General features: G+C 33.0%; 10 protein-coding genes, 1 non-coding gene and 1 pseudogene across 13 annotated transcripts in view; 4 read left to right on the top strand and 8 right to left on the bottom strand.

The window, feature by feature from the left end:
- Window positions 1–10,180: 10,180 nt before the first annotated feature.
- Window positions 10,181–28,983, bottom strand: LOC123905606. The gene is made up of 17 exons (XM_045955279.1): window positions 28,654–28,983; window positions 28,426–28,544; window positions 26,555–26,600; window positions 26,320–26,392; window positions 26,154–26,211; window positions 24,621–24,716; window positions 22,980–23,097; window positions 22,641–22,907; window positions 22,457–22,558; window positions 20,957–21,314; window positions 20,738–20,851; window positions 19,091–19,719; window positions 18,721–18,917; window positions 16,439–16,661; window positions 15,940–16,059; window positions 14,900–15,667; window positions 10,181–13,541 (listed from the first exon to the last, which is right to left on the bottom strand). The coding sequence occupies exons 1-17, from the start codon at window positions 28,747–28,749 to the stop codon at window positions 10,389–10,391; spliced, it is 6,537 nt and encodes a 2,178-aa protein (XP_045811235.1). The 5' UTR covers window positions 28,750–28,983; the 3' UTR covers window positions 10,181–10,388.
- Window positions 28,984–43,131: 14,148 nt separating this feature from the next.
- LOC123909582 (calcium/calmodulin-regulated receptor-like kinase 2) lies at window positions 43,132–48,368 on the top strand. 2 transcript variants are annotated; one of them, XM_045960449.1, is made up of 8 exons: window positions 43,132–43,417; window positions 44,222–44,619; window positions 45,427–45,580; window positions 46,326–46,452; window positions 46,878–46,960; window positions 47,037–47,108; window positions 47,606–47,809; window positions 47,915–48,368. In XM_045960449.1, the coding sequence occupies exons 2-8, from the start codon at window positions 44,294–44,296 to the stop codon at window positions 48,224–48,226; spliced, it is 1,278 nt and encodes a 425-aa protein (XP_045816405.1). In that variant the 5' UTR covers window positions 43,132–43,417; window positions 44,222–44,293; the 3' UTR covers window positions 48,227–48,368. The 2 variants fall into 2 exon arrangements, with proteins under 2 accessions (XP_045816405.1, XP_045816406.1); XM_045960450.1 differs by having other exon boundaries at window positions 43,172–43,417; window positions 44,240–44,619.
- A 2,651-nt stretch (window positions 48,369–51,019) lies between these two features.
- On the bottom strand, window positions 51,020–57,229 carry LOC123910140 (pentatricopeptide repeat-containing protein At3g58590). The gene is made up of 3 exons (XM_045961193.1): window positions 54,164–57,229; window positions 51,883–53,704; window positions 51,020–51,396 (listed from the first exon to the last, which is right to left on the bottom strand). Exon 1 carries the CDS (start codon window positions 56,684–56,686, stop codon window positions 54,503–54,505), a length of 2,184 nt encoding a protein of 727 aa, XP_045817149.1. The 5' UTR covers window positions 56,687–57,229; the 3' UTR covers window positions 51,020–51,396; window positions 51,883–53,704; window positions 54,164–54,502.
- Window positions 57,230–62,155: 4,926 nt separating this feature from the next.
- Window positions 62,156–66,635, bottom strand: LOC123910120 (rhamnogalacturonan I rhamnosyltransferase 1). 2 transcript variants are annotated; one of them, XM_045961171.1, is made up of 9 exons: window positions 66,278–66,635; window positions 65,537–65,930; window positions 64,913–64,980; window positions 64,714–64,802; window positions 64,431–64,596; window positions 63,887–64,176; window positions 63,586–63,790; window positions 63,323–63,480; window positions 62,156–62,927 (listed from the first exon to the last, which is right to left on the bottom strand). In XM_045961171.1, the coding sequence occupies exons 2-9, from the start codon at window positions 65,856–65,858 to the stop codon at window positions 62,681–62,683; spliced, it is 1,545 nt and encodes a 514-aa protein (XP_045817127.1). In that variant the 5' UTR covers window positions 65,859–65,930; window positions 66,278–66,635; the 3' UTR covers window positions 62,156–62,680. The 2 variants fall into 2 exon arrangements, with proteins under 2 accessions (XP_045817127.1, XP_045817128.1); XM_045961172.1 differs by having other exon boundaries at window positions 65,537–66,171; window positions 66,278–66,593.
- Window positions 66,636–87,502: 20,867 nt separating this feature from the next.
- On the bottom strand, window positions 87,503–87,958 carry LOC123909873 (36.4 kDa proline-rich protein-like). Its single transcript, XM_045960800.1, has one exon. It carries the CDS (start codon window positions 87,956–87,958, stop codon window positions 87,503–87,505), a length of 456 nt encoding a protein of 151 aa, XP_045816756.1.
- Window positions 87,959–91,703: 3,745 nt separating this feature from the next.
- On the bottom strand, window positions 91,704–93,377 carry LOC123908639 (pollen-specific leucine-rich repeat extensin-like protein 3). The gene is made up of 2 exons (XM_045959333.1): window positions 93,103–93,377; window positions 91,704–93,001 (listed from the first exon to the last, which is right to left on the bottom strand). The coding sequence occupies exons 1-2, from the start codon at window positions 93,269–93,271 to the stop codon at window positions 92,121–92,123; spliced, it is 1,050 nt and encodes a 349-aa protein (XP_045815289.1). The 5' UTR covers window positions 93,272–93,377; the 3' UTR covers window positions 91,704–92,120.
- A 6,772-nt stretch (window positions 93,378–100,149) lies between these two features.
- LOC123908144 (E3 ubiquitin-protein ligase At3g02290-like) lies at window positions 100,150–109,598 on the top strand. The gene is made up of 5 exons (XM_045958684.1): window positions 100,150–100,355; window positions 101,586–101,884; window positions 103,365–103,791; window positions 108,477–108,586; window positions 109,324–109,598. The coding sequence occupies exons 2-5, from the start codon at window positions 101,765–101,767 to the stop codon at window positions 109,354–109,356; spliced, it is 690 nt and encodes a 229-aa protein (XP_045814640.1). The 5' UTR covers window positions 100,150–100,355; window positions 101,586–101,764; the 3' UTR covers window positions 109,357–109,598.
- Window positions 109,599–110,618: 1,020 nt separating this feature from the next.
- Window positions 110,619–118,183, bottom strand: LOC123908145 (agamous-like MADS-box protein MADS2). Its single transcript, XM_045958685.1, has 8 exons — window positions 117,788–118,183; window positions 115,005–115,083; window positions 114,554–114,615; window positions 113,489–113,588; window positions 112,453–112,494; window positions 112,327–112,368; window positions 111,756–111,901; window positions 110,619–110,951 (listed from the first exon to the last, which is right to left on the bottom strand). The coding sequence occupies exons 1-8, from the start codon at window positions 117,970–117,972 to the stop codon at window positions 110,852–110,854; spliced, it is 756 nt and encodes a 251-aa protein (XP_045814641.1). The 5' UTR covers window positions 117,973–118,183; the 3' UTR covers window positions 110,619–110,851.
- LOC123912072 lies at window positions 111,107–111,289 on the bottom strand (annotated as a pseudogene).
- A 10,848-nt stretch (window positions 118,184–129,031) lies between the features above and the next one.
- Window positions 129,032–131,701, bottom strand: LOC123908658. Its single transcript, XM_045959368.1, has 2 exons — window positions 131,550–131,701; window positions 129,032–129,525 (listed from the first exon to the last, which is right to left on the bottom strand). The coding sequence occupies exons 1-2, from the start codon at window positions 131,660–131,662 to the stop codon at window positions 129,306–129,308; spliced, it is 333 nt and encodes a 110-aa protein (XP_045815324.1). The 5' UTR covers window positions 131,663–131,701; the 3' UTR covers window positions 129,032–129,305.
- Window positions 131,702–131,778: 77 nt separating this feature from the next.
- Window positions 131,779–131,852, top strand: TRNAI-AAU. The gene has a single exon. It is a non-coding gene; the product is annotated as a tRNA-Ile (tRNA).
- A 2,527-nt stretch (window positions 131,853–134,379) lies between these two features.
- The window catches only part of LOC123903994 (hyoscyamine 6-dioxygenase-like), an 18,941-nt gene continuing 9,141 nt past the window's right edge, over window positions 134,380–144,179 (top strand). Inside the window, exons 1-2 of the mRNA XM_045953686.1 lie at window positions 134,380–134,708; window positions 135,231–135,484. Of these exons, the coding sequence (XP_045809642.1) occupies window positions 134,499–134,708; window positions 135,231–135,484 (464 nt within the window). The 5' untranslated portion in view covers window positions 134,380–134,498. The remainder of the gene's footprint in view (window positions 134,709–135,230; window positions 135,485–144,179) is intronic.

A 144,179-nucleotide genomic window follows, 5' to 3' on the forward strand; every position in this document is an offset into this window, starting at 1 on the left:
GTTCGAAGTGTTTAGTGATCACAAGAGTCTGAGATACTTATTCGACCAGAAGGAGTTGAATATGAGGCAACGAAGATGGCTCGAATTCTTAAAGGACTACGATTTTGAATTGAGTTATCACCCCGGAAAAGCCAATGTGGTGGCCGATGCATTAAGTAGGAAAACTTTGCATATGTCATCATTGATGGTGAGAGAGTTGGAGTTGATTGAAGAATTCCGAGACTTGAGTCTTGTGTGTGAGGTTACTTCTTCAAGTGTGAAGCTTGGGATGTTGAGATTGACGAATCCTTTTCTTGAAGATATTAAAGAACGTCAGAAATCGGATAAGAAATTGATGGAGAAGATGGTACTCATCAATGAAGGCAAGGAGACCAATATCAAGATTGACAAAAGTGGAGTCATGAGATTTCACGGAAGAGTTTGTGTACCGGATGTACCCGAATTAAAGAGAATGATCATGGAAGAAGGTCACAGAAGTGGTTTGAGTATTCATCCTGGAGTAACCAAGATGTATCAGGATTTGAGGAAGTTGTTTTGGTGGCCGGGAATGAAGAGGCAGATTTCTGAATTTGTTTATTCATGCTTAACTTGTCAGAAATCGAAGATCGAACATCAGAAGCCGTTTGGTTTGTTGCAACCAATGTTTATACCCGAATGGAAATGGGATAGCATTGCAATGGATTTTGTGGGAGGTTTACCGAAGACCAAGAAAAGTAACGAGGTGATTTGGGTAGTGGTAGATCGTCTGACGAAGTGTGCTCACTTCATTGCTATCAGGAAAGGTACTTTGGTGCCTAAGTTGGCCGAGATTTATGTGGAGCAGATTGTGAAGCTACATGGTATTCCAACAAGTATTATTTCGGATAGAGATCCGAGATTTACTTCTAGATTTTGGGAAAGCTTGCAAGAAGCTTTAGGAACGAAGTTGAGGTTGAGTTCAGCGTATCACCCTCAGACAGATGGTCAGTCGGAGAGGACGATACAATCCTTAGAGGATTTGTTGAGGGCTTGTGTTTTGGAGCAAAACGTGAATTGGGATTCTTGTTTGCCATTGGTAGAGTTTACATACAACAACAGTTACCATTCTAGTATCGGAATGGCACCGTTTGAGGCTTTGTATGGGAGAAGGTGTAGGACACCTCTGTGTTGGTATGAAACTGGAGAAGGTGCAATTCTTGGACCAGAGATTGTACAAGAAACAACAGAGAAGATTCGGATGATTCGTGAGAAGATGAAAACGTCTCAGAGTCGACAGAAGAGTTATCATGATAAGAGGAGGAAGGACATTGAATTCCAAGAAGGGGATCATGTATTCCTACGAGTTACATCGACTACTGGAGTAGGACGTGCGTTGAAGTCGCGGAAGTTGACATCGAGGTTTATTGGACCATTTGAGATTTTGAAGCGAGTTGGGAAAGTTGCGTATAGGATTGCATTACCGCCATCATTGGCGAATTTGCACGATGTTTTCCATGTATCACAGTTGCGCAAGTATGTGTCTGATCCGACACACGTGATTGAATCGGACGATGTTCAAGTGAGGGATGACTTGACCATCGAGACTGTGCCTTTGAGAATCGAAGGGAGAGAAGTGAAGAGGTTGAGAAACAAAGAGATTGCATCCGTGAAAGTCGTGTGGGGAGGACCGGCTGGTGAGAATGCAACGTGGGAGTTGGAAAGCAAGATGAGAGATTCGTATCCCGATCTGTTTCTAGGTAATTTCGAGGGCGAAATTCTTTTAAGGGGGTAGGATTGTAACGACCCATTTTTCGTATTCGTATATTTTATTAAATGTATTTTATTTATTAATTGGCTTTTATTATTTTAGTGAGCGACGAATAATTATTTAGCCGAACGTAAGTTATTAGACGCGAGAACCATTGTTTTGGGCTTATGGGCGTGAGAGGCAATGGGCCTAAGCCAATTGGGCTTGGTTCATGACCATGGAAAGTAGTATAAGTAACAAGTCAAACACATGAATAGTTTCACAATTCATTTTCTTTGAACTTTGAGTGAGTAAGAGCAAGAGCAAAACCATAGAACAAGGGCTAGGGTTTGATCAAGAGAGAAAGCTTGAGCAAGAGAAGGCTTGGATCATCATCTTTGCTTAAGGTAAGAGATTAGAATTCATGATTCTTGAGTGACAAGGAGGGGGGAGATTGTCTATGTCTCCGTTCCCGAACTCTCCCACTCAATTTCTTTTAGACTTTTGATAAGCTTTTGTATGTGAGTGTGATGTTCTTCATCATCACTTTGTATGTGTTAATCACTAGCTTGATTTCATGATAAATATGTATGTGTTTGGATCATGTTGAAAAAGTTTATGAAAGTTACTTAAAACCCAAGAAATTGGCATGATTTTGATTATTTGAGGTGTTTGGATGTTTAGAAGGGATGATTAATGTTCCTTGATACCATATATGTTTGGAATGGCTGTTTATAAGAATTTATAACATGTTTGGATGAATTTTTGAGTTGATTTGAGGTTAAACCGCCTTAGATAACTCAAGAACAGATATTTCTGGTGTAGTTCGCTACGGGTTCGCTACGGCTTCGCTACGGCTTCGCTTAGCGAATAAGTTCGCTACCTGTTCGCTACGGCTTCGCTTAGCGAATAAGTTCGCTACCTGTTCGCCATGTACCTGTAACCCTCTGATGTAGTTCGCTACGGGTTCGCTACGGATTCGCTACGGATTCGCTACGGCTTCGCTTAGCGAATAAGTTCGCTACCTGTTCGCTACGGCTTCGCTTAGCGAATAAGTTCGCTACCTGTTCGCCATGTACCTGTAACCCTCTGATGTAGTTCGCTACGGGTTCGCTACGGATTCGCTACGGGTTCGCTACGGGTTCGCTACGGATTCGCTTAGCGAACAGCACTGTGACAGCAACTTTTTGATAATTGTTTTAAATGCAATTAGGCACTTGTAACATGGTTTAAGGGTATCCTTACATGATTGTTGATACATGTTGATACTGTTAATGCTTATTGTTAATCGTTATATGATTGATAAACGGGTATGCAATAAGTTGTAGCTTAAGTGAGCAATGTTATGTTTTGGCATTAATTTGCAATGTTAAGTGAATGTGTTAGGATTGTGTTCCCGCATTCATAAAAGAGTAGCTTCGAGCTAGAGAATATCATATGGTTGATATGTGTATGCATACATGCATTCATGATTGTATGTGAACATTGGAAACTTGGGTTCCAATAACGAAAATGGATTATGTGTCCATAATGAAGCCGAGGATCGGATTAGATGAATCCATGAGTCCGGAGTTGCTATCCAACAGGATATAAAACTGTGTTGGCTTATCCAAGGGAGATAAGATGGTTCGGTAAGTTCCGACATATCCAGCATGATATAAAACTGTTCTTGGTCCACCGTTGGTGAGACATCTTGGTACCACATGCATTTAGTTATGTCTAGGGATGGCATGACAGTGAATTAATTGGCATTAGATACCTTAGGGTAAATGCGCATATATTTGATAAATGGTATGTGACATTATTTGGTTGAAATTGTGTTGAACCTTATTAATTGATAATCGTTTAGTGCGATGCTTTGGCGTGAGTTAGAATATGTATGATGTAGTTCGAAAGTGCAAGACCTTTCTTATGCTCGTATGATATGCGATTATGTTTTTCTAACTCTCTGCTTTGTGTTATTTGCTGGACCTTTGGGGGTTCAGATATTCAGGCTGAGGACTGTGCCGACGTTTAGACTGTTGTTGTAGCGTGGGGTGGAAATACCTTTTGGTGAGGAGACTTAGCATAGATTACTCCTCTTAGTACTAGCTTTTGACTAGAGTTTGTAAATAGTAAATGCTCTGGTAATGTAACATCGAGTCGGGGTTTACGCTTGGATTTCATCGTATATCGGTGTTACCTTTTTGATATGCTAGTTCTTGTATAAGTGACATCCTTAGGGATGAATATGGCTTATGTATATATATATATGTATATATATATATATGTATATATATGCCTGCTTGGTTTGTTATGATTCCGCTGTTGCTTTTCATGTTAAACTTCATGACGCTCTGTGTGTATGCTTGTGTTTTAATTACCGCGTGGCACTCTGCCTTTACACTTGTTGAAAAGTTTTTAAAATTACGTTTTTAAGGGTAGTATGGGTTAGGGTGTTACACCCTCCCTGTGCAACACATTAATGCTCTTTAAAGTAGTTCTGGTTTTGAGTGAGGCATGAAAGTAACTGTTATTTCCGTCCCCCAATTTTAACCATTACTAAAAAAAAAAAAAATTTAGTAATGGTTTTAACTACACATTTTGGGCAAATTACTTATATACCCATGTTTATTATTCTATATAAGAGGTCTTTTGATGAACATTACAAATCACATTTCAGGTATGTCTCTTTGTTATTCTATAAGAGGTCTTTGGATGAACATTACACATGTTTATAATTTTCGTGACTCTTCATTGTTTTATTTGTAGTAGTAAAGTCGACGATCCAAATTGCAATGTGTTGGTATATATCTTTAATTTACATCTTTCTACTACATTTTTTTGTTGATATAAGTTTTGTACTTAAATGATGTTTATAAATAATTATAATTGTACTAATTTTGAGATATAATTTTTTATTTACAGATCCATGTAGAAGAATGACAACATTCCTTATACAAATTAGAATTTAGTAGTATCAACTATTGTTATTGTTCTATTAATATAAACAAAATAAATCTGTCTATTTTATTTTTATATGCAAAATAAACCTGTTTGTTATTCACATAGAAAAAACTTGATAAAAAAGAACATCGAAAGTTGGCACGCTATGAGTCATCTATGGTTCTGAATTATTATTTATTTTGACTTTATGTTCTGAAATTTTAAATTCAAAGTTAATGGAAAGAATGTTTTTTTGTTACAAGAATGAAAATTTTCAATTAATTAGAAAACATATTAATACCAATTTTGAAACACATACACTTAAATGAATTCAAATTAAATACCATAATGATTAAATATATTAATTATAAAACGTATCAATCTAATATTAACAGGGTCCATGATTTATTTCCTATTAGGTTTTTTCTTGGGTACAATGGCTATAAAAAAATAAAATACGTTGAAGACATAACCAAAATGAATCTGTTAAATTTTTATTATGTGATAAAAAGAATTATGCTAAAAAACTAATATATTTTTATTAAAATATAAGCATTAGTTTGATAAAAAAATTATTCACATTCAATTTATTAATAAAAATTAAAATTCGAAATTTATTTTAAAATATAATTCTTCATTTTTTTTAACAAGCCAATTCTTCATATTTTATTATCTTAAAAAAAATGGAATATTTGAGTTATATTCATGTGCATCAATTTATAATATAATGGAATGGAATATGCCTTATTTACAAATATATTTACTAATACGTTTTTTAAATTGAAAATGGAATCAATATATTTGACTTTAATGAATTTAATTTCACATTAAAGACAAAATTACTCATATGTTCATTTTTTTCACTATATATATATATATATATATGACATTTGTATGAAGACTAAAAAAATATTTAAAAAGGCAACCATTACTATATTAATCAGGTTTAAATCACAAAAATCAAAATCAGAAAGACAATTATTGATATATTAATCGGGTTTAATCACAAAAATCAAATTTAAAAATTATAACTATATATAGAAATATATAGAAATTTCTTATTCTTATAAATTAATTTGAACAACATTAGATGTTGAGATTTTTTTTTTCCGTTTGAAAAATATCAACAATATTTTCGATTCTTATTTTTTAAGTGTATTATTATTTGATTAATAAAAAAAAAACTGTATTATTATTTGAGTGCATTTGTCTAAATTACCTTTAACATAAATGAGTAGTTTTACAACAAATTATTTTTATATTATATACATGCACAAAAAATATGAAAATAAATGAGTAGTCAATTTATATTCTATATTTGGAAACAATTCAAAACATTATTTATTTTGGTAAGAATTCAATACATTATTATTAGGAGATTAGGAGGCAATCAAACAACTTATAGTACTAATATTCTAAAATGGTAAGACCCTAATTTTTTTTTTAAACAAGACCCCAATTTTGTTAACATACGAAAACAAATTCTTATTATGTGATAAAAAGAATTATGCTAAAAAACTAATATATTTTTATTAAAATATAAGCATTAGTTTGATAAAAAAATTATTCACATTCAATTTATTAATAAAAATTAAAATTCGAAATTTATTTTAAAATATAATTCTTCATTTTTTTTAACAAGCCAATTCTTCATATTTTATTATCTTAAAAAAAAATGGAATATTTGAGTTATATTCATGTGCATCAATTTATAATATAATGGAATGGAATATGCCATATTTACAAATATATTTACTAATACGTTTTTTAAATTGAAAATGGAATCAATATATTTGACTTTAATGAATTTAATTTCACATTAAAGACAAAATTACTCATATGTTCATTTTTTTCACTATATATATATATATATATATATATATATATATATATATATATATATATATATATATATATATATATATATATATATATATATATATATATATATATATATGACATTTGTATGAAGACTAAAAAAATATATGTCTTATGTTATTGTGAGTTTGTTAATCAAATTTTTTTGTTCCTACTAAAAAAATCAAGGGTGTTATATGTTTTATTTCAAATGATAGTGAATGGCAAAATAGACCAAAGAAAAAGTCAACCCAAACTCCCATATCCCCTTTATATATTGTTATAGATTTCATCTCTCTCAATACTCACATTTTTTTTTGTCTATTGTCACTTTTTAAAAATTTCTTTATTATTTTTTCTTTGTTCTATATTTCTTATATTGTTTTTTTTTACTATTTAGATTATTTTCTTTTGGTCTTTATATTTTTATTTTTATTTATTAAACTAATTTATTATTTGTGACACAGAAATCATTGGAAGACAATAAGAAATGCATCACATTTTGACAAAATGGATTGAATTGAGATCAAACTTGGAGTCTCTTTTTTTCTTATCTTGCTTTATCAATAATTATGAGTTGGATACAACTTGAAATATCAATGATGTATTCTCTTAATGAATGAATCAACAGAGTGATCAAATGATGTATTTTTTCAATAGTGTTATGTTCATCATTATTTATATATGAAATTTTATATGTACCTCACTATGTAGTTTTCTTACGTATTATTTTAATTTTTGAATTCATATTAGTTATTTGTATAGTTTTTTTTTTTTTACAATAAGTGGACTTTGAATTAGTTATTTGTATAGTTAAAAATATTAAAATAAAATCCAAATAATTATGTTTAATGATGCATAGTTTTTTAGGTATTAAAATTAGGTTAATTAAAAAAAATTCATTGGACTTTGAATTAGTTTACCTTTTTTTTTTACAATTTGGTACTAAACAAAAATGAAACTTTCTCTTCATCAATTTGTTTATTTTTATTTAAATACATTAATTTATTTTTGGTCTTGCAATACTATCATTAATTTATTGAAATTTTCATATTTTATGAGATTTGACTTTCTCAAGAAGTTTGTATATTAATTTCTAGCTTTCTATAGAAGTCTTTATATTAATCGTGTGTTAATTACGAATTAATTATTGCACCAAAAATATTATGTCAAACTTTGGTGTATAAGATAGCTACACTCAAGGAATATGATTTGATGATAAAACAAAATTTTAGAAACATTGCCAAAATTGACTAAAAATATTTTTGCTCTCAGCTTTCTTTCATCTCTTTTTTACATATTCTTTTCTCTTATTTAGTTTTTTATAATTTCTCATCTCTATGGCCTATATGTTTTTTCTATTGGATCTAAAGAGCATATTTAAAGACGAAGAATAAATTTATTTATTCAATTTTTTTAATATGTTGATGAGATCCTTACAGAAACTGATGCAGATGTCTATGAGAAAAAAAATAACATGTGAGTTGGGAACGGGGAGTGGAAGATTAATATACACCCTCCCCTTTAAAATATGTAAAATTTGTATTATTTTTCATATCTAAATAAATTACATTAAATAAAAAAAAATTATAGATAATTAAAAAAATCACAAAATATTAAAATTTTAATAATTTATATTTTTCATTGAACATTAACCCGTGCAATTGCACGGGTAAGTTATACTAGTTTACAATTATAATTTGAAATAACATAGTTTATTATTTGAGATTCTAACAAAGAGTTTTACCATATGTATAATCACAATTAATACAACATGAACACACGTGTAGCTTTTACCAACATTTTGACAATTACAATTGTGAGTGATGGCACTTACTCCATATTTAGCATTGAATATCATAAAACATGTAGGAGAATTCTAACAACTTCCACTCAATGTCATACTTTGGCGACAAAATTTAAATTCATATTTTTGCACCACATCTACATCATTGCAGACATCATAACAAGTAGATTGTAAAAAAAATGTTTTATTTTTATTTAACTACTTTTAAAAGTATTAATATGCTTGCATGTAATAATTTGATAAAGTTGTAAAGAGATTTATACAATTATACTTAAGAATTAACCTATTTGAGCATAACATACATTCTTTAAAAAATTAGATATGAATAATAAGAACAAAACGATGCTAAGATGTGATAGGTTTACCAGATCCCTATTTGAGGTTAAAGAAAACAAATAATATCCCAACGGTTAAGAAAATGCTTCCTAACTTCATCATGATGCTCCCTCTCTCCGTTCTTTATTATAAGACCTTTTTGCTAACTATTGTCGACATTAATTATTATTTTTTCCAAACTTACCCTTATTTACTTTACATAGTTTTTGAATAACATTAAATTCTTTTTTGTTTGATACAACACAATATAATTAATTGCAAGGATAAACATGAAAAATCAATATAAATTGTCAATCAATTTAATACTAAAACCTGGGAGTGTACTTCTCCTTAAGGTTTCAGGTAGGGATGGCAACGGGCGCTCATGGGTGCGGGTTTGACACATACCAAACCCACACCCGAAATCATCACCCAAACCCAAAGGTTGTTCGGGTGGCAAAACAACACCCACGCCCACACCCATTGAGTTCGGGTTTTTTCCACCCAAACCCGCAGCACATTTGCAAATTTAAGAAATTAAATTCTAACATAGACTTTGAATTAAATTACAACTAAAATTAAGGTCTTCCAAGGAAATTCAAACATAGACTTTCAAGAAATTACAACATAGACTTTCAAGAAATTAAATTACAACTAAAATTTAAGGTCTTCCAAGGAAATTGAGGGAGACTATGGGGGTAATTAGGTAATTATAAAATATTTCGGGTGGGTGTATGAGTTTCGGGTATGGGTTTGACTGATACCAAACCCACACCCATATTATCGGGTGTCACTCGAACCCAAACCCAGTCAAATCGGGTTTCGTCCGTTGACTTGGGTTTGGGTTCGGGTGGGTCTCTCGGGTTTGGATTTTTTTGTCATCCCTAGTTTCAGGTTTGATTATTTCTGCTGTCAATTTGAGTTGACTAATTTAGCTTCTTAAAAAAAAAAAATAGTAAAACCAACTTTCTTAATACTCGTGTTTTGTCAAACTAAGTCTTATAAAAAAGAACAGATGGAGTATAATATTTCAGTTATGTTAACAATTTTCTACATGTTTAAAAGGTAGATATACGTCATATAAACTTAACGAGTTGGTAGAATATCAAATTTGTATATATAAATTGGAATTTGAACTTCGAATACTTCAATTATTCCACTTAAAAATTTGAAATTTTAACCATTCCACTTAAAAATGTGAAATTTTAACCACTAATCTACTTAAAAAATCTATCTATCTATCTATCTATCTATCTATCTATCTATCTATATATATATATATATAATATGTGCCATTCATTCTTCTCATTCTCTTTTTAACTCCGGTGGTTGAAAAATTGCAAATATGCGACAAAAGCGATATCTTTTAGTTGGTGTGAATGGTAAAATTATAGACAAACATGTGTAGAAATTAAATATAATATATTAAGGTGATGTGGCAACAATGGATTCATCGATTGACACTTGTAAAAAATCACCTTAAAATGAAGCTCTTTGCATATAGTATTAAGATTAAGATACATTGAGCTATGAATGCCCTGTTCAAAACTTAGCAGGGAAAGAGAAAAATATAAATGAAGCATATTTTTATCATCAAAGTTAAATTATGCATCATATTTGATATCAAAAGTATATTGTCTACGATTGATTACACATAAAGCTACAAAACTGGCATCCAAATATCTAATGGCCTATGTACAATACAACCTCTATCCTAGAGCAATGCCTACTACATCTTAAAAATAATATATACAACATATAGCAAATAGAATTTTACAATCATGGGTGACCAACATTCGGCACAAATGGGACCAACTTCTTCTGGTCTTTTCTCTTACCTAATGCACTTCTGTCTAATACGCGACCAAGAAACAGACGAGTATTCTGCAAAGTCACCTCTCTCTGCGACTCGTTTAACCCACCCTGTCGTTGTGAAGAAATTGAGACATGTCCGGAACCCATACCATACTCACTCTGTCGTTGTGAAGAAACTGAGACATGTCCTGAACCCATACCATACTCACCCTGTCGTTGTGAAGAAACTGAGACATGTCCTGAACCCATACCATACTGCAAGGGGCCGCTGCGGGCCTTGAATGAGGTTTGTGGAGCAAACAACTTGTCTTCAATTCCACTAATTCCATTTTCAAATGATCCAAGATCATGTGGATGAGAACCTGTCAATGAGCTGCAACTTTGTAGAAGGGCTTCTAACACACTTAGTGCCTCCCAACACAAAGTGCTTTCCACCAATTGGGATACAATTGCATAGATATGTGGACTTTGGGCAGCGTCCATTGGAGTGTGCTGGAGGAGAGCTTTAAGCATAAGCAGAATGACGCGTTGATACTCAACTGGTCCCTTTTCTAGTAGCTTTAACAAGTGCCCGAATGCCAAAGTTGAATGTTTTGGAAACCATTCATTGCATAGTAGTGGTGAAACACAAGCAAGAAAATTGTCGATGCTCTTGATCTCACCTCGAGAATAAATCATAAATACAGTAGCTAATTCATCCAAGGATTTTGCTTGACACCAAATTGCGATATTGGCAGCAACAGAGCAAGCCTTTTGATATTGATGTTGGAGTGGAGAAGCAGGGCCTATCACTGGGTCTTTGCTGAGTTGAAGACAGAGCCAAGGGAGTAAGCCTATAATGTGCATCAAGAGTCTTGTCTCGGCATCACCAAATATAGAATCACAAGAATGCACTGTGATACGGGAAAGGACATCAATGGAGACACTGTGACTAACATTCGACATAAGTCCTTTAAGAACAAGAGGCTGCACCCCTTCAAATGTTGGCAAACTCCCCTCTTGAAAGGGTTCATAGCCACTTTTAGATTCCGTGCGTTGAAATTCTCCTATATAATTGGTGTCGAGTTCATCTCTAGGCATGCTTGAAAGGAGCACATTTTCTGTGGTACGATCACGGAAAGATAAACGGTCAATCACTTGAGAGAAGAGCTCCAGAACCTGTCGGTATACATGGACAAAATCTGTGTGCATCATAGCAACACATCCCCAAAATAGCTGAGGATAGAGAATCACCTTCTCTGGCTCCATATTCTCCACCATAACTTGCAATGTCATTAAAATTTCCATAACAAATCCTAAAACTTGGGGTACTGGATTTCCTAGACATCTATGGAGACACCGAAGAAGAGATACACAAGCATCACTTGTTACACTTGGTCGAAGTGCTCGGTAGATCTGATGTGAACGACAAGCAAGGTGTCTTGATGTGCACTCCATAGCCCACCTGAGTGCTTCATCTCCCCAAGTCTCACGAAGGTCTCCTTGGAAGAAAATAGCATCCACCATGCTCTGAACTAGAGCAGATAGAAGTGCTGCACTTGGCAGCTCAGTTCTGACAACTGTTGGATCCTCATTTTCCCACATCATGCTTCCTCGCTTTGACTGTACATATTTAATCAGACTCACAACTTGTTGCTTGTTCTCCCTGTCATTATTTTCCACCTCGTACTGCTCTAAGTGACGGCCTGCGAGGGAATATAGCAGATTTACAAGCAAATGCTGACAATGCTCTAGGACAATGTCTTCTGAACTATCCATTGAAACAAAGATGACATGAAAGAGTAGAGGCAAGTATTGACGAAAATCTTCATCATTCTCATATGCAATTTCAGCAAGAAGAATCAGCGCTATATCTGCATGCGTAAGTGAATGTTGCTGATGACCCTGTAAGGCTGACTGAAGTTCCTTTGCGCTCACGCCATATGCAACACTTCCTGCATGCAGACCATCTTCACCCGAGTTTGGAGTATCAACAAGATAGTCTCCACTGTCCCGTGAAACGTGGCGGCTCCGGATACTCCCTGTTGAGCTTCTAACACCCATCAAGGGTCCTGACATGTTAACCAAAGATGGAAGGAGCTGCCCAGATCGCCCAGTACTTACTGGAACAATATTTAACTCTGGAGGCATTGGACTTAATGGACCTGAGACACTTCGGCCAGTCATACCTGCTGTTCTCCAGCTCAAGCTCCCACTAACATTTCTTAGCGGACCCTCGAGAGAACCTCTTACAAGCAATGGAGACATGTGTGGTTGGTTATCCATAACTGATGCCATTTGGGCCACAGCAGGACCTTGTGAGAATTCTAAGACAAAATTTGCACCGAGATCACCCTTACTTGCACCTAGCCCAACTGGCTCAATGCTATCCTCTAGTAGTCGCTGAGACAACTGGAAAACCAGGTGATCTATTGTTCTTTGAGGGCATATTCGAGCTAAATATAGACTTACCCGCTTTGCAACACTGAAGTATGTAGCAAATGCACCACTTATTTCAGTTGATGCATTTGAATCACAATCTTCGATTCCTTTTGTGATCAAGAAATCTAAAACAGGACTGATATTCCTATTTTTGCTAGCAATTGTGCTCCAAAGTTTCTCAATTTCGTCAGGAAATTGATCTCCATGCCGCCATGTTACATAGTAAAGACTTTTCAATAACCTTTCGCTCCAGCCTTCCTTGAGTTTCCAGAAATTAAGGTTCTCAATCCATGGAGCCATGCATGTTAAGACCTGATGCTGAGCAATGATATCAACAGCATCCAGTTGCCTCTGCATAATCTCCTCACAAAGAAGCTGGCTTAGTTCAGGATGATCTTTGGCAAGTTTACAGGAAAGCTTGTACTGGAACTGTTGATAGGAATCAGGAAGGTTACCAACAACAGCAGCTCGATAACCACCTGACCCCTCAATGCCATCCTCGGCCCACTCACGAACAGAAAGTGTCTCAAGCATCTGAAGGGCATCATCACGAATTTGTCTTGATGGGTCCACTACTTTATAAAGGATCAAACTCAATAGTCTCTGTATTTCACAGTTTGGTATCTCTTGTCGCATGTAGACCTCTGCCAGTACACTAAAATAACCGTCGGCTACTGAAGAATTAGAGTAGTAGCACTGCAGAAAATAGTGAAGAATTAGAGTAGTAGCACTGGATAAGCATTAATGGCAATAAGAACAGGTATCTCTGCATAAGAAATAAATACAAGGGAAGCGAGATCTGAAAATATAGGAAATCAAATGGACAAAATGAACGGTACCACCAACCATCAGTTCATAATCAACAGAAAGTCATGGAGAGCTTGAATTTATTATATATTATAGTAAAGGGACTGCTTCTAATACTGCTTTGCAATTCCCAACTTCAATTTAAGTATTAAATACATTATCATGCTAAGCTAAACTGTCTCAAAAAATACATCGATTTATGTTTTGCATTGCTGCATTTTTATTTTCAGCAGAACTTCAAACCAAGGACAAGAAAATACAAACTAAAAAATTTAAAATTAAGAATAGTTATGATTGATGTTTGAATATTAGAAAATATTTAGTATCTTTTATATTATCTTAGAGTATCTCTTAAGATTAGATTTTATATTGTTTATTTTTATCATGATTTAGTCTTGATTCCATTCAATTTCAAATTATATTGTGTCAAGGTACTCCCTCCGGTCCTTTTTATAATGAACACTTTGAAAAAATCACACTGGCCAAGGAAGCTAATTCTTCTCATTAATAATTTTATAATTTTATGTTTTATTCCAAAACTAACTCTGGACTAGCATGGGAAATAGGTCTCTCTAATTAATGCACTCGCATTGAAATGGATTATTTGATTTTATTTAATAAGGGTACAAATAGAATTGTGTATTTAGTAAAGAATAAATTTAAAGAGTGTTTCTTATAAAAAGGACAAAAAAAAAATTTCAAAGTGTTTCATATTAACAGGACCGGAGGGTGTATTAAGTTAAAAGGGGAGAAAATAGCAAAGCGAATTAAAATACATACAAAATTGTCAAGGACCAACCAATCTCCTAAATTTTAAGCTAAAGGCTCATATTCGCCATTTACACATCTAACATCTAGTGAAAGAGCCCTTTGGATTTGATGTGTGGATAATACAATAGCCTATATATATCATGTGCAAAACTTTTATTAGAAGAGAGAATGGGGACAGAAAAGATCATGCTATTAACCGCTTCTGGTCAAAGGTCAAGGAACAAGTTCTTAAAGGCTTAACAGCAAGTTAAAGGAGGAAAAAAGTGATAACTAATAGTGGATTGGAAATCACATTGACATTGGTAAATGCAAGGTGAAAAATCTCAAAAACACATGCTATTAGGTGATAATACCTTTTTTAAGCTTGGAAAGTAGTATGTAAAGTTTATAAACACCCACCCAGTAGATTTTAAACAGATAAAACATATCCATTTTCTTCAGTAGGAGCCATGCATAATAGAAAGTGAAAATATTACCTGATCAATACAGGCGGGAAATAGATCCAAATTTGTAAGCAAAAGGTTCTTCAAAGCCAATTTTGCTAGAGAAACACGGTGATGGCCTCCCCTAACCCTATCTCGACCAGTTCCCCGGCCACCTTCCCCTTGAAATTTGGTATATGATGGAGTTCTTGGATCAGCTGGTGAGAAACCAAATGGAGCCCTTGGTGTAGGCTCCAAAAACAAAGCATTAATCCAAGATATCACACGGCCACTCATTTTCCTTGCATTGTCATCAAAACATGGTCCATATAAAAGTGATGATATTGCATTCATGGAGGCCCATTGGATTGCCTCAACCTGTTCATTTAATTCTTTGTCAAATGATATTTTATCCACAGAATCTTTTGATCGTGCATGTTGAGAAGACTTATAACGATCAACTTCACGTCTATAATCACTGATACCATCTTGACCCCATGAACTGCCCGTGTCATCACACCAGGAGAGAAGAAGTTCAAATAGGCGCTTTCTAGTTCTAACGTCAAATTTCTCAGATTTTGAATCAACAAATTCAGGGGCTAAGGATCTTATAACACAAGCAAGTGCGTAACGGAACGGTTGCGTGTCTGAAAAGCTTTCAGTAGATGTTGAAATTAGTCTGTTTGTCTCCTCAATAAATTTAAGATAATGAAGGCGGAAAACTGGCTTGCGTGCAAGCATGCCAGGCCATATATTTTCTGCAACAGTACGATAAATATTTGCAATATGGACACGGAGCTCTTCCCTGCGAGCCTTTTGACTCTGTATTCATATAATATACCTTGTCAGTGCCAAATTCCACTTCAAAATTGGAGAAGCAACAAAAGAAATAATTAACAAAAGGTATATTTAGATTATGTCTTTTAATTTGAAATACGGAATATTTTCTTTAACATTGTTCACTTCACATATGCTGAAAAAGTTTAAGAATTGAAAATTCTTTCATCGATTTCTTTTACTATAGTATTAATCCCTATATCAATAAACATAATTCTAAAAGTCTTCTGATAATTTCTTTTACAAATCCATAATACCTTCCACTTTGGTTTTCCTTCTGTCTCGGAAGAAACCTCGTCAATAAAAGAAGCAAGCTCGCTGAACATGATTTCACATGCTTCCAAGTGTGAGCGGCCAAGAGCCATGGTGGCTGCATTCTATATCAGAAACCTCCTTAGTAATACATAGACATCAAAAGTAGCGGGCAAATGAATGGCAACAGAAAATTTAAATGCCCTCACATCAATAAAACAGCGATAGTCATTAGTCAACAACCATTTGTCCAAATACCTCTCCCATTGAAGACAGGTAAAAAGGACTAATATTTGATAGTGAGTAAATGCAACTTAGAATATACACTAAGCAACTATCAAGTAAAATAAAGGAACACCGAGTCATATGCTTATTTGAGTTTGAAAATGTGGAGATAAAAACTAAAAGAATTATCAATGATTGCATTCAACACTTCATTTCAATACCCAGTCAACCTGTGATGATAGACATATAAATAAAGTTTAGTGAGTGAAGAGTACTTACAACTTGTGCATCAGATCCTGATTTTAGTGATGGAAAAATAAGATGGTAAAGATCTTTGGTAGCTGCAATTCCACTAGACTCTCGAGCAACTGGTGGACATGAACAGACAAACATAGCATACATAAGCCACTGATCCAGTTTATTATCAACATCCTGTGACTGATGAGCTTTTCCACCCAACTCAACCGGTGTGATATGAGCAAGACGTTGCATAACCTCTACCCTGCACAAAGTTTTAGTGACATTACAAATTTTGGTTGGGAATAGAAACAGACTGAGGGGGCAAGAAGGCAGTATAAATGAGTGTTTGTCCATAATAAAAAAAAATCACTCAAAGCAAGTTTTTATACGAAGAAAAAATATCATAATGATCTTGATCAGTAAAAAATAAAATCATTAGCTCGATAGTCAGCCTAGCACACTCGAGACAATAATGAAGTATACGAGTAGAATGGAAATTTTAAGATTATATAAGAACCAAAAGCATTTCTCCTTCTAGGTAAAGTCACAACATGAATTAAGTGATATCATTGTATTCTCTCATAAATCACCAAAATAAAAATGTTAAAAATTTTAAAATCCAAGACAATATCCCTTGTGTTATTACAGTAAAAGAAAGTAAGGAATACTGCAAAGACACACAACGCAAGCAACTAAGGAAAAAGAGGGAATAAAGTGTTTTGGTTACTTATATTTGTCTTTTTGGTAAGCTGTCTTTTAGGTCATTGATTTTCATGAAGGTGGTAATGGCTCACAAGTAAATTTTGGGAGGAACACAAGGCAGAAGCCTGCGAGAATGATGGTTGACAGAAGTTATCCCATGTCTCTCATCTAACTTCAGTACATAGGTTTCCTACAACAATTTCTGTAGCATTCAATATTAACATTTTCCATAAAATTTCCACATTTCTCGTAAATTAAATGTTGGCAAAAGTTTTGAATTGGAGTGTTAGTGGGTTTCATTTAGTCTTCTCATTTATCTGGCACTTGGAAAAAAGAACTCATTCTTGATCCATGTCTTATATTTTCATTCAAACCCTTATCTCAGTTTCTCTGTTATTGAATAACCTATTTGCAAATGCTGATGAATGGCTAGGATTTCCAAAGCTCCCTCTAAGAACAACTCTTTTATCCTACTGAGGTGGCTAATAAAATTAATATTAATGATATGTGGCATGGTTGCAAGCCACATAAGGCTCCTAATTTGTCATGTGGCGCATGATCAGAATTTTATAATCATATTTTTCAACATTGCTCTGGTGCTTTCTATTTTATTTATTCTGGTGTGGATGGCAAGCAGGCCTATATTTCTTGGTTTCAATAAAACTTCCTCCGTCCCTTTTTATAAGAGCTAGTTTGACAAAACACGGGTATTAAGAAAGTTGATTTTAGTATTAAATTGGTTGACAAATTAGATTGATTTTCCATATTTACCCTTAGTAATATTTCCCTATAATTAATCACTTAATTTAAGGTAGTGAAAACCAAAACAAAATGGAACAAACATACAGTGGATTGGAAAGGCCACCTTAATTACACTTTGGAATTGCACAATACAGGTACGCTTTGGAATGACACAATACACGTACACTTTGGGTTAACTAATGAAAAACAAAAATTTGACAAAGTTATTGGCGCCACAAAAATTTGGAAGGCCACTTAACAAAATGAAAAACAAATTATGGCGTCACTGTTACATGAAACCATTACATGAAACTCATATAGAGAACCAAAATTCACTTCAACACCTTTCAAAGAATCTTCAAGACCTTTGATAGACATTAAGAGTAAAACAAAAATACTTTTGAACCAAAGAGATGCATCATATATATAAAGGTTTGTGATTTTATCATATATCTATTTCCAACCATAACACATAGAGAAAAAGAGTAAGTTATTGCTTTGACAAAATAGTTGATAGAAAACAAGATTAAGTTATTGCTTTCTGTTTGGTGCAAGGCTTCCTTCTTTTTTTCATCTTAATTATTTTCCACTTTTTGCTTCATAGGATTACTGATCCTCCAAATTCCTTCTGCTATTATTCTCTTCCAATTCGTTAACCTTTATATTATGAAGAAAAAAGAGGTATTTGAGGGTTCGTTAGGTTTCTATCTAATGTCAACGGATCTGACAATTGTAACAAGATTATTGTTGGACGGACAAACATAGAGAAATTTAGCATCTCTTACTAGCCACTTAACCAAAAACCAGGTTCCAATAAAATATCTCTAGCTCTTCAGAGCTTACGCTTCAGCAAAAGATAGAAAAAGAAACAAACTTACTTTGCTTCCTGAACAGAACTTGGACAAAGCTCAGCAGCATATTTGACCAACTCACTAAGACACCGAGCCCACCTGTTCTTGTCAGGGCTCTCAAAAATTATAGATTGAAGTGTCACTTCAGGAGGAATAGTATCAGGTTCTCGTTTCAAATCAAATGGTCGCCCTGAGTCCCAGTAGCAGTTCTGAACAATCTCATCCTGTAATACCAACATATTTAAATTCTTATTTGAGGCATGAAAGCACTATACAACATGATTGAACTTCAAAATAAATAAATAAATGATAAAATGTAGCCCTACATAAGACAAAATGAACACTCTGACAAAACTGGGCCTTAAAATGAAATAAAAGTCTTAAGGAAAATGTATACCCCGTGTTCTTCCAGAACATCAATAATAAATATTGGTTCAGCTTCGTATCTCCAAAAATGATTAGGTTGCTCATGTAACCTCAGGTCCTTAATATCATTCCTCAATGCACGGACACAACGCAATAATTCCAACGCTGTATGCCGAATTTGACTATCAACGGAACTAAGGAATATGAGGCCAACTGCATCGATTTCTGAAGCACGGAATTCTATTACTTCGCCAGATTGTTGGAAGGAAGACTTTCTGAATCTCCCAGTTTCATTACCTCGAGATTTTGTATCTGCATCAAGTTGCATCCTATCATCTATCAGACAAGATCTCCAAAAGCGCATGAGTTCCAACAGGCGTCCTAAAGATGTTTGAATGAGAAGAGGAAATTCGTCCGGAAGTCTTAATATGAAATTGGCCATTCCCTTCATTACTGCAAAACGCCGGTGAGGTAGGTATTTCACAATCCGGTTTAATACTTGAACAGCTTCCTCGCGAACACCTGGGTCAATACTTATGCCATGCTGTGGTATTATTTCAGTAATTTTGTCATTTCTTCCAACTTCTTCTATTAGATATGGGATGCACTTTAGCACAGAACGAAACAAATACCCTTGAGACTTTTCCTTTGTGACAGCATCTACAAAATTTTAATGCGTCACATGGCAGAAATTTTTTAATTGATAAAGCGATGCAGAATATTCTAATTAAATTCATCTGCAAAAAATCAACCAGAAAGTAATTCCCATCTTAATAAAATAAGTTCTACTCCCAATTTTCATCATTTTAATCCGACGAAATTTTGCAACAAGTATAATAAATAGATGTTCTTAAAGGCAGACCTTCACAGATGCAATTTCCCTATAGCTATTATTATAACAACATAAATTAAATTTGAAAAATTCATATAAACCCTCCAAAATCCACTTCCAATACAATTTTTGAGTTCCACCAAATGAGGTTTTTGTATTATGAAGAAAAACAAATTTTTCAAACTCCTCTATTCCTTCCACTTGTTTCTTCCTTTTTCTCAAAACCCTCCCATCCCCTCCAAACTCGCAAACAAAGCCTTGAAGTTTGAAGTGGAGACGAGGCATAGTTCCGGTTTAGCTTGTGATAGAATGAATGTTATTATGAAGAATAGGATGACTTGATTGCTTTTTTGAAGAATGTGGTAGCAAGGTTTTAACTGACACTAACAAGCTTAGCTACTCAGATACACTAATCCCGACTACTAAAAGTTTGACCTATTCAATCTGTGTTTTCTTGTCATGGTTCATGAATATACCATTTGAATGCTAATTAAATATACAAAGGTCTTGAAATTATAAGTAAAATAGTACGTTTTGATTGAATTTATTTAATGAATCATATATCTTAAGATAATTATAGTCACTACTTTATGTCTCCACTTCTGTTACTGTTCTCATTCTTTGTATCCAATATCATCTCTAATTAATGCCTCCACCATCCTTTTATATATTTTTCAAAAGAAACTTACACGCAACCTTATTTGTACATAATAAAATAAAGAGAAAATGAAAGAAACATGTTTTCCGCGACATAATTTGAGGTTAAGTTCAGTCTTTTCTATTGTCATGTTTCTAATTGGACTATACCTTCTATCAAGCTAGTAATATAATGGGAGAAGCGTTTACCTATTGTGGTACGTGAAGATGTCAAAAGTGCTTGACTATAGGTTCTATGACATGACCTTAGTATTGACTCAATTGCAGCTTTCACTTTTGGAATATAGTGGCCAATTTCATGACCTGCTCATTCAACAAAATGTCAAGTTTTACTACAAAGATAGACCACTAAACAATTATTTTTCTTAAATATAAGTATGCTATTATAACAGGCATAAGACACTGTACCTTTAAATATATCCAAACCAAAATGCTGACTTGAAGGCAACATCACAATAGCAAGCAATGAACGAAGACCAATAACCTTTGCCTCACTGGGGCTATCTTGCTTTAGCAATTCTAGTATCATATGGTTCATGGTAAAATCAAGGTTATGCTCAGCTATAGTTACACAGAACTCAACAAGTTTATCATGTTGGACATCCTGAGTAAGCAATCCTTTCCTTAAAACTGCTAAAAGTTGTAATGTTACACTGTCTAGGTAATCCCATATACGATTTTGAGCCTGGTTTGCTGCATGGACACTCAAGTAAAACCGTAAAACTCGATGAAGACAATCCAAAGCCATGAAACGATGGTTCTTATCCTGCATGATCCAACAAGGGATAGAGTCTTCATACAATTCAAAAACATATCAGAGAGAAATAATAAAGTGATTACAAATACAAACTCTAGTTACACAATTGTACATATTAAGAGCTTAAGACAAATTATCAACAAGCTTTCAACAAGGAATCAAAAAGAATAAGTATACCCTTCAGCCATGCATGTTCCCTGGACTAATAGTATATGGGAACTCCCTAAAATAGGATGATGGAGTACGGATTAGGAATACTTGTGATACATGAAAAAAAAAATAGGAATTGTGAATTATATCATTTTGGCGATTTTGAATCTCAGATGATTGTTGGCTTGTAAATATAAAAGAGTGGCTGTATACTTTGTAGATGTTCTATCTATGCTTTTGATGAGTTGAGATTAATTTTCATTACCTGTTTCTCTTCTCCTCTCCCTCAAAATCCTCCATCAAACTAACGAATTGAACAAGAGGCCCTAATGCCGCTATATGTAAAGTAATTAAATCAAACCAAAAATATTATGTAGGTATGCTACTAGATGGAAACCTGGTTGGTTGTTTTTTAGATGATCTATAACATTGAATTCTTGTTTAGCTATATTCTATGTGATTATCCAACCAAGGCATCTTCTAATGATAATGATTCAAACACTTACAGAAAACAGAGAAAGGGAAATTTCCAATGTGCAGTCACCTAACTTAAATGTATTTTAAACAAAATTGGCAGCCCAATGCACAAGGCTCCCACCAGATGGGGTCTGGGGAGGGTAGATATACATCACATTGAATAAAATACAAACAGAACATGGGGTTGACAAATTTTAACTCGTATTTCATTTCTCTAGCTAAATCTTTAAGAGAATGATCCCCATAGAGAGACGAAAGTAAACAGTGATGAAACAGCCCAAGAGTAATCACGTTTTTTGTAAATATATAACCTTTATTTTCTCATGCAAAAATAAGTTTAACAATGACGAGTAATTCTTATATGAAACATGAGCTGTTAACCATGCATATAATGTGATGTGACTATTTAATTGGAATTAGATCTCAAATCTCATTTAACCTCCAACATAGTAAATTTGGAAAAGTATATTGCTTGCCATGATTAAGATGTAAGCTAAGCCCATGTAAATTGAATTTGAACTTACCCTGAGAAGTTTGTAGAGCTGCTCCATGTGAGGACTTAAGTTGGTGTGGAATATTTGAGGATCACCGAGACACAGAAGAAGAGTTACCAACGGGTACCCAACCTGGACAACATGAAATAAATCTTTATCAAATTTGACACTAGAAGGCATGAGAATATAATAAAATTGATAAAGATCCACTTACTGCAATGTGTTTGCTTTGTTTATCCATCCAATGCATGAGCTGAACTCTTATACGGCCAACAGCTTCATACCACAAAGTAAGTGCAGGCTCTACTCCAGAAGGTGGCCACTGGCTTTTCCCACCATCTGCAAGAGGTGCTAGGATATTTGACAACATATTGCATAGAGCATGGTGAAGCTCACTTTTCCGTTTATGAGGAGCACGGTTTAAAGGATTTGCTTTTGCCACAAATGAAGCAGATGCATTCAGACCACCCTCAGTTTTAACCTGAGAAGGAGCTTAACATTATATAATGTTATTCAGTAACCACAAAACATTTAATTTAATTCTTATACATACCCCGAGCTTCAGGTAGCGCATCCCATTAATGATGCTAAGTGTTTCACTTCTAGCAGCACTGGTGTCAATTCGACGGGTATTGAGTTCCATGAAAAACCGCTCAGTAACAGAACTAAACCTACAAATATAAGATTGGAATGCCAAGAAATGAAAAAATATTTTGTAGTTGATTAAAAAAACCAAGAATGGCTCAACTTCATATCATTAGCCATCACTAAACTGAACAATAGACAAAATGGACAGAAACAGAGACACCCATTCAATTTTAAAAACTAATACACACAAACACATGAAAAGGTAACCATGTAAAATTACAAAGTTCAAGTGAATCAGTATGGGAGTATTGGTGTAAATTGTAATAGCAGCATTCATATATGCATCAGTATGGGAGTATATTTATGTGATTATATGGTTAATAACTGTAGTACCAGAGAGCATATTTTGTTATGTTAGTTAAAAATCAGTTACTTTGAGCTTCTTAAGACTCAACCAACAGATAGTTAAACTGTGTACCTTACTGAAAGTTCAAGTGAATCATTTCATCACTTTCACTCAACAGAGACTCTTAGGTTTCAGCCTCTGGTTTATCATTCTCTCTCTTTCCTATACTTTCCTTCACTTTCTCTCAACCTAGCAGGAAGACAGGGAGAAAACATGAATAACTTCACATCAGAACTGGAGAACTGAAGTATGTTATGCAATTGCTTTCTTCTAAACTAGTAAATGTATAGATTTTATGTTCCGGTTTAGAACAAAGGCAACCCTCAACATCTGCAAAATTTACCATTTTCCCAGGTACTTTTCTCATCCCCTTACATATATTCTGGCTCCCATGTTCACTCTTCATTCTCCAATCTCCCGCCCAATTCATGATATGCCATCAATTCACATTTTGTTGTTTTCTTCCGTTTCCCTTCTAACTGACTCCCCCACTTCTGTACCCTTTATCATCCTTTATCTTACTCTCAAAAACAAACAGCCTCTTGTTGCTAGGCCATCTTACTTTCTTCTTCTACTATATCTGTGTTTCACAATCGTTTAGGCATCTAGGTGTGACCTAACCAATAATCCTATTTATTTTTTGCACAGATTCTATCACCACTTCTGCATTCATAATTGGTATCAATGTATCAACTATAAAATCAGCGCAAACCAATAAATCTACCATGAACAATACAAGATATGATTCGCCAAATAACTGCATTACGATTCCCTTAAGGATAATTAAAAAACATTGAATCCCCCTCTAAAAACATTATATTACATTGGTGAAGATTCGAGACCTACCATTAAAAGTGAGTACAGATCATCAAACTTAAAAATGTAAAGAAAACACCATAATCAAAATAAATTTTAAAGTGGGACGTAGAAAAGCTATAAGAGAAACTATTAAGAAAGATCTAGATATTAATGAGTTGGATAGAAATATGGTAAATGACAGAACATTATGGCGTCGTTTGATCCAGGTAGCCGATCCCACTTAGGCTTGGTCGTTGTTATAGAATTAAAAAATTGCGGCAAAATTCAGTACAAGCATAAAAAAACAAAAAATGCAATCATCTGTTTTAACATCATAAATGTCAAGCAGTTTCCGATCATACTGGATAGGTATCAACTACAATTCGGTGATAAACCAGATACCTGATACGGGATAAAGCACCTAAGAGTTGAGCAACTAAGTCCAGAAGAAGCCCCCTCAGATCAACCAGTGAGGGATATTCAACCTGACTAACCACCCTGCAACAGAAGTTCATTATGTTCACACCAAATTTATATATAAGAGTGTGTGTGTGTGTGTGTGTGTGTGGGGGGGGGGGGGGGGCAATGGTTACTAAAACAATTAATTGAAAGAAAGATGCTCTTAGAATTTGGGTTTTAGGTCTAAGTCAGCATTGCTCGAGCCTTATAGAGACTACTTTGGCCACTTCTCTGGTAAATAAATAAATATATATATATATGAGTCGCCAAATAGGGGTTACCCGCTCTTATTATTATAGAATCCATTTGAACGGTTAGAACTTGACCCGATTTTAGTTTTAGGTGTGGTCCGTTTTTCATTTGAGCTATACATATATTTTCACAAATAAATTGTCCGAGACTAATTATTGTAACCGTTTTTTCAGAATAATAATTCTGGAGAAAATACCAACTCAAATGGAATGGATGCAAAACGATATTACTGTATAGATCCGGTTTAAAAATTTGATCACTCATCCTTACAAAACCGGCTTTGATACCATGTTAAATATGCTTGGATCTCATCCCCAAAAGCTAGCTCAAAGGGTGAGGTTGCCCTCACATATTTATACATTTCACATCCCAGGAACTTAAGTAATGTGGGACTTCCAACACAACAATCAACATATTCAACAGTCCATCTATATATATGGGATCTCAAGTTCTCCACACATCTCCCTATGACTAAGACTGGACACCTGACCTGGAGCATAAACAAATGCTGGTGGAATACAAATAGTTCCAGAAATCAGCATTGAGCAATTTTTTAGAAGTGGGTACAGAGAGCATTTTTAGACCACTTTTCATATTCATTAAGGTTTTGTTGAAGAAGTATAAAATCCATTGGAGCAGTATGAATCCTTTTTGGGTTTGTGGTCTTATTAGCTGCATTGAAAGGCCAGTGTTTTTAATTACAATTTTCTTTCTTTGCATCTTTCATTGGAAAAAGTTGTCCTTTTTTTTGGCTTATACATGAAATTCAACTCGTGTATTTTTAAGGTGGTTTATTCAATGCATGTATAGAAGAAAACACAACCTCTCAAAAGCATAGTGACAAAACAGGGTATGTGTCCCCGATTTTAGGCTAAGATACAGTTATTAAAGGGTTCTACAGTGATTTTAACTAGCCATAATTACTAATTACTAATGCTAGGAAAATTCCCAGAAGCTACTATATGAACAGAAAGTAATCCAGATTATTGACAACTTTGTGCAAGTAAGAATCTAACCTTAACTTCCAAAGTCTGAATTGTAAAAAGGCAAAAGAGTGTTTGAAAAGTGAACCCTATACTGTATTATTCAGATTCAGACACATAAGAATCAAAAGGACCTATTTCGCTAGGACTGATTATAGTTTTTTCAGGGGAAAAACAGAACTTTTATTAACTATGAGCATGCTACAGAGTTGCCATTATCATCTGCAATGGCTTAATTTACCTGTCAGCATTAATTAGCCAGTCAAAAACAAAATTTTCCAGGCCAGACCACAGCTTCTCTGCAGCATAAAACAAATAACAATTATAAGGAATGAAACAACTCACTGTATGAAAAATTAACATGATGTATTTTAACAAAAAAATTACAGTTACAACAAAGTACAAACCAGTAATCCCCTCTGGTGGACAACACTCCACAAATCTGATGCACGCTGAGCTAAAAATGCACTCCACTGCAAGCTGAATTCCACATAAAAAAAAGCTATCACAAATATTGGCATTAACAAACCGCAGTTTTGTAATCAAAACCAAAATTAGAAAATTTACAGACTCGTGATTTATTGAACACACATTTTTATGCGGAAATGTTAATGTAGATAAAAAGGAAGAAAAATGTGTAACCTTTCTTTGGAACGTAGATGCGTCATTTGCACCCTTTGGAGATTCACTGAAACAGTAAAAAAACAAAAACGCAAAAATTTGGTTACTATTTCACTAAGAAGAATCCAATTGAGTTGTTTTCTTAAACGCACTTATATATACCAATTAAGCTATTTCTATAATCAAAAAGTGAGTGTGGTCAAACTGTTTTCATATAGTTGTAAGTTGCTTTCATAAGTAAAGGTTGATACATCTATGACTAATCCTCTAAAAATTTTTTACAAAATCCCGACATGTATTGCACCTAAATGAATATAAGTTATTTTTATAAGCTCTCTCCAAACACCCAAGTGATTATACATGTCATAAACTAAGCCTAAAGATCATGTATATAAGCACTTCCAATTGCACATACAGTAAGCTACACCAGAAACTTACCAAAACAAGCTGAAAACAGCTTAAGAATATTAGAATATGTCATAAGTTATTTTCATAAGCTCTCTCCCAAACAATTAAGTGCTTATATATGTCATATCTAAGCCTAAATATGATGTAAATAAGCTCTTCCAAATGCACATACAATAAGGGATGCCAGGAACTCTCCCAAACACTTAGTACCAATGTCATAAAATAAGCCCAAATATGATGTAAATAAGTTCTTCCAATTGCACATACAATAACCACTTAATTAGGTTGTTTTCTCAAACAAACCCTATAGTATACCAATAAAGTTAGTGGCGATAACAATCATAAACCATTAATTGTTAATTAATCATTATCATTAAAATTAATACCTATGAATAACCAAAACAAACACAAACATTGGACACGATACCGACACCCGACACAAGCATAGACATAATTAATAATTTGAGAAATTTGAAGTTATCAAATGTAACTACATGTGTTGCCATTGCCGTACGTGTGTCAGACACCGACAGACATCAAAGACTCAGACACCCCTTCAACCTAAATTTAGGGTGCTCATAAGCTCTCTCCTAAACACTTAAGTGCTTATAAGCCTAAATATGATGTAAATAAGCTATTCCAATTGCACATACAATAAGGCATGCCAGGAACTTACCGAAACAAGCTTTAAACAGAATATGGCTTAAGTTATTTTCATAAGCTCTCTCCTAAACACTTAGTGCCAGTGTCATAAAATAAGCCCAAATATGATGTATGTAAAATAATCTCTTCCGATTGTGCATACAATAACCACTTATTTAAGTTGTTTTCTCAAACAAACCTTATAGTATAACAATAAAGTTACTGTCGATATAACAAGCCATTAATTGTTAATTAATCATTAACATTAATTAATACTTATGAATAACCGAAGACAACACAAACATTGAATACGACATTAACACGTACACATATAACTAATAATTAGAAAAAATCAAAGTTATCAAATTTAACTACACGCATAGTTGTTGTCTTTAAAGTGTCAAACACCAAGACACGTCAAACAGTGAGACACCCCTTCAACCTAAAGTGTCATACACCAACACATGTCAAACACTCAAACACCCCTTCAACATAAAGTGTCAGTCCTACATAGATTATTTGATATTAATAATTGTCATTTTTCCTATGATACATTCGACCGTTCATTTATCATACCTATCTCACTCTACAATAAATAATTAGGAGTATCTATGAAACACCAACACATACACAGAAATCAGACACAACACCAACACATCAAGAAAACCAATATTAATTAATTGAACTAAGGTGTGTCGGACACTAATACATATCTATACACACTTTCCATCAGAAGTGTCGGTGCTACATAGACGAGTATTACTAAGCAATACAATAGTTAAACATTGCATTAAATTTTAAAGTTTGAAAACAATAAGTAAATAGGAATTGATAAAAAGAACCTTTCTCTCCATCTTAACAAAGCTTCAAGAAGTGGAACAGGAGTGTGACGTGCAACCATTGCAAGAGAATCGAGAACTTGCTCGTAAGCCGGATCAGATGGTCGTAGGTATTGTCCATCCTATTGTGAACACGCACGTACACACCAAATTAAAATTAATCAATTGAACAAATTAATTTCCAAATTGTTATTGCAATGAGAGAATGAATGAAGAATGTTAGTAACTAACCTGAGCTTGAGCGGTTTCAATACGACGTCGTGCGAGAGGAAGGAAGCGCTGAAGAAGAGCGTCGACGATCAACTTCGCAGCACTCCCTGCCTTCATTTCAATTCCAGATTTTATAAAACCATTCGATTTTTTTATTCTTATGATTTAGATTAATATGAGATAATTATTGTTATTATTATTACAAATAATAATAATAATAATTGAAGAAGAAGGTTTGATGAGGGTTTGGGAGTTGAAGAGTGGAGAAGGAGAAGGAGAAGGAGGAAAGAGGATCTAATTGGAAAATAATTTAATCGCTTTTTTCTTATTCTTTCTGTGGAAAACAGCTTCGGCCTAGCTCACGGTGACGCTACGCCTAAATTAATTAGTGAAACCATGTATCTCTGGACGCAATTGTAGAGATTAATTCTTCGAGTTTTATGGACTTAAATGGATGACAAATTCTTTCTAGTGTAAACTACTAGTAATTAGAAAATGAATTTAATTTGCTCAAAAAATTTTAATTTATATACTCGTAAAATTATTTCACAAATGCGTCAAATAATATATCAACACATTATATATATATATATATATATGGGGGCTGCTAATTTAGACCCAGTTGGGTCTAAATTAGCAAGGTGCACCTTTTGAGTTGGACAAAAATACCCATTTTTTAATTTTTTGGAAGAATAGAGCAACAGGGGCATTTCTGTAATTTTATGCAACAGTACACGCGCCCCCACTTCTTTTTCCCCCCCCAGGACACGTGGCAGCTTCTCATTTGACAAAATCCACGCGCGTGCATCACACGCGCCGACAGGCGCGCGTGGGGGTGAAGGCTGACGCGGAGAGAGAAACCTTTTTGAAAAAGGCAGCCACGTGTCACGCTATTATTGGGTCTGCGTGATTTTTTTCATTTTATACTTTAAACTCGATTATTTCGTCGTAAATTAATTTTTTATTTTTTATTTTTTATACCAAAATTCATAATTTTTTTTTCTCTACAAATAGAGACTTGGTTCGTTTGATTTGGACACCGAAAAAAAAAACGCAATTTTTCACTACTTTAAACTCGATTATTTCGTCGTAAATTTATTTTTTATTTTTTATTTTTTATACCAAAATTCATAATTTTTTTTTCTCTACAAATAGAGACTTGGTTCGTTTGATTTGGACACAGAAAAAAAAAACCCAATTTTTCACTACCTTAATCTCATCAAATAACTAATAATCAACTTACTGAAACCATTTTACCAGGAAAATGGTTTCAGATTACAACTCTCTGAAACCATTCTACCAGATAAATGGTTTCAGAAGCAAACACAATTAATAAATTACTCACTGAAACCATTCTACCAGTAAAATGGTTTCAGAATACAACTATGTGCAACCATTCTACAAGCTAAATGGTTTCAGAAGCAAATAACTAATAATCAACTTACTGAAACCATTTTACCAGGAAAATGGTTTCAGATTACAACTCTCTGAAACCATTCTACCAGATAAATGGTTTCAGAAGCAAACACAATTAATAAATTACTCACTGAAACCATTCTACCAGTAAAATGGTTTCAGAATACAACTATGTGCAACCATTCTACAAGCTAAATGGTTTCAGAAGCAAATAACTAATAATCAACTTACTGAAACCATTTTACCAGGAAAATGGTTTCAGATTACAACTCTCTGAAACCATTCTACCAGATAAATGGTTTCAGAAGCAAACACAATTAATAAATTACTCACTGAAACCATTCTACCAGTAAAATGGTTTCAGAATACAACTATGTGCAACCATTCTACAAGCTAAATGGTTTCAGAAGCAAATAACTAATAATCAACTTACTGAAACCATTCTACCAGCAAAATGGTTTCAGATTACAACTCTCTGAAACCATTGTACCAGATAATGGTTTCAGAAGCAAACACAATTAATAAATTACTCACTGAAACCATTCTACCAGTAAAATGGTTTCAGAATACAACTATGTGCAACCATTCTACAAGCTAAATGGTTTCAGAAGCAAATAACTAATAATCAACTTACTGAAACCATTCTACCAGCAAAATGGTTTCAGATTACAACTCTCTGAAACCATTCTACCATATAAATGGTTTCAGAAGCAAACACAATTAATAAATTACTCACTGAAACCATTCTACCAGTAAAATGGTTTCAGAATACAACTATGTGCAACCATTCTACAAGCTAAATGGTTTCAGAAGCAAATAACTAGTAATCAACTTACTGAAACCATTCTACCAGCAAAATGGTTTCAGATTACAACTCTCTGAAACCATTCTACCATATAAATGGTTTCAGAAGCAAACACAATTAATAAATTACTCACTGAAACCATTCTACCAGTAAAATGGTTTCAGAATACAACTATGTGCAACCATTCTACAAGCTAAATGGTTTCAGAAGCAAATAACTAGTAATCAACTTACTGAAACCATTTTACCAGCAAAATGGTTTCAGATTACAACTCTCTGAAACCATTCTACCATATAAATGGTTTCAGAAGGATTTTGGTGTCCAAATCAAACGAACCAAGTCTCTATTTGTAGGAAAAAAAAATTATGAATTTTGGTATAAAAAATAAAAAATAAAAAATTAATTTACGACGAAATAATCGAGTTTAAAGTAGTGAAAAATTGCGTTTTTTTTTTCGGTGTCCAAATCAAACGAACCAAGTCTCTATTTGTAGAGAAAAAAAAATTATGAATTTTGGTATAAAAAATAAAAAATAAAAAATTAATTTACGACGAAATAATCGAGTTTAAAGTATAAAATGAAAAAAATCACGCAGACCCAATAATAGCCTGACACGTGGCTGCCTTTTTCAAAAGCAAAATTTTCTCTCTCCAGCTTATAATCTAGTGTGTCGCAGACAGGATGATCTGATAGATCAGGATGATCTGGGCTGTCGGATTGATCAGACAGTCTTAATGAGATCACATCTTGGCTGTCTGATGGAAATCAACGGTCTGTAACCATGGTCCTTCCGTACGCGCGCGACACTGGATCCACGTCTATTAATTGTTTAAGAAGGTGGGGCGCGTGTTGTTATTTTTTTTTTTATGTAAAATTACAGAAATGCCCCTGTTGCTCTATTCTTTCAAAAATTAAAAGAATGGGTATTTTGGTCCAACTCAAAAGGTGCACCTTGCTAACTTAGACCTTGCTAACTAGGGTCTAAGTTAGAAAACCCATATATATATATATATATATATATATATATATATATATATATATATATATATATATATAGTATTTAAGAATATATGATGCGTAAGGTTCATGAAATAATGTGACAACACATTATGCATGTGTAAAAAATATTTACGTTCACAGTGCGCAACAATTAATTAATCTTTAGAAAATTAGTAAATTAGTAAAAACAAATTGGTACATAATTAGTAGTAATTGATTAGTAATAATAAAATTCGGATTACTGTCCGAATGGGTTTGTATGTAAGAAGTAGTTCTTACATGGTCAACCATTTCATCCAATATTTAGCTAAAATGGTGAGGAAAGTTGAGCACCGTAGAAGATAAATCAAGAATGTGATTTGGTTGAAGTGTGTGATTCATCAGATACAAGAATTTGTGAGTTTTCTTCTAAAGGGTTCTTGCAACGATTCAACATGAAGATAATGTCGCACAAACTACATATTTGGAGAAGATTATATGATAAATAAGATAAGACATGTCTTTCTACAAAGTCAGCTTTAAGTAAAATTTTTTAGCAACTACTACAACTACATAAGATTATTTGATTTTCTTCGTCTCATATATAATTGTCTTTATGAGGGGGAGATATAAATATGTTCTGCACTCTTTTTCCCTTAACCATGGTTTTGTCCCACTGGGTTTTTCCTGGTAAGGTTTTTAATGAGGCAGTTCACACACAAAGGATGATGTACTCTTTTTCCTTCACTATGATTTTTTTCCCAATGGGTTTTCTCTAGTAAGGTTTTAACGAGGCATATCCTCGATGGACATCCAAGGGGGAGTGTTATGAATAATTTGGTAGATGTCCATTAAACATTGGCCCATTCCACTGGCCCATTATATTGTCCTATAAATAGGACTTGTATTGTCATGTAAACACACACATTGATGAGAATAATACAATCTCTATTCTTTATCTCTTCTTCTCTCCTCTATACTTATATATTATTACCGTTACTTATATTTCATAACACTAAGCTTGTATACTGTATATTTGAAAAAGTTTAAAAGTGAAAAATGTGTAATTTTCATTTTTTTTATAAGTAAATGTGTATTTTTAATATAATTAAATGATTGATAAATTACTGTGAGTGTGAGATATATTTAAATAGTTGTGTCCATTTAAATATTTTTCTTGTCAGAATAATACTAGAAATAAATAGACTTTGTGAACATAATCCAGATAGATTATAGGCAAAATTATACTACAGGTCCTTTATCTTATTTTTTTGTAACACTTTGATCCTCTATCCTTTTTTATGTAACACTTTGGTCCTTTATCTTTTATTTGTAACACTTTAGTCCTTTATTTTTTTTATTTGTAACACTTTAGTCCCTTTTTTTGTAACAGTTTGGTCCTTTATCTTTTTTTATTTGTAACACTTTGGTCCTTTATTTTTTATAAATAAATAAGATAAGGACCAAAGTGTTACAAAAAAAAAAGATAAAGGACCAAATTGTTACAAAAAAAATATAAAGGACCAAAATGTTACAAAAAAATAAGATAAAGGACTTGTAGTGTAATTTTGTCTAGATTATAATTGTTGTCGAACTTTGTATTATATTCAGAAATATGAATATGATAATTACACTTGAATGAAAAGTAAACGGATAATAAGTTGTACCACTATCCATTTTTTTATGGTAAAATCAATCCTCTTAAAATACTATATTTTAAGACCTAAGAGACACTACATTTGTTATGCATGACTCTTAATTGATAAGCTATCGGATACATAATAAGTTAGATTATTTTTTGGGGAAGCATTAATAAGTTAGATTTTGTCGGATAAGCTCCCTCTGTTTTTTTAGGTGTCCTTTTTTACCATTATGCAATATTCACATAATTTCCTTGATCATAATTTTTTTTTACTTAAAGATACTTGTAGCATTTCATTCATAGTAATATATATGGTTGATACATGTCGGTACATCAATGAAAATATTAGAGCTAGCGAAAGATGTGACTACCCTCGCAAGAGCATGAACGGCCTCATTTGCTTGTCTCCTATCAAATAAGATATTGTTAGATTTGTCTTTACGAATATTTTCAAAATATAAAAAGATTCATAATTTCTTATAATAGATAGTTTAAGATATTAGTGATCAAAGTTGCGCATTGACATGAGTGCACTGGTCAAATGCGACACTTAAAAAGAAACTGAAAGAGTAACTTATATAGGATAAGTGAACGAATTAAATCTGTAGTATTTGATGAAATTAACGACTTTTTTTATAGTGACCAGCGGGTCAGGCAAGCGCGTTCCGCGTCTGCTTGTGTCTAACTTATGTACAATAAAAAAAATGTCTTATATTATGGTGAGTTTGTTAATAAAAAAATTTTGCTGCTAAAAAAAATGTGTCTTATGTTATTGTGAGTTTGTTAATAATTTTTTTTGTTTATAACCTTTTGGTTCCTAGGGGAATGGGCCTCTAGTAGTCAAGAGTTCGGCCGTGAGGTAAGTAAAGTCTGGCCAAGAAATTGTTCCACCTAGGAATCGAACCCGGGTTAATAAAAGATTTTTGTTGCTACTAAAAAAAATAAGGGCATCGTTGATATTATGAAAAGTTCATACCAAAACTCATGTATTCTCTTTATATATATATATGGTATAGATAGTATATATAGTATAGATAGAATAGATAAAATTAGCGACTGATCAACTGGGTTATCAATATGAAATGACATTAAAAAAAATTAATATTTGATTTCTTTCAAGTAAGATGACATGAATAAAATTAGAAGAAAAATAATAAGTTACAAGCTAATATTAACTTATCAAAACAAATTATAAATTATTAAAAATAATCTATAAGCTCGTCTGAAGCTAGGGTTTGAAACCAAAGTTATCCGTTTATCCTCTTTAAGAAGTAAGTTCTAACCATATGACTAAACAACTTAAAAAAAAAAAAACTAATAATAATAATAAAGCTAATTTTGGTACGTGAAAATCAAATAACAATAACAATAATAATAATAATAAATTAAGAATTAAAGATTAAATAGTTAAATTATTAAACTAATTGTATTTAAGGTCTTTAATATATGATATATTTTAAACTTTTAAAAAATAGCAAGTTATATTTTTATTCTCTTTGTAACCCTTATTTTCACAAGTTATGCAATTGATATCGGAATACTATTCGCTTTCACTTTAACATGATATTAGAGCGTCTCTAAGATCCGCTGAGCTTACGAGCCGATTTTATATAGTTAAGTTAGACTCAACTCCCTATTTTAACCTGGTATTAAAAGCGTGATTTGTTCTGCCTTGAATCATTGTTTGTTTCCGCTTTGAGTTCTCAATAATTTGAAAACATGTTTGATAATCAGTGGTCCGGTTAGTTTTCTTGGTTGTTCTTTTGTTAGTTATTTGGTTTGATTCCTCTCTTTGGTGACTTCTTTAACATCCTTCACAAATACATGTTGTCGATGCAGAGCTATCTTTTATGTTGATTTTTAATGACTTGTACCCTTTATTTAATGAACATAAAAATATTTCCTCTGCATAATTTGAAAACAAAATGAAGAACAAAACACATGAAAGTACAATGAGGATTTAATCAACAATACACATGAAAGTAGTTTGGACAGAAAGGTTTAAACCAACTAATGCGACGAGTTTTGTTAGAGTTTGAGGTATCTCTCCGATTAATTGGTTACAAGAAAGATCAATGGTTGCCATCAATCCAAGAATGTTTCCATATTCTGTATTTGATCCTTTCAATGACAATATTTCCATATCATTGAAAGAGCCAATTTCATACACTTCGTTTTCCAGAAAGTCTTCTGTATATGAGACATAGTGGAAATTTAGGAGCAAATGTGTATGATGATGCATATAGTGTATCTAGTTGGAAAGGTGGAATCCAATCTGAACTAAAGTTGAATGAAAATGAATTTTGAGTTACATCCAAAGTTCCTTGAATGAGAGCATCTTTAAACTTGAAAAGAGCTCGCCTCTCCGTCTCCACACACTTGTTCATATGAAAACTTTCAGAACATAACAAGTTGATGCATAGAATGCTCACCACACAAAAGAGAAAATTGAACACGCAAGGTATATGCATTGTGATCTATACTAAACTCTCTTGGAAAATTCCAAGCAAATAGATAGAGAAGTTAACTGAAATTTGAAGTGGAATAAAGATAAATAGGAGTCATATTAATTTATAGATAGCAAAATAACACATTTATCTATTATTGAAAATAATTAGCTACTTGCCGAAAATTTCTCATCCCACCTACCCACTTTCTCACTACACCCCTGAAAATTCAATTTTTACCCTTGATCAAAAAATTCGGAATGCGTTTTCCGAATTTTTTTTGCCTTTAAAAACAACTTCGAAATGTGTTTTCCGAATTTTTTCCAAATTTGAACTAAAAAAATTCGGAAAACGCGTTCCGAATTTTTTGACCAAGGGCAAAAATGGAATTTCCAGGAGTGTGGTGAGAAAGTGGGCAGTGGGATGAGAAATTTTCCTACTTGCCTAGTTGTTTCTTCTGGTTCTATATTTCAAACTTCATATTCTTAATTGGCTTCAAGTCAAATGATATTAAACATGAGCCAAGACTTTGTGTGCACCTTAGCCAAGTGGCCCAAGTCAATCAAACATGTGTGATGATGAGGAAGAATTTTGTCTTATAAACCGGATCAAATTCAAGAAAATAATAAAGCTTAAATAAATGAATCAAAATCAATTAAATAATAAAATTTTCTCCTCTCTAATTTATCTAATTAATTGTTTTTTTTTTGGATACATATCTCATTGTTAATTAATAGCAAGTGTACGTCCTTACCAAAAATCTTGTTACTCAGTACACTAATCGATTAAACCTTAACTGAAGCTCATTATGCAATTGAACCTAACCACTTGTTGTTTATAATACCAAATTGCACAACTGAAATTCCGAATATAACCTTATAGACTTAACAGCGAGGGAGGGAAGAATAGATTCAAATTCAACTGAGAGAGAGTGAATAGCACTTGAGCTTATAATTTTAACATCAATTAGTGTTCTTCCAATTTATTTATTTTTGGACTTGAACATCCTTTGTTTTTTGTTTCGACTTTTTTCTTCTCTTTTTTTTTTCTAATGGTTTCAACTTCAAGATCTTTTTTAGTAGATAGACGAAATGACAAAGTCATTATAAATTCACACATAACAAGTAGAAGAGTCAAGATTCAAATTTCGGTCATGATGTTCAACCTAATAATTTCGAAAATTTGAATTAGGACTTGTGGACGACTTCAACATCCTTCGTTTTTTTTTTGGTACGGCAAAGCCCCTACTTCAATTAAAGTCAACACAAAGTTTTGCACGAACTAATCCAACATAAAAATTGTTACTATACCTAAAGGAACTATATCTACTTATTTATTTATTGTCCAATTCAATTGTGATTAAACCGGTTAAATCAATTAAACTATGAGTCGTAAATGTGACACGTGGTTCAATCTCTTATTTAGTTTTTGAAACATTGGAATAACCTTTTAAAAGAACATATAGTCCTTTACTCAAAGCAAGAACTATATAACCCTTTAAATTGTGACCATTTCTATAAAAATGTAGATAAAACTACGTACATAGAAAGTGATCTTTGCTATATATTCAAGACAAGGAAATAGGGTAAGCCCACGCAACAAGGCTTGTTTTGTATTGTTTGTTAGAAATTAGAAATTAGAAATCTTTGCAATATAATGCTCAAGCATTTGAGAAAACTCATTTATAAATGTGTAAAAAAAGGTACGCGTTTTTGAAGAAAAAATGAAAGTGCTAAATTGCAAGCATCTTTTGTAGTATATACTCTAAAAAAAAACATATTTAGTCTTTTCTTGACTTTTATTACAAGGTTATAATAAAACGAACATAATAATTCATTGACTCGTTATTTATGGTCAATTTCAACTACTTAACAATACACTACATGCTTGTATTAACCTAACATAAACTAGACAATTTTCTTATACAAACTAGACGCTTACCCGTGCGATGCACGGGTCTTATGCTCTATTTTATATTATAATGTCAAAAAATTATTTGTATAAGTAGTAATTTCCAATTGAAATAATTGGTATTATCAAAATAATAGTAACAATAAAAGTTATCTAAATGTGATATAGATGTTAAATATGTGTTTATACATTTAAAAAACTTATTTATTTATACATCACATTTGAAGTTACTTTGGTATTTTCTTCGTTAACATTGGTTAGCAATATCTTTAACTCATTCTTTAAAATAACTTTGGAAATGACAACATATAATTGACCATGAAAAACAATTGACGTTGAATAAGGCATGATTATGAGTTGGATAAACTACTTTATTATTGAATTTGTCATTTATATTAATTTGAAACTCATTGGAGCAACGATAAACCAACTTAACTCATACTCAAAATCGAATATGATAAAAATCATGCGGTGCATACCAACCATTAGTTTTTTTTTTTACTAACATTAGGAAGTAGTCCTAACAATCGACCAACTTCTTATATACACAAAGAATAGACAAATTTTGAACATTAACTATTTTGAAAAAAAAACAATAAAATACACAAAATAATAAAATTTAAAAAAATTAAAATGGATAAAAACCCAAAACAATAATAATAATAATAATTATTATTATTATTATAATTATAATTAGTACCACACATTAAATGGATGTAAGTGATGTGGCTAAATGAAAGGTTTTGATTGATTTGTGGATTAGGGTTTAGATAGACAATTGGACAACTATCTAAGATTTATATATATAGATAAACAAACTCAATAATTAGTTGGGATCATTTATAAGATATATAGGTGACTTATGAACCTAATGCTTTAAGATTTTGGATGGAGATGTGGTGTTTTCCTCTCTTGTGCTTATGGAACAGATGGCCCATTGTTTCTTCTCAGCTCTCCTAGACTTCACAATAAGTGGTATCAGAGTCGTAGTTCGGCTTAGTTGCATAGCAGGAGTGGATTCTTGTATTTGATCAACTATAGGATGTAAGAACTCAGATTTAGCAGGGAATTGCTGATTTCAAGTGTGAGTGGTTAAGTCTCACATCGACTATGAATGAAAAAAATGTTAGATTTATGAGAGATGACACATGAACCTAATGTCTTAAAGTTTTTGGTGGAAATCTGGCGTTTACCTTATTGTAGTCCTAGAGTATTGACTCATTTTTTTCTCCCATACTCCTCAACATTTTATTGTTCATTAATGGATAGTCAATATAAAACATGGACTTTACCGACGATGTGTTGTGACCAAAGTCTGAATATTTAATTGATAAAATCAGTAACTTGATTTCAGGCCTTACCTTTTCTCATTTTATGCCTTCGAGATGGAAACAGTTTCCATCTAACCGTTTCCATCTAATAGTTTCTATCCCAAAATTCGAGTATGTGGCTTTGACCCACAACTCGGATCTTGGTCACTTATAGATATATTAGCATGTACTTCCCTCAACCTTATTAATAAGTAAAATTCTATTGTTTCACATATACTAAGAAATTTATTATATTTATTAAATTATTATTTATGATACATTGAATTTACATTAAAACTATAAAATCATCTTAAAAAAGTAGAATTCTTAAAAAGTAGAATAGTTGATGAATAATAAATTTAGAACAATAACAATAAATAAATTTGAAAACTCAAATGATTCCCTCTTAATTAAAACTTATTAATAATTTGAGTTCGAAAATCACAAGTTATGTATTACCACTCACTCCTAGTACTAGTATATTTTTGCATTAAACTACTAAAAAGTAAAACAAGTTGCTGTGAGAAGAAAGAAAAGAAAAGAAAGAGCAAAACTAATAAAATGCAAACGCAGGCAGTAGGAGGCAGAAACAAAACTTAAAAAAGGCGGAATGGACAAAGTCATAAAAAGACATCCAATACAATAACAACCGTTCTATAACTTCTGTCTTACCGGCTTTGCTAAAATAAATTTTATCTTGTTACTTTAATCAACTTTTTTTTTAATAAGGCGAAAAGTGTCTAAACATCATGGACAAAGCAGACTTCGACTCACTCTTTGCTTATATCTCTTTATTATATATATATATATATATATATATATATATATAAAGAAATATATACAAAAACTTGGGGACATAGACCTAACTCAGTGTGTGTAGGATAATGAAACATACTAACTTCTAGTTAATTTGAAAAGATAGAATAGAAATCCTAAAAATTTGAGGTGAATGAACTGATTGTCAACACGAAAACGGTCTACGACCCACTACTCCCTGCGACAAGCAACAATCAATTATGTTTTTTCAAGCAAGACAGTCCGAATAATGATATGGATATTGAAATACCAGTCTCTGGTGAAACAATGTTGTTGAACATCCAAAGAGCTCAGAACCATTCGAAAGCCAGATTGAGAGATGGTCGATCAACGGAAATGAGCACCACAAACACGAGAGTCGCCAAATAACCATCGAACCCCGTAGTGTGACAAACGATAATACCGTCAACACGGTGTATCCACATACCTAGCCTTTCGAACATTATCAGGCCAAATCAATCTTGACGAGTCCCGATCGCGGAAATCTTCTAACAAACGTACCCATAGAGATGAACAACAAAGCCAACAAGGCTTATAGTTCCTTGGCTTCTGTCGGTCCAAAAAAACAAACAGAAACCATGAATGTCAAGCATGAGTTTGCACTGTTTTGCATATTCTGGCCGATCTAGTGAAAGATCATGAAATTAAACATGATACCAACCGTGTTGGTGATCTATTCGCACAAACGTGGCCCTAACCGTGTTCTGTTCGCGCAACTCTGCCTACAACAACGACAGCCCAGAAGGAGGTTAGAGGTTGTCACCGACCGTGGCACCACCCAAAGCCGGAGCTATATCCAGACAGAAAGGGAACGGAGAGAGCGGGAGGAAGGTCGCGATCTTCCTAAGTTATTTTATCAGTTTGTCATGTAATTGCTAACGAATATAATTCACTTTACATAATATTTTTAGGTTTTGTTTTCTATTTAAATTGGAATATATAATATTTATAAGGTACAAATATTTTATCGGAAGAGTTTTGACAATATATATAAGTCTCTTGTTAAAAAACAAAATCAATTCAATTATTAGAATCGTTCATTTGAGAGGTAGTTTAACGCTCATAAAAAATGAAATATTTGATGCTCTACAAACTCAAAAATTAGTAAGCTACGTGATATATGCTTTGACATCTATGGGTTCGATTTATTCAGATTAACATATTAATAAATAAAAAACACATATTCAGTTAAGAAAATAATAAATCTGCTTTATATTTGAATTGTCCGAATTTTATTTTTCTTGGTTAGATGGATTGTCCGATTTTAATTGAACAATCATATTTATTCTAAGTACAAAACTACATGCTATATGGATCTATGGATCTGTCAAACTCCCCAAAATTGACCTCCATAACTGGAACACTAAGTGAGAAAAAATCAAGGGACCTAGAAGACATTTCTAAAAGAGAGACACAAAACCTAATCACATTCAAAAAGAGAAAAATCCTTTATATAGCATTGTTGTTGAGTTGGCTATTTCAAAGATCCTACCATATAATAAAAAGTAAATAATAAAAGAATGAATATAGTTCATGCATTTTAATCTTGAGTGTCACATCAGGTGTTATATACAACATCAGAAAATTATATGTACCACAATAGATAGAAAGTTTCATTGTTTATACCCAAAAAAGATGAAAGGTTCATTTTTTTGTTTAATTAAAACCATATCATATGTTTGATTAACATATAGCGACACAATAATCCGATGAAATATCAATTGTGTCAATTATACAATACACAAAATATCAATTATCAATTATAGGTTTAAAGAGAAAACACTGTAAAAAAAAAAGTGTAAAGAGAAAACAATCACATGTTATGTCAATTACTACTTCGTACCATTTTTATTTTGAAAATATTAAATAATTTGGGGCTATGCACACAAGATAAGGGTCTTGCTAACGAGTGTCCCCGGAGTAAATTTAAAGAAATTTTTCAATGTGTTGACTTTAAGCATTTCTATAAAAAACTTAGTAGTACTATTTAAGGTCTTAAAAAGTGCTCCAGGGGCATTCGTTAGCGTTTGTCATAAGATAAAAGTTCTAGGAAGAAGTTAGCTTATAACTTATAAGCTCATTTGGTTAAAAAAAGTTCTGTTTGAAAACAGTTTTTTAAAAAGAACTTATAGTTTATTTATTAGCTTATAACTTATTTTTCAAACGTTATTTCAAGTAGCTTATGGGGTTATATCTTATTAGTTATCATTTTTCTTCCAATTTTGCCCCTACCATCTTACTTAAAAACTAAACATAGCGTTTTTAGGTCATTTCGTACTTATAAGCTAGTTCAACTGCTAGTTTATTCACTATAAGTTCATCCGCTATAAGCTAACTTATCAACTACCGACTTTTTTTTACAAAACAGAGCCAAAATCGTTGCAGTACATTTATGATATTTTTGGACAGGAGATCTCTGGCTTCAAATACTTATAAGGGGTCGACGACAACTCTAAAAAATTGGGGTGTACGTGCCAACAATTCAAAAATTAATTAGAAAAATCCTTGAATGTTAAGTGAGATTTTAATGTTAGAATAATATATATCTCGGTCTAAGCCATGAGTTAGACTTTATAGTGAAAGAATTCTGATTTTTAGGTCACATAAACTTATTATTCTAAATAGATACAAATAGATCATTTGACACTTTTGATCCAACTATCTTGAATGATCTAATGGTCCTCCTTGAATGTGCCTCTATGATGAGTCTATGCCGATGACTAGAGGGAATTCGACATAGTATAAAAATGAGCATTGCCCCAACCCATAACAATTTCTAAAAATGAAAATCATTGCAGTACTCAAAATTAAAAGAAAATCTAAATTTAATATAATTAAGGAAATAATAAATCTAATAAATTTTATATTATCGTTTAATCATATTTCATGTTATAAAATATTTGTTAAGATTATAAAAAATTACTAGCTTCGTCCCAATATATAAACGGATGTATGGTTTTTATTTTATATTTACTAAACAAGTGGATGAATTATATTAAATTTTGTAATATAAAAATTCTATTTATATTACAAAATTCAATAAAATACTTTCTTTTAATAACAACCAAAAATAAAAATTGATATAAAATTACAATGACTACAAATTTCCAATATAATTTTTTGTCCTTTTTTGCCAAGTTTTTAAAAACCTTAAACCCCACTCTCACTTCAATTGATCAACACAACAACTACACATATATAAATATTTTTTATTATTTGCCAATTTGCCAATAAGCCTCCAACTCAGACCCTTTCCACTTTTTTTCTCTTTCGTTTCAAAACAAAAACAACATTCATTCTCTTTTCTTCATCAACCTTGTCATTGCTTTTTTCCATTTTATATACCCTAAAAAAAAAAAAACAACCCAGAAGGTGAAATACTCAAAAAAGTGACAAATTCATAATCAGGATTTGGAAAAATATGATTTTTCCAACATGGGTTTGTTTTTCTGCTGATTTGGTATGTGGGTTTTTTGTTTAAGGTTTTTTGCTTGTGACTTTTGCTACTTTTGTTGTTGTTTTGTGAACTTTTTTTTATTTGAGTTTGTGGGTTGTCTAGTTTTGTTGCTGAATTTTGTGTTCGTTGTTTCTGTTTTGTTTTTAGTGTTTTGAAGTGTTCATCTTTTTTATATGTTAATTATTAGTTAATTAATATAAACTTTTATTAAGAATAAATTGATGTTGAATGTTGATGGATTTGGCTTGGTGGGTTGTTGAGTTTTGTGGAATATTTGGTTTAGTTTTGGGTAGAGTTTTGTTGCTGAACTGTGTGTTTTTTAGTGCTTTTTATTGTGTGTGTTAATCCTCGGGGAATCGATTCCCCGAGGAATGGGACCCTGTTAATCCGGAGTTCGGCAGCACGGTAAATAAAGTATGGTCAAGAATTGTTTCTCCTAGGAATCGAACTCGGGTTTTTCCAAACGGTTTGTCTTGGGGGAGCTCATTAACCACTTGGTTTGTATTTAGTGTTTTGAAGTGTTCATCCTTTTGAGATGTTAATCACTAGTTAATTAATATAAAATTTGATCAATAAGTTGATGTTGAATGTTGCATTTGAGTTGTTGATTTCTCAAATTATTAATGGTGTCGACTTGTTAGTATCTTGTGAGTTGTGTCTGTGTCAATGCTTCATAGCTCCTAAAAGAAGCACTAGATGGAAAAAAACTAAAATTGAATCACATAGTGTCTTGAAGTTCAATTTCATGTCATTTATATTATGGATGAAGTATTGAATTGACATTAAATTTTGCTAACTTTGTGACAGTGTGCCTCTGTTCTGTAGCATTAGTCTGCTGCAACATGATTTCATTGTTTGATTATCAAGAAAACTTGAAGAATGGTTCGTCAAACTGATTTAGTTATCATTGGTGTCTCTGTTGGTTTGGCCCTTGGAATTCTGATTTCTTGCCTCATATTTTTCGGCATAAGGTGGTGCAAGAAACGTTCTCATCTTACTCGATCTGCTAGTGAGCCTAGTTTAACAACTCTCCCAATACGAACAAATGGAATTGAAGCAAGTACCGACTTTAGTGCATCCATCACTAGTTCCATAGGCACATCAAGGTCAGATAATCAACAGAAAAATTCCCATTTCACTTGGTGGAATCATCAAAACAAAGATCGGTTTGCTTCAGCATCAGGCATTCTAAAGTATTCGTACAAGTATGTATATTTCGCGCTTGACCGTGATGTTAGATCATTCTTTCTTATTTCCAAATTGATCTTTCAATTATTGATATCAAAGTATATTGATTATTTGATTTGTGAAATTAGTAGTTTATATTAGTCCATTTATAATGAATTTTCTTTATAATTCAGATCACCTGCGCAGTAGGCTTTTATTTACTATTAGATTCAAAACCATTCATGCACTTTTGCATAATAATAACTTAAAAGAAACTTGTTGAATATTTGGTTCATAATGTGGTATCAAAGCCTTGACGGGCACAAGGTTGATCCTTTTTGCTCGTATTCTTCCATATAAAAGATAGATTAAACCTGGGCATTGTTTAAATCTAGGTCCTGTTTGGATAAACAGATTAATGAAGCTCGTATAGCATGAGCACTTATTATGGAAGTGGTTATGTACAAGCTATTTTTATAACAAAAGACAAAATAAAGTTAAATTGTTTTCATATACGCCATATGTTGTTTTCATAGGCTATCATGGAGAGGTTGTGAAAATAAGCTGAAAACAACCTATGAATGTGTCATAAAGTTGTTTCTATAAGCTCTTCCAAACAGTCTCACAAAGGTTGATGCCAGTAAATAAGTTCGAATAAGTCAATCTAAATAGGCCCTTAACTCAAAGGGCTTGACGGAGACATGTTAAATATAAAACCGTTTATGTGCTTTCGCATTAGTTTAGATCGAAAACAAAGGAGAAAGTATGACATATAATTACAGATAAACATATTAATGTAGACATTAACTTTAGCAACTGTATACCTGACGCTTTACATGGTACAGAGAACTTCAAAAGGCCACACAAAATTTCACGACTACCTTGGGACAAGGATCATATGGTACAGTTTATAAAGCCACAGTATCTACCGGAGAGGTGGTAGCTGTGAAGGTGCTAGCAAACAATTCCAAACAAGGGGAGAGAGAATTCCAAACCGAGGTATTAGCAAATAACTATTGGTAATACTTGGTTAGTAGGACATAGGTTTTTTTTGTTCTTGTAATCTTTAGATATATTTATATAGTATTGGAGAATGATTCTTCTTTGCTTTATTTTTTCACATAGAGACTCGTACAGATTAAGTTTTAAAGGCATTAAAAGGTGCAGAGTTCTTAAAATACTTGATGTTTGTTGGTTTGTTTTTAGACCTGAATCTAACTAATATATTCAGAGAAACCGTGCAGGTAGCGATTGTCCATGTTGGCTTTAATTACCCTATATATCAAAGAGTTTACTGTCAATAAACTCGGAAATCCAGTCGATACAAATAGTATAGTGTGCCAGTTACTTCAAACTGTTTTGGAACATCACCATTTTGAATAACCTAAAATTATTAGTTAGTATTTTCATTTTGCAATATAATAATCATCACTGGACATGAAATCCCACAGCGGCAATCATTCCCTCTATTTTGCAAGATAGAATTCATCAGTATTGTCAAATAGCAGTTATAGTGTAGCAGATTTTGAACAAAACACTATTGTTCCATGATATGCTATATAGTAGTACAAAGTGTTGTTAAATAGCAGCTAAAACGCGCTATAGCACAGTAGCATAGCGGAATTTTAACAAACTGTTATTTTCTGCACAACAATAATTCCTAATTAGTAACATTAGTTATAATTTGAGAAACTGGATGACTACTCTATAAATCTAAATAATGACTAACAAGATGTTGTTCCAGGTTTCTCTACTAGGAAGACTGCATCACCGGAATCTTGTGAATTTGCTTGGATATTGTGTAGATAAAGGACAACACATACTGGTTTATCAGTACATGAGCAATGGAAGTTTAGCAAGTATTTTATATGGTAAGAGAAAGATCATTCCTTCCCAGTTCCCACCGAGTTGGTGTTTCTCCCAATGTTTTAAAACCGAACTGGAAATCAAACTGGCAAGACCTCCGTGTCATGGTTCAACTACTTTAAATTGCTTGAACCAGGACAGAACTGTAGTCGGGGTGCTCAAATAACTGAAATGTAGGCAGTGCCCTCCGTTCATGGTTCAACTAGTTGAACCTTCTGATTCAGTGTGGTTTTTAAAATATTGGTCGGCCCTCTTCTATTATGACATTTTTTTGTCGAGAGTTGCATGATTGTCATCAAATAGACAGACACGTATCACTTTGCATTACTTTAGTAGTCACATAATCACTGATGTTTTTCGTTCTGATTTTTTCATTTTAATTTTTTAAAATTAATGATCTCAATTGACGATAATGTGTGGATATTTCTAGGTGAAGAAAAGAAGTTAAGTTGGGATGACAGGCTGCAAATTGCTGTTGATATTTCACATGGAATCGAGTATCTTCATGAAGGAGTATGTATGTTCCCTGATACATTTTCTCTTGTGCTATGTGAAAATATGTTGACTAATATGAATGTGCATGAAACAGGCAGTTCCACCAGTCATACATCGCGATTTGAAGTCTCCGAACATATTGCTTGATGATTCTATGAGAGCTAAGGTAATGTCGTTTGTACAAGTTATTTTTTATAATCAGATAGCCGATTCATTTTCCTAAATTTACATGATATTAAATCAAACAATCTCACCCTTCCCTCGTTTAATGAGTGATCCAAAACAAATTTGTGAATTAAAACATTATCAGAGAGAGTTTCAGAAGAATTGTTTTGGAGATTTTATCAATGACAAATGATTTAAAATTGTTTCTAAATGCATAATATTTGTAGCAGGACACTTCCAATTGAAGGTGTGTCCAGTGTCCGACACATGACAGTGTTTGATACCGACACATATGGTTTCATTTAATTCATTCCATTTTCTCAAAGTCTCACCGGTGTCGGTGTGTGAGTGTTATGTCCGGTGTTTGTGTCTGTTTCAGTGCTTCATATATGTTTACATGTAATGTTAGTTATTTCCTTTTATCACACACCTTAGTTAATGTCATTGATTATCTTCTTTGATCCAATATATCAATTAACTTCAAAATTTCCTAAGTAGGTTGCTGATTTTGGCCTCTCAAAGGAAGAGAGATTCGATGGCCGAAATTCCGGTCTTAAAGGTACATATGGTTACATGGACCCGGCGTACATTTCGACAAGCAAATTAACAACCAAGAGTGACATATACAGTTTTGGTATCATACTTTTTGAGCTCATCACTGCCATCCATCCACATCAAAATTTGATGGAATATATTAACCTTGTAAGTTACTATTATGCTCTTGCAAAGATTTTCTTCATCTTGAATTATGATACTTCACAGGTTGAAGACTTAATTCTGATTTTCTTATTTGTCTTTTACTTCAAGGCTGCAATGGAACATGATGGTATAGATGAGATACTTGACAAGCAACTTGTTGGAAAATGCAATGTTGTAGAAGTAAGACAACTTGCTAAAATTGCACACAAATGCTTACACAAATCACCTAAAAAAAGACCTACTATAGGTGAAGTTTCACAAAGTATATCAAGGATAAAGCAAAGACGGTTGCGCCATGTGATGGAAGATAACTTGTCATTTGCAAATAGTAATAACTTCTCAAGAGCTGCGAGTCGATTAGAAGATCGACAAGTTGAATTAAGTAGGATAGTTACCATGACCATCAAAGAAAATGTATGAATAGAGTTACTCGCCCTATATGTGGTGAGGTTGAAAATCAAATCTTTGTTGTAGTCCACAAGGGACCATGGAAAGTTTCTATCTAATCTAATTAAACGACTACTACAAAGATGAAAATTGATGGTCCAATATTTTACAAAAACAATGCATTTTTTGACATTATTCCTAACATTATAAACTCTATGTCATTATAGTTACTGTAAATATCAATAGAATGATGAATTTGATTAATATTTTGCAATTTCATGGATCATTTTAGAACATTGATAATGAAGGGACTAAGTTGATACAATGTTACAAATTTTGGCAATTGCAATGAAGTCCAATGCCAACAAACCAAGGTTGATATTGGAACTTGATGTTACCAGAAGAGTTTGTGCAGTAACCAATCATAGTAAAGTGAATAAAATCCAAGATTCTTCAACACTTCTCAAATGGTGACTATGTCAAACCCTACATTGGAGATATCACCTTATAGCACAAACTAATAAAAAAAAGAACATAAAATCAAAATTAGAGTTGGAAATAGACGGCTTGACAGTGCACTTCCTGTCATTAGTATTAACAAATATATTTGTTTAAAAAAAAAATACATTCAAATATTTATTCACTCTTTAACTAATAAATTTTACTCCAATATATACATGTGATGAGTTTAACCTATTACAGTAAAATGACAAACAAAAACTCTTAATCAACTACACCTCAATCAAATTTTATAAACTATTGACAAATATTTACCAAGATGAAGTGTAAGATGAAATATCTGGGTGGAAATGTACTCAGCTTTCCCTATCTTCACAGACTTCAGCATGCCAGTATTTTCCGACAAATGTAATACACCAGCCGAACAAAAATCTCAGCCTTTTGACTTGTTTGTTGGCATTGTTTTACTACCAAATAACATGGTTCATTGTTCGATTTCATCACGCTCATGTTTTCTTTAAACTCTTTGGCAAATATCCTCATCTGCTGCCTTTGTTCTAGGAGTCTTCATGGAGCAGGAAGTTTGGGATTTTTACTCCACAAGATGTTGCATTCAGTGTTACTAAATGTTGAGTTTTTGTCAGATTTCATGTTTTGATTTTCCCATGTCCTGAATTTGCACGTTGCAATTTGCGACACTTCATTCAAATATGCATTACAATGAGTTCTAACTTCTGAGCTTTTAGAGTAATAAGCTAAGCACATGTTTGTTGTTGTGGTAATATGATGTTGAAGGCACGATAAGGTTAAAGATACTCTCTGAAGCTTCTTTATGAACTCGTGATAATGGTTGTCACTGCGAAAACAAACACGTAACACTTCTAAGTTTTCTCATAAAGGACCGGTAGGCATGTCAGAACCTCAGCAGATGCTCAGTTCCCTATCAACAAACAAGCAGGAGTTATATTAGATCGATGCTCCTCACTAGGTTAAACACTGAAATAAGATTGAAAAAAATATAATTTTAGTGACCTTCAATGTAGAGAATGCACCGATATTTGCATCTCAATATCACAAACTGGTAACGATACTTTTATATGTAAAGTTTCATACAATTTGAACAAGTATGTGTAAAACTTAAAGCAAATAAGGAACAAGAAACTTGACGCATTAATAAGACGTGACTGTCTGTCCTCATAATAATTCATAATCATACCAAAGACCAAGGTTGTCAGAACCGGACCGGTCATCGAACCGGCAAGCTCACCGGTTCAAGGTTCAATTGGTCGGACCGGGTTCAACCGGGGTCGAACCGTTTTTAATTAAATATATATTTTAATTAATATATAAATAAAAAATATGAATAATTGTTCAATATTTCATAATTTCACACATTAAAAAGATAAAATATCAAATGTCAAAATAAAATAAAATTTATAATTCAAACCAAATTAGAAATTATATAATAAACTAAGTTCAATAACACAAAATAGCACCATAACATCAATTGACAACATACTGCTTTCAAAAAATATCAATTGACAACATACTACCAAAACCAAGTGCCAAGTGAAAAAGCAAAAACTAAATGTTCATCAAGTTCATAAAGACTAGTGTCCAAATGCATAGCTAAATGCAACGTAATAATCATTATAATGTTCATCTAGACATAAAAAGTTAAAAACTAATAATCATTATAGTCTTCAAGGTAATAGTAGTACCGCCGGCGCCGGAGCAAGAGGAGGAAGGGGAAGGGTTTGTGGCAAGGTTGAAGAGGGTGGAGGAGAGAAGAGAAAAAAAATTAAGCGTTTTTACGTGATGACTAATGAGAGAAGAGAAAAAAGATGAAAAACAACTTTTCCTATTCCTACGTTATTTCAGATTTTTTTTTTTAAAAAAAAAAAAGAAAAAGATTTTGCCTTGTTTTTAAAAAAAAAAAAAAAAAAAAATTGCAAAATCGTTTGGACCGGCCGGCCGGTTCGCCGGTTCAACCCGGTTCAACCCGGTTCGCCACGGTTTTTTCCCGGTTGGTTTCCTGTCCGGTTTTCGATCATAACCGAGCCGGTTTCATGGCCGGTTCACGGTCCGACCGGTCCGACCGGCCGGTCCGGTCCGGTTCTGACAACCTTGCCAAAGACTGTTATGTCTAGTTATAAGAACATGAAAGTGCATAAATAGGAGTGGGAAAAGTTTGGTTTAAAACCAAAACTGCATAAAAACTAAACCAAACTGTTTTTACAGTTCAAAAAAACCAAACCGAACCGCAATTGTTTAACCTGAACTGAACTGAACGGTTCAGTTAACCAGTTAACCGGTTCTGTATTAAAAAAACCGGACCGAACCATTTTTAACTTATCTGGTTTTAATTGGAGCGAACTGCACAATCCTAATTTTGCATTGAACTAAACTGAACTGTTTTCAATCAACTGGTTTTAGTTGGTTTTCTTTAATAACTCAATGTAACACATACATAGTTAAAAGCAAACAAAAACTAATGTAAATCCATACACATATAAAACCTGCTACATATGAACCAATGTAAATCCATACATATTAACCTGCTACCATATTTTCTTTTTGCAAATTTGAAACTAATTGAAATAAGCTGCTACCATATGAACCAATGTCAAACTCATACAAATTTAAAACTTGTTACTAAACTCCAATTTACAAATGATTTCAATCATCATCAAGATCAATAATGCTTGCAGATGTTGTCGCATGGTCCGTTTGAGAGATCATATCTGCAAACAAGAAATAAACTTCATTATTTCTTCACCATTGGAAAGAAAATGGTACATCAGAATATTCACCATTGGAAACAGAGGTATGTTTGAAAGTAAGTGAAGTTTAACCAGACCCACATTGATAAACACTTATTAACTTCATGTTCTGTTATGCAATAAACTATAATATATCTATCAAAATACATTATAACATACACAAAAGAACTTCATGTTCTGTTCACTATGACTTCACATTTCTCACCGTCAATCCAAACATACACCAAACCATAAAACTATTTGTCAAACTTACTTCTATTGAAAGTATAATTTTAACAACAAAACATGTCTTTCGCCACAAATTATTTCACTGAAAAAAGAAAGCAAAAAGCACTGAATTGAGCATAATACTACATAAATCAGCTATCAGTCCATCTTTAGTCACACAAACCAAAAATCAAGGAAAAGATCTGAGTCAAATAAGTTTGGAAAATTTGAGTTTTTTACCTTGCTCAAATGTTTCTAACTCTTCAAGGTAAGTTTGACAAAGGAGATCCTCTCAACCAATCCTGAGTGCAAACAAGCACTTCCACTATCTTAGGTGTGAGATGACTACGATGAGGATCCAACACCCTTCCTCCGGCACTAAAAGCAGACTCTGATGCTACAGTAGACACTGGAATGGCCAACACCTCCCAAACAATATTTGCCAAGATGGGATATCTTGATGAGTTGACTTTCCACCAATCTAGAATGTCAAACTCAACAAACGTACTATGAGGTTCGCAGTCTTCACTGAGGTATTTATCAAGCTCAGACCTAGCATCGGTTCTACGCCCAGTTGCTTTTACATAGAAACCCATCCCATGAATATCATCATCATCTTCCTCTGGCTGAGATTCTCCCATATCTTGAGATCCTTCCCCGACGCCTTGATATTCTCGATAAATTGATTTTAAAGAAGACAACAGTTTCGACTTTAATTCATCAGCCGTTTCTTTTCCAAAAAAAAAATACCCAAGTTAGTGATTTACAAAACCCAATTTGCTCCTAGGGTCTAGAACAACTGCAATCAACAAAATCATGTTTACTCCATTAGAACTGCCCCAATACTTGTCATATTTACTCTTCATGTTAAATGCCATCGACGCTATGCTCTCATTATCATCCTCACAATATCTTCGGATCTTCCTTCCAAGGGCAAAGACCTCCTTCATATAGATGTTACTAGTAACATACAGAGCCAGAAATACGCATAGTTGCATCATAAAATATCTTCAGAAACGGCATCACTGTACTAGCATAGTTCCAATCCCCTTCAACAGGTACACCTTTGCCTCCATTAAGAGATAATTCTTTAGCATACTTAGCATCGAAAGCTTTTAAAAATTCAAAAGCTGTTTTATACTTGATAGCTGCTTGTAACATCAAATATGTAGAATTCCATCTGGCTTCTACATCTAGACATACAATGCCTTTATAAGCAATATTTGCCCTTTCAACAATTTTCTTGAAGTTGTACATTCTTGCACAAGATCCTTTTACATACTTGACTGCAACATGTATTCTTGTGATGGAATCATCGTTTTCTTTTAAACCTTCTTTTACAATCAAACTCAAAACATGTGCGCAGCAGCGCATATGAATATAATTTCCCTTTAAGACCAAACAGTTATTTGCATTCATCCAATCTTTCATGAATCTAACCGCTACGTCGTTAGACGACGCATTATTTACTGTTATGCTAAATACTTGATTCAGCTCCCAAGAATTTAAACATGTCTCAACTTCCTTAGCAATGATCTTTCCCGTATGGTATGTGATTTGACAAAAATTCAGGATTGTAAAGTGACCAAATAGCACGCCTTAAAGTAGTGCAGGATGGGATATCAAACCGTGGTTGCAAGACTTTCACAAAGTTTATAAAAAATTCATTCTCCACAAACCGAAAAGGAAGCTCTGCTCCCACAAACATCTTCACAAGCTCCAGTCAACACTTAACTTGGTCAAATTTTACATGAGGCGAAGAGACAACACATAATTCCCCTTCTGCAGGTATTGTTGTGGGAGATGTTTTTTGCCTTTTTTTTGCTACTCTATCAGGATTATGCTTACATCCCAACACATGAGCTGCCATAGTACTTGTACCATCCTTGAATTTAATTTTGGAGGGACAATGGTTATACTTGGCCTGCATCTGAGTACCAACTTGTTCAGTAAAGTGCATCCATACATGTGACTGACGTCTATACCCAGATGGTGGCAAACCATGATGAGTTGTTGCAGCTGCTGTGGGAGGGACTGCATCATCCAACAGTTGAGAGTCCATCTGTCAATAAATATATATTAGTTGTGGACTAACTCCAAAGATATCATGTCTAAAAATCACAAAAAAGAAACAAGTCTCATATCAATATTCACTTCAGCAAAGATTCAAAACACATGGATAGTAAATTATGGATTCAAAACAGAACTTTCAATGGTTTGTGAATTCACTATGTTCCTTTAAACAAACTATAGTTTACTATAGTTAAAATCTCTAACAAACTATAGTGTATTTAAAGTGAAAATTTCAATTTAGAGATACACTATTTTCCTTTAAATACACTATAGTTTGTGGATTCAAAACAGCAAAATGCAACATGGCAGAGCAAAGATTCAAAACACACAAAACAGAACATATTAAAACCGAACCAAACCATTTAAAAGAGTAAATATGACAAGTATAAAACAGAGACTATTCCTTCCTAAACATTTGAGAATGACAATTGATGAACATATTACTTACGGCGGCAGCATGCCCTTTCAATTGTTGAGCAGCTACTTCAAAAGTACTATTTTGATTAACTGCTACTCAGAAATTGCAGATTATATGATTCTAAGATTAACCACTGTGATTCCACCCGATTTCACCATAATCCGATTCTGTGTGGACTCTTAATCGCTGAGGGCAATCAAAATAAAAAAATTGTGTCTTTTACAATTAAAAACGTGATTCTGACTACCGTGATGTTGACAACATTATCAAGATTGTGTTCAACATACGAGTTCCTTGACTTCACCGAATTTCCTTAGCTTGCTGATTCATGTATTATTGCCAACTGACTATTAAGTTTTGCTGTACAAGTCAAACTGCAATTTTGTGCCTATTGTAGCCTTCAAGGAAGCTGCGCCATATATTGGCATTTGGAGGGAAAGGCATGCTTGCCATGACTTCCTCAGCTTCCTGTGTTTGTCCATTTTTAGCAAGCAGGTCTACTATGCAATGGTAATGATCATGTTCCGGTCGAATCCCATAAACAGTTTCCATCTGCTTGAAAATTTTCATCCCTTCGCTCACTAATCCACCGTATCTGCAAGAAGAAAGCACTGCTCTAAGAGCTAATGTGTCAGGCTTAAACCCCATCCCTACCATGTTGTGGAATATTTTTACTGCCGCGTGAGCATAACCATTAAGCCCGAGGGCAGAAATTAAAGCTGTCCATGTAATAACGTTTCTGTCTGTGATTTCTTCAAAAACTTTCACTGAATTTTCAATGTTTCCACACTTTCCATACATGTCAATTAGTACATTGCCCAAAAATGTGTCACAACTATTAGTCTTAACAATCAGACCATGAAGAGAACTTCCCAAATCAAAACTGCAAAGTTTGGTGCACACGGATAATACAGTCATAAATGTGTATTTGTCTGGACATATGTGTGCGGAATGCATACGCTTGAAAACCTCAAAAACCTCATTATAGTTATTGCTCCGAGCGCAGGCTGAAATGGCAATGTTCCAAGATACAACATCAGGCCTTTCTAGTAAAGAAAGCAACTTCATTGTTTCATCGTAATGACCAGTTCTGTTATAGATTCCAGCAATGATGTTAGATGGGATTACATGAAGTGGATTATTAAACTCCTGGACAAACGAAAGCGCTTCGTTTATAAGACCATTTCTTTTGTAAGCCAAAACAAGAGAGCTTAATACATATTCATGATTCTCATACCCCATTCTTATAACCAAACCGTGGAGCTGATGTAGGTCTAATACATATGTTGACTTAAGAACAGCAGAAAAGGAAGACTCATTAGGATAACATTCCAATCGTAACATTTCTCGTAATAACTGAACTGATGTGGGAGAGGAAACATTTGAGTAACCCAATATCAAAGCATTCCAAGAAACCACATTCTTCTCTTCTATCTGATCAAAACAGTTATGAGCAGACACCAATTTCTCACATTTGGCATAGAAGTTCACCAATGCAGTACCAACAATAACATCAGATTCAAAACCACTCGTTATTACTTTAGCATGAACACATTCTCCACACACCAAGTTTCTCAAACCAATACACGACTCAATAACACCTACAAACGTGGCCTGACTCGGAACCAACCCCCTGTTCAACATATTCAAAAACATCTCCAATGCCATTTGAGACCTCCCACTTTTCACCATTGAATCAATGATCATATTCCAAGATACAACATTCTCAATAGGAACCTGCTCAAACAATCTCTCTGCAAAACACAAAGCTCTACACCTAACATAAACACCAATAAGAGAATTAATCGCTGTAACATAACAATCAAACCCAAGTTTAGTCATCAAACAATGAATCTGTTCACCATAACTCAAATCCTCTTCACAGCCAACAAGTCCCGACAAAAGCGCCACAAAAGAACCGTCAGACAACAACACCCCCAACCCCAATAATTCATGGAACAAAATCTTAGTATCCTCGACAAAACCATTACTAGACAACAAAGAGAACATTGTATTCCAAGTCACTACACTCTTACAAGACATATCATCAAACACAAAAAAAGCCTCATCCAAACATCCATATCTCCCGAAAAATCCCAACAAAGCACTACCCACAAAAGCATCAGCATCAAAGACACCATTTTTAACACTCAAACCAAACAACTGAAACCCCTGAAACAACTCCAACTTTTCACAACAAAGCAAACCCGTTAACGTATACTGATTAGGACGAAACCCACATACCCTCAACTGATTCAACAACCTCCAAGCTTCAACTAAATCTCCACGTCGACTATAACAACCAATAAGCGCATTATAAGAAACAAGCGTTCTTTGAGGCATTTCATCGAACACCTTACGTGCTTGAACAAAATTGCCATGGAAAATGTAGGATGAAACAATGTTGTTGTTGATGAAGATGGATTGATTTGGAATGGGTGGTGTTGTAATGGAGAGTGCATGGAGACGTTTTGTTGCGTCGAGGGATGATCGGAATGTGGAGGTTGATTGGAGGAAATTGAGGATACGGGTAACATGGCCATGGTAAGTCATATATGTTATTGCACATTTACAGTAATATGATTGTGAGATGGAAAAATTGTATCTTTATGAATGTGGGTCGGGTCGGGCCAGGTACTGCATTCAAAGCACAAAGGTAGTTCATTTTCCCGCCGTAAGGTTTCGTCGAGCTTCCATGGCGGTGGGTAAATGGGTTTAAATAGGTTTTACTCGAACGGTAAAAAGAAGGCTATTGAGAAAAGGGTTTAAATAGGTTTTTAGTGCGGCAAATATTCCTTAATTTTGTTTTATTTCTTGTAAATTTTTTTTTTTTAAGTTATCGTGAGTTTAACTCAGTTGGTAGCGACATAGCACTATATGTGCAGAAGTTCGTGTTCGAACTTCAGACACTCCACTTATTTACCTTTAAGGTGAATTTTCTAGCCATTAAACTACTTGACAAAAAAATTTTTTTTTTAATCATCGCAAATATTCATTTTAAACCTTTTGATGTACTTCATATATTTTACGTACTATAAAGACCAACATCAATAGAAACTAATTTTGTAAGGACTGGTAAGAGTACAGAATTTTGTCTTATATAATAAGGCTTGTAGATGACTATAAGAGAGCTACACACGATATGGTAGTAGTGGGACAGCATGAAAGAATTTTGTCTTATATTAAATGGAAACCTCCGAAGGATAATTATGTGAAGCTCAACACTGATGGAGCTTGTAAGGAAGGAAGAAGAGCTGAATGTGGTGGTGTTATTAGAGGAAATCAAGGTGAATGGTTAGGTGGTTTTGTTAAAGGAATTGGATATTGTAACGCTTTTGTTGCGGAGCTTTGGGGAGTTTTGGAGGATTTGATCCTTGCACAACGGTTGGGGTTTGAGAGGGTGGAGTTAAGCATTGATTCGAGGGCTGTTATGCATGTTATTTCAACAGAGAAGAATCAAGGTTCTGCAGAATTTGCGATAGTTAAAAAAATACGTCGACTTTTGAAAATGGATTGGAATGTGAAAATATATCATGAGTTTCGGGAGGCAAACAAGTGTGTGGATGCATTAGCAAATATTGGATACAATCTGGAGCATGCAGTGATTTATTATGAAACTTGCCCTACAGATATTAGGGACATCTTGTTAGCTGACGAAATGGGGATTACTACCCCTAGATTGATTGTGGCTTAGTTTTTCTTTTCCTCGGGCTTTTGCCCTCATATGTATAAAAAAAAAGTTAAAAATAAAAAAGTAATTTTATACGGACTAAAATTAAAATTAATTATTTTGTCAAAAAAAAATTAAAATTAATTATATTTGTAGATCATTTCTTGAAAAAAAAAGGTAAAATATATTTTTCGTTCCAACAAAATTAGTGAATTTTGATTTTTGTTCCTATAAAAAAAATCACTTGTTTTCTTATGTTTTTAGTCTCTAATGGACAAAATTTTAACATTTTTTAACATAATATAAATTTATATAAGTTTAACATGATATATAGACATAATATAAACACATTTGAACATAAAAGTGTTATAATATTAATATTGATATTAAAATTAACAAAAATTAGCAAAACATTAAATTGATTAAATATAGTTTTGAACTTTCAAATTTTTCTATTGCTTATTTTTAAGCCCTCAAATTTATATTTTACATTAAAGACCAACATCAATAGAAACTAATTTTGTAAGGATTAAAATTAAAAAAAAAAATTACATGGACTAAAATTAAAATTAATTATATTTGCAGATCATTTCTTGAAAAAAAATATAGGTAAAATATATTTTTCGTCCCTAGAGTATTTGCAAATTTTGATTTTCGTCACTATAAAAAAAATCACTTGTTTTCTTTTTGTTTTTAGTCCCTATAATGGACAAAATTTTAACATTTTTTAATATAATATGAACTTATATAAATTTAACATGATATATAGACATAATAAACACATTTAAACATAAAAGTGTTATAATATTGATACTATTTAGGAATAAAAACATTAAATTGATTAAATATAGTTTTGACCTTTCAAATTTTTCTATTGCTTATTTTTAAGCTCTCGAATTTATTCCATTTTACATTTGTTAATTCCATTAATATTTTGACTGAAAATTGGCCAGCTATTTTATTGTTTGAGTTTTAAGTTTTAACCCATCAAAGTTATCCCATTTTACATTCGTTAACCCCCATTAATATTTTGAACGAAAATTGATGGTGAAAACCAAAAAACAAGAATTTTAGAATCTATTTTCCGAAAGAAAAAAATTTCGTTTCAGAAAATAGATTGAATCTTACCTCTTCGTTATTTAGTTAGTGTACTTAATTTGCACCTTAAGTAGCGAATCACACTTTTTTATCCAACCTCAATTTGCTACTTAACCGAAAAACGCCCTTCATTCGTTTCACATTTTATATTGCGAACCTTTGTCCTATATAACACGAGGCCCATCACCTCCCCTCGTTTCAATAGTTACTCAAAGATGGAGTAATTAAGCGCAATAGACCAATTTTTTGGGGATGCAATTAGACCAATTAAGTGTTGACAACGAGTTGGAATTCATCACAAATACTTTATTTATTTATTTATTTAGAAAACTCTTTATGAGCATCTCCAATAAAAGTAGGATACATGTTTCTTAAGAGTAAATATTATTTTGGCACGCCACGTAAAATTTTAGATTCTATAAATTTAGTCAAAGTTGTTTAATTAAGATAATTAAAAGTACCCTTAAAAAAAATACTTAAAAGTAAGTTTTATAAAATTTGGTGTGAAAATGTATATGTATCATATAAAATTGAAATGCCACATATGTACCCATTTAAAATTATAAAAAAAGTTTCTGAAGAAACAATGTTCTTTAGTTGCCTAAGATTGCCAAACTGAAAGTTAGAGAGCATTCCTTTCAAAATACAAAGATTTAATGGACGAGTGCACTCTCAACAAAAATTATTTTTATATGTATATGTAACAGTGAGAGATCGAATATATGACTACATATTTAAACTAGCAATCCAATTATTTGTCATGCAAACTGTACCACATTATTTTTAGATGAAAGCAATATATTGATGATAATGAAGACCCTAAAATAGGGATGAAAAAACTTTTTTATGACATGGTATTGATCTTCCAAAGTCAGTGGTCATGTACAGGGTTCACCAACACCTACACTAGTCGTGAACCACATCACTTGTTACAAGTGGAATAAAATGAAGGAAAGCATATAGAATGCACGAAAATGGATTCTCTGCAGTTACTATTTGACTGCAGGTTAATCTCAGTCTTACAAATTTATTAATATATATTATTTATTTAATCAAAATTCAATTCAATGGTTCACATGCAGTGACTGCATGACTACACCATACTTTGACCGCATGGAATCCAGGTCCTAGAATGCACATATAGTAAGCACACCTCACAACAACCACTAATCTCCTTTAAGAATTTCTTGAAGTTGATCATTCTATGTTCCATTATGCCTAAACCACAAAAGTAGTAGTTATTATTCGCACAACCAAAACAATACAAAACAAATGTTTTAAATGGATTTTCTTCATGTAATATGTAAATTTTTATTTTTAATCCTTGTAAACAAATATTTTTTGCTTTGAATTCTTATACAAATATGTATGTAAAGCGCAACTGTTTATTTTGTAAAAATATTTATATTTATATTTTCTAAAATATGTGTTCATTTTAAATTGCTAATAAGACATTCAGTTTTTATAATGAACAATTATGATGAAAAATAGAAGTAAGATTAGGTGATGCATTTTTTAAAATAATGAAAATAATATTTTTGACATTTTCATTGTTTCCTAAAATGCATATAATTATTCACTTAAGAGTCTAATATTTTATTGTTAGCAAGTAAAATTAACCTAATTTTAAGATAGGAGAATATAAACATTTTAACAAAGTAAATGGGGTTAGTTTTTTGGTAAGAGTAAATGGGGTTAGTCAATGTTATGATTTATGATTTTGTTTTCGTGACTCTTTGTAGACTTTTGTAGTCTATCTCGGTACGTCTTGTGTTGGGGAGGCTGCTGTGATAATATATATCTCATTTTAACTTGTTAAAAAAAAAACAAATTGAGCTTTAAGCAAGTTGTCAGGATTTGATCTCCGACCGAAATGCACTTCGTATGCTTCATATGTTTTCGATGAAAATTAGTCAATATTAAACAAAAATAGAAACTTCATATCTATAATATGATAAAAAAAATCCTCGTATAGACCGTACCCAAGTCAAAGGTACTACCAGCTTAATATTTCATTGGAATCTTGCTACGTGATCCGCTGAAAATGGAATACAATTTTACTATGGTTGATATGTGAGCTTACACAAGTTAATTACTTAAGGATCACATGAGTGCAATTCACGAGTTTATGTGAAATTCAAGATAATGTCTTGATGATGGTGCCCTTCACAATCCCAAGTATTACTAATTATTTACATTATTGGATCACTAACCCAAATTCTAATATCCCCCAAAATTATTTACATTATTGGATCACTAACCCAAATTTTAATTTTAATCCCCCAAACGTGATAAATTTTGGGATCAGAGATTAATACTACTAGTATTTGTTATAGAGTGCTTTCTAGCATGGTGTATTTTAAATCATCTTGTTAGTTTTTTCTAATAACTAAGATAAGATATTCTCTATGTGCATTTGATGGACTAATCTTTTGAGTTTTATGTGGTTCTAATCTCCAAGAATTTTAACATTGCTGGATGTTATATTAGATTAAATTAGAAGAAATTAATGTCATCTTATTTAAATGTCCTTGGATAATCCAATTTTGTTTATTACATATGCAAGTACATCAAAATTTTATGATAATGATTGATGATCATGGTATATAGCTCCCCCAAAATAAGTCTGTGGCCATGTAAAGGTCAACTATCACCCAAAGCACTTACAAGTGGAAGAAATGAAAATAGGCATATGGCATATAGGACACACCACTACCACTAAGTCTCCATTAATAAATTTCTTGAAGTTGGTTATTCTACTTCCATTCTACCTAAACCACAAAAGTAGTGATACTAGGTTTTCCTACAACTACACACAAAAATACAATAAAGTTAATTAATCATGATTCGTGGCCCACCATTAATCTTCCAATACATATTTTTTAGTAATCAAGTGTGGTCATCTAATCGTGAATCAATGGTAGAGATTGTTTCGTACAGATTTTATAAGAGTGTAATATCAATCGACTAATCTTTAATCAATGACTCTGATTTATTACTGCGTAAAATTGTGGGATATGTGGGAATCGTGGTCCATTTTTTAGTCTTACCAACACCACCTCATATTTTGGTCCACATTCATAATAAGAGACAATAATCATATGTAGCATTATGCAAATACACAATATCTTAATACACAAGAAGGTTCCTAAACACTTCAATATTGTTCTTTTACATTTTCCACATGATTTGAATGATCATTTAAGAATATTTGGTAAAGACCCAGCGTTAAAGTTAGGAAGAAAAAAACATTATTATAAAAGTGTTCATCTTTTGCTTTTCTTTACAATGTACACAAGATACAACTCAACTTTGCTACTGCTTTACATAAATAGAACTTGTTCCTCAAAACATAAAATTTATCTAATTTTTTTTGGTGTAAATATGTTTTTCTTCCCGCAAATATGTTTTCTTCAGGTTTCAGTCTGAGTCCCTGAAAAATTAAATTTTGTTTTTAGTCCCTGCTATTTTGTTTTAGTTTGTGTAATACCTTAATCACATTGAATTAGTCCTTGTAAAAAGAAATTGATGTCATATTTTAGGGACGAATGTCCATATATTACAAGGACTAATTTAATATGAACTAAAACTAAATAACACAGACAAAAGGAAAAACTTTCTATTTTCAAGAATTGAGAACAAAAAAATGTTTTCGTGTAGACTAAGAAGAAATCGCAAGTGAATTGTGGGACTAAAAACATACTTAAACCATTGTAATTCTAGTGAAGAATAACTCGAAAGGAGGACGGTGAATAAATCAGGCATGCTTTTAGCTAAGATCATGTCATTGTCAATGATACATCTTGAAGTGGTAAGCATTCATGAGGGTTGGAATAAAAATAGTCTTCTTCTTTGGGTCTATTTGGGATGATAACTCTTCTTTTAGGGTTTCCCATCCTCTTGGCATGAACTTTCTTCACCTTAATGGAAAAAGCATCCCAACTTAATGACTTATTGGTATATAGGTCTATGAGGGGCACCACATGCTTTCTATCAAGTAGTATAGTCCTTTTGAAACCTAGGAATCTGAAGACAAGGAAGTACGATATCAGTAAAAAAAAAAAAGATTTGAATAGAGTAAACACTAAACAATCATTTTGATCACTGAATGTGTCGGGCGTTGTCACTATAGTCATAGAATGTATCAAAATTACAAACATCTATGGATGTGCCGTTCTTTAGTGGTTTTTTGAATGTGTCTTTCGATAATTAGTTTGGTCCTTAATTGTGTTGTACGTTAGTCCTATAAAATTACTAACAAAAGTCAGACTCAGGAATGTTTTTGTAATTTCAATACATTTAAGGGCTATAGTGGAACCGCTCGCTCATTTAGGGATTAAAATGACGATTTACACATTTTCATATCAGAGTAATGATGTATCATGCAGTCTAAATAGTACATCATCAAAGTATGCGGTTACCTTCTATGGCCTTCGACAACTTTAGCCATGTTTCCATCATATGTTGGAACAAATATATCACTCTCTAGAGACACAAGATAATCTAATGCAGCCATTTGTGATGAGTGGTTTTGGAAATACATCAACTCCGAAGGTTCCAGCAGAGTTTCCTTCCTTACCTGTGGTAGTATGTAAAACCAAATAAAAGTTACAAACGAACGCGTGCGCACATAAATAGATAAACAAACAAACAAATAGATATATGATTTTGCTTTTCTACTGACCAGGTTGGGATAAGTGGCTCGTAAACGTGCCATTCTTCTCTCTCCGCCAAATATTTCTCCGGCAGCAATATAAATTTGAATATTTTGATCTATGTCCAGTGCTTTCAGTATTAGAGCAGTTTCCTCAGGTGTCAACGGACATAAACCATCATTCCTCTTAAGCTCGGAATTTATTACTTTTTCCTTCCACCAAGGATAAGCATATCTAAGAAAGCAATTTTCCAAAAATCACATTAAATTAAAAGAGTAAACCAAAAATTGATGCTGACATGCTGTAATACATAAACATATATTAGATTACCTCATTCTTGTCAGTTCCTCAACCTCGCTGTCGTCACATCCATGAGTGCAGCCAGAGAAAGCCAACATGTCCATCTCATATCTAAGATGAAGTACAAGAAAAGGTCCTCTTTCCCTCAAAATCCTTACTATCTTTTTACCAAGTTGTTCTATTTGAGAAGTAAACCTCAAAGCATTGAAATTTACTCGGCATCTCAACTTTTGAATCTCGATAGGTAATCCATTGTTAGCGAGTCGGGCATCAGTCCTATTTAGGTGCACAACCTTGTGTTTCCGTAGCAGAGGAAGGATCTAAGAGAAACAAGAGAATTAGTTGCACGGAAGTATCCCAAGAAACAATGAATTTGGATCGTCTGCCTTGCAGTCACAATCCCACACATTCACGCAGTCAACGCATCGGTGGCCGTAGGATCGAAATTGGACGGTGATATCGATTCAATGGCCACCAATGAACTGATTGCGTGAATGAGTCAGATTGTGACTGCAAACAATCCAAATTTGAAAAGAAACTGTTAAATGAAAGAAGGAAAAAAAAAATTAAAGACCTGTTTTTCGTAGTATGAAATATCCGACCAACTAATCGGGGGCAATGAGTAAGACAGTCCTAATTCAACTCTTCTCTTGAGCCTAGGTGGTAGTTGCTTTAATATTCTAACTTCATCTCTCAATGATGCAATGAAATTATCTACATCAAATATGTCTTGGAACTCACTGCAAACATCAAATTAACAGAAATGATGACATTCCAATTCAGAAATCAGGAAGATAACCATAAATAGAGATGCTTCTTTAACTGAAATTATGAAATAGCAATAACAATGTGCAAACCTTGGATCAGCCCAGAAAGACGATTTATCGAGCTCTGGAACTATGAGAGTGACATTTAAATGTCTTGCAATAGCAACCATGTCACATATCTGTTGAAGAAAATTCAAAATTTTGAGAAAAAAACAGAATAAAATTAGTGTGCTCATATAATTTTATGGATTGCAGCAAAGGTAACTAACACTAAGTACGTGGAACTCACTGCTGCTCTCATTTGGTTGAGTCCTCCATTGCAGGAAACCATAAGATAACCATTATTTTTATAAATCCCTGATGAAAAGAATTATAAAATTCAGTTGATAGCCATAAGATTCTTAATCACAAAACGACACAAGTTCTTTTGTAAATATAGACAGGGTTTTAGAAAAGGTTTGCGGCCGTGACATCATGTTTTTTGAAGTCTCCTTGACTGCAATACAATTAGGATTGAAGTCTTATAAGATGCATTTGACCGAAATTTTCTGCAGTATCATGGATCGCGACCAAATGCAGCCACAATATAAGGCTCATAATCAATGATCATCTAATTATGACCTTCTGTAATGAGAAGAAACGTCATGGTTTCTGATGTCCCCTCGACCAAATTCAACTGAAGTCATATAAGCTTCATTTGACCACAAGATCACTACCGACCGTGACCATGATAGAAGGCTCATAATCAATGATAATCTATTGAGAATTTCTGTAATGAGAATGATTCTTAAATATCGTAGCACTGACATTTCAGATCAAAGGTGTGACTAGTGTTGGACACGGACACATGTGAGTTAATTTCAAAAGCAAACTACGATTACTTCAACTATCATATAACAAACCAAGAACTTACTTTTTGGTGGAAACACAACCTTAGCTGGAACAATGACCTTAGTTACAATTGAAGGTTCTTCTAGGTGGCTAAAACAATAAGGCATACCCTTCAACAACCTTGGACCCCAAAACTCTCCAATTGCTATCAACTGAACAACACAAGACCAAATAATCACAGTAGTAACGGCACGTGCCATCCACACTTTGATCCTAGGCTTTACAATAAATCTCTTCGACTTCATAACTTCACCATCACTCAAAACATTGAATCCCATCTCCATCTCTTCACTATCACAATGATCACTTTTTCCATCAGATACTTTTGTTAACCTCAACAACATTATTGATTAACTTAAATTCTTCTCACATTCCAATTACTTGCTTGAGCTTCACTCTTCTTCAATAATCAAACCCTTAAAAAATATAAAAAATAACAATAAATAGATATATAATATAACAAACAAAGCCTTGAATTTTGTGATGCTTAATAAATTCACAAATGTTGTTGATGCTTAAAGTTAGGATCTTTCAACCATGAAATAAATGCTAATCAAATAAAAAGCATTGACTACACAATAAATTTATTTCTGAACACTGAAGCCAGAATATAAGGCAGTGAATTCCACCCTATCAGACAAGGCAATGTTTTATTACCTAAAAAACATCATTAAATTTTCTGAATTCTTAGCACTGAAAGATAGTTATCAATTTGACATTCATATATAAAAATTAACAAAAAATAAAAAACAATAACAATTACATTGCATTTAAGGTGCATCCATATAAGGCTGCAGAATGAAGAACACCCAGAAGGAAAGAAATGGTTTTTATTGAAATTCTTTCAAAAGGGTCTAAAATTAATGGCTTTGCAATGTGATTGATGAAGTGAATAAGAAGAAACTAGAAAAGGGTTATGTGAACTTTGTTACTTGAAAAAAGTGGAAGTAACAATGGTGAGAAGAGAATGGTGAATTTTTGAAGATATAATTTTCCGGTGGGATTTTCCGATGAGATGCCGGAGAAGGTCGCCGGAGGAAAGAAAAGAGAGGAATTGAAGAAGAAAATGGGAAGAAATGAAAGATAAAAGGAAAAATGATGGCTCTAATTAAGGCGGTAGTGAAGGGTATCATGTGGGACCCATTTTAACAGTAACTAACCCCACTTTCTCTAATTCTAATTTTTAATTATCACCCTAATCCATTTTTTTTAATGATTAAATATGTTTTTGGTATTTATAAAGTTTTGAAAATTTTAATTAAAAATTGATTGATGGAAATGGTAAGAGATTTAAATTCTTTAAGGAAATGATTACATGTTCTATATATTTGGTTTTTGGTTAAGGGTAAAATTCAAGCAGAAAGAAAAATTCATTTTGTGTGTCTCACGGGTTATCTCTCTCATGTGTGATTTATGTGTCACACCTTATAGTTTATTCTTCCTTGTGGTGTGTGTGTGCAGTTCTAAATTATCTAAATGTATTGAGCTCATGAAGGAGAATAAGGGAAAATATGTGACATGTGACTCGAGCGAGAGAAAAAGTGAGAGGTGTATGCGAAGAAGAAGTAAAATGTGGTGTCGTCTGGGAGGTTGTTGATGATTGTTACATGACTGAATGATAATGGTGAAGACAAGAGTTTATTGAGAGAAGAAAAATGTGAGAAGTGGATCTGAGATGAAAGTGAGGTCTATTGGGTTATGTTGCAATTTTTTTCTTTAGGGTGATCAAAATGCAATAAATATAGGGAGTAATATGTGTAATTTTTAAAAGTTTAGGGAGTGGTAGGTTCATCAATCTCACTTACACTTGAGTTTGTCTTTAGCGAGTGTGATGTATATTTTGATGTGTTATTCTTCTGTGTTATAAAACTAGAAGGAAATAGTTTGTACATTTACCAAAAAAGAGAGCATGATATCTATAGGTGAGTATTGCAAAATCCCTTAAATACCTTATTTGGTGAATTTATGTGTGATATGGATATGTCTCCGTATATCTCGGTTAGTAAAAATATCGCATTATATATATAAGAGTTGAAGTTCAAACTTCAAACACTTCATTTATTCTCTTACGAGACACTACTATTTGTGCAGAGCATTTTTACGTGTTTGTTTGAAAATATTTTGTCATTTCAACTTGCTTTTTTGGAAATACTTTGACTTTTTTTTTCTTCTTTTTTTTTTTTGTCGTATATTTTGTCATTTCTAATTTCTTTTTAGTTTTTTTAGAATTCAACCGCGAGATAAATAAAATCTAATAAAAAATTGTTTCCGTCATGAATCAAACTCGATTACTCGAATTCTCTCAAACAAATCATTATTAACCACTTAAGTTCAATGTTTTAGTTTACTTTCCAATTTTTACTCGATGGTGTGAAAGGTGAGAGTTAAGAAAAGAGGGAGAATATAAAAATTCAATAAATGAAATGATACTGCTAATTATCCTAATATATTATTGTGCACCCCCTTCGTACGTAACACAATAACACATAGTAACAAATTCTTGTTAAATTAAATCAAGTGTTATAATAATTATAAGAAAATTGCATTGACCTCTAATATATAGCATGTTTGATGACACATTCATTCATCTCATGAAGCATGTTTTAATAGAGTGGTGAATCCACTTCTCCCAAGCCTAGATGCATGGTAAGTACATTTCTATCTTATTAAAGAAAGTTACATATAAGGATTTAATTAAAATAAAATATGAGAGATTCCATTTCCATTTAAATGACTTCTTTTTTTTTTCTTATATACTCTCTATTCAAGATAACCATATTTAAGATATTGTCAAACACTAAAATATATACGAACCATGGATCATTCATTAGAGAAGCATGATCCTCATCATTTGTGAAAGTCACCAAGTAATAAGTTATATATAGAAGGTTAAACAAAATATAAGTTAGAAAACACATGAAGTCAGTACCTTCAAATTTTAAATAGAGACATAATATCTAATTCATTTGTATATTTATTCTTAATATTCTTAATTCACAGCCCAACACTTAGTCTCACCATGACTCACTTTTTTCAATGGATTAAGTGGGGATGATCAACTTAAGTGGTACGATTTAAAACTTCCATTCATCCCATAAAAAATAACTTGCACTTAAACAAGTTGTCCCATCGAACTCAACATATTTTCTTACCTAATAACAATGTACTTAGAGTTAGGGTTAGGGTAGTTATTTTTTGAGTAAAGAGTAATTACTTGTTACTAGGGAAGGGATCGTCTGCCATATGATTTTCACGGGAGGGAGTAAATTGTTGATTCTGACCTATCATTCATTTTTAGTAATACAATTATATTGCAACGAAAAAATACTTGTGGTTAACATGTAACAGGACACACTTTACACCGAAGACAAACTACGCGCCCTTGTTACTACTATAAAATTATTAAAAAAAAATTAAAAAAAAATGCATTTAGTGATGTCAACTCTCTAGTGTCCCCAAATCACTACCATAGGTTATTAGTGGTCATTAACCTATATTAGACTAACTTTTTACAGTTTTTCTATCATAGGAATTATTTTAATTTTTAAGGCAAGAGGAAAAAAATAACAAAGAACAAATCAAGTGGAAAGCGAAAAATTCAGTAATTCGTACAAGACAATTTCACAATCATCTTCCACTAGCTAAGAAAAGTATTGGTATGTGTCACGATTTAATTATGATAATCAGTTCTATTAGTTGAAACTGAAATTAATGGGATGGTTTTAGCTTCCTAATCCTCAGTCATTCAACGTGTCTGACGGCTTAAAATTGGTTAATTATGATATGTTTGGTTATCTTCATTTTAATAATTGAATGCACCTTTTGCCCCAAAAATTGGCTTTTTTCTCCCCTTTTCCAAGGTGGCCTATAGCATAATTTGGAGAATAATTTTTCTGTTTGTCTACGATAGTAAAAATCATTTTTTTTTAAGTTTGAGGTTCATACGCTTAGTTTTTTGTTTTCCTAAAAATAGATTTTAAAAAAAGCTACTAGAATTGTTGGTTGACGTCATCCATTCGAGAAGACGGGACAATTCGAAATTTAGTTTAATTGTTAACGACATTATTCTTCTTATGTCATCTTCTGTAAACTTTGAGGTTAAGTTTGTTAGGAGACAAGCGAATTTGGTTGCTCATACTCTTGCTAGGGCGGCCAATGTTTGGGTTAGTTTCCATAGATTTGAGATTATTTCCTTATGTATTGAACATTTATTAGTTAATGATATGAATTAAGTTTGTTTGGTTCAAAAAAAAAAAAGCTACTAGAATTAACTTTTTATTTTAAGTTACCGTAAAAATGACTTTATTTAACAAAATGATTTTCTAAAAAATCTATAACAAACAATATTAAAATCATAAAAATAACTCTTAAAAAATATATATTTAAAGGATTTTTCTATCATGTGCAAATTTGCACATGTTGGCGGGCAAAGAATAATCGGATCTTCAACAACGCGGTAATTGATCCGGTAGAGATTATTGAAAGTATCAAAAGGACGTCGTGGTAGTGGTTTATTGGGCGTATGGCAACATGTCCCTGTCTTTTCTATGAGTGGTGTTGGAACCTGGGAGATTGCTTTGGTTATGAGTTGCTGGTTTTGCTGTTCTGTTTTCTGCCCTTGCTATGTTTCTTTTATTTCTGCTGTATTTGTTATGTTATTTTTCTGCTTCCTAGATTTGTGTTGCTGTTGTTGTTGGCTTGTGCTTGCTTATGGTTTCTTATGTATCTTTTCTTGTATCTTTTCTTGCTGCTGCTTCCTTGTATCTTTTCTCTATAAACCACTAAGTTCTAAGTACACCTTGTGCTTATAGTTTCTTATAAAAATATATTTTTAACTTTTTTTAAAAAAAATACAATATTAAGTTTATATTAAAACTTGTGTATTTTATATTAAATGTATAATATTTTAATAAATAATTGTTATTTTTTAATTCCGTCAAAAAAATTGTTATTTTTTAATAAAAAGTTACTACTTTAATATCTTTAATATGTGCAATATTGTCTATGTTAGACAAATTCTTAGGGAAAACTTGACATCTATTTAGGTCCAACAAGACTCAAGAGATTAGTCATTACGTTTGTGCGCAGAAGATATGCACTCAACATCTCTTATGTTTGATTACTTCTCATTTTATTAGTTGTTCTGTTTAATTATCTCCTTGTTGACAACTTTTATAGTCGATCTCGGCACACCTTGTGCTGAGGAGACTGTTTTATTAATGTATATCTCCTTGTTGACTGTTAAAAATGTTTGTAGTTATTTTTTCTTACGCAGTTGAGAAACATATTTTATTTTAAGAGAATATATATTCACTTTAAGGAACCAAATCAAGTAGTAACTTAAAACACTTAGAATAAAAGTGCAGAAAAAATGGATATCTAGTTATATTGTAAATATAATTTTAAAACATCCTTTTGACTATGCTATTTGTTAGATAATAAAATAATAGGTTATGTTTTTGAGCCTGTTAGTTTAGAGTCAATTAGATTATATATATATATATATATATATATATATATATATATATATATATATATATATATATAGTGGCGGAACCAGAAAAAATATCGTGGGTGGGCCGAAAAGTAGTCAATCTATTTTCAAATTGAATTTTTTGCACCTCTATTTTCACATGTTACAATTTTGGTACCAACAAATTATATTTTTACTCTAAAAATTATGATTTTTGGCTATAAAGGTGATTTATTGTCTCCAACATTGAATCTAAAGATGAAATATCAAATTTGAGACCAAAATTCACAATTTTTTCCCATTAAAATTCGCTAATTTTACAGCAAAAAAGTAATAAAAAAATATTGAGATAGTAATAAAATTGCAACAAATGTGAAAATATGGGACTTGAAAAATTTAATATTAATTAAACATATTTTTTTTATGTCATTTCATATTTATATATGTTAGTTCAACTGCTAATTTTATCTATTATTATAAATTCAATTAATTATGAACTAACATTTACACTAATACTTGAACTAATATGTGTACCAAATTACTTATAATCATCAATAATATACTCTAAATTAATATTTGTACATATATATATATACCGGATGACTTAAAATCATTAATAATATATTTAAATTAATACTCTACATATAAAAAAAATTATTTTTTGGGGGTGGGGGTGGGCCATGGCCCACCTCAGCCCACCCCTAGGTCCGCTGCTGTATATATATATATATATATATATTTTGTAATGTGAAGCTAATGCAATGATATTCTATTGAAACTCTAGTCGTTTTTCTCTTTTCCTATTTGTGTATCTCTGATTCTAACATGACATCAAGAGCATGATTCGATCCTCCTTGAATTGTTTGTTGCTTCCGTCGTTGAATTCCCAAAAATTTGGGAATATATTTATTTTGGTCGTTTGGTATTCTTGATCTGTTTGCTTTCTTGATCCGGGTTTGATTAAAGGAACAAATTTATTTTGCATTTAGTTTGAATTAGAGGTGTTAGTATGTGTTATCGAACATGGAATTTGCTTGAAGGAATGCTAGTACAACTTGCAATGGGTTGGTTGAAGGAGAATCAATTCACAAAATAAGAAGTTGCCGCTTGCACTTGTTGGGTGAGTTGGAATTTACTTGAAGTTGTTGTTTTGGAATTATTGGATTGAAAAGCTATTGATTTCCGCTTTGATGGAACAGAGGTATACTTATGGTCACAGTTTTGTTGTTTCTTTGGTTTCGGTCTTGAAGGATTTTATGTATTCAGCCATTGCACTTTTCTGTAGCACTTCTTATCTGTAGCACTTCTTCAGATTTCATTGCATTTCTCTTCCTATTGCACTTCTCTTCTGATTGCATTGCGCTTCTTCTGATTGTATTGCACTTCTCCCTATTGCACTTCTTCTGATTGCATTGCACTTCTCCCCCTATTGTACTTCTTCTAATTGCATTGCACTTCTCCCTATTGCACTTCTGATTGTATTGCACTTCTCCCTATTGCACTTATTCTGATTGTATTACACTTCTCCCCCTATTGCACTTCTCCCTATTGCACTTCTTTTGATTGTGTTGCACTTCTCCCTATTGCACTTCTTCCGATTGTATTGCACTTCTCCCCCTATTGCACTTCTCTTCTGATTGCATTGCACTTCTTCTGATTGTATTGCACTTATCCCCCTATTGCACTTCTCTTCTGATTGCATTGCACTTCTCCCTATTGCACTTCTTTTGATTGTATTGCACTGTTTGATTGCATCTCTCTCTCTATTGGCTGATTCTTCTATTTGGTCCGATTTTGTTTGATTTGTTACGATTTAGATTGGTTGACTTTGGATCGGACTAGATTGGATGTTGGATTAATTTGATTTGTTTCTCCCCTCTTTGATAGTTTCTCTGTTGACTGCGAATGGCTGCTCTCAGTTGATCACAATCTTAATTGGGTTGATTTATTGTCAGGGCTAATTTGTAACAAGCTTAAAGCTTAGTAAGCTTTAGCTTGAGAGGTGATGTTAGAAGTTTATTTTATTTGGTAGTTTATTTTATTTTCGTATTTTGTTTGACAAACTCATAATGCTTATTGTTGATGCATAATGAGTTTGAGAGTATGTGTTAGATAATAAAATAATAGGTTATGTTATTGGGTCTGTTAGTTTATAGTCCATTAGGTTTTATATATATTCTCTAGAAACTCTTTTGTAATGTGAAGCTAATGCAATGATATTCTATTGAAACTCTGGCCGTGTCTTTATCTTTTTGCTATTTGTGTATCTCTGATTCTAACACTATCTATCTTTGGAATTTCAAAGAAACAATGGCAAACGACCAGACACTTTTCAATTAAGACATTATATTTACTTTCTTTTTATCTCTTTGATAAGTGGATGTCAACACTTAAACTTGTTGAAATTTAAAGACACAAATCTAACCAACGCAAAAATGTGATTGAAGCCATTGATAGAGGAAGATAAAATTATTGCAATTTCAAAAGTGGTTTTCTAATGGACACCAGTTGTTTTGAATTATTTTCAATTACCTCTAAAAATAGGATCACACCTATTAAAACAATTTAAGAAGTTCGTAGTTCGTGGTAATATTAAATGTTGTAATAATTGTTACCTTGTCTAAGATGGGATGCAAACAATTGTTAGTTAATTTAATGGTGATTAGCGCTGAATTTGGTAGAGATGATCACAGTTCGATCCATACAACTACAATTAGGAAAAGACTGAAATCACTTGATGTCAAAATCGACTTCCGAATCAAATTAGACAGTCCAATGGATATATAGTTTTTGTAAAAAAATAAAATGGGTTTATAAACCAAACATTCGCGATTTATCATCTAAAAATTTATAATAAACCAACAAGATAACAAAAATTAAAAAATTCATGTGTTTACTGATTGAAAAAAATACTAGAAACATAAGGCAAAATCCACATATACGAATAGGAAAATCCAACTTTAAGAAATCTGAAACGAACTGAATTCAAATAGGAAAATCTAACTTTAGAGAATTCAAATTCATAGTTCATTCGAATGATTTCAACATTCCAATGTACTATTGTTTCATTATTTATTTTATTTTTGCTTGTTAAAAAAAAAATTACTATTGTTTCAGGTCGAATCCACATATCCTCTTCAACATCAACCAATCGTTTTTGAAGGAGCAAATTCAGTCCAATAAACGTCACGACCATTCACGATTCTCACACAATTAGTAGAGATAGTCTACATCTCTTAAAATAAATAACATATCAAATAATTTTCAATTTTTCTAAATTTTTTTATGGATGATCTATATGATATAAATTTTCAATCCAACGGTGAATTTTGTAAAATTCGTATTCATTATAATGTTATTCATGACTAGTCCACTATGGACCACTTGATGAAGTGCTCCATATTAGAATTTACCTAGTTTTAGTGTATAATATTCAATGTCAACAATTCTAAAACAAAAATCTATTTATATTATTAATTTACTTCAAAACAATAGTAATAATGGACGTCTCTATTAATTTACTTCATTTTTCTTCTTCTTGTGTTTTCCCCTACGATTGTTCATTTTGTCAAAAATCATGTTCCTAATTTTCTGTTTCAGGCAACGAAAGCTTCTTGTCGGGCTTGAAAGAACGGTTATGTTATGGGCCAAAAATATAATTAGTATAAGTTAAACTTTTGGCATTTTTCTACCTCCCCCCCCCCCCCTCTCCGCTACCCCTAAATTTCTATTTTTGCCCTTAATTTTGATTTAGAATCTGTTTTCCGCAGCGCATTAAATTTCAGATTTTATTTTCCATTCACTATGATTCAGAAAAACGTTTTTCGAAGCGACCCTTTATACACACTAGCTTTTATCCATTTTTCTTTCACTTCTTCTTCCTCATTCAATCTCAATAACAACGAAAAGTGGTTTTTGGGGTCTACAATCACTATCGGAGCATTCACAAATATTTTCTACACTCATTCCGTGTGAAATATAAGGTAATATATTTTTTCAGCTGATTCTTTTTTGGATTCTAAGTTTCAAATTTTGAAAATTGTACTGGTTTACTTTGAAAAACGTTATTCGGAATTATATTGGATTCTATTTTCCGAAGTAAATTCGGATTCTATGTTCCGATATTTCACTGCAATGTGAAGAACATTCATAATTGTGCAGGTTTGGTATTTTGAAAGAAAGTTTGACATTTTTTTTATACTTATTTTGTATGTTTGATTGTTTAATTGTAGTTATTGGTGTTGAATCAAAACCTCCAGATGAATTGAAACCCATTGTTGTCAAATCATTGTCTTCTATGATGACGACTCTGCTTTTGTGGATGAGGAGCATTGGTGGCAGACTCTGTTTTAGTCGAACCATGGGCATCGTTGTTCTGCTATACCTAATCTTATTCTGCCAACATTATCTGCCATATCAAAAATAAGAAAACAACAACAAAAATTAACAATATGTTGGTTCAGATATTTCACCAAACACTTAGAGCACAATCACAATATAATACCATGAACAACAAACTAATCACTAATCAATATCACTAATCACAAGCAACTTTGAAAAACTAATAATTAATTAATACAATTGCCTAATCCCAAACTAATCAATGAAAACAATCAACATAAACTTAAATTTATAATCTAAACTAAAACCAAAAATATCAAAATTACAATAACAATCAACACAAACAAAGAAAAAATTGATTAACACTTACTTGTGAGTCGAAAATGATGTTTCTTTTATGTTGGCTTGATGGAAGAAGAGATATGTTTTCTGAATGTTTATTTGCTTTGGAAAATGTTTATGAAGCATACTTTTGGGGCTAAAAAGTAAATGTAAGTTCAATTTATATGGACTTGATTTTTTTCCCGGTCTTTTCATATTGGATCACCCATCACTATTATTTTATGGCAAATGCTAACATGTGTTCTAAGGGCACATTTTAAGGTGCATTTAATTAACTAATATCTCACTTAATTGACTTCAAAAATAGTAATAAACAACTTTATTAATTAAAAGATATGATCCACTATATTTATTACCCATTTAAAAGAATCGGAAAGGCAAAATTATGATATGCTGCTAAATTTGATTTATAATCACGCGCCTGGTAATACTACCATAATTATATGCATCCAATTTTTTTTGGTTTGTTAACAATTAGGCTTATAGTACTCCAGGTAATACTAGAATTATGCTAACTTGTGTTTTGTGTTTTTCTTTTTCGATGAACAAGATCGAGAATTATAGTATTATGTTGTAATGATAACGATTGTTACTACTATTTTAGCTTTCTAATTGCTAATATATTTTACAATTTTATAACACTTACTATAATTTAAGTTTTCTTTCAACTTAAAAAAAGGTTTGACAAAAAAAAAAGCTTTGTAGCAAAAAAAAATTGATCAAGCGTGTGATCATACATCAAGTATTTGGCAAGTATCATATTTTTCCTATGCAATTTTTTAAAATGGGTAATAAATATAGTGAATCATATCTTTTAATTAATAAAGTTGATTATTGCTATTTTTGAAGTAAATTAAATGAGATATTAGTTAATTAAATGCACCTTAAAATGTGCCCTTAGGGCACATGTTAGCGAAACCCTTATTTTATAATTGTTTCACCGCTCCCCTTACTCCTCTCGCACTCCACTAATATTAATTGACTATGATCTTCTTAAATCTTAGTCGATGTAACATCATCACTGGGCATGGGTACTAAATCCTCGTCATTGTGCATCAGCACCAAATCATCGTCAATGAACTAATATGAATGCATGTATGAGACTAATAACAATTAAGACGACACTCTCCATAACAACATTTACATCGGAAATTCAACGTCACTGCACAACAACTTAACAAAGACAAAATTTTACAACGGCTTATCAACATCAGTGCACAATGGCTAAATAATGACAAAGGAGCTGATATGCATCAAGAAGAGGCTAGGGGCGACCGAGGAGCTGAGCTAGCGGAGGATATATGAGCTTGTCTAAAAATAATTCAATCTTATTTTAATTATTTAATTTATTTTCACATACAACAATTTGATCCTCGTGCATCACACGGGTGATATTATTGGTACAGATACAAACTAAGCAAAAACACAATTGGTGTCCCTAAAATTTTGAAGCATATTGCAATCGCTTCTCCGGAACATCTTCAGAACCCCCTTGGGGGATGAGTGTGGCGCCGGTGGTGGTGATGGAGTTAATCCTGGTATAAGTGGTGGTAGATTTGGAATCAAAGGTGGTAGACTTGGAATAAGTGGTGGTAGATTTGGAACCAAAGGTGGTAAACTTGGAATAAGTGGTGGTAGAAATGAGTTGGAAATCAATGGTGAACTTGATGCCTGTTGCAATCGCACCTCCGGAACATCCTTCCGAACCCCCTTGGAGGATGAGCGTGGCGCCGGTGGTGGTGATGGAGTTAATCCTGGTATAAGTGGTGGTAGATTTGGAATCAAAGGTGGTAGACTTGGAATGAGTGGTGGTAAATTTGGAATCAAAGGTGGTAGACTTGGAATAAATGGTGGTAGAAATGAATTGGAAATCAATGGTGAACTTGATGCCTGTTGCAATCTGAAATTCTGGTATCACTAGAATGATGTTACCGAAGATGTCCCAACAACTACTTTATGATAAATGTTATTTCTATTGTTGGCACATCTTACATAACATATAAAATACTGACAGAAAATGAATAAAGTGCACAAGTAATTGTTAACCCAGTTCAGCCAACTGCCTACTCTGGGGGATACCAATCCAGGAAGGAAATCCACTAATAGCTCTAGTTACTAAGACCTCCAGCAAACCCTAGGATTTACGCCTTAAACTAAGACCTCCAGCAAACCCTTGGTTTACGCCTTATAACCTCGACACTACTCATGCAACTTCTGCCTAGGAACTCCTAGACATGAGATTCCATCTCACTTCCACTCACACAACACAACCTGTGTTGATTATACAATGTTAAGAATGATGTGGCGACAACTTGCCAAGACAACACTTCACTTTTGCTTAAAAGCTTCAAGTGAATCACACACGGTAAACTCCGTACTTCAAAGCTTAGGAGTAACCTTAAAATAATAAACTTACTTCTTAACTCGTGTTATAGAATCCACAAGCAAGAATTACAATCAAACAATAAAAGACTCAACAAAGACTCAATATGTGAACTAATATTTTTTCAATGAGATACTTAGTCTTGAGCTTGGTCTTCGTATATATAATGATTAGGCACGCTCCTCTTTCTTCACAAATGCTCAGACGCTCCTTGAGAATCATAAAGGGTGATCTGATTCTCTTTTGATCTTCATCAAGAATGTATAGAAACTTTCCAAAAGTGTTTAAGGACTTTATAGGATAATTGTGATCATACCGTTGTACCATTAAGTCTTATCTTATCCTTAAAATTCCTGATCAGATCAAATCTCCATTGAGCGTGCTCTTTAAGTGGATTTCCATATATAGCAGATGCTCTCATAAATGCGCGAGATTTCCTTGAATAAATATGATGTTGTAACATGTTTTCCAACATCTTGTTAGAATATTTGTTTTAGCAAAATTAAGCCAATTCAAATATCCAACAATCTCCCCCTTTGGCAATTTTTGGCTAAAACAATTTCAGGCCATTACCCTTGAGAGATTAAAAACAGCGCAATCCTTCAAATCACCATGGTCACACAAAAGAAGGAATGTTAGAGCATCATTTAAACAAAATTTTACATAGGTGAAAATATATGCATCAGAGGCAGCAGCAGCGGAGTTATCATCAATTAGCCTCGAGCAAAATAAAACGTGGTATCAGAGCAAAACATATATCATATGTCATATGTCATCAAAGATGTTGTGACATATGGGAGCACATCTTCTAGCACATGTTCGTCCAATCAGGGCAGCATCCATTCAGTAGCAAACTCCCCCTGACTTCATCAGCTTGTGCATCATCTCAGGGTAAAAAAATTTTACTCCCCCTGAATACTTGCTTACTGCTACTTAACAGCATGTCATAACAAAAGACACAACAACATGTAGCAGAAACAAATCAAAAAGTACTACTCCCCCTTTTTAGCCACAAAATGTGCCAAAACAGGAAAGTTAAGTATCCAAAGTGCAGAATTAAACAAAATACAGACCATGCACTCAAAAGGTGCTAAAATCCAGGGCACAAACAACCCACAAACCAAATAACAAAGTGCAGTAAAAAACAGTAAACAGATTACAAAATCATTCATCATCACTACTGTCAGAGGCTTCATCCTCATCTGTAGCAGTAGCATAACCTTCATCCTCATCTGCATTGTTTTGATCACCTGTAGCAGCCACATTTGCACTAGCTTTCACAGGTACCTCATCAGCTTCCAATCCTTCAATCATCTTCAAGAACACATTCTTCCTTTCCTCAAGCTCAGCCTGCTGTTTATCTATCTCCTGACATTGAACCTTTAAACTAGCTATAATCTCTCTTTTGGTCATAACACCAGCTCCAGCAGCAGATGTCCCAACATGATCAGTAACATTGTGATTACCAAAAAGCTTATGATGAAAAGTAAAACCAGATTCCCTCTTCTTAGGTGTGTCAGTCACAACCTTGATGTCTGGATATTGGGCCAAGATAATTCCACATAGCAAAGATGGAAATGCTATTGGCATCTTCACAGCTGTTGATCTAATATGCTTAATGGTTTGATCAAAAATAAAGGACCCATAGTCATAGTCAAACTTGGTTCCTACAGCATATATAAATCTACCCAGGTTGGTTGCAACATTGGTTGCATGCTTGGTTGGTACCCAATTGGTTGACCCTATCCTATTGAGGATGGCATATTTGACATTCAATTTACTCGTGGGAATCAGCTTCTTTGTAGGCCAGACCTTAACCTTACCACCAGTTATCTCAGCACTCACAACATCATTAGCAACCTCTAATTCAGCCTTAGGTTCTATAGATCTTCCTAAGTAATTATTAATCACTACAGGAGAAAAATTGATACATTTACCTCTGACAAAAACTTTGTGGTAGTCCTTGCTCAGTGGATTATCACATTCTTTAGGGATGTTCACAAGAAACTCTTTCACCAGCAGCTCATAGCAGGGACTGAAGTCACAGACTGTCTTCATCAGACCAGCTTCCTTGATGTAGTCAAAGATGTCTTGACATTTGAGAGCATCTTTGGTCAGTTCCCTTTCAACAGCCAATCTCCTTTGGTAAATGTAGTCCCATATCTGTGCAAAGGCAGCACGATGGAAGGAAATGTTATCACAGGGGGCTTCTTCAACACCTTGAGGAGCCTTCTTCAGAGTAGTCTTCCTAGGGTTGGCAGATGAGATGTTAGCAACATCTTCAGCAACATCATAGTCTGAGTCACTAGATGACTCCTTCTTTCTCTTCAGTGTTTCCTTCTTCTTGCTGGGAGGGGAGAAAACCTTACTCCAACCTTTGACTGGTCCAACACCTTTTGTTTTCACCCTTGGTGTAGGAGTCTTGCTTGCAGTGGCCACAGCCTTCCCTGTACAGCTTCTCAACCTTTTTGTTATACCACCAGTTGATTTTACAGCAGTCTTGGTGGTGACATAATCATCAACATCTACTACATCTTTTTCTTTCTCAGCTTCTGCAGGCTTGTCAGCTTCAACCTCTTGCTCATCTGTAGGGATGGACTGGTTGCTCTCTTCAGATTGAGTTTCCTCTTCATCAGCAGAAGCTCCTTCATCAGCAATTTCAGTCTCTTCATCTGAGGTCTCAGATGTTGTGACAGTTGTCTCAACATCTTTTGCAGCATCAGCTTCCTTCACAGGTTCTTCCTCAGCGGTTTCAGTTTCTTCATCTTCTCTCAAGGATGTCTCAACATCCTTCATCACAACTTCTTCTGTTTCCACAGGGGCTGATTTTTCAGTTACCATTTCAGCAAGAGTTGGTGATTTATCAGCAATGTCAGGCTCAACTTCTGTATGGGTGTCTTCAATCTCCGTTTCAACAGGCATAGAGTTAAGATCTTGCTTTGCAGCGTCAGATCCCAAATTTTCTTCGCGAGGGTTACCAGCAGGAGGAATTGTTTCAACAACTTCAGACACAGGTTTAGGGTTCTGAGATTCTCCTTCGTTGGTTTCAGATGTTTTCTCAGATGTGTTAACATTCGAATCAAACACCAAATCAGACATAGACAGAGAAAACTTAGATTTGTAATCCCTTCTTTTCCTTTTAGAACTTCCTTTACTAGATTTATTACTCAAAGGTGAGATAGCATCACTTACTTTGATGATTTCTTCCTTTTTCTCAACAGATTTTTCTTTTCCTTTCTTCTCAGCGACATTTGTTTGAGCTTTGGGTTTGGAAGCACGAACAGTCGTAACAGGGACGGCGTCCTTGATGATCTTCGAGGAATCGATCTTCGCCTTTGATCGAGTAGAACGGCCAGACTTTGTAGTTTGTGATGATTCAGACATGTTTGAATGAAGGTTTTTGAAGTTTGAGAAGTTGAATGGATGAAGGTTGTGGTGAGAAGCAGTTGAATAGGGTTCACGATCAAAAATTAGGATTTGGGAGAAAGTGTATTGATTGCGTGTAAAGACATATTTAAGGGAAGTGTGTAATGATTTCCCTAAATTAGCGTGCATTGATTGATGGGAGAGAAAACGGTTTCCTTTTGCACGCCTCAACTGCTGTAACTGCTATGCATCTTCATGCAGGCAAATTCCCAATTTGCCCCTTAAAAATTCAAACTGATTAGCATCAAGCGCCTTTGTAAAAATGTCAGCTAGCTGTTCACTTGTGCCAATGTGCTTAAGTTCCACACAATTTTCTTCAACAAGGTCTCTGATGAAATGATGCCTGATGTCTATGTGTTTGGTTCTTGAGTGTTGAACTGGATTCTTTGATATATTGATTGCACTCAAGTTGTCACAATATAATGTCATGACATCTTGGTCGACATTATATTCTTTCAGCATCTGTTTCATCCACATCAGCTGGGAACAACTGCTTCCTGCAGCTATGTATTCAGCCTCTGCAGTAGACAGAGACACACAATTCTGCTTCTTGCTGAACCATGAGATTAAATTATCACCCAAAAAGAAACATCCTCCTGAGGTACTCTTTCTATCATCAGCACTTCCAGCCCAATCTGCATCACAATACCCTATCAAAGTTGAATTCTTTGTCTGGGAGTACAGAATCCCATAATCACTGGTGCCCTTTATATACTTCAGAATCCTTTTGACTTGGACAAGATGGCTCATCTTTGGCTTGGCTTGATATCTTGCACAAACACCCACAGCAAAGGTGATGTCTGGTCTACTAGCTGTAAGATACAATAGACTGCCAATCATGCTCCTGTATAGGCTTTGATCAACATCAATGCCATTTTCATCTTTGGTTAGCTTTAGATGAGTAGCAGCTGGTGTTCTCTTGTGTGCTGCAGTGTCCATTCCAAACTTTTTGATCATGTTCTTCGCATACTTGCATTGAGAGACAAATATGGTGTCTTCCATTTGTTTTACTTGCAGACCAAGAAAATATGTCAGCTCACCTACCAAACTCATTTCAAACTCTGATTGCATTTGTTGTACAAAATGTTGCACCATCTTTTCAGACATTCCACCAAATACTATGTCATCAACATAAATCTGGGCAATCATCAGCTTCTCTTCTTGTTCTTTAACAAACAAGGTTTTGTCATGGCCTCCTTTTCTGTATCCTTGACTAACAAGAAAATTTGTCAGCCTTTCATACCAGGCCCTTGGAGCCTGTTTCAGTCCATAAAGAGCCTTCTTCAGCTTGTACACATGATCAGGATTAGCAGGATCTATAAAACCTTTTGGCTGCTCCACATAAACTTCTTCATGTAGATACCCATTTAGGAAGGCACTCTTGACATCCATTTGGTACAGCTTAAATTTGAAGATGCATGCTATACCAAGGAGTAGCCTAATAGATTCTAGTCTTGCAACAGGCGCAAATGTTTCATCAAAATCAAGTCCTTCAACCTGAGTGTACCCTTGAGCTACTAACCTTGCCTTGTTTCTTGTTACAACACCATTTTCATCTGACTTGTTCTTGTACACCCATTTTGTGCCTATGACATTAACACCATTGGGTCTAGGAACAAGATCCCACACATCACTTCTTCTAAACTGAGTTAATTCATCTTGCATGGCTTCTATCCAGAACTCATCAGTGAGGGCCTCTTTTACATTTTTAGGCTCAACTTTTGAAACAAAACATGAATTAGTAACCACTTCATTAGTCCTTCTTGTAGCAATTCCTTGGTTAGGATTTCCTATGATGAGATCCTTGGGATGGTTCTTCTGGATTCTTATTGAAGGAACTTTACTTACTGGACGAGGTGTAGAAATGGTTGATTCATCATCTGAATCTGATTCTTTTTCTGCTACAGCTTCTTCAGATGTTGGCAAAGTTGTTGCAACATCATCTTCAGTATCAGATGTTTTAGCAGATGTCAAATCATCTATCACAACATTGATAGATTCTACTATTACCTTAGTTCTCTGGTTGTAAACTCTGTAAGCCCTGCTGTTTGTTGAGTACCCAAGAAACAATCCTTCTTCACTTTTAGGATCCATTTTTCTTCTGTGCTCTCTATCAGATAGGATATAGCACTTACTTCCAAACACATGAAAGTGTTTGACAGTTGGTTTTCTGCCTTTCCACAGTTCATATAGTGTAGTAGAAGTTCCAGTTCTGAGTGTGACACGATTGTGAATATAACAAGCAGTATGCATAGCCTCAGCCTAGAATTGATATGGAAGATGTTTTGCATGCAACATCACTCTGGCTGACTCTTGTATTGTCCTGTTCTTCCTCTCAACAACACCATTTTGTTGAGGTGTGATTGGAGCTGAGAATTCATGCTTGATTCCTTCAGAGATGCAGAATTCAAGAAAGCTTGCATTCTCAAACTCTTTACCATGATCACTTCGTATCCTAACAATAGCAGAGTTCTTTTCTCTTTGGAGTTGAAGACAAAGTTCTTTGAATGCATCAAAACTTTCAGATTTGTCTTTTAGAAATTCAATCCATGTGAACCTTGAAAAGTCATCTACCATGACAAATGCATACCTTTTTCCTCCAAGGCTCTCTACTTGCATTGGCCCCATCAAGTCTATGTGCAGTAATTCTAGAACCCTTGTTGTGGTCAGATGTTGCAACTTTGGATGCGACATCTTTGTCTGCTTCCCTATTTGACATTCTCCACATATACTTCCTTCTTCTATTTTGAGCTTTGGGAGTCCTCTGATAGCCTCTTTAGCTATTGCCTTCTTCATGCCTTTAAGGTGCAGGTGGCCAAGTTTTTGGTGCCACAACTTTACCTCATCTTCTTTGCTAATAAGACATGTTGGTACATCTTCTTCTTTAGGGATCCAGAGATAGCAGTTGTCTCTTGACCTTACTCCTTTCATTAACAACTCTCCTTGCTCATTTGTAACTAGACATTCAGCTTTCGTGAAGTTAACTTTCATGCCTTGATCACAAAGTTGGCTTATGCTGATTAGATTTGCTTTAAGCCCTTTTACAAGCAGCACATTATCTAGCTTTGGTAAGCCATGGTTTGCAAGTTTACCAACTCCCTTGATCTCCCCTTTAGCTCCATCTCCAAAGGTTACAAAACTGGTAGCATATGACTTCAAATCTTCAAGATAGTGTTCAACACCTGTCATGTGTCTAGAACAGCCACTATCAAAGTACCATGTTTCCCTTGAAGAAGCTCTCAAGGATGTATGAGCTATTAGACCTGTGATCTTCTTCTTTTCTCTCCATTCCTGTCTTGTTGTAACATTAGGAAAGACAGGAGTATAGAATTCTTGATGAACTCTCCTTGGATATCCGTGCAGCCTATAGCAGAAAGGCCTAATATGTCCTTTCCTTCCACAATGATGACATGTCCAGTTATAGAACCTGGGCACAGGATGTTCCATAAGATGTTGCGACAATCCTCCTGACACAAACGTGTTGTTGATTGGAGTATGTATAGTGGCATTGTTGAACTTCATCTGTTGCTTTACTCTTTCATGTTCAAAACCAATGGGCTTAGGTTTCCCGTAGTTTTGTCTTTGTAACATTTCCTCAAAGGCATCAGTACCTTTGGTCATCATTTTGGCCACTTTTGTGACTTGATCCAAGTCAGCTTTTAACTTGGTCACTTCTTCATTCTGTTCAGCAACTTTACACAGGAGGTTAGACTTCTCCATTTCCAGCTGTTGAATTTGACTACCCTGATCTTCAACCTTAGCATTGAGATTATCAATGTTTATGAGTAAGTCATTTTTCTCAGTTTGTAGTTTACCATTGATCTTCTTTTGTTTCTCTAATGCTTTGCAAACTTCTATACTTCTAGTATGAAGATCTTTATAAGTAGCAGCTAGTTCCTCATAAGTTACCTCCTCATCACCTGATTCTGAGTCAGATACACAAACTCCTGTTAAAGCATTAACATATTTGGCAGATTCTTCTTCCTCTGAATCTGTATCAGACCATGAAACCACAAGACTTTTCTTTTGCCTTTTTAGAAAGGTTGGACATTCAGGTCTGATATGGCCAAAACCTTCACATTCGTGGCATTTTACTCCTCTTTCATCTTCATTTGTCTTTTTCTGAAAGCTGGACTATTTGTTGTTGTTGAATCAACCATTTGGCTTGTGCCTTTGATCCACTTTCTTCATCAACTTGTTGAACTGTCTCCCAAGCATAGCCATAGACTCAGCTAAGCTTTCTTCACCTTCAGATTCAATTTGTAAATCATCAGCAGCACTTTTTGAAGCAAAGGCTAGATTCTTATCTTTCTTTTCATTTCTCCTGTTTAGGCCAATTTCATAGGTCTGAAGTGATCCTATGAGTTCATCTAGATTTAGACTTGAAAGATCATGAGCCTCCTCAATAGCTGTCACCTTCATATCAAATCTTTTAGGCAAAGATCTGAGTATTTTTCCAACTAGCTCCTCATCTGAGATAGGTTTTCCAAGTGCATCAAACGAATTTGCAAAGTCAAGCACATTCATTTGAAAGTCATGAATGGTTTCTTCCTCCTTCATTCTGAGATTCTCAAAATTGGTTTTGAGCATCTGAAGTTTAGATAGCTTAACTTTTGATGTTCCTTCATGAGCTTTTCTCAGAATTTCCCAGGCATGCTTAGCAGTAATACATCTCTTAACAAGCCTGAACATGTTTGCATCCACACCATTAAAAATTGCATACAAGGCTTTGGAGTTGCCAAGTGCCAGATCATCCTCATCTTTAGTCCATTCATCATTTGGCTTCTTGACATCAGTTTTATTGCCATCTTTGTCAAGAACCATTGGTGGTTCCCATCCACGTAACACAGCTTTCCATGTCCTGCTGTCAATTGATTTTATGAAAGCCTCCATTTTAGATTTCCAATAATCATAGTTCTCAGGACCTGTCAGTAAGGGGGGTTTAGACACTGACCCTCCTTCTTTATCCATTGTACCAGAAAGTACTCTCCCTGGAGCTCACCCAAAATAACAGAACAGGGTGCCTGCTCTGATGCCAATTGAAATTCTGGTATCACTAGAATGATGTTACCGAAGATGTCCCAACAACTACTTTATGATAAATGTTATTTCTATTGTTGGCACATCTTACATAACATATAAAATACTGACAGAAAATGAATAAAGTGCACAAGTAATTGTTAACCCAGTTCAGCCAACTGCCTACTCTGGGGGATACCAATCCAGGAAGGAAATCCACTAATAGCTCTAGTTACTAAGACCTCCAGCAAACCCTAGGATTTACGCCTTAAACTAAGACCTCCAGCAAACCCTTGGTTTACGCCTTATAACCTCGACACTACTCATGCAACTTCTGCCTAGGAACTCCTAGACATGAGATCCCATCTCACTTCCACTCACACAACACAACCTGTGTTGATTATACAATGTTAAGAATGATGTGGCGACAACTTGCCAAGACAACACTTCACTTTTGCTTAAAAGCTTCAAGTGAATCACACACGGTAAACTCCGTACTTCAAAGCTTAGGAGTAACCTTAAAATAATAAACTTACTTCTTAACTCGTGTTATAGAATCCACAAGCAAGAATTACAATCAAACAATAAAAGACTCAACAAAGACTCAATATGTGAACTAATATTTTTCAATGAGATACTTAGTCTTGAGCTTGGTCTTCGTATATATAATGATTAGGCACGCTCCTCTTTCTTCACAAATGCTCAGACGCTCCTTGAGAATCATAAAGGGTGATCTGATTCTCTTTTGATCTTCATCAAGAATGTATAGAAACTTTCCAAAAGTGTTTAAGGACTTTATAGGATAATTGTGATCATACCGTTGTACCATTAAGTCTTATCTTATCCTTAAAATTCCTGATCAGATCAAATCTCCATTGAGCGTGCTCTTTAAGTGGATTTCCATATATAGCAGATGCTCTCATAAATGCGCGAGATTTCCTTGAATAAATATGATGTTGTAACATGTTTTCCAACATCTTGTTAGAATATTTGTTTTAGCAAAATTAAGCCAATTCAAATATCCAACACAATCGCTCCTCCTGAACACCCTTCCGAACCAACTTGGGGGATGAGCGTGGCACCGGTGGTGGTGATGGAGTTAATCCTGGTATAAGTGGTGGTAAAGGCAAAAAGGGTGGTGGCCTTGAGGGTGGACTTCGAATAAGAGGTGGTAGATTTGGAATTAAAGGTGGTAGACTTGGAATAAGTGGTGGTAGATTTGGAATCAAAGGTGTACTTGGTGGTGGTTGAAATGGATTGGGAATCAATGGCGGACTTGGTGGTTGAAAAGGGTTAGGAATCAAAGGTGGAGGTTGAAATGGATTAGGTATAATAGGTGGTGGAAAAAAGAAATCTTTATTAATCTCATGAGATAAAACCTTCTTATTGTCATGGTTGGCTTTTGAAAGATTAATACCGGATGTGAGACTGAGAAACAAAATTGTAAGGAACCAATACATTCTGATGAGATTTGATATTTCAGAAAGAAAATGCAAAATTGAGTTATGCTTCTAAGTAAATGTGAGGGTCTATATATAGTTTTTCTAATTTGTAACTTTAAACTTTTAGCCCAACTTTCTTTTTGACCAAAACTTTTTTGATCCAACTTAGACCAATTTTTTTTTGTCAAGAAATTTTTACCAATTCTATTATGCTCGTTGATATTATAAATATGAGCGGTTGACTAGAATTTATTGATGATGACTTTTTTTACTATTAATTATGTTGACTAAGTTGATGTGAGCATGACCGCACTTTATTATTATTATTATTATTATTATTATTATTATTATTATTATTATTATTATTATTATTATTATTATCGTTTGTTTTTAATCGGTGAGTTGGGCCGGTTTTTTGTTCAACATCTATTTTTATTGATTTTTTCGCCCATTTTAAAATTGATGAATTGGGTTGGGTGAATGACAAACGGGGATTGAGCCTATCCTTAGTGCAACGGTAAGTATATTAGTTTTATCCCATCACAAATTTTTAGGATGTTTTCTCTTCGGGCCCCCCGTGTTTCTTTTATACCCCCAAATATTCCAATTTTGCCCTTGATAAAAACTTCGGTTCGCAGAAACCGAATTTTTTTAGTACAAATTCAGAGTAAAATTCGGTTTTTATAAACCGAAATTTGTTTTCAAGGCAAAAAAAAACTTCGATTTCTATAAACCGAAGTTTTTTGCAAGGGCAAAATTGGAAATTCAGGGGGTATAAAAGAAACACGGGGGGTCCGAAGAGAAAATATCAATTTTTAGTTGTTTTAAGCTTGTAAGAAAGAAATTGTTTGTTTTGCATATGAATTTGGTCCATTTCATTTAAATGGAAATTGTTTCTCAAACACTTTATAAATCAAAAGATCAATTTTAGAGTTTAACATCGGAAAATCATTAAACACAGAAATAATCCATAAACATACTTCATATATAACCAACCAAATCACATATTTATATTAAGGGTCCGTTTGGTGCGCATGATATGATAATGACACGATAAAATAAAAATCAGCAGAATGATAAGATATAATATAAGGAGAATAACAGTTATCTTGTCATGTGTTTGGTGCACACAAAATAATAAATACGATAACTATCATATCATGTTTTTATGCATACCTCATAATAATACGATAAATCATATTTAAATGATACTATTATCCTTGTAAAAAAATGTTTCGGATCGGCTAAAAGCCCAACACATCATAATGGGATAAGAATAATCATGTGGCATAGTGACCACAGAACCAAAGCAACGAGCACGGACAGAGGCCAACGCCCACAACGTCCTAACGTGCTCCATTGCAAAGGACAATCCAGATGTTATATGTGGTCGATCCTCTGCACATGGGGGGTCCCACTACACTGTAAAATCCTAATACTCTTGTACTCTCCTATATATAAGCATTCATACACCAATGTCCCTAGGTATGAAAAGATCCGCGCCTCCATTTACTCACTCTTTATCACCTCATTCAAATACTGACTTGAGCGTCATAGTGCTAACAATCTTGCAAGTACATTTTCCCCTACAAAGACCAAAGAATTCACTCCACCAACATCTCAACAACACCGTTCGTGTTCACTTCAGCTGAATCACGAAGAGTTAAGACAAATAATTTCTGAACAACCAGTTCAGTTGCGTCGTCTGTGAGCTGATTTACTTAGAAAAATCAGAATCTGACCCATTTCTTCCAAAGAAAACATCTTTTCTTTTCAAAAATAAAAAGGAGGAGCACCACCTTCTCGAGAAACCATGTTTAACCTGACCTCCATAGCCACCATTTCTGGTGGACGTATACCAAAAAATAGCTCAAACCCCGCTTACAAATGCCAAAAAATAGGCTCTAAAATAGGAAACATAGAAAGTAGTTATATTGTGGTTTACACTTTCGGAAATTAGGAGTAGTTGTAGTATGCAGCTCTGCTTTTAAAAAGAATTAAAAAGGGAAGGAAACTGAATCGGTTCTAATTTTAAACTAAAGTGAATCTTTATTAAAATATAAACAAATAAAAAAAGAATGGGATTGAAAATTGTTGCAAAAAAAAAAGAAGCAGAAGAATGAGAACAATTTTTGATGAAATCCGTACCACACGCCTACCTCGAGAGAATCACATGCGCGTACCTCGAGAGTATCACGCGCGTATCCGCATAAAAAAAAAAGAAGGTACTCTGAGGGTGCGTACTGAGGGAGTACCGTACACGTACCGGTACCGATACCGATACTCTGTCTAAAATGAAGTACTCATGCATCATAGATTAATACTAATGTCTCTTTTTGTAGTTAATGTAGGGTTAAATATATTTTTGGTCCCTCGGATCCTTTTAAGTTTAATCCTTACATAATTTTAAAATGGAGGCCTCAGTTTGTGTCGAACTCACAATAATTGTGGAATTGTTTTCTCTTTATCAATTTAAGTCGTAATCAACTCAAATTGTACGAGTAGTTTTCACTTGGTTGTATAGTTGATGTAAACCCATTGAACACATGACTCCTCAATCTTTACATGAAGGTCTTTGGAAGTGATTGTGTACACAATCCCTTGCACCAAAATAAAATATACAAAATTGAAGCAAAAGTTGTTAATATAAAAAGATGTGTTACTTTGACATGGTCTAGCATGTTTGAAGTCATTTGTTTGTATGAACCTGAACCGATGATGTCGGTAATACTTGAACAGAACGTGGCAATTATGTAGCTTGACTGTGGGAAATTGATGATAAGCTATTATGGTTTACTTTAAGCCATTAAATTGCTCACAAATAATAACAGCAAATGTAACCATTTGGAATATGTCCAACTGGTTTCTAACTTAATGGGGTAATCCGTGGAAGTATGCTCCGAGTTGGAAGTTGGAATCTGAGCGTTGGAGATAACCGACGATACAAAAGGGGTACCTGCACAAAACACTCTGGTACCCAAGTCAATATAAGTTTGAGGTAAAAGGATAAATTCTAATCAATGTATTTTTGTTACTCCTAAAGAGTATAGTCTCACACCTATTTGGTGAGCCATATATCCCAAGCTTGGCAATGATTTAAAGAGTATGCGCAAGGTATTGGTGGTACATCTTAAATCCGTCAATTCTAAAATATTACTCATCTGACGGTTCACAAAACTCGCACACGGTGGACAACTTGCTTAACTTTCCCACCATAGCATCCGCCAACAATATAGGAAATAGGAAATTCATTTTGTTGTAGTTCATTTTTCTCTTCAAGTTATAACTTGTACATCATTGTTAAATAGACTGGTTTTAGGGTTTGACTTAAAGTTGTGCATCCTTAAAGTTTAGAACAACATTGCTAACAAATTATGATCCTAATTTATAGTAATTTCTAAGTAACATATTATCATGAAGTTTTCCTTTTATTAGACAGTTTTTTTTTTTACTACTTTTGTGGTTCAAATAATATGTTTAGCTTCAACTTCTAAAGATGTCCAATTTTTTCAAAACACTTTAAATATATAAAATTTAGTAAAGTTTTGTCATTAATCAACTAACACCATTATTCACATAGATGCATATATAGTACACTATCATTGCACAACAGAAATTTATCATTCCTTACTAAATAAAATAAACATTTGAATTATGCTTTAAAATTCTCACACTTCCATACATTTCTGAATTTGGTCTTTCTCATTAACCTTTTTTAGACATATAATCTTCAGCAACTTGTGTTCAAACATTTAAATATATATTCATATCAAAATCATAATAGTCCATTTATAGAGCAATTCAAGGGTAAAAATTACACACTCAAAAAATTACAATATAAGCTCTAAGATATAATATTCTTATATCTATATTACTAATTACAATCATATCGATCAATAATGTATCAACTTCTTTTTGTGCATAAGTCACTACATATGTGACATACTCATTCCCATATTTAGCTAACTATACTATACCATAATAAAAGAAAATGAATTAAACATTAATATCATCATAGTTTTAAATTGCAGTCGCAGTTGCACCATTAACCTTTATATTGCATGCAAATGCAACAACAATTGTCATTCGAATATCGAATATTTTTATAGAGACCTCTAAAACTGTTATATTGCAGTTGTAGATCGCAATTTAAAACTATAATTATATAATATGTTTATAATCAAGGACTTAAAGAAGTAGGGGGTGAGCCAGGGCTATGAGGAGGTGGGAATAGTGGAGGAAGAGGAAAGGGGAAAATTGATTTTGGTGGTGGCGGCGGCGGTGGTGATGGAGTTAATCCTGGTATTACTACCGGTGGAAAAGGAAAAAATGGTGGTGGACTTGATGGTGGTGGTTGAAATGGATTTGGAATGAGTGGTGGTGGACTTGATGGAGGAGGTTGAAATGGATTTGGAATAAGTGGTGGTGGACTTGGTGGTTGAAATGGATTAGGAATCAAAGGTGGTGGACTTGGTGGTTGAAAAGGGTTAGGAATCAAAGGTGGACTTGGTGGTTGAAATGGATTAGGAATCAAAGGTGGAGGGTTTAAAGGGTTAGGAATCAATGGTGGAGGTGTAAATGGATTAGGAATCAATGGAGGTTGAAATGGATTAGGGATAATAGGTGGTGGAAAAAATGGAATTGGAGGAAAAAAGAAGAAATCTTTAATCTCATGAGGTACTTTCTTTTTGTTTGAAAATTTTGATTGTTCCAAATTTTTCACATGACCAAGTTGTTTAAGGTTTTGAGTAGTACTATGTTTTTGGTCACAAAATTTTGGTTTTTTTGAAGGTTTGAATGAGAAAATTCCGGCTGAAAAAATGTGCTCTTGTTGTAACTTTTTCTTAAGGCTTAGTGAAAATGAAGTTGAAGTTGAGGCTATAGCACAATTTGGTTCATTGCTACTTAACAACTTGAAACTACAACCTTTGATTCTCTTCACATGTTTCTTCACTAAGAAAGGTAGTTTAACTTTGAATTCTCCATGTTCATTTGTTTTCACTTCTTCATAAAATTTTGGTTTTGTTTTTCCTAGTTTGCATTCAACAGCTATTGATGCACCTATACATGAAAACAAGGACAAAATAAAACATGATTGGAAAATTTTTTACAACATTTTATGAGACATGAAATTGAACCATTTTGAGGTTGAATTTGTTTACCTGAAATGAAGTGGCTGTTTAGAGAGAAAGCTTGTTGAAAACATGTGTCACAGTAGACAGTGCCAACTACAACAGGTGAAGGAAGAAGCTTCTTGTTGTCATGGCTAGCTTCTGAAAGATTAGTACCAAATGTTAGAGTGAGAAACAGAATTGTAAGGAACCAAGACATTCTGATGAGGTTTGAGTTTTCAGAAAGAAAATGTCTTCTAGTGAAGGCAAAAGCAAAATTGGGTTATGCTTCTGAATAAATAATGAGGGTCTATATAAATATATGTAGCACACTATTGGTTTATCATGCGTCAGTTTAGTAGTAAGAGTTTGACCTTTAACTAATAGTACACGCGGTTAAAATATGAACTATTCCACTAATCAGAGTTGGGTCAAGCAAAATAGACTAGTTTATGCGACGTGGTAAAATAAAGTTTGAATTTCAACCGAGAGAATTGTCCAAAGTTTAGGTATTTGAATTGCATACACTCGAAATTGTGTGTTTACGCAATCGGTGTATGGATTGTCATTGACTCAAGATGGACAATGCATGATTTTGATTTATTTTAAAAAAATCTAAATACCGTGAAATTTGGACAGTCTGATCATGATCCAATAGCCACTGATGTATCGATTCCATGACTAAACTGGATTTTGACACCTTACGATCGAAATCTCATTTTTATTGTTTGATAATCTCTCGAACAAGGTTACTTTTAGCAGAAGAAATTTGTTGGAAACCAAAAAGTATAAACTATTACTCTCTATCTTTTTACTGCTCTTTGTTTCTTCTAGCTATCTATGACAAAAACAATCTAAATATTAAGGTTTTATAGACTAGTTTCCTTTAGCTGTCTATGACAAAGACAATCAAATCCAATAAGGCTTTCTCTAAAGACCTAAATATGACTATTTTCAGCTATCCTGCAAAAACCTGTAAATTTCTTAACGTACAAGAAACGTTTTCAGGTTTATTTTTTACTGCATAATAACACAAATTTGGAGTTTGTTCCATGACAAAAAATGTTTAAATTATTGATTTTAACTAAAACTATGTTGAATAATGTTTGGATGAACGGAGAGTTTGGCAAAATTACAGTGCATAACACCGTAATTTAGTTAAAACTTCTATCAAAATTATGGTAGCGCACCAATAATTTTTTATAAAATGTGATTTGAATAACAAATTTTAGAAACTTATATCATTATACTATTAAACATTGCATCACAAATATTTTAGCATTGAAACTATAATCAAAATAAAAAGAAAAAACAAACATACCTACTAGATAAGTATATAAAAATGGAGTGTTTTTTTCTAGGAAAAATCCAAAGTTCCCTTATGTATATTTTGGAAGTTTGTTCCTTAGTTGATGTGGATGTCATATAAATAATTGATTCACTATTAGGTCACGAGATACAGAGAAGAACCACACACTCTATGAATGAATATGACATTTTCTCATACCAAGACGGATGCAGATTCACCGTTGTAGACTAAGCACACGATTTCATATTATAACTAATCTTAGCCATTGATTTATGATTGGACGGTTAGATTTAAATCTTATCTTTATACTATAAAATGATCTCATCTGTTGATTAAAAATCGGACAATTTATATCTATCACAGCGTCATGTTGTAACTGCGGCTAATTTGATTCCTACCAAGACAGGTATGAACTCTACTAGCAAGACATGTGAAATATGTTACATAGTTATGCATGTGAATATTTTACTACTAATGATGCATCAATTATAATAGTTTTTGGAAGTTTGTGTTTGGTTTGTGACTAGCTAATATTGTTGCAAAATAATAAGAGTGGAAAGAAGATAATGTTGTTGTTAGAAGAGACTTATGATTGCATAAGTCATACTAAATACAAAGTGACAAATCTGTAACAAGCTAGGTGCTTTTACAAAGGGTTTGACAAATCTTTGCACATGAATGAAAATGAAAGAAAAACTAAAACTCAAACATGACTTGAAGGAATAACATAGATCACATTGTCAGAATTTGGAAAAGCATATTACAGTTGCAAAAGAGAAAGGTGAGTAGGCTTGATCTTAAAGGTGATGGAGTGGGCCTATGTGAAGCAGAGATGGACTGTACGAGGCAATGGTAAAGGCCGAGGGTTTGAAAAGTTTGGGGAAGCGTCGAAAATAAAAGAGTCTAATGTTTTAGAGTTATTAAGAGATCAAGACTTCACATTTTTATTCAAAACTTTAAAACATTTTCATTTATAATTGATGTGGGATTAATTACTAACACTTGAATCCAACAATCTTCTCCCCAAATGCGAGTCTCTCTCTTCCTATAGTTTCTCGTCATTACAACCAATGGAATACGCCTCCTGAGTCCCAATAATACTTTCATGAAGACTTCCAATACAAGGATCCAATAAATCACGATCTCTCTCATGCTCCCAACCAAGTTGGATCAACGAAGGAACTTTATGCATCTATTGTGGGTTCTTTATCGCCTACTATGAATAGAGCTTTAATTTTTTAAAATTCTTAGAATCCTACATCAAAATTTAACGATTCAATTAACCAAAAAAAAAAATTAACGATTCAAACTCTTTAGATTTTGTACTAGATTTTTGGTACATCATATTCTAACCAATTGATTTGGGGGTACTCTCTGCAGTCCTTTTTATATGAATCTTACATTTTAGATTTATTGAATAATTGATATATTTGGTCTATAATATATACCATATACATCAATTATTTAATAAATCTAAAAAGGACCGGATGGAGTAATTAGAAAAGTTGAAATGAATTCATTGTTATAATAAAAAATTTACATCAACTTTTGAGAATTTTACATTTTTAATAAAAAATTATTTAAAAAATAAAACTGTTAATAAAAATTCTACACAAGATTGTTACCTCAATGTTTTTTAAGACATACCACCGTGTTTTTAAGGAGTTGAGATCCTCTCCATTTTCTATCATTTTTATTTCTTTCATTACCAAAATTTTTAAATGTTTTTGTGTGTATAAAAAGTATTTGGACCCACTTAATATCACATTTTTGCATTTATATTCCCAAAACTATATAATAATAGAGGAAATGGAAAGAATGAGAAATGGAGAAGATCCTAACTCGTTTTTAAGATTAATTTTTATACAATAATATAAAATGCTTATAAAAAAAATACAATAATATAAAATATTTTTACATATATGAAATTAAATCATATGACATATAAAAATTGACTTTCTTGTATAATATTAGATTAAAAATTGACTTTCTTGTATAATTTGATTGAATGAACATATAAAAATGTTTCACAATATATTATCGGTGTATAAGGTTGATAAGGTTGATTTGGTTACCGAAGACTAAGGTGGAAAAGTTAAGATGTTAGAATGATAAAGATGGTCTCTCGATTTTTTTTTTTTTGTTTACAATAAGCTGTGGATTGAATCCAGAACCTTGAAACAAACGTCCTTAAATGATTCAGGGAGGATTTTTGCCTATACATTTCAGATTTAGAAATTCAAACTTGTTAATTAGGTTATGTTTCACTTTAAAAATACAAAATAAAATATTACAAATATGTTTCTGTTATCACCCATCAATTTCAATGGAGGTCAGTAAAATAAGTTTTAAGTTGGGCTGAAGGACATTCAAAAAACAAATATGGCCTTGGGAGGAACTTTTCACACTTTCCCCCAGCCCAACACACACATGCACCAGAAGTCATTTAGAATTAGAAGTACATATACATATAAGAAAAGAATAAAATGTAGTTTTGGTCCAACTTTTTCGATGAAAAAAACAATTAAATTAGTTTTTGACTATGTAAGACACTTTTAAATATAAATTGTGATGAAGTTCGAATTCAAATGGATAGTATGTTGTAAAATATAGGGACTTAATTATAGTTTTAAATTAGGGACTCTTTGAAAATTTCAATTTTTGTTTGGTGTTTTTTGGCGGACCCATTATCAAAGAAAAACAATTGAATAAGGAGAGGAATTGTGAAGGGTGGTTCTCAATTTTGTTGTCTTTAAGTGTTGGTGTGTTAGTCTTTATCACATCTATTTTTTGTTTCTGAGAGCTCTCATAGGATGTGGTGTGCGGAACTGATTGAACATTCAAAGTACTCTTCCTAACAATGCTTTTTCTCATGCTCGCATTTTTAGTGACCTTCATATGCGCTTTTTGAAGATCAAAGGTAGTTTTAAAGCCATTTGGTCAGCGACAAATATAAACAAAACAACTTATAACTTTTTTATTCCATATTTATCTTTGTTTATAAAAAGTAAAAACACTATTATTGTGCAAGACATATTATTACTAAGATTTCGTCAAAAAATATTATTACTAAGATATTTTCTTTCGGAAAGTAATAAAATCCTATAGGGTTAAATAATAATATTATAATTATGAAAAAAGATTTAGATGAATTAAGAGCATAATGTCATCAAAGGAAATAAAAGATGTACCAAGGATGATGCATATTATAAGCTCTAATCTTTTGTTAAGTGCTCATAAATATATATAAAAATAAAATAATAAAAGTACAAGAAGTGGATAGATGATAAGCTAACTTATAAGAAACACTAACCCTCGAGAAACAAAGTAAAAGCAAAAACAATAAGAAACACTAACGGTCTGTTTGGTGCGCAGGATAGCATAGTGACAGGATAGGATATAAAACAGGATAAGGATAGGATAAGATAACAACAGGATAACAGTTATACTCAGTTATCATATCCTATGTTTGGTGCACACAGGATAACAAACATGATAACTATTATATTTTGTTTTTAATACATACTTTCTCATAATAATATGATAAGATATATAACATATTTAATTGACAAAATTACTCTTGTAAAACAATTATTATTTTTTAAAAATTATTTTGTTATACTTTGAATTTTATAAATAAAAAATATAAATAAGTAATCAAATAACTTTATATAATTTAAAAATAAAAATCATGAGAAAATAATCAAGTTTAATTTTTTATATGAATCATGATCAAATAAATAACTCAATAATATATACATGTTAGATAAGCCAAATAAATATATGATATATCTCATACGTAAATAATAAAACTACTATTGCAAAAGAATTATATTTAATTTTTTATAAAATTTAAGTTAATATCCCTATTTGTCAATTTTTTAATAATCATTTTACTTTAAAATATTGTAATTTTAGTAAAATTTTGATTTTTTAGAATATATAAATTATAAAATTATCCCTGTGAGAAAATCACATATATATTTAAAAATTAATTATTTTATTATTTATATTTTATTAATTTTATTTTATGTATTTTAAAATATATTTTATAAAATAAATCAGTAATTTTATTTTTTTCTTATCCTATCCTGCTGGTAACCCAGCTCAAATTCAGGATAAGAATTATAACTAGAGAGACAGGATAGGATAAGCTTCAGGATTAACTTATCATATCCTGCTGTATCACCAAACACTGGATTGCGGCAGGATATGATACAGTTATCATATCCTGTCTCTTATCCTGTGCATCAAACGGGCCCTAAGACTCTGTTTGGTAAAGAATAGCGGATTGATGATAAGCTAACTTATAGCGGTTAGCTTATAAGCTAGCTTTTAGCGAATAAGCTAGCTGATTGAATTTGTAGTGTTTGATAAAATTAGCAGTTGAACTAGCTTATAAGTATGAAATGACATAAAAAAATATATGTTTAATTAATATTAAATTTTTTCGAGTAAGATGATAGGGGTAATATTGGAAGAAAAAATGATAAGCTATAAGCTCATAAGCTGCTTGAAATAACGTTTGAAAAATAAGCAATAAGCTATAAGCTCTTTTTGAAAACTAGCTTATATGTCATCCCAAACAGAGGCTAAGGGAATCTTAAAATAGGAAATCTAAAACGATTCTCATAAATAAAAACATATCGAATAAAACTGGTGAATGAACCAACCATCAACATAGAGTCCATCAATGTATGACTCTTTTGAGTCCATCAATTTAACATCGATCCCCTAGATTGATACAAATAAATTTTTTTCTCCTACGGCAAATGATTCGACCACCAACACCGACCGATTCACATACCTACAACCCCCTGCGATAAAACACAACAAGCATAAATGATTTTTTCAAGCACAAACGAATCCAAGCTTAAACAACACTAGATCGGCCACTACCATCAGAACATACCACCACACACCCAAAGCTGCCGTAGAGCCACAGATCCAATGAAGGACCCACAACACAAACCTTCACAGAGAGAAAAGACTTGCTACATAAATTAACTCGTACCTCCGACGACGAAGAAAAATGACAGTAGGTGAACAAAAACAACAAAAGTAAACACATGACGAAGATGTCGTTAATGGAATCAACCAATCACCAAGGAGTGGCGAGAGATACACCAGTCACATCGGTACCGACGAATGAGTAGATGATGATGTCGCCAAAGAGGCCGAAGCATCACCACCTTCTACAAGGGCTACATCGTGAAATGAAGTTTTAGATTTGGATGGAGAAGATGAGAAGGTGACGACTGACTTTGCTAAACGGAAGATAGAGGTTCGAGAGTGATTAAGTTTCTAATTATGAAACTTCATTCTATTGGATAAATTTCAAATTCCATTGGATACACTCTAAATTGAGGAAATGAAAAAATTGACGGAATGAATGAAATGAATTCCATTATTTTTCGTTCCCCACTCATTAATCTTTTGCAAATCCAAACAATAAAACCTATATGCTAATAATTTCATTTTAATTTCATCCCACCCGATCGTATTTCATCAATCAATACATAAGGTAGATTTATAACTATATTAAAATTACGAATAAATTTTTTTCTTTTTTTAATAATTCAACAATATAATTTATCAATCAATAATGGAAAAACTAACCACTAAATTAAAACAACAAAACTAAAAGAAGTGGTTCTATCTTTTTTGTATTTTTTCAATACAAAATGAAGTCATAACATATTCCTCACCGCCTATAGTGCTGATACCACTTCATGCCTACACCAAATTATTTTTTAAATTCAAAAATTAAAATTAAAAAACAATAAAGTACAAAAATAAAAACAAAATTAAAAAATTAACACTCCACTTCACCCACCAAACCAAAGCAAAAGGGAAAGAAAGAGATAAAAAAGGTAGCTTCAATTTCTCAGTTTCATAGCAATTATCGCCGAAAAATCCAAAATTTCAACTCCTATTTCTCTGCAAATCATTCTCCAAACATCAATATACTCTTTTCTCAATTTCTCACTTTCAGGTTCATCTCTTTATCTTTCACCTTTTCATTCGTTTCTTAAATATAAAAATTCAATTTTTATATTTTTTCATCATACCCAGTTGAATTTTCAGCTTCCAATTGCTCTTTTAACCCTTTTAATCGCTTTTTAATATGATAATCTGAAATGGGTCGGTTTGTTTTTGCTAATTTAAGCTTGTTTCTCACACGATCCTTGGTAAAATTCTACTGTTTTATTTATTTATTTATTTTATGTGATTTTATATGAATATTTTTTATTTTGTAATTTGTCTAATATTATGAAATTTTGTACGGTAATGGTGTTGGTTGATGCAATGACATAGCTTTTATGTAAAGAAAAGAATCAAATTTTCTAAAATTTGGAGTTTATAGACAGTGTGCACATGAAACTGTCGGTGTGTGTTAAAAGACTAACAAAATATACTCTTTGAATAATCAAATCAAAATTGTCTTATTATTTTTTTGAAATTAATAATAGTTTAATTCTGATACACTTTCAGTGTACGGATTTTTACACCGTTAACGAATCACAATCAATCGTGTGTACGATGTTTTAAATGAAGTTTTATTTTATTAACAAATCACGATAATCGTATGTATGGATAAAAATTCGAATGTTTTTTAATGACTTTACGATTATGATGATGTAACAAATCTTTAGGTTGACAATGTATATGAGTTTAATCCATTTTATATTAGTTATTTTATGTTTTATCACATTCATATAGTTTGTTTTGTACTGATCTTATGTCATAGTTTTGATTTTATAACCTTCTGATATCTGTACACGTTGCTTTGAATAATGAACATTTGCTGCATTGCTCAGATATGTGGCAACAACCATGCTAATAAACAAGTCATCCGTCAAAGATTATTAATTATAAAATACTTATGTTTATGTGGCACCAAAATGTATGTTCTCATTTGAAATTAATTGTTCTAATTAATACACTCAAATACACATTTGTGTGCATCAAATATATGGAGGAATTTCTTTGGTCAAGGAGCCTGGTGACCAAAATTTCACGCGTTCAGTGAATAAGTGGGGAATCTCAGGTTCGAACCCTGACTCCTGTATATTGCAATGTCCCTACCAACTGAGCTATGATCACAGGGACTCAAGAAACATAGTTATTTTATTTGGTCAATAATTGCACAGATGGTATATTCTATTACAACTTTCTCAGGCTTTTCTGTGATGATGATGTTTTTCTTTAATGTATTTTGCAGGTGAGAAAGAGAAACAAACAATGCTTTTATCCTTATGACAAGTATATCTGAACTTATGAGGGATGGTACTGGTTTGTGATGCTGTTAAAGACTATTTTTCTCAAAACATGCATGTAACACAATCTAGTTTTCATTGAGATCAGTTGAAGAGTGGGAAAAATTAGAAGCTAGTTGGAAAAATGGGTTCTGTTTGTTGTTGTTTGAGCTTTGATGATTTTGAAGATTATGCAAATCCAAATAATCCTGTGTATAGGAACTGTGTGTGTCTCAGTTGCTTGCTACAGAATCTTTTGAATGTGGTATGTATCTATATCTACATCCTGTTTTCATGCTTCTCTCCCTTGTTTTGTTTCCTTTCCTCTTCTTGCTTCATGGAAGGGCAATGCTTCGTCTTATGCATACTTTGAAGACTGAATTAAAATTACAAAATCCTCTCGAGTGTATCTTTTGTTAGAAATTTGATCGATTGAGCTGACTAACGGAGGACACATTTGAGGACTAAACAAAACTAAAAAAACTTATTCGAGGATCAAACTGACTAACGAGAGACGTATTCGATGATATTTTTGTAATTTTTAATTAATTTGAGGACTATAGTGACAATGCTCGACACATTCAAGGTTCAAAATGTCTGCTTACTCTAGTTTGATTTTGATAACTGATAGCTCCCCCGGTGATATAATGAAAATGAAGAAAAGCAATAACTATTCAATCAACTCACTCTTGTAAAAAGGTTACATTGTATTCATATATACACATAGCATTTGATATGCCGATGCTTGTGTTCTTTACATGTCTTAATTCTGTTAGCATTGGAGTACACTTACATATTCTCCATTGTTCCTATGTTTGGGATATATAACTTGCAAATTTACATGTGGAGTTGTTGATATTAGCATCTCTTTAGTGTTCTGGTCTTGTATAAGGGCATACAGTATGCAAGTGTCGTATTCCCGAAAGTTTTCAAATGGTGATGTGCTGCATGTATGCATTATTAGTGAAGAAACCTTGAGTGCTATCAATGTTAGAAGTGACTCTTAAACTCAAAATACCTCTAACTTAGTAACTGTTTGAATAAACAGCTTAATTGTGCGCTTATCATATAAGTGCTTATGTATAAGCAGTTTCTATAACAAAAGGTAAATAAAGTAAAAAGAAATCATATGAACTATAAGCTATTTTCATAAGCTATCATGGAGAGTTTATAGAAACAAGTTGAAAACAACTTACGGACATGTCTTATGTTGTTTCCATAAGCTCTCTCGAACAGTTTGACAAGTGCTTATGTCAGTAGACAAGTTCAAATAAGCGAATCCAAGCAGGCCCTTAGTTGTGTGGACAAGTTTATAATATGAAGCTTACACTGTCAAGTGACTGCTATTTTGTCCTAACAAGGCCACAAAAGAAAAACAACTCAAGAGCAATTTGTACTGACCTATTATTTAGCTTAGGAAAAATATGATTTCATAGAACTAACTCTTCTTCTCCCCCCATTCTAATTACTTCGAGAAGATGATATCATGCGAGTGTGTGTGGTTTGGGCCCGATGGTTGGTCCCTCAAACCTATGAGACCCTAGTGTTCTATCATTATGCATCTGTGAATCTATGTTTCTTGATAGTAAATCCAATTTATTGATTTGCATTTATATTAAGATTTGGTGGACAGCTACATGAAGAATATTTCTGGCCTAAATCCATTTTTCAGGATGATGATGTAGATCAGAGCGAATTTTTTTTAACAAAAATATAACCATTTTCCTTTTTGGCTCAAATTTCAGTATTCATCAATATTCCGTAGAGGGGAAGCACATTCAATTCCTTCATCTCTTCAGGGAACAGCATCCATGACTTCTGCAGCATCACTTGATAATTCTCTATCAGACATGTACCGTTCTCCACCAAGGCCCTTACCTTATGACACAGAACATCGGTTTTTCCGCTCGCAACGTGATGGACTAGTTTCAAGGCGTGAAAAAAGTTCAAGTCATTCAAATGAGGAAACTGAACCTCTAAGAAGTGATGTAGATACAGATTCAGAACCTTTAAATTCAGGTGAAAAATGGAATGAATGTGCCTGTGAAGATGAAACGAAGATATACCGTTCTAAATCTGCATCAAGACTTTCATCAGCAAAATATACAGCTGGAGCTGGACTCATTTACGCGTCATCCGAAGAAGAGGATATCTGTCCAACTTGTCTTGAAGGTAGATATATAAATATTCTTAAATAATCTCAAATTTTCATCAGAAAACCCTATTATACTTTGACTTAAACTTTGATTTAAATCAGCATGGTTCGGTACTATATGATGCTTAATGACCAATGAAGCATTGAAACTGTAAGGTCCTCTATTTTTTTAATTAATTAGAAACCATGATTTTATTTATTCTACGTATTTATTTAATTTAGTTATTCTAAGTGTAGCATAGTTATATGATTAGGCTATAATGGAAAGAAAAACGTGGAGCTGATTGTTGACCAAGTATAACCCACCTCTCCTTTTCCTGATGGTTCGGCCAACTCTATAGAATTGAAAAATATCTTATTCAAACCCTTCAAACTATATCAAAGTCTGTTTCCTATTTTCTCTCAACTTTCAGCTTCTTAAATACCCACTAACTCAGCAAAATCTCTCACACGTAAAATCATTCCACTCTAACAAATTCTCTAACTCACAAAAGATAGATACTGCTGAAGCCATTTTTCATCACCAACACCTCTCTTATTTGTAGTAACATCAGTTTTTAGTGCAATTCTTGGTCTCAAAGAACCGTTAAGCACCGATCGTGCGGTTAGCCGTAGAAAATCTAGAGTCAGAATCGTTGTAAGGAAGTCCTCCAGGTAAGGGCTTTTTCCCCATACACTCATGCTACATAGGACTATGTTGTGAGATGATAGTAGAGCCTTTATCACTTAAAATGAATTGAAATAAAAATAGTATACCACAACGGCTTATTTATTACATAAAATGCCAAGTTTGCAAAATCCCAATTTTTTCACGTACGCACGCGCTTCAAGTATCACATTCAATCATAGTTTTCTCGTTGATGACCTAAAATGTTGGTTGTAAAGGGTCAGTTTCCTTATCCACATTGAATCATACTCACCACAAGAAAATGTTATCATGAAAAATATAATTATTAGTTTATTATAAAAACTTTTCTCTTACCATATGAAATGCAATGTAACTAAGACAACTCTATATGAAACACTAATGATCCGGATAATAAATCTCATACCAATGAGAAACCTGCCACAAAGGCAAAATAAATCCCATACCAATTGGAAACCTGCCACAAAGGCAAAGAGAAGACCTGCCACAAAGGCACCTAAAACTTGCCACAAAGCACTAAAGAAACTCTCTAGTACACGTCCTATATGATGCATGTATTAATAGAGTGAAAAACTTCATTTTCATAAGAAGACCAACCTGACGAGTGACATAAACGAGTACCCCCTACCCTTCTATTTATAATTCCCCTGTTTATATCAAACTAAGTAGTAAAACAAGTCCACAACACAGTGATCTCACTGACTGAAACAGCATCCTATATGTTTATCAAATAGTTAAAATATATGTAGCTTATACAATGAATCAATACAAATTTGGAGCTTTTATATGAGCAGGATTGAAACCCAATAGCAGTATACGCAGCATGCAATCCAGTGACAATATATACATATACTGATAAATTAAAACATAGTTAGCTACATACATAGAGAACCGAAACCACAAGGCTTTAATATATATCATATCCCTTCCTTTTTATTTCCTTTCATATTTAATTCAACTAATTAATTTTTTTCTAATGAAGTTGAATTCCTGTTTTCAATTGTTTTAAGTGATAAAGGCTCAACTATCATCTCACAACATAGTCCTATGTAGCATGAGTGTCTGGGGAAAAAACCCTTACCTGGAGGACTTCCTTACAACGATTCTGACTCTAGATTTTTCTACGGCTAACTGCATGATCGGTGCTTAACGGTTCTTTGAGACCAAGAATTGCACTAAAAATTGATGCTGCTACAAATAAGAGAGGTGTTGGTGATGAAAAATGGCTTCAGCAATATCTATCTTTTGTGAGTTAGAGAATTTGTTAGAGTGGAATGATTTTACGTGTGAGAGATTTTGCTGAGTTAGTGGGTATTTAAGAAGCTGAAAGTTGCGAGAAAATAGGAAACAGACTTTGATATAGGTTGAAGGGTTTGAATAAGATATTTTTCAATTCTATAGAGTTGGCCGAACCACCAGGAAAAGAAGGAGAAGTGGGTTATACTTGGTCAACAATCAGCTCCACATTTTTCTTTCCATTATAATAGCCTAATCATATAACTATGCTACACTTAAATAAAATCATGGTTTCTAATTAATTTTAAAAATTGAGGGCCTTACAATACTAACCCCCTTAAAAGAGTTTCGTCCTCGAAACTAGGTAGTCGAAAAAGGTCCGGGTAAAGTTCCCTCATTTGATCTTCCCGCTCCCCTATTCACGCGTCTTCTTTTCATCCGCTCCACCTTTTTGCATTTTTCCACCAGTGCTTGGAACTAACGGATCTCTAAAGGCTCCACAGACTCCTTAATTTCATACCTGAGTCCATTCTCGAACCTCTCACACTTGTAATCCTCATCCACGTGGTCACGAAAGTAACGAAAATGTTTGCCTAGTGAGTCGAACTTATCAGCATACTCGGAGATAGTCATATTGCCCTGGTAAAGCTTGAGGAATTGTGCCTCTTTCTCCGATCTGGCACTCGACGGGAAGTATTTATCCAAGAATTTCCGCTTAAAGGATTCCCAGTTCAGCACTTCATGGTTGTTCTCCATTATCTGCCTCTCACCTCACCACCATGATTTCGCCTCTGCTCTGAGCAGAAAGGTTGCGTACTCCACCTTCGCGTTAGTGCAATGGAGCATCTCAAAGATTGTCTCAATATCCTCCAGCCAAAGATCTGCCTTATCTGGATCATGCTCTCCATTGAACTTGATGGGTTGTACTGATTAAAATCTATCAATTCTCTGGCTGCAGTAGCAGCCTCCTCTCTCTGGTCCCTGATAGCTTCGCGCTGGGCTCGGGCTGCAGCTTGTTGAGCAGCAGTTGCAGCTTGTTGGGAAGTAGCTGCCGACTGTTGGGTCATAGCAGTAGCCATTGCGGATATGGATTTTCTTCTGCTAGGATTTTCGAACTACCGCTTTAATTTAATTAAGTTATGTTTCTTTGGAATTTCAATTCAGTCGTTATTTTTATACTATTTTATTTGAAGAAAAAAAACAGCCGCAATTTTCTAAGTAAATTTTAAGTAATGTCTTGGATAAAAATCCGGGGTGTTACAGAAACAGACACTGGACACAATATTGATGCATAGACACTGTTAATAATGAGAAAATGCAAGTGATTGAGTGTAACGACATGTGTCGGTGCAACATAGTCGGTGACAAATCTTGGCATCAACAAGAACAATGAAAACTTTCTTTCCATTAGGTAGTGTCAGTTAAATGGATCAAATGGCTCGGCAACATTTATCTTAAATATGTTGAAAGTCAGACCGTTTTCATCTAAATCCTGCTTAGTGGTTTAGTCTATAGTTTCTCGGTTTTTATCTACTTCTAACTTTTTCAATACCATTCTTCTTCTTGGTTTTCTTCTTGGGCGTCTCTGTCTTTTCTACACATGCCCAAACTATCTAAAGCAAGTCTCTACAATCTTTTCTACAATAGGTTTTATGCCAACTTACACTATAATATCTTCATTTTCATTCCTATTTTTTCTTGTATATGCACTCATCATAACTTTATTCCCACTGCAACATTTAGTTTATTTTCTTATCACATTTTTATATCTTAGCATTCAATGTCATAGACGTCTTGTACCTGTGTGCTTGTGTAATGAAATATTCTCGTAAGCCTGAATAGTAACTCTTAAAATTTAGTTTAGGGCCCAACCGAGCCACATAAAATCAACTTGAAAGGTTAGAATCGTCTGAGCTCTTTGAATACCACCTAGCAGTGTTGTTAAATGGAGGCCATGACGGAAGGGCATGGACCGCATAGTCAGTTTTTTGACTTTCAGGCATGTTTATATGGCGGATTTTTGGCTTTCTGCCATCGAAAACCCTGCTAGACAATATCTCTAACTAATTGGGATTCTCAACACACCCTTTTCATGCTTAATACTAGATATTTGAAGCATGGGCAAATGGGGGTGACTAAATAACAGAGATCTTAAAATGCATCTCATGCTCAGGACTGAGCATATAGAACACAAACAAAATACGAGTAACCCAATAATACTATATGAGAATTTAGGCTTTAGGCCCAAAACTTCCTAATAGTTGAGAATTGCTCAAACCTTATAAGGACTAAGTTAGCTATATCTCTAATCTCACCTATACAAAGAAACTTTGATTTGATATACTTAGGAAGTTGATGATCTTTGAGCCTCTATTGTGCATCGTATTTCCTTTTACTTCAGAATTTGTGCCTCTTGTGCCTTAAATTTTGAAGAAGAGCCAAACTTACGTTGTATATTTCAATTTAACGAGGATATAATAAATATGCTTTGCACAATGGTTTCATTAGTTGATCTTGAAGGTAAAAATATGAATAATATGCTAATGTTGAAGCAGCATTAGCTTAGAAATCAGAAGAATGTAACACTTGTGTTCATGAACTGAGGAGGCCAATCTGTAACTTCTGAGCAGCTTCTTATTGTCAATCGCAGAAAATAGCGATTTGTTCCAATTTTTTGCTACACAACAAGACTATAGCACCACTATTTGACAACATTTTGTACTAGATAGCGTATTGCGGAACAATAGCGATTTGCTCACATTCTACCATGCTTATTTAACAACATTGGTTTTCACTTTTCACAATTGTTCGTGCTTACAGAATACACTAAAGAGAATCCAAAGATAATGACAAAATGCTCTCATCATTTTCACCTTGGTTGCATCTATGAATGGATGGAGAGAAGTGACAACTGTCCAGTTTGTGGAAAGGTAATATACTTTATATTTTCTAACATAAAGATAGAGCTATCCGAATATGGATCCTCCGCAATGCCGAGGATCCAGATCAAGAACTACACCTATTAAGAACATTTAAAAATATAGCTACTAGTTTCCAAATTTTCTACTCAATAATTTTTTAGTGATTTTAGTTTGATTAGACCATTTTAACATACTATGTTTTTAGTCTTGGTAAAGTTGGCGGCGCAACGGTAAGATTTCTGCCTCGTGGTTTGGAGATCACAGATTACTAGTACTACACAGCTAAAGTTCACGTTTGATTAAATTACATTGGGGTAATATTTGCGTAGTGTAACGTTATTCATTAATTTTTCATCGACATATTTTACAAAACTCACTGTTAGATTAAGAGTTTATATCATCCACGTAAATTTTAATATAAATCTAAAATTATTTGACATGGATCAAGATGAACGTCGTTTCATAAAAGCATTTAAGATGTTAATCTTGACGTATCTCACTGACATCCAATTATTTCAGATTTACTTAAAAATTTACAAAGATGATCAATATGATGATATGAACATGAACGGCGAGTTTTTGTAAAACATTAACAGAATACTTAAATGTTACACTGATGTAATTTGATCTCTTAAATATATAAACACATACGTCTGCGCACACACACGCACATTGTTGTTGGCAATGTATTCAAATGAATGATAAATTGGTTATACATTTGGCTGTATATATATGTTTCTTTATAGGAAATGGAATTTGATGAAACAACTTACTCTTGATCAATTGGGTCTTGGTGGATAAAGTAAGCAACTGAAGAAAGGAGCAATATATAAATATAGAGACATTGTGAATACTGAAAGATGTGAAGTGTTTGTATATGTATAGTAAGTATGAAAGGTTTTCTTAATCATTTGTTGTGAGTTCAATCTCAATGCACTTGTGCTTTTTAGATTGAAACATATAACCCCCTTGTCTGAAACTGTGAAGGAAAAAGAAATATGCAATTTAGATGTTTAACTATTATTGTGTGTGGTTTATTGTTAGTTTTGGTGTTACCAAGCCTAGAGTTTTAAAATTAAACTCGACATATATATAGCATTAGTCTTGATGTATTTCAATAATATATCAAATGTTTTTAAGTTTATGCGTAAAATACATACATCCCGCTGTGACGACTGTGTTTCTCAATTTGTCATGTGTTAATAACAATAAATTGACCATTTGATATCAACATTACAATATAGGAGATGTCACTTTTCAGCAGCCGAAGTGATCAAAATATTCATCTAAAAGGCGTTAAAAGTGCTGATTTGTATCCAAACATAATCTAATGCCGACGTTTTCTATTCAAATTTAGTCATGTGAATACTGTAGGGTTAAAAATTTGATGGTGAGTTTTTCTGTCTAATGTAGTCTTGCGCTCAACTTGAAAATTAATCTCTATAGTTACATGTAAAAGATACTCGATTTATACAAAGAAAAAACATGCTAAATTTTGGAAAAGATAAAACTTATTTACGATGCCACATTCATTGTTTGTAGTTTTTACCATTATCTCACGTAAAACATAATCATTTTATGTACCAAAGTTCCTTTCACACCTCTTAAAATAAAAATTATAGGCGTGTTTGATTTGCTAAACAACAAGGGATTGAACATAATAACTTCAGCTGTACTGTGACATTGGACAAAATGGGGAGGGTGGTCGGGGTCAATGAATTGAACAAAAATTAATTTTTTTTGGGACCATTTGGATCACTTGTGCACGTTAGAACCCGCCTATAACTAATAACTACTTGTAATAGGCTGGCTGTTAGTGTTGATCTCACACACATTGTATATAAACAATTGCCTATGCAATATTGTATCAGACAGTTTTTGTGGGGCTAGGGGTGATTGTGTTTCTACATTAACCATATTTTCATCAAGAGTTTATTTTCTTTCTTATAGTCCAATCCTCTAGTAATGAATAATGAAATTAAAATTAATGTTTAAGAACATTGCATATAAAGCAGATAGATTAGTATCATATTAGTAAGTGATGCAAATGAAAAATGAAACTATCATCAAAGATATTCAAAATACTAAAAACCTTCATATATGCCATATATATGTCTATGGCTAAAGTTTAAATAGTCTTAATTTAATTCAGTTAATGCTGTTTTTATACCAAAACAGAAAGTAGCACAAACAGCATTTACACAGTCAAAACCAAAAGGCAATTTTTTTGTCTTTTGCTTTTATGCAATAAGAGAAATAAATAATGAGCTTAGCTCAAAGCATCCATCCAGGAATAAATCCATTAACTTGTTGAGCTTGAGTTGTTGCAGCAGTTAGCTGATCTGAAGCTACTGGACTGTACCTATAATCAGTCCTACATCAAGAGAGACAATTATTAAGAATTTAATAACTCAAAAATCTAATTATTCTACAAATTTTTAAACTATTTGAGAATTTTTAAATCGATCAAAGGAAACGGGTGTTGATAGTTTGTTGTTTGGACTTGAGATAAGTAAAGTCTGACTAACGATTCTGTCAGAACACCGTGCGACCACAGAGGATGAGATCTCGCTCACGAGAGCATCCTAGCCGTTAATCACGCTCTAATCATATGGTCTTAGTTCATCCACTAGACGTATATTTCTGTCTCCTTAGAAATCAAGGACACAATATTACAATCCTATAGAACAGATCCTGATCAAGTAAGATCGTTCAACGATTCGTCTTTTACTGAAGCAATGAAGCTCATTAACAAGTTAAATTCAATCACTTGGTTATTTTTTAGTTAGTCTCTAAACTAAAAAAGTTTTTTTTTTTAAGAAGCTAAATTAGTCCACCCAAATTGACACCGAAGAGAATCGAACCTCAGACCTCAAGAGAAGCACACTCTCAGGTCCCAAGCTAATACCACCAGACCAACCCAAGTTGGTAAACTAAAAAAGTTTGTAATTCATGAGTCTAAAAAATTGTCAAAAATATATTTAATTAGATCCCTAAACTAAATATTTTTTAATCTGAGTCCCTAAACTTTTAAATAGTTTATAATTACGTACGTCCCTTCTAAACTTTTATAGAATTTTAATTAGATTCTTAAAATTTCAAATAATTTTTTTAGGGCTTGTAAATATATTCAAGAACCTAATTACAAATAAAACATAAATGATTTATAGATTATTACCCTATCTGCAATGTTGGATTGCAGTCCAAAGGCTGGAAGAAGCTTTGTGAGTGAGCATTTTGATGATTACCATATGCCATACTTTGATCACCAGCTTCCCATGTTTGCCTATACTGGTTTCTTGTATCAATATTCATTTCTTCCAGCTTTCAACAAAATATTAATCAATCATATCATCAGCACTAAACACTTAATATTAATGAATAAATAAGAGTATATCATAGTTAGTCTTTCAAGTTCTTTTGCCGAGGTCAATTTAGTCCTTCAAATTTGCGAAATATTAATTTGAATAGTCTTTTATCCATTTTGATGAATGTTTTCGAAAAAGATATTTTGATCAAATGACTAAATTGATCGACTTCATTAGTTTAAGAGACTAGTTTGTTATATTCTACGTGTAAAAGACTAAATTGTTCGACTCTTACAATTTTAAGGATTGAAATACCGATTTAAATTTATTTTTCCATGTTATAAAAATACTTTTTCTGGTTTTTTTTATATATATAATATTATCTTTGTCATTAAGAAAGAAAAAAAAAATATATATAAAGTTGGTTTATTATGTTTGTACCTTCATGGTCAAAGATCTGTTTGCTTCTACCAACATGTGCTCCTATGAACAAAAAATGATTAAAGTGTTAGAAGATAGTATAAAGTTGCTTTAATGTAGTTATTATGCCAACACAATGTATAGTACCTTATTTTGAAGATCAGCTAATTGGTCCAACATGAATTGGGTCTGCAAATTTATGTTTCCAGATAATGTCAGATATCAGAATTATATTATAATAAGCTATAAGCTATTCATAAAGAAACTTTTCAGTCTATAGGAAAATTATTTTACCACAATTTGGGATTTGATAATATATTCTACTTTATGAAATTATTTTCTACCAATTGAGTAGTATAGTATGACTAAATTTAGTTTAAAAGTTTATGTATATGACATTTATTCTTGATGCATCTCAAATGTTATTTACAAGCACAATGTGTAAATCTTATAAAATGAATGTTGAAGCATATAGATAATACTACTTAATTAGTTAAGCGGTTGAGGGCAATGCAACAATTTTGTTTTTTTAATGAATAATCAATATATTAAAAATTGAATAAAGAGAATACAAGAGGTATTTATGCGAGACACAAAAAAGTTACAATATAACCGAAAGAGCTGCCACAAAAAGAATACAGTAAGGGTAAAATACAACAAAAAACAACAATCAAACATATAACGACCAAAATAAAAGTCCGACGAATCAGAAAAATTTAAGAGATAAAAGCCGATCTAAACCCTATTTATTCAATTATAAGAAAAGTTCCACAACTCACTCATAAAAAATGTAAATGGCCTCAAAAAACATCCCCAAGAACCATTTCTAAAAAGAGAATTTAATTCTATCTAGTAATTGCTCAAGAGTCAAGCTAGACACTATAAATTTTGTCACAGATGATAGTTTTTTGTGTATAATAATTTTTATAAAATGAACATTTTAAAAAATTATAATCTTATTTGCATCAAATGTATCTATATAAAGGAGCAAAGCATTATCCACAAATCATAGTTCAATTGCCAGAAATACTGATATTGTTACATCAGACGCCATGATCAGGGTTAGAACTCCAATCCCTCCACTTTGTGTGTATAAATTTCCACTGACTTTTCATTTCGTTTATGTACTAAAAAAAAAGAGCAAAGATTCGGAAAAAATGGTTGAACATGAAAATTTGATTACCTTGGTAGACCTGACTTGCTTGAGAGATGAATCAAGTTGGCGCTCAAGCTGCTCAAGATCTTTGGTACCTAATGGACCCAAGTCTTCACCTAGAAGGTTTCTGCCATTAAGGAACAAATGCAATGGTCTTAATAAAACAATGATGATGATGATAATCATGATGATTGATAAATAACCATTGAAAAATACTATGAAAATTTAATAACGGTGAGAAACTCTCTACTAAAAATGAAAACTAGGTTATCGTGTGTGTATAGTTTATAACAAATATATAACTACTAGCATATATTTTACACATACTATGACAATTATAAAATATAATTCAACCTATATGTATATATATTCATGGTACAATTATTACACATATGATCTGCAAAATGTACAGGTAAGTTCTCTTATCCATCGGTCCAATGCACTTTCATGGATGAAGAAAAAACACAGAAAGAACCGTACAAGACATAACAGTACAAGACACAACTTAAGATATTGAATAAATTTTATTCTATATGATGTTTAGTGGATAAAAGTTATGTTGGCATTTTAGATAACTTATATAGAAAATAAAATGTTCTCCTATATTTCAGTGAACAACAATAATTTCAATTTTTATTCTGTACTTTAGTCCCCAAACCCGCTTATATCTACGGGCTACTGCCATTAACACTTGGGAGATTTTTTTGAAAAACTTTTGAAAATAATTTATGATATGTGCATGTTGTTACCGAATGTTGCAACAAATTTTTTTTTTTTTGAACGGCAATGTTGCAACAGTATATCTACTTTTTTCCCCGAAGTTTTCAGAATAGCTTAGAAAAACCAACTTATAACTTATATAATATTTTAACTTTATTTTTATTAACTCTCAAGATAGCTTATAAAGACAACTTCTAACTTAAATGAAAATTGCATTACTTTATTTTGTCCATTTTTGTTATGCATATGTACTTAATTATATGATAAGTACTTATGTTATAAACACTTAATTAAGTTGTTTATCTAAACCATTGTCACTAATATCAAACTTTTGCAACTATCCATTTAGACATATATATGTAATAAATTTACCTCTGGGTCCTTTGAAGAGATTCAAATCTTGCTTTCAGCTTCAAGTACTCACGGTAACTGCTCTGTTAATTAAAAAGCAAGCAACAAATTAAAAATAACAAAACTACTTACCAAAATATAACAATTAAAAAAAATTAGCATTGTATATAATTTGTTAATAAGCATATATAGCATGACTTCTTCTCATGCACATACATGAACACCGAACATCAGACAAAAGACTAATTAACATCGACATATAGATATTAATAATAATTTAAGAAAATATAAGTGATTGTTGTAACAAAATTATCAAACATAGACAATGTCATACACTAAACACATTTTTAATCTGAAGTGTTGGTGTTAGAAAAAAAAAATTGAGTGAATTGTTCAAGAAATTATGGTAACTAATAACTATAATGCTAAAATGTGTGTTAAACAAATTAAGGCCATGGCTTAATTATTATACCTCAAGCTCTTTGGCAGGTTTGTTGACTTCTACTGCTCCATAGCTGCACTTTTGGTACCTATCAAGCGTTTTGAGCATGCTGACATTGAACAAAAAGAAAGGAATTAAGAACAATCAATGATTAAGTAACCAAAACATAAATCTTGAATGCAAGTTTTTGGACCAATACTTATAAACAAACATTACATGCAATATCAATGAATAAATGTTGTATATAATTAAATTATACAAGACTAATATATATCCTAATTAGGCACAAATATCACAAATATGTGTGAATACTTATAAACATTTATCACCGACATGCAAATTTTTTTTACGATAAATAGAAATTTATTGAGTCAGTCTAACAGAAAGATTAGATGGAAAGAAGTACAAAGCGAAAAGTAAACCATCAGGCCAAAACAACAAACCAAAGCAAAATATCAAAAAAGGTTCTCCAATTCTAGAGAACGAAGCGAGCAACTCCTAGACGAAGAGAAACACTTGAGCCTGCTCACAAAAAGACGGGAAAGAAAAAGCATCCACATTCACGCCTAGACACCGCCGACATGCAATTATAAAGACTAATCATTCGATATAATTTAAATTTATATATTTAAGGGGTTGATCTTGTGCAATATATCTAACTAAAGTTCAAATTTATAACAAATGTGTCGCACCAACTTGAGTATCTACTATAATGTGTCACACCAAACACCATGTTAGTTTTGTAAGTACAGAATTACTCATGGTTTGTCCAAGATAATCCCACAATTAGGAGCATTGTTATATATACTAATCTTTAAAAATATTTATGAATTAATTCTCCTATTGAGAAAAATGAGAAATATGGGTTGTATATAAATTCATGGTTAAATTCTTTTTCCTTTTACATTTTATCTCTAGCCAATTAAAAAAGAAAAATGTTGTATATAAATTGTCCAAGACTAATAAATATCCTAATTAGGCAGAAATATGAGAAATATGTGTGAGTACTTATTTGAGCATCAATTCATGCTTGATTACCACACAAAAACATCAAGTCATGCTTTAAAGTGTTTTCCCCAATGACAGAAGAATCATAACAGAAAAATGAATATAAAGTAAGGAATATATGACTGAAAACTAGTAGTATCATATAGTAGGTTTCTTAGACTTATTTGATTTCATTTGTCATTAAATGCATGCGTCACATAACACATCTTGATCCATTATATACCTATTCAACCTAATAAACATAGTACAAATTTAACGGGTAAAAAAGATGAAGTTAAACGTTTTCAATACCATAAAATAATGTCGAAATTGTTAGGCTGGACGCAATGATCAGGGTTCGAATTTTAGTTTCTTCACTTTTGTGTGAGTTTATGACGATTTTGTCATTTCGTCTATTTACCAAAAATATGAAGAAAAAAAAAATGAAGTTATTGGTTATGCAGAGTGTTGTTAATATAGTATTTGAATGTATGCAATTTTTTTTCACTATTAGTATGAATCCGGCCCACGAAACCGTCTAATCTGGTTCAGGGATCAATTTTGACATCATGTGGTTTCGGCCGAATTGATAAAGAATACTTTTCTTTCAATTTGAGGTCGATTTGTATTTTCTCATGTGTGAAAAAAAAAATTGAGAGAATTATGTGGATGATCTAAAAATAAATGATATGAAGAGAAAGAAAAGAACTTTTGCATGAAAATTTACTAAACACAAATTAGAGACCAAAACAGAACATTAATCTCCAACTCTTTTTTTTTTTTGACGAATCATTAATCTCCAACTTTGAAGTTTCTATTACTTGAAATATTTAGTCTCTAATTTTTGTCAAAAATTACACCTTTTTTGTAGTGAATTAAAGGGCTAATTTTTTTTTGTTAAATCACAATTTCTGAGAAATGCAAACACTGTATGTATACATTAACAAGTTGATCAAATCAATCATCCTTTATTATTATTTTCAAAAAAAAAAAACCTTTATTAGTTTTAAAAATATAAAGGTATTTGTTAATTTTAGAGTAAAAAAGAGAAATTTGTTAACTTTTGATTGGTACTAAACTCAAGAATGAGGATTGCTAACATCATGTCCTTGCTAACAGGATGTGTAAATCTAGTACTCTTTCTAACAACTTGTCAGTTCTTGGTCAGTTTTTTAACCAAAATTTTTTTAGAAAGTGGAAAAATGAATAAAACAAAATAAATAACACAAAAATCTAAAATAAATCAGCTAAAAAAAATGAATAAAACAAATCTATTGGACTCGTTAGTAAAAAATAAATAAAAATATCACATAAAATTAAGAAGATAATCTCTCTTAGAAGAACAAACAAGTACAAATCTAGCTATTGGCCTCATTTGTAAAAATAAAATCCCTTTGAAAAAAAATAAAAAATAAAAAATAAAATTATCACATGAAATTAATCAGATTAACTCTCTCAAAACAAATTGAAGAAAAACACAAGAAAAAAAAAGAGATAATCAACAATAATTTACTAGATCATGTACTATATCTCCAGATCTCATGAATCAAATAATATAAATTCAAATAATAACACAAAATAAATTAAAATTATAGAGAAATAAATCCAAAATAATAATTTCTCAAACAAATTAACAAATCCAAGGACAATCAATAACTTACAAAATATATATCTTATAAATCAATCAACAAACAAAACAAAACAAAAATCAAAGTAACTCATTCAATTAATTAATTAATTATACATACATACATTTATTATTCAACAAAAACACAATAAAAAATAAAATTAAAAAACAAAAACAGAATAAAAACACAAAAACATACCTAGGACTGCTACAAAACTCATAAAGCTTGCCTCTATTGGAGAAGATAATAAGAGCAACCTCAGCTTCACAAAGAACAGATAATTCATAAGCTTTCTTAAGAAGTCCATTTCTTCTCTTTGCAAATGTAACTTGTCTGTTTATCTTATTCTCTATCCTTTTCAATTCCACTCTTCCTCTTCCCATTTCCAAAAAAATTTCCCTTTCCTTTTAAACTCTTTTTATTATTATAAAAATTTTCTATCTTCCTCTTTAACTTAACACTTCTTGATCCTTCTTTTATAGGTCAGTACCAAATTTGTGAAAGACAATACATACTTTTTATATACTTGAAATAAATTGAAACCCTAGAGAGAGAAATTAGAGTGAGAAAAACAAACTAATATTTGGTGTGTTCATTTAATATGAGATTTTTTATATATCATCAAATGTTTTCCTTTTTTCCGTATATGCTCGAGTATTCTATAGTTTAGTTAAGGGATCAATAGTTAGTTGGTTCAGTGATAATTGATACTGAATTTGGTAGGAAGGATTACAGTTTGATTCTCCATAACTGTAATCAGAAGAAAGTTAGTACCACTTGATGTCAAAACTAAAACCTGAACCAGATTAGGTGAAAAAAGTTTAGTTTTTTGTTTTTGACACAACAAAAGAAAAAAAAGTTGAGTATGTATCTATCATCCAATTATTTAGTTATTATATTTTTATATGGGTTTATTTTAAAATAAATTTAAATTTTGAATAAATTTTACTTGTACAGTGTCCAATAACCGATCAAATATTAAGATATCCAAGTCAATATTGTCTGGTATCATGATGAGTATGTCAAAATCACGATTATTCACCATAATTTTTCAAAATATATACTTTATAGCTTATGCAAAATTATAAGGGATTAATGTGATTCTAATATACTTGTCGCAATATCAAACATTCTAAAGAATTTCTTTATTTTTTTTTTAACTTTTTAATTTTTTTGGGTTTTTAAAATTTTCAACCAATAAATGGAGTGATGCTTGGGGTTGGCTTTAGTTTCTATTTCTATACAACTTTCTTTTTTGAGACTTTATCTTGCTTAGGGTATTTTTGGAAAGTTTTGTTGTTAAACAGTCGCGAGGTAGGAGCGTGAGTTGCACACTTTGTTCGTAAATACTCTCGTGGGGACCCGCGTGTACTGCACTGGCGCGTGGTGACAGCTGTGTTATGCGTTAATGTCGCTGAGAAAAATCTAATGTCATTTTCCAGTGTGTTGTTTAACGTCGTCTAATACCACGTGCGTGTCGTTATGTGATTGGCTATTATTAATTGTTAAACATGCAAGAAATAATTCCATTAAAAATTAGACCTCTAAATAGCATAAAAATTTTGTCAATAAAAACTAAAGAAAGAATATGTAAAAGTTAGATAAATTTGTCGGCGTAAAAAAATAGAATGTGTCTTGTTTTTTATTTTGGGAAGGGCCAAATTAAAAAAAATTAACATAGAGACAACTAATGCTTAAGCAAACAAATAAAATTCCATAATTGTAGTTCAGTTGACGGTTATTAAAATATTGATGTGTAGAGTCTTTTTGAGTTTAATTTAGGTGGTAGAGACATCCTACTATATGTATAAAGTTAGGGTTTGAATCTCTAAACACTCCACTTATTTATTTTAAGTTAAATTTTCTAACCTCTAAGCTACTTCAAATTTTTTTTTGATGTGTACATGTTTGAATTCAATTCTTTTTTTTTTCTTTTTCTCACCACCCGTATCCGGCCACTGGACCATCTAATATGATTCAGAGGTCAGTTCTAGCATCAGGTAGTTTTAGCCCGTTTCGATCACAGTTGTGGGAGATCGAACTGTGGTTCTCTCTACCAAATACAGCGTCAATCACAACTGTATCAACGATTGGTTGTTTGAATTCAATTCTAAAATAAAGTTATTCAATCCTAAAATAAAGTTCTATAAATGTAGTTCAGTTGATAGCCAATAAACTATTGATATGTAGATTAAGGTGGATTTTCTAACTACTAGGCTACTTGACAAAAATATTAATATGTAGATACTTGAATTCAATCTTAAAATATATAGTTATTCAATTATATATATAAAATAACGTTTAGTAGATGGAGTTCAGTTGATACCTATTAAATCTTGGCAAATGCTAAAGAATCTCGGGACACTTTTTAAGACCTTAAATAATAAGTTTTTTTTTATAGAATTTTATGGAAATACATAAAATCAACGCATTGAAAATTATAGTGTTTAATTTTTGAATAAATAATTTCTTTAAATAAAATGCTTAAAGAGTGTCCGATGGTACTTGTTAGCAATACCCTTAAAATATTGATACTTAGATGTTTGAATTCCATTCTAAAGTTTGAGTATAATTTTTAGTGGTAAATAAAATAAAAATTAGATAATAAGTTTATCAAGAATATTTTCTATAAAACGATAAATAAATATATTAAAAAAATTATAATGATTAATTAAGAGTGTTTCTCTCATGTGAGTTAAAATTGATCGAAGAACTTTGAGGTATTTTTAAAAGCAATTTTGATTTTTTTTAATAGTAAATATATTATATATAAATATAAAAACGAAAAAAGTACAAGAGAAAGTTAAAAAAATAAAGAAATGTCAGAAGTACACTCCACTAGAATATAATAATTTCTAAGGTAAGATAGAAAACAAACAGACAAATAAAACTACAAAGAAACAATGAAGCACACCAACACCAAACTAGCTAGAGTCCCTTAAAGACACCACCACGAGAAGAAAAATATCCCTCGGAAAGAGAAAGACAAAGATCAACAACATGTAGGACAATGCAACAAGGAGGGTTTCAAATCCTCCTGACTATATTATAGAATAAGAAAGTCGAAAGTTTAATCATCACCCCTGCAAAATTATAGAATAGAGGATTAACTGCAATGTGTAGCGCACTCTAACTATCACAAAATAAAATAGATTGTTGAGGGTTGAATATGAAGTCATTGAGAAGATAAGACGTAATTAAGCACAATGAGGCAGCAAATAAGGCTAATGAAGAAGAGCTACATACAATTACTAAGATAGAATATATATCCACTACTAGAGCGTCGTGAATTAGGACAATCACCCCAATCAGCGTCAGAAATAGTAGAGTTGTGTGCGAGGAAAGGAAGATACCTTGGTAAAGGAGAACCCTTGAGATATATGTCAAGGTGAAGTCTATAGTTAAAGATCCAAATTAATTAAGGAGTAGGAGTAGGCTTTTACAGCCAAGGACACCATCCATAAGGAGATCAAGACAATATTGGTGTTAACTAGAGATGCCAAGAGAGGAATGTGTAGCTTCCAGTCCTAGAAAAAAATTTGAGAATTCCCAAATCTTTAATGTCAAATTCCTTATCCAAGGTGGATTTGATGAAAGTGATTTCCAGAATCACCAACCAGTGTAAGGTCATCTCTCATTGTTGTAAAGGAATCATGACAATATTGCTTGGTAAACAAGAGGGTTAATTAAGAGGCTAAGATATCAATAACATCTTACAAATTAAATTAATGTTATCAATAAAAGAAATATATATACTAAAAATTAATTAACATTACATAGTAATAAGTAGGCTTATTTAGTAAAATGGTCCCTTAAAGACATTTTTGGTTTCAGATTGATCTCTTAAAGAAAAAAATGTCTGAATAGATTCCTTAAAGAAAAAAAAAGAGAAGGTCTGAATATATAAGTCCCTTAAAGACATATTCGTTAATCAGTTTGGTCCCTAAAAAAAGTCCGAATAAGACCAAACTGATTAACGGATATGTCTTTAAGGGACCTATTCAAACTTTTTTTTCTTTCCTTAAAGGGACCTATTCGGACCTTTTTTCTTTAAGGGACCAATGTGAAATCAAAAATGTCTTTAAGGGACCATTTTAATAATTAAGCCTAATATGTATCAATCACATTTAAAATATATGAAATAGTAAACAAAAATATTATATATTATATTGAATATTAATGTAATATCACATATATAGTTGCAAAAAAAGGACCCAAAATTTATCTAATTTTAACAGTTTTTACAAAAGTGGGGAAAAAAAAAGCATCCATTTTTTTTACAGTATTTGATTATTTTGTTTGGGTTTGCAGTTTCTATTTAGATCAATTTGAATGTGAATACCCTTCGTTTTAGGTATGTCGGATATTTTTTATGAAAACTCAGTCAAACTAGTCTAACTCATCACTATTTTTTTTTTTTTAAAAAAAATATTAAGGATTAGAGGGAGTATATTATAATATAGATTAAGGTGAGATGTTTCTAGTTCAGCAAAAGAATCAACAATCACAAAAATATTTTTGACCGAAATAATTATAGAATTTAGTTAAGGCATTTGTTTTTAGGGTCATGTTAAATAGTGTCTCTGGAACATTTGTTAAGCATGCTAAAAAATTAAAATTAAAGATAAATTAAGTTATTGTCAAAAAAATACAGTATCTTCTTATATTTTTGAAATATTGAATATACAAGTTTTAAGATAAAAATTCTTTATTAGAATGCTTAATTTGTTTAACATTTTCCTTGTTATTATGATATTGGTATAAAATTCTACTGTCGAAAATTTATGGAACATAGAAGGTAATATATGTCCTCCCAAATAATTATCCATACACAGGAGGTTACAGATCAAACTCGTGTCCATCTACTTAAGGACTTAAGTTTCTTATTACTTTGGATCAATTCATTATTATCTGGTAAACTTTACTTATTTAGCATTAATAGGTTTTCATTTCTATCATTGATTATAAATGTCAATATACTTTGAAAATTTTCATTTTAGTTATGCTCTCAAATTTATTTCCCTTGATCTCAAATTTATATTTTATTATCAAATTTGTCAATATTAAATCATCTATCTGATTCTTAAAACAACTTAATTAGGTTAAGGTTTGAAACTATGATACCAAATATATATGGATTTGGTCAATGTTACGTAACCATGGAATTTTCTTCATTGCCACACATGTAATGTATAAATGAGACCAACCTCAAATTCTACTTTAATATTTCTTAGTTATTTTTGGAGTTGCAAACCTACTCTTTGTCATTTTTCTTTTTCTTTTAGCCAAACGAGTACATACCAAATATCACACTCTAGATATATGAAGAAATGCAAAGAAGGTTAGATTTGATCAGAACCTATAAATGATAGATGACCAAGGTTAATTACTTTGCAAATATACCAAAGGTCAAATAAAGAAGATTAAATGTATATAGCTAGGAGCATTTTCCATCCACTTGTATTATTACATGCAAAAAAGGAAGCATTTTAATTGTGTTAGAATTGGTAGGTCCTACATTCCAAACAAGGAAATGCAATTAAAGCTGAGTTTATTTCATCACACTAAAATACACCAATCCAAAATCATTAATACTATAAAAAAAATACTATTTAGATAAATTGCCTTTTAGATACGTTAACGCGCGGCATGTGCAACTCATGAGAAAACACAAGTATCTTAATAGGAAAATTTTATACCATACACAATCAACGCGAAGAAATTTGAAAATTTCAAAATGGAGTCTTCTTTTCAGAATGCATCTTTTTTGTCGAGCCTCTGATTGATAAAGTGAAATTTTTATCTTGAAGTGATTTTTAGGTAAAAATCCTAACTTCCTCTGTTCCTTTTACGAGTAGGTACTTTATACGGGGACCGATAGAGTTTGTTTGGATGTTGTGTTGGTTACCGATTGGTCAGAGGAATTGGAGGTCTTCCTGTTGAATTGTTCTACTTGTTGTTCCTTTGTCCTCTTGTTGCTTTGTCCACACTAATCTCCATCTAAAGTCATTTTGTGGCGGTTTTTAGAATCGGTGGATACCTATTGCGAGAAATAAAAGGTAATGGCTATAGTGTCGATTAGAATTTGGAGGAGGTTCCAAAGTGTTGCAAAATGTTACTCTAGAATTTATGACTTGATAAGAACAGTCATAAGGAAGATATGTCAATGTTGTTCATGTGTTTCCTTGATGAGTGATGGAGGGTTGATGATGGCAACTAGTCATAGAGAAATGTAGGTTCAATTAATTAAAATTTGTGCACCATCAACTTTTAACACAATGGCCATCATCCTCCAACTATTGCCTTTAATTTCAAGTAGATGCCAAGATGAATCGGATTGTATGCCAAGTTTTAAACATACTTATTTTTTGTCAAAAGAAAAAAAGCATACTTATTTTAAAACCAGGGGCGTCTCCGAGTATTTCAAAGTCTCGGGCAAATTCGATAAAGATGTCCTTTGAAGATGAAATAAATTTAGATAAATTAATATGTTTTTATTTAAAAAAATACAATTTTTTAAAAAGAGTCATATGTTTTTTTCTGTCTTAGATAAAGTGGTAACTTCACTGAAAATAAACTCTCATAATTGTGAGATCCCGAGTTTGAATCCGGGTCACGACATCCGACCTAACAATTTCGGCATTTTTGTCTGTTGAAACACATGTGTCAACTCTATTATTAAGCCATAGGCAACCCACATTCACCATACACTTCCATTAAAACCAAGCCCAATTAAGAAGTATTACCCCACATCTAAAGACTTGAATTGCATGTAGTCAAACTACACTCAGTCATGTAGACATGACAAATCTGGTCGTACGACTAAGATTGGATGGTCCAAATTTAAAACCGTCACATAGTTTGATTGAATCTTCTTTTAATTTGGAACGTTTGTTTATGATTAGACAGTCAGATACAGTTTTGACTGCATGCAATTCAGACCCCGCGTCTAAGGATCACATCCACAACATCCAACTCTACAAACAGATCAACAAGATAACAATTATAACTCTCTAACACCCCAAAGCACATTACATATCCATCCTGATATTGCTACAGATAAATTTGTCTTGTTGAATTGACATTGCAACATATACACACTTAAGCACTCCTTAATCAAATAAGAAAAGACAATGCCAGTCATAGCACAAGACGGATCGGGTAGCCCGTTTTGACAACTCTAGATACTACCAATGACCAAATTAAGCAAATTTCTTTTCTGTATTGAAACACATGTGCCAACTATATTATTAAGCCATAAGCAACCCACATTCAGCACACAATTCCATCAAAACCAAGCCCAATTAAGAAGTACTACCCTACATCGAAGGATCTGAATTGCATTCAGTCAAAATTGCACGCATTCAAGACAAATCTGACCGTACAATTAAGATTAGACGGTTCTGATTTAAAACAATCATATAATTTGATTAATTTTTTTTTTAATATGGAATGTCCGATTTTGATCAGTCGAACAACTCTGTCATAACTACATGACTTCATGCAGTTTTTACTACATTCAATCTTACATCTAAGGATCGCATCCACAACAACCAACTTTACAAACAGAGCAACAAGAATTATAACTCTCTTGTTGAATGCAAAGCAATACATTACTACAGTTTAACAAGAGTAATCTATCACTCAAAACCATTTTCCAAAGTGTTATTTATGAGTTTATAAAAAGAATAAGTTTAATTCTTTTGTCAAAAAAAAAAAAAGAATAAGTTTAATTCTATCTCTAATACTCCATTTTTTGGGTATTAGTTAAGAAAAAAAATTGTATGAAAATGATATTTTCTTATACTATTTTTAAGAAATTTAATACACAAATTTTAAGATATTTTTTATTATAGTATTTTAATTTTAAAGTACTACTTAGCATTTTCTTAAAAATAAATAAAAAATAAAATATTAACCAAAAAGTATTAAGTAACGTGTCTAGTTATGAAAGGCTAAAATGAACAGTACCAGGTGACGGATTGATTGAAATTTTGTACTTTTCAGGAAGACACGTGTCGAGTTATGACAGATGAAGCAAAAAGGGCCATTGGATTTTTCACGGTGACGCGTGCCAGGAAAGCTTATCTAGAGTTAGAGTTACTGTACTGTGTGTACAGTATGAACTTGCAGTGATATAAGATGATGATGGGACAGAAACAACTTGCTTTCATTTCAACCACTGACAATGTCCAGTCATTATAATCAAAATCAAAATAATTTTAATGGACTAACCATATTTTTTCTAAAATTTATAAGCTTTCGACGAATTTTGTAAAATTACCATTCGTTATAATAGTATTGATCACTTGTCGATAATGAATCATTTGTGAAGGTGGTCCACCGTAACATCAGATGTATACTCCCTCCGGACACAATTATAAGCAAAAAATTACTTTTTAGGTTCATTGAAAAAATAAAGTATCTGGTCAATAATATAGATCGGATATATTATTTTTTCAACGAATCTAAAAAAATTTTTTTTGCTTATAATTGTGTTCGGAGAGAGCACTGGTTGAACCGACGAGAGCACTGGTTCACTGGTCGAACCACTGGGTCACTGGTTGAACCGCATGACAAACCGAATTAAACCGGCAGAATGAACCGGTCTCTATAATAATACTATATAGGTATTAAACCGGTCGAATAAGATAAATCGGTCTTTGAAAAAAAAGCATAAAAAATATAAAAATAATATTTAGTTTTCTGACTTTCTCCAAAAAAGCATAAAAAATATAAAAATAATTTTCTATTATTTAGTTTTCTCGTTACCAAAAAAAAAAAATGGCAAAACGACGTCGATTTTCGCCGGTCCAATAGCATGGACGATCCAACATACGGACCAGACCGGTCTACCCTCCGGTTCCCGGTTCAACCGGTCGGACCGGCCGGTCCTGTCCGATTTTTAAAACACTGCTTGGGTGGGTTATGTCCCGGAGCCCGCAACTTTAGCTGTTTGTATGAATTTGCTTTCTTTGAGTTAAATGCATATGTTTGAATTTAAAAAAAAAAAAAAACTCTTTAAATTTTTTTAAATAGGTTCTACCAATAATTCTATATTATTATATAAAATCAAGTGTGTCCAATAAAAAACTATAGTTTATTTTATTGTGAATAGAGGTGGGTCTCAAAAGAGAGGATATTCAATGTAGTATTATTAGTACTTTTATTTTCAAGTAATTTAATAGGTAGAAATTTTACCTTTAAGGTAGATAAGTGAAATGATTGAAGATTTTTCTAAGGAGTATTATATTTTATATTTGAGATTTGAATGCAAGCCTCTACATAATATATAATTTGATGTTCTTACTAATTAAACCAAGCTTGACTAACCAAATTTTAGTCTTCGTTCCTAAATTATTGAAATTATAAATATATTTACCTGTCTTTCTATTATTTACAATTAACATAGTTTAAACAGGTAAAATTCCTAAAAAACAATGTATTTGTAGCTAATTTTATACATATATCTTTTTTTTGTTGGACTATGCATGCCCCAAATTATGAAATAAACTGTAGTATTATTAGGTGCCGTTTATGGTGGGCAAACGTCTTAATTTTCCATCATGAGATGAATTACATGATTACCGTCTTAATTTTCCGTCAAATACATCAATTATTCTATGAATTAGAAATTATTCTATGAATTAGAAAGTAAAAATTTTCTTATATAAGGAACTAGAAGGAGTATGATCTAAATCCTATTTAAAGAATCATGTTAAATATTAAAAGACTTAATTAGTAAAATAGTTTCTTAAAGACATTTTTGGTTTCACATTGGTCCCTTAAAGAAAAAAATGTTTGAATAGGTCCCTTAAAGAAGAAAAAAAAAGGTCCGAATAGGTCCTTAAAGACATATTCGTTAATCAGTTTGGTCATATTCATACCTTTTTTTAGGGACAAAACTGATTAACGGAGATGTCTTTAAGAACCTATTCAGACCTTTTTTTTAAGGGACATATTCAAACATTTTTTTCCTTAAGGGATCAATCTAAAACCAAAAATATCTTAAGGGACTATTTTACTGAGCCATATTAAAATGTCTTAAATTTTTTACCAAGTCAAACTTGAATCTTACAAAAGACCAGACCAACTCATGAGTCCAACCTATTACCACTCCTCCTTCTACATCTTGCCGGCCACCAGAAAAATGTTCTACATTTGGCATTTTGACAACCTATTTATTTTGATCAAATTCAATTCATGTGAATTTAGGAGTGATCGCGGTGCGGTTTGTGGTTTGGTTATGAGCATATAAAAATTATCCTAACCGCGAGATAAAAATGCATGTTGTTCGGTTTGGTTGATTTTTAAAAAGTCATCCAAACCAAATCAATGCGGTTTAAATTGGTTCGGTTGGTGCGGTTTACAGCATAGCGTTTCCGTACCGAACAATTTTAAACTTAAAAAAAAAAACTTGAAGTTCCAAAATAACATTGTAGTACCAATAAAAATTGTTTATCTAAAATAACATTATAGTATCTTACAATTTTAATATAAAAAAAAACTTAAATTTCCAAAATAACATCACAATACCGATAAAAGTTGTTTATCTAAAATAACATTACAATACCGATAAAAGTTGGTCGACTGACTTGGTAATTGGGCTATGTATATTGGAATATAAATATATAATAATAAGTTAATGTGGTTTTTTTGTAACCACAAAAAAAAAAAAAACTTAATGTGGTTTTTGCGGTATCTGCGATTTTTGCGGTTTTTACGGTTTGCGGTTTGCAGTTCAGTAAGAAAGTCATCCGAATACATCCAAACCAAATGGTTTTTTGCGATTTTCGGTTTAGTTTAATTCAATTTACAGTTTTACTTTTGGATTGGTTCGGATACGATCATCCCTACATGTCATCCCTCACAAAGTGCAAGCTTTTGTCTAGTTGCTACCACGCCACTAGCTATAGCTACTAGGGAATCACAAGGACTACCATGTTCTGCATCAAACAGTTGCATCTTTTACTCCACATTACTATTATGACTTAACAACCTACCACAAAGGTTGCTTCCTTAGGCCTACACCTCATTTTTCCAAATATATTTTAGCCAAATCAAATCATACAGAAACATAATTGTTTTGTACCACGTGGGGTTCTTGCATAGTTTTCTATATTGGATAATCACTTTAATGCATAGTGTAAGTATGTATAGGATGATCCCCTTCTGTAAACATATGTCACAGTCTCACACAGCAATATATTTGAGCCATCAATTTGAGATCGGTTGATATTACACCTTTACAAAATTTGTACAAAATAATCTATGTCGTTGATTCAAGATCAGACGACTGTAATTGATTACAGCGGCATTCAGTTACTGTGTGCAATCTGCAAGATCAGACGACTGTAATTGATTACAGCAGAATTCAGTTACTGTGTGCAATCCGTTAATCATATAAATAGGGACAGTCCCCGTGACAGATAACAAATCAGATTTAGGCCTTGAATTTTTTAGCATATCAAACCTCATTATACAAAATTTAGTTCGGCGTAACCTATTTCCACCATTACATATAAACTTTCAAATTGTTGGCATATTACGCAATGGGAGACTTCTTACTTTCGAAATATCATATAAACACAAGTATACATAGTAAGAATCCAAAACCGTAGGAATCTTGATAAACAAGCAAGATTCTGATGTTACATGAGATTCAATGATGTGGGCAAGAAAATACTTGTATGCAAAGAAGATAAAACCACACTGATTATAGTTTAGAACAATCAGGACATGGAAAGTAACCTTTGGCTTGACATTTTACACAAGGTATCTTCTTTACCTGTGATTCGCGATTACCGATTGTTTCAAACAGGTCATCTACAAAGTTAAAACTAAGTAACCCTCCTTCTTTGATTGATCCGGTTCCTTTGCATTTAGCGCAAGCTGTTCTCCTTAGATTGCCGCATCTCTTGCACATCCCCAATGAGCTGCAAGTGAAGAGTTGTGGTGTAGATGTCAGAAAAGACTAAAGACCGAGGATAATGTCTTCTAAAGTTTGTCTCGATAAACAACTTAAATAAACACTAATAGAATAAGCACTTGTCATACACGTGATTATTTATAAGCAATTTCTATATAAAAAACAAATATATCTATAAACTAAATGCAAATTGTTTTCGTATAAGCTATAAGCTGTTTTCATAAGCTACCCTAGAGAGATTATGGAAATAAGCTGAAAACAGCTTATAGACATGTTATAAGTTGTTTATGTAAGTTCTCTCAAGTAGTCTTGCAAGTGATTATGTCGGTATATAAAACTCAAACAAGTCAATGCAAACAAGTCCCATATATATGATAGGAACCAAACTGAGATCAAAATATAAACTGAATTGAGGGAAATAAATAACTCTGCAACTAGAGGCTGTTACAAATGCAGAAGTAATAAGAACTTGTAATCATAACCCTCTTTTTCATGCATGCAGCTACAAATCTGCATTCCCAGTACGATCTTAAAAGTTGATTTTGAATGAGGAAAGATAAGGAACTATGACTTACAAACAATAACCAATTACTAGAAAATGCATGTGTTCTAATTAGATCGATTTCGTACTTGTAAGATCACACATTCATGAAATCACTAAGTAAAATTTGTCGGTTGGATGGAGATTGAACAGTTCATATTATAAGCTCAGTAACAGTAAACTTCAAATGTGAATTGTCTGATCTTCATCAAGCCATTCTAACTTACTGAGTGATAACTGATACATGCTTTCCAGTTTCCTCGATCCATTCATAATTTTAACAGAGCTAGATTAACTTATTTTTTGTAATTACCATGCATGAATCAAATTCACCCCTTTAAGGTTAGGGAAAGGTCTACTCAGTGCTAATACAACAAGTATATGTTTGGATTCGCTGCCAATTCGAAAAAAAATCACAGTGGCCCCTTATTTTGTTTAAGTTCCAAAGTCTATCTTTTGCTAAAATCACAAAGCCGTAATGTGATTTTGTCAAACTTATCGTCAATCCAAAAATGCACTAAATAAATCTTTAGAAATGGGAAAGTAAGTAGATAACCACTATTTCCGACTTCAAACCAAACCATACAAACAAGTCTACATAGGCACACTTGATTAAGTTAATGCCCTCATAGAACATTGGTTAATTAGGAATAATCAATCACTAGCTAATTGCAGATTCTGTAGTTAAGAATCTAATATGCCTTATTAATATTCGGTACATGTTTGGATTCGCTGTGAATTTAAAAAATCAGTGGCACCCAAATTTTGTTTAAATTCCAAAGTGTATACCTTTTGCTATCACAAAGTCACATCGTGATTCTGTTAGACTTATCTTCAATCCAAACATGCACTAAATTTCCTATTTCAAACCAAATCAAACAAACAAGTCTAAATGGGCATGCTTGATTAAGTTAATTTCCTCATAGAACATTGGTTAAATAGGAATAATCACTAGCTAAGTGCTGATTCTCTAGTTTATAATCTAATATAGCTCATTTATATTGAAAATATAGTCTTTCAATAATCCCAACCTATCTCCATTTTCTACCAACCTATATTAAAACTCGGACATGTTTTTAGAATGTAACACTAACAAGCATTAACATAATGAAAATTAATAATGACTTTGTTTTCATTCAAGTAACATTAACGATATAACACTGACACTTCAGATTAAAAGCATATGTGGCACCGGACACGGACACCAGACACATGGTACATACATGATCCGTTCAATCACACTTTAATTTTCTCAAATTATCAACACTCTCTATACATAGTGTCATAGTGTCATGTTCGGTGTCTGTGTCTAAGTAAATACTACTTAATATAGCATTAGAACAAGTTTAACAAAATGGGACATTGAAAAAGAAATTGCGAAATATAAAGCAACAAAAAACACTAGCTAACAAAGTTAAAATGAATGAATTAAAGAGATAAAACCCAACAAATAAATAAAAAAAAGGCAAAAAAGAAGAAGAAAAGAGAACCTGCGTTGAGAAGAAGAGAAGAAAGTATCAATTTTGGGAGCAGCAATGGTGGCAGAAAGAAGAAGAACACCAACTGCTAAACCAGCTATTTCACTTGCTGTAATGTTATCCATTCTCTTCTTCTATTTTCTCTTCTCTTCTATTCTATTGCGTTTTCTACTATTTTCCTCTTTCAATTTCTCAAGCACGAAGTAAATAAATATCATCACGCTTTCCAATGATAACAAGTGGCCCATTAGCTCAGTTGGTTAGAGCGTCGTGCTAATAACGCGAAGGTCGCAGGTTCGAGACCTGCATGGGCCAATTTTTTGATTTTTTTCGTTATTTTTTGAGTTGTCTATGTGGGAGGTGCGAACAGCATAAACATTGGCCGGTTTTCGTTTTAAAAGACTGACAAATCTAAGCCCGATACACTTATAAAGGCTGTCATTAGCCTTATAGAAAATTTTCTGGAATTTTTTTATATGGCCGTTTTAAATCATTAAAAAGCCTCTTCCAATGAAATTTACTTCTACTTATGCGATGTGTGCCAAGGTAGTACAATTTATCGTTATAAGGATGTAACTGTGAGAGCGGCAAACGAGGCTACCCTCTGTTGCGGGAATAGCGGGCTAAGCAAACAAATTGTACATCGATGACCGAAAAATATGAACTTTCAACTTATGATCGTCACGAATTGAATTATAATCAAAATAGAGGAATTATAATCAAAATAGAGGAATTATAATGTAATTGTGCTCATAATGCATTGTGAAGTTTCAATGTGCAATTCTATCCCACCATGGTCATTATTATTGGTGATTGTGTGTTCACCGATTGGTGTTTCTATTATTCGGTTTGTGGTTGGTATATTCGATATTTTCAGTTCTGTTGAGATTCGTAAGAAGGTTTTAATGTTTGTCTCCATTGTATCAGTGTCGTCTAAATATCCATACTGATCTCTAAATATGCATGTATGTGATTGATTTCTATATGTTTGGCTTGAAAGAAGCTTTATTACTTGATGCTTTTAGTAGGGAGTTGGTGCTACTTGATAAGGAATTAAGGTGTATAATGATTGGCATGTCTTCTATTTTAATGTCATTATGCTCTTAACTAAAAAAAATATACATTATTAATATATTGTTTGAATTTTTTAAAGAACAAAATAAAAAATTATAGGAGAATGAATCAATTGAAATACAGTTATTTCAAATAAAGAATTTACAATCGACCGATTCATTCCAATTGTAGGCACATTGGTATATTTTGCACACTATATTGGAATCTGCCATTAGAGGAGAAATAAACAAGGACAAAGCTACAAAAATTTCATAAACAAATATACTGCCGGCCCCCAATTGTGTGACTAATACTGACCAATGGATATATAGGTGAAAACTAGGAAAATATGAAATGTTTATATCATATGATCTTGGCCTCATTATTTACATATAGTTAATTATAAAAATAAAATAATTCACATAGTTAAATTTTTTTGGCTTAAATGCAGTTTTATCCCCATTATTTTGATTAAATCAGAATTTTACCCCACTATTTTTAATTTAACTATGTGAATTATTGTAAAAATGGCCATAAAGTTATTATTAGTGGGTTTGTTAATGAAGAATGGCCAAATAAACGATGTATAGGCAATAACTGTACATGCAATTGAATATAGAAATTTTCTTTTATCTACAACTCACGGATATATTCTTTGGACTTTGGAGTGAACAGAACATGTGAAAATTACTCTGCCCCTTAAAGTTAAAATGTTGAGAAAAGGTGACAAAGAAAAGTGGTGCATATTATAAGAGGGATTACTATGAGTACACATATTTAGTTGTTGCCTTTTTTTTTTTTGTCTTAGATGAAGTGGTAATCTACCGAAAATAAACTTAAATATAATTATGAGATTCCGGGTTCGAACTCAGGTCATGACATCCAACCTAATAATTTTGACATTTTTGTCAGTTGAGTTAGGACTTATGAGATCATTTAGATGTTTTGTTAGGACTTGGAATCTTGGATCCGTATATATACAACCTTGCACTAAACAACATTAACTGAACTTCTTAATTGATTATCAATTTTCTACTTTTTATTTATTTACCAACATGTGACTATGTGAGTGATTGGATATAATGGTAAAGGACTCGAGCAAATAATCAAATAGATCCCAAGCTCTTGCATGTGAAAATTGTTTATACATATAAATATATAATTACTTGAGCAAAAAAAATAATTAGCCGTCCTTTGTCCAAAAAAAATAAAAGTTAATGTGTCTTATGAATTTCACTCAAATAGTAGGAATATTGCTATATGAAGAGCTTAGGGTTAATTACTCAATTAATGTTATATTAAAAATGGAAAGTTAATTTCTTTATTTTGGGATAGTTTTTTTTTCTTTTTCTTGCTAACTCGCGGTAATAAAACCTTCAATCCACCAATAATGAATTGGTACAAGTGATAAGAGTCTTGATAACCAAAAAAAAAAAAAAACTTCAATCCTCCAATTAATAGACGTCATCTCAAGGCATCCCCACGACTTATACATACAATGCGACTAATTCTAAAGTCAACATTGGAACATCTGAAATTTCCATATTTATATGGCAAAGTTTGAGCTACCACTAAAATGGTCAACTTTCAGGAACGGAACTTAGATTCTTTTTCGAGAGATTTTTTTTTAATGAAAATTCTTATTTTTGTCGATAAAATGGATATTCTCTGCACGCAACGTAAAAATATTAATTTGGAAGAAGGATAATTTTGTAAAGGGTCAACATCTCTTATATTCTAACAAACAACCCAAAAACAACAAAAAGCAAAAACAACAAGAAACTGCATGGTTCACACCGTCACATGTATATAACTATAAAATGACGCAAACAACATGTGCAAAACACACATTTTTCTTCATCAAATTTGTTTGTGTATCTCAAATTCTATAGAGACAACATAGTAGACATGGAAACAATGGAACAAAGGCTTATCTCAAATTGGTCTAAGGTTAATTTCTCTGTTCCCTCTTCTTTTGTTCAACCACTTGATTGTAGGCCTGGTAAGGTCACTAGCCCTACAAGTAAGACAATACCTTTGATTGATCTTGGAGGACATGATCATGCTCATACCATAATGCAAATTTTGAAAGCTTCAGAAGAATATGGTTTTTTTCAGGTTAGTTTCAACAATTTCTTTTATTTCCTATACAATTTTCCTCTTCTTCTACTTAATTTATATGATTCATCTTTGAATAATAATTAAGAAGGAAAGGAAGTGTTTCATGTTGTTAAACTATATATTCATAAATATTCATGTGTAGATAAGCGTAACACCGTCTAATTTCTGATCGAATATACTGTTGTTGCATTGACGAAAACCGGTTTATCTTTAAAAAAAACAAAAATGGCTTATCTTAATTTTTTTTTGGGTAGAGTTTTTAAGTCCTTATTGATAGTTTATGATTAGATTTAACCGATGAATATTGATCATGAATTCAAAGAAATCATATATTTTTTTACTGATCGAAGTTTAGAATACTCACACATTGAATACCAACTACATGCATTAGACCTCGGTGGTCAGAGACATGATCGAAACAAAACAATTTTATATATTCCATTTTGTTTGGTTTTCTTGCCAAATTTACTAAAATCAATGTCTATGCTTGATTGATTAATAAAAAAAAACATGAAATAGGTGATCAACCATGGAGTTTCCAAGAATTTAATGGATGAAGCACTAAATATATTCAAAGAATTTCATGCCATGCCTCCAAAGGAAAAGATAGATGAATGCTCTAAAGATCCAAATGGAGTTAATTGCAAGTTATATGCAAGTAGTGAAAATTATAAAAAAGATGCTATTCAATATTGGAAGGACACATTGACACACCCATGTCCTCCCTCCGGAGAATTCTTGGAGTTTTGGCCTGAGAAACCACATAAATACCGGTAATTAAATTTATTTTTGTTGTGCACAAATAGTAACAGAAGGTAATAATAACGAAATTGCAAACAATAAGAACACAAGAAGTTTGATAACGGAGTTCCCCTTAGGTACGTCTTCGGCTGCAGAATTCGCTACAGCTCGTTTCTATTAGATGAAAGAATGAATTAGGGTTTCAGTGCTACAAGCGGTATATATAATAATAATAGAATGTCGTAAATACCCCTGCACCATATGAACCATGCTCAACAATCTCCACCTTGGTGAATATCAAACCCATATGAAGAACCTCTGTATGACATCCGCATCCTTAGCGCTAAGGGGGGGTCGTTTCCTTCTTAACACTGAGAAACATGTAACAAGTCCAAGCAATGCTTGAACTTGTCACTGGTGACTGGCTTGGTCAACATGTCAGCTGCATTCTCTGAAGTATGAACCTTCTCAAGTAATATCTGTCCAGTTGTAAGTAGTTCTCTGATCTTGTGAAACCTCACATCAATATGCTTAGTTCTGGCATGATACACTTGATTCTTGGCCAAGTAAATGGCACTATGACTATCACAATGCAGTTGAACTCCACCTTGCTCAACACCCAATTCCTTCACTAATCCTGTAAGCCATAAGGCCTCTTTGGCAGCTTCAACTACTGCCATGTACTCTGCTTCAGTTGTTGACATAGCCACTATAGATTGAACTGACGATTTCCAACAAATAGGTCCTCCTGCAAGAGTAAACACATAACCTGTAGTAGACCTCCTGTCATCCATATCACCGGCGTAGTCTGAATCAACATATCCTACAACTGAAGGATTACCCTTTTCCTGATGCATATATGAACCATACTCAACAATTTTCATAATTTTTCTTTTATAAAGTACTTTTTTCTAGTGTTGTGATATTATTATATAGTTCTTTCCATAATCATAAAAAATTGTGTTCTTCCCATGGTTACTATCATTTGCTACTCTAATATACCATTCTGATGATTTCAAAATTTAATTAATCATATTGAGTGGAATTGCAGAAATGTTTATTGAAAATGTTAACAGGTGTCATTAATTCAAATACTAGTTAAGAAACTAAATGTGATAAATAAGTCTTAGAATTTGTGTATTTTACTTTTTAAAAGTATAAATAATGTTTATTTAAATTCAAAAATTATATATTTGGCTTCCTTAATTAGTGTCACAGAGACACTAGTTAGCACGACTCAATGTTTATTTTTCATTGTTCAAAACTTACTCTTTTTTTTTTAGTAAAAAAAAAACTTACTTTTTTTTGTTAAGTCGCCTAATGAATGAAAATTTACCTCTTGAGGTCAATATAAGTTGGAGATCTCGAGTTCGAACCCGGCCCTCCATATAAAATGCAATATTTCTACTAATTGAACTATAAATTAGTCATTATACTTAATCCGTCTCATAAGTGTAACTCAAATGGTAGCTACCAGAGACATTATTGGAGTGACCAGGATTCGAACCCCAGATTCCCCATTTCTCCACATTTAAATGTGTGAGTCTAGCCACTAGACTACTTAACAAAAAAAAAAGTCATCACATAACGTTATTGAATGGATCGCATTGAAATGACAAAAAATTGATGTATCATAGAAAAGTCAAGTCAAAATATAGACACAATCAATTAAAAAATTAAATATATTTTGTACCAATTTTTTTATATTATATTTTAATGAAAAAATACATTGAATTCAACTCTTAGAATACATATTTTTGAGAATTATTAGATTGATAAACTTAAAAGTCAATAAAAGATGATACTCCCTCCTGTCTTATATCGTAGATTTTATAGAGTAGATATTATTAGATTGATGATAGTTTTTGAGAATTATTAGATTGATAAACTTAAAAGTCAATGAAAGATGATACTCTCCCCTTTCGTATATCATAGACTAGTGTTATCCCATATTTTAGCTCAAGGTAAAATATGTTATAATCTCCAGATTCTAAAGACATTTATTGCTATACAAACCTGTTGAAATGGCTTTAGGTAGCCTTAGTCTTTAATGTCTTCAAAAACAAGAGAGATTCTTTCTCTTATCGTTTAAATGAAGGTTAAGGGTAATGTTTTTAAGAACAAGAGAATCCTAATGGAAAAGCTTCATAGCTCGAGACTGAAGAATCTTTCGATAGAAGCCAACGAATCGAAGTAGTCAAGAATTATGGACTTAGAGCATTTTTATCATTTAAGTGTGATTCGACTTCGACGGTTACAACGGTTTAAAGGCCTTGGTTCATTTCAAATGCAAAGGACGCGTGGCTGAAGTTTAGTGGTTTAACGTTAGGATAGACGTTGCTTAATTTTCTATAAATGGAAGTATGTATAGTCGAAGTAGGGGTCACAATTCATTTACACAAAATCTCAAACACTCAAAGTATCCATGTTAAGGCGAGAAACGAGTTATTCGAGAAAGATGTATGAATCGGTGAACCTTTACATTTTCTTTGTAACTTTTACATTCTAAATGCAAATTTACTTTTCATAAGTCTTTATTTTCTTAAAGCATTTACAAATTCTGCTTTTCATTAGTTCCCTCGTTCGAGTGAACTTGCTTTAATTGCATCTAACATATGTTTCAGAAATTAAACATATTGTTCTTTTATAAAATAAGGATGTCTTTAAAGATAGACTTCCAAATTTACTTTAACAAAATGCATGAACAATTGTCCCGAGATTTACTAGTTGATCTCTCAAGTAATTAATTTAAACTAGCGGTTGTTTACCAAAAATCAGTGTAAACAAATTGGCACGCCCAGTGGGACAGGTTGTTTTGTGCAATTTACGTTGTTTAAAAGAAGTTTATTTTCTAAAAATCCTTTTACAAGTATTAAGACAGTTAGTGTTTATAGTTTGTGTTTTGATTTTGTATGCATTTGAGAAGTGGTAAATCTTTACCAAATTTAACTAGTGTCAAATCTAGATCAAAAATGGTTAGACCACCAAATAATAATCAAAACAATAACAACAATGTCCCAAATCCTGAAGGACAGCCAACACAAGCGTCAATTAGTAACGCTACTGTCATGGCCCAAGGCTCTGGAACATCTGCTTCGAGCGTTCCTGCAGTCAGTTTTGGGAATATAGGGGTAACAATGCCCTCAACGAGTTCGACTGTATCTGGGTCGATATCTTCGTTAGTATCACATGGTATAGGAGGCAGTCAGCCTGGTGCTGAAGATGTAAGGAGCCCCATTCGATCGTTTTTATTGAACCAATCAGGACTAGGAATGCCAGATTCTTTGATGGCAGGCTTACATAATTCTAACCCAAATCCTGACAGGGGTACCATGCCTTCCCCAGCAGCCTCTGTTGTGGGAAATAGGACCAGAGATATTGCCTTACAAAATTTAACCAATGTAACTATGATGTCCTTTCGACAACAAATGGACGAGAGTAATCATGAAATGGTTAATACTCTGACTTCGCAATTGGGAACTATTTTGAATCCCTTGATTAACAATACAAATAACAATTATCAATTGTTGGCCCATCAGATGGGGCGTATTGCAGATTTCTTTGGCACCCCTGCAATGCCTAACCAAAACCTTCAGCCCATTCGAAACCAAACACAGGTTCAGAACCAAGGGTTTCATGTGAACAATGAAGTTCCAAACAATCAAGTACCACAAGTGGTACAAGAGGAACCACCGGCCCCAGTAGTGAACCATGGGCCAGGGCCTGAAGTAATTTTGGTTAATAGAAATCAGAATGCTGACGAAGTAGTGAGAAATGTGCAAAGAAATAATTTTGCGCAACAAGATAACTTGGCAAATTTAGTCGAAACTATTTTAACTCAAAACGGTTTCAATGTTGGCCTACATAGGCCTAACTTTATTTCCCCATTATCTGAATACGTGTTACAAACTGAATTGCCAAGGGGATGGAAGATCCCCAAATTCACAAAGTTTGCTGGGGACACAGCCGAGTCAACAGTGGAACATGTGGCAAGATTTTTTGCCGAGGCAGGAAATTTGGCAGATAACGAAAATTTAAGGTTGAAATATTTCCCAAATTCCCTTACAAAAAATGCTTTCACTTGGTTCACAACTCTTCCCCCCCGTTCGATTCAGCATTGGACTCAATTGGAAAGGGCTTTCCATGAACAGTTTTATATGGGCCAATCTAAGATTAGTTTGAAGGAATTGGCCAGTGTGAGGAGAAAGACACCAGAGTCCATAGATGATTATCTGAATCGATTTAGGCTACTCAAGGCCAGATGTTTTACTCAAGTGCCTGAACATGAATTAGTCGAAATGGCTGCTGGAGGCCTAGATTATTCGATTCGAAAGAAATTAGATACGCAACATCTAAGAGACATGGCACAATTAGCAGATAGGGTAAGACAGGTCGAACGCCTTAAGGCTGAAAAGGCTAGATCATCAAAGTTTCAAAAGAGGGAAAAGATTGCTTATGTCGAAACTATGGATGATGATGATGAGGAATATGTAATAAATTATGGAGACATAGAGGATAATGAAATCAATGTGGCCGAACTAAAACCTGGCCCTCCTTATGTCTGTAAATTATTAAAACCTTCGAATGGAAAAAATCCTGTCGAACCTAAGAATGATAAATTTGTTACTAAAACTTATTCATTTGACATAACTAAATGTGATGAAATATTCGATTTATTGGTTACTGATGGCCAAATTGTTGTTCCAAAGGGATTGAAAGTGCCTCCCCTTGAACAGCAAAAGAAAAGAGGTTTTTGCAAATTTCATAATTTCTTGGGTCATAAAACCTCACAATGTGTTCTTTTCAGGGATCTGGTTCAAAAGGCTTTGAAAGATGGAAGGCTGAAGTTTGGAGAGAAATCCGGACACAAGATGAAAATTGACGAAGATCCACTACAAATATCTGATGCTTCCTATGTGGAACCGGTCGAATGCTTGATGATCGATGCCATGGACTTATCAGGAGGCGCTCAATTAGTTTCTATTCCAGAGAATGAGTACTATGAGAAAATGAAAGTAGCATATCCTGGGGCTGAAGAGGAATTGATTGATTTTCTGCAAAGGTGTAAGCTTAACAAATCTGAAGTTATGCTTTGTCCAAGGTGCAGTTCTGTATTCGACAAGAAGGCTACTGAAGGCCTCAACAAGTTTATACCATTCAGAAGTAATAAAGACAATTGGCCAAAATCAAGGCCAATGAAAAGACAGAACATGGCGCATGCTAAACCAATACATCAAAGGTTGGGCAACCCAAATACTTTTGTGCCATCCAACAAATCACCAATGAACAAATGGGTTCATGGTCATGCATCCAACTTTGTCAGAAATTCTGTTGACAAGGGAAGTTCGAGTCATTCTGTCGATTCGAAGAAGTATGCTTACAGAAACAATTACAAGGGAAAGAATCCCATGACCCGCACACAATGGCGTAGGCATCAGCGCCAACAAAGGCTCTCCCTTCAAGAGGCTCAAAAGACTGAAGACAACAAAGGAAAACAGGTTGTCGAAGTCACTAGAAGGCCTATAAAAGAAAGATTGACTCAACCAGAGGATGTTCGAAAGGTTGAGAATGAGTTCGAAGGAGAAAACATGGAAGATGAGGATCTCCTTGATTCAGATCCCGAGTTTGATGTGCTGGTGAACGTAGTTTCGATCCTCCCTGCTGAATATGACGTATGGTCAGAGGTGACTGAAGGGGAGGATGAGTTCGATGAGTCTGAATTGGCTTTGCATAAGCCAATGTGTTATTATGTAATGAATAATGGCTGCTTAGAGGAACAGATGGCCAATTTTGAGAGGCCAACTGAGGGAATGAAGAATCATTTGAAACCCCTCTTTATTCAGGCCAAAGTAAACAATGTGGGGGTCAACAAAGTATTGATTGATGGAGGAGCAGCAGTAAACCTGATGCCAGAATTCATGATTACCAAGATTGGTAAATTCTCTACCGACTTGCACCCTCACAACATCGTTCTTTCGAATTACGAAGGTGAGACTGGTTTCTCGCTGGGGGCAATTCAAGTCGATGTGGCAGTTGGCAGCACTGTTAGGCCAACTCTGTTTTTGGTTGTAGCATCGAAGGCCAATTATAATCTGCTTCTAGGAAGGGAGTGGATACATGGTGTTGGAGCTGTACCTTCGACTCTCCATCAGAGGGTAAGTATTTGGAGAGATGATGGTGTAGTAGAGATATCGAAGCCGATCAAAGTTATTTTAGGGCTGAAACACACCACATAACTAAGCATTCATTTGATAAGAAATTGGCGAACATATCGCCATGCACTGAACAGGGATATGCCTATGCCCCTGCTGATAATGTCTACCATTCTGTCAAATTGGATCCAACTCATGGATTCATTTGGGAGAGAGAGGAGATAGACGAAGGTCCACATGTGGATGAAGGCAAAGTCCGCCCAACTGGGTGGGACCTTGAAGAATACTACGATGACTAAGCCCAATGCTTGGGCCAAGATTTCGGCTTATATGGCCGAAAACAAGATAAAGATGGCTTTAGAAGCCACAATGCTGCAAGAAAATATGGCTGTCGAAGCCAACAACTGTGAAGATGGCAAATTTTTGCCAATAACTCAAAAATTGGACTGCATCTATGATGAAGAACCATTAGGATTTGAAAAGGATCCTTCCAGTTCCAATCAAAAGATGCAGGCTCAAGATCCTTTGGAGGAAATAGATATTGGAGATGGCTCTATCAAAAGGCCAACGTACATAAGTTCCAATATCCCAAAGGACTTGCGTGATAAACTGGTCGAACTCCTTAAAGAGTTCAAAGATTGTTTTGCTTGGGATTACAATGAAATGCCAGGTTTAGACAGAAATTTGGTCGAACATAGATTACCCATTCGACCAGACAAGAAACCAGTTAAACAATCACCAAGAAGATTCGCACCAGAAATCCTATCTAAGATCAAGGAGGAAATTGAAAGGCTGCTGAGAAGCAAGTTCATCCGGACTGCCAGGTATGTCGAATGGTTAGCAAATATAGTTCCTGTCATTAAGAAAAATGGTTCTCTTAGAATATGTATAGATTTTAGGGACTTAAATAATGCTACCCCTAAAGATGAATATTCGATGCCTGTAGCAGAAATGTTAATAGATTCAGCAGCAGGCTTCGAATATCTTAGCATGTTAGATGGGTATTCTGGATATAACCAAATTTTTATCGCCGAGGAAGATGTGGCAAAAACAGCTTTTCGGTGCCCAGGGGCTTTGGGTACCTATGAATGGGTCGTAATGCCGTTTGGATTGAAAAATGCTGGAGCCACATACCAAAGAGCAATGAACTCAATTTTCCATGATTTTATAGATACTTTTATGCAAGTATATATTGATGATATTATTGTTAAATCATCATCACAAAATGATCATTTGCTTTGTTTAAAAAAGTCATTCGAAAGAATGAGGAAATATGGATTGAAAATGAATCCATTGAAATGTGCTTTTTGTGTGCATGCAGGAGATTTCCTTGGTTTTGTGGTGCATAAAAAAGGCATTGAGATAAACCAAAACAAGACAAAAGCAATTTTGGAGACTAACCCTCCAACAAACAAAAAGCAACTTCAATCCTTGTTGGGAAAAATCAACTTTCTGAGAAGATTCATTTCGAATCTAAGTGGTAAAGCTCAAGCTTTTTCACCATTGCTTCGACTCAAGAAAGAGGATGTTTTTACTTGGGGGCAGGATCAGCAGGAAGCATTCGATGCAATCAAAAGATACTTGTCTAATCCTCCAACTCTGATGCCACCAATTAGAAATAAGTTTATGAAGTTGTATATTTCAGCATCTGATACCACATTAGGTAGTATGTTAGCCCAAGAGGACGAAAATGGCGAAGAAAAGGCCATTTATTATCTAAGTAGAGTCCTTAATGATGTTGAAACTAGATATAGTAGTATTGAAAAGCTTTGTCTTTGTTTATATTTTTCTTGTATGAAATTGAAGCATTATATAAAGCCTATTGATGTTTATGTTTATTCTCATTATGATGTTATTAAACATATGTTGCTAAAACCAATTTTACATAGTCGAATTGGGAGATGGGCTTTGGCTCTTTCTGAGTACTCACTTTCATACAAGCCTTTGAAAGCAATTAAAGGCCAAATAGTGGCTGACTTCATTGTTGACCATTCGGTAATCGAATCACCTCAAAATTACATTGCTCTAGAACCATGGACTTTGTATTTCGATGGGTCTAGACATCAACATGGTACTGGAATAGGTATTTTGATAATTTCCCCACAAAAAATTCCTACTAAGTTCAAATACAGGATTAATGGTATTTTTTCGAACAATGAGGCTGAATATGAGGCTTTGATAGCAGGATTAGAAATATTATTAAGCCTGGGGGCAAAAGACGTTAAAATAAAAGGTGATTCAGAACTAGTTTTGAAACAACTGACAAAAGAATACAAATGTATCAAAGAGCATTTGATTCGTTATTTTGTCATAGCAAATGCGTTACTAAAACGTTTCGATTCGATTGACATAGAACATGTTCCTCGAATAGAAAATCAAGAAGCAAATGACTTAGCCCAGATTGCTTCAGGATACAAAGTGTCCAAAGAAAAGCTAGAACAATTAATAGAAATCAAAGAAAAATTGATTTCTAATGAGCCAATGCAATTGGAATTGTCAATACCAAAACTTGAGGGGGCAGAGATGTCACCAAATGACATAAATAATTCTGATAAAGAAATGAATTATGATGAAC

Source organism: Trifolium pratense, linkage group LG2, assembly GCF_020283565.1.
Source record: "Trifolium pratense cultivar HEN17-A07 linkage group LG2, ARS_RC_1.1, whole genome shotgun sequence".
Lineage (NCBI taxonomy): Eukaryota > Viridiplantae > Streptophyta > Magnoliopsida > Fabales > Fabaceae > Trifolium > Trifolium pratense.

Bases quoted from the DNA above. Each gene is read 5' to 3' on its own strand.
- LOC123905606 (XM_045955279.1), bottom strand. From the start codon at position 28,749: ATGAAGGCAGGGAGTGCTGCGAAGTTGATCGTCGACGCTCTTCTTCAG. The intron at 16,060-16,438 runs GTAAGTACTCTT...TTTCTGATATAG, and splicing joins CAGGATCTGATGCACAAGTT to AATGCAGCCACCATGGCTCT. The intron at 15,668-15,939 runs GTATTATGGATT...ATATGAATACAG, and splicing joins AAGGAAAACCAAAGTGGAAG to AGTCAAAAGGCTCGCAGGGA.
- LOC123909582 (XM_045960449.1), top strand. From the start codon at position 44,294: ATGGTTCGTCAAACTGATTTAGTTATCATTGGTGTCTCTGTTGGTTTG. The intron at 44,620-45,426 runs GTATGTATATTT...TACATGGTACAG, and splicing joins ATTCTAAAGTATTCGTACAA to AGAACTTCAAAAGGCCACAC. The intron at 47,810-47,914 runs GTAAGTTACTAT...TTTTACTTCAAG, and splicing joins TGATGGAATATATTAACCTT to GCTGCAATGGAACATGATGG.
- LOC123910140 (XM_045961193.1), bottom strand. From the start codon at position 56,686: ATGACTTACCATGGCCATGTTACCCGTATCCTCAATTTCCTCCAATCA.
- LOC123910120 (XM_045961171.1), bottom strand. From the start codon at position 65,858: ATGTTGTTGAGGTTAACAAAAGTATCTGATGGAAAAAGTGATCATTGT. The intron at 64,803-64,912 runs GTGAGTTCCACG...TTTCTTCAACAG, and splicing joins TCAACCAAATGAGAGCAGCA to ATATGTGACATGGTTGCTAT. The intron at 63,481-63,585 runs GTCAGTAGAAAA...ATACTACCACAG, and splicing joins GAGCCACTTATCCCAACCTG to GTAAGGAAGGAAACTCTGCT.
- LOC123909873 (XM_045960800.1), bottom strand. From the start codon at position 87,958: ATGTATTGGTTCCTTACAATTTTGTTTCTCAGTCTCACATCCGGTATT.
- LOC123908639 (XM_045959333.1), bottom strand. From the start codon at position 93,271: ATGTCTTGGTTCCTTACAATTCTGTTTCTCACTCTAACATTTGGTACT. The intron at 93,002-93,102 runs GTAAACAAATTC...TTTCATGTATAG, and splicing joins AAACAGCCACTTCATTTCAG to GTGCATCAATAGCTGTTGAA.
- LOC123908144 (XM_045958684.1), top strand. From the start codon at position 101,765: ATGGGTTCTGTTTGTTGTTGTTTGAGCTTTGATGATTTTGAAGATTAT. The intron at 101,885-103,364 runs GTATGTATCTAT...CTCAAATTTCAG, and splicing joins TACAGAATCTTTTGAATGTG to TATTCATCAATATTCCGTAG. The intron at 103,792-108,476 runs GTAGATATATAA...TCGTGCTTACAG, and splicing joins CTGTCCAACTTGTCTTGAAG to AATACACTAAAGAGAATCCA.
- LOC123908145 (XM_045958685.1), bottom strand. From the start codon at position 117,972: ATGGGAAGAGGAAGAGTGGAATTGAAAAGGATAGAGAATAAGATAAAC. The intron at 112,495-113,488 runs GTAATCAAATTT...ATAAATTTGCAG, and splicing joins AGCAAGTCAGGTCTACCAAG to ACCCAATTCATGTTGGACCA. The intron at 110,952-111,755 runs GTAATAATCTAT...CTCTTGATGTAG, and splicing joins AATCCAACATTGCAGATAGG to GACTGATTATAGGTACAGTC.
- LOC123908658 (XM_045959368.1), bottom strand. From the start codon at position 131,662: ATGGATAACATTACAGCAAGTGAAATAGCTGGTTTAGCAGTTGGTGTT. The intron at 129,526-131,549 runs GTTCTCTTTTCT...CTTCACTTGCAG, and splicing joins TTCTCTTCTTCTCAACGCAG to CTCATTGGGGATGTGCAAGA.